The following is a 121,658-nucleotide window of genomic DNA, read 5'->3' on the forward strand; positions in this document are numbered from 1 at the left end:
GGGAGACAACATAATGGTTCTGTAAAAAAACTTTCCTACCTGAGGCTTTGAGGTCTCATGTTCAATCTCCAGCGTTATCACCATCAGCCAGAACTGAGGCTCTGTTCTATCTAGTTAATCTATGACCTATCTAATCTAGCTATCATCCCCTTGATGCTCTGTTCTATCTAGTTAATCTATGACCTATCTAAGCTAGCTATCATCCCCCCCATCTCTCTTTCGTTAAAACTGGAGGAGGAAGAGAAGATGAGGAGGAGAGGCAAGGAGGGGGAGGAAGGAGAGGGGGAAGGAGGAAGAGTTCCAGTGATCAGAGGAATGGATAGATTGGTACAGTGTTGGGTTCACACACACAAGGTTTTAGATTCAGTCCCCACCTCTGCAAGTACCAGCTCTGGGGCTGGGGAGATAGCATAATGGTTGTGCAAAAGCCTTTCAAGCCTGAGGCTCTGAGATCCAAGGTTCAATCCCCAGCCCCACTGTAAGCCAGAACCGAGCAATGTTCTGGTCTAAAAGAATAAATAAAATAAAAATAAAATACCTTAAAAAAATAATAAAATAAAATACCTTAAAAAAAGAATTGCTCTGCCTCTTTTCTCTTTCTATCTCATGCAAAACTCTTTCATGTGTAATCAATCTGATTAATCATTAAAAAGGAGAAGGAGGAGGAGAAGAAGGAGAAGAAGAGGAGGACGAAGGGGAGAAAGAAGAGGAAGAAGAAGTACTAGTTCAGGTTGTGACCTGGGTGGCACAGTGGATAAGGCATTGAACCCCCAAGCATGAGACCCTGAGTTTGATCTCCAGTATTAGTGCATGTGCCAGAGGGTGCTCTGCATCTCTCTCCATGTGAGTATTTGTTTTTAAAAGTAGCCCAGGTTATGATATGACTTTTTGTTTGTTTGTTTTCTGCATGACTCTATTGCTCCTGGTGAACTTCTTGGTTTTTGTTTATTTGTTTTTGTTTTACAGGCAGAGGGAGACAGACAGAAAGGAATATACACACAGCACCACTCCACTACTCATCAAGCTTCCCTTTTGCTTGGCACTCTTGCCTGGTGGCTGGGGGCTCAACACTGGTCCTTGCACAGGGTGAAGTTTGTGCTCTACTGGGTGAGCCAGTTCCTGGCCCCAGAGTGGGACTTTCTTTGGCACCACACATATATGGGATATCATGCTCCCTCTGGGCTCCTTTTTTTTTTAAAGGGGGGATTAAGAAGATCAAAGAGAGAAAGAGAGAGAGAGAGAAAAAAAAAAAAAACACCAGGGTATCATATGCAATGGTAAGGATCAAACTGGGGACATTATGCTCTTAGGTCAAACACTTTAGCCACATTGCCACCTCCCAGGCCACTCATGAGGCCATCTTCCTTCGTCTCTTTTTTGTGGTAGTGTTAGGGTCAGCACAGGGAGAGGTAGACCTGGAAACTATGAGCGTCTGGGACACACCTCCACACATGTTCCCCATGCCAGTGGGGAAGAAATGGGAAGTGACACAGTAATGGGAGTGGAGCAGATTTTAGGAAGCACCAGGAAGTGTGTTGTACAAGATGGAAGGAGGTTGTTTTTTTTTTTTCCCCCAGGGTTATTGCTGTGCTCGGTGCCTGCACCATGAATCCACCGCTCCTGGAGGCCATTTTTTTTCCCTCTTTTGTTGCCCTTGTTGTAGCTTCGTTGTGGTTATTATTATTGCCCTTGTTGATGCAATTCGTTGTTGGATAGGACAGAGAGAAATGGAGAGAGGAGGGGAAGACAGAGAGGAGGAGAGAAAGATAGACACCTGCAGACCTGCTTCACCGCCTGTGAAGCAACTCCCCTGCAGGTGGGGAGCTGGGGGCTCGAACCGGGATCCTTACGCCGGTTCCTGCGCTTTGTGCCACATGCGCTTAACCCACTGCGCCACTGCCCGACCCCCAGGAGGTTTTTTTTTAAAAAAATATTTATTTGTATTTATTTTCCCTTTTGTTGCCCTTGTTTTTTATTGTTGTACGGTTGTTGTTATTGATGTCATCATTGTTAGGACAGAGAGAAATGGAGAGAGGAGGGGAAGACAGAGCGGAGGAGAGAAAGATAGACACCTGCAGACCTGCTTTACTGCCTGTGAAGTGACTCCCCTGCAGGTGGGGAGCCGGGGGCTCAAACCGGAATCCTTGAGCTGGTCCTTGTGCTTCAAGCCATGTGCGCTTAACCCGCTGCGCTACCGCCTGACTCCCAGAAGAAGTTTTTAATAAGGTAGCTAGACCTGGTGGTCTCAGTAGACCAGTGTGAAACAACTGGCCCTGATGTGACCTGTGTAGCATCTAAGTAAAGGATATTCACACAAGGAGAGGTCTCTTTCCTTCAGGCCCTCCAGAAATCTTTTCTCCCCCTGAGTTTTTCTGCACTTTATTATTACTTCTGCAAGATTCTTACCTCATAACTGTAATAAAGGAAGTTCGGACTTTGCATACCTGCTCACCAAGTCTGTCTTGTAATTCTACCAAGGAATCCTGTGATGAACCCACCCAGGAGTGAACTGGTGATCTTGGGATTTCCATGGACCCAGTCATCTCCCCCCACCCTTCCACAACAGTAGTGTGGGGGATTGAACCTGGGGCTTCAGAACCTCAGGCATGAAAGCCTTTTTGCATAGCCATAGCATAAGCTACCTTCCTACCCAAGTGGCTGTTTAAGACTGTCTGGGGGGCCAGGCAGTAGCGCAGTGGGTTAAGTGCAGATGGCACAAAGCTCAAGGACTGGTGTAAGGAACCAGGTTTGAGCCCTGGCTCCCCATCTACAGGGGGGTCGCTTCACAAGTGGGGAAGCAGGTCTGCAGGTGTCTATCTTTCTTTCCCCCTCTCTGTCCTCTCCTCCTCTCTCAATTCCTGTCTGTCCTATCCAGCAACAACAATAATAAAGAACAAGGGCAACAAAAGGGAAAACAATAGCCTCCAGGAGCAGTGGATTCATAGTGCAGGCACTTCTTCTTCTTCTAGCGTTTGCCGGTGCAGGCACTGAGCCCCAGCAATAACCCTGGAGGAAAAGAAAAAGTGTGTCTGAAGGTGGCCACTAGGTAATAGTTGAAGCTCAGCTCGTAGAGCACAGGACTCCCATACCTAAGGTTACCAGTTCAGGCCCTAGTATTGCAGTTCCAGTGTTACTCTGATATCTCTCTGTGTGTCTCTCTCTAATATGGAATAAATGAAAATAAATCTGTAAGAAAGAATGACAGGGACTGGGTGGTACCCCAAAGCATGCACATATTACCATGTGCAAGGACAAGGCCTCAAGCTCCCAGTCACCACCTGCAGGGGAGAAGTCTCACAAGAGGTGAGGCAGTGTTGCTTATCTCTCTCTCTTTCTCCCTTTTTCTTCTCATTTTCTTTCTGTGTCTATTAGCAAAAAAAAAGGGGGGGGGACAAAGGCTGCTGGGAGCAGTAGATTCATTGTGCAGACCCTGAGCCCCTGAGCCCCAGTGACAACCCCAATGACAATTTCTCACTGATAAAGACAAGGAGACAGAAGCACAGGGAGAGGCAAAAGCCCCAAATCTTCCTTCAATGCAGTGGGAACTGGGCTCGAACCCAGATCCTGTGATCTGTGTACATCTATCCAAGTGAGCTATTTCCCTGGCCCTGAGATTCCTTTCTTCTTTTTCTATCATCTTTGATTTTTTTTTTTAAAGATCGATTTTATCAGAGTTAAGAAGTACTCTCGTCTCTTTCTTTGTGTCTTTCTCTCTGTATCTCTCTTTTTTCATAAATATTTATTTATTCCCTTTTGTTTCCCTTGTTTTATTGTTGTAGATATTATTGTTGTTGTTATTAATGTCGTTGTTGTTGGATAGAACAGAGAGAAATGGAGAGAGGAGGGGAAGACAGAGGGGGAGAGAAAGACAGACACCTGCAGACCTGCTTCATGGATTGTGAAGCGACTTCCTTTTTGGTGAGGAGCCGGGGGCTCAAACTGGGATCCTTACACTGGTCCTTGCGCTTTGCGCCACCTGCGCTTAACCCGCTGCACTACCACCTAACTCCCTCTGCATCTCTCTTATTGAAATAAAGTTAATTAAAAAATAAAAAAGATTTTATTTATTTGTTTTTACCAGAATGCTGCTTAGGTCTGGCTTATGGTGGTGCAGGGATTGAATCTGGGATTTTGGAGCCTCAGGTATTAGAGTCTCTGCATAGCCATCATGCTGTCTACCCTCTGCTCTATTTATTTATTATTTATTATTTGCCTCCAGGGTTATTGCTGGGGCTCGGTGCCTGAACTATGAATCCACTGCTCTGGGACGCTATTTTTTCTCCTTTTGTTGCCCCAGTTGTTTTATCGTTGTTGTTATTATTGTTGTTGTTATTGATGTCATTGTTGTTGGATAGGATAGAGAGAAATGGAGAGAGGAGGTGAAGACAGAGAGGGGGAGAGAAAGATAGACACCTGCAGACCTGCTTCACCGCTTGTGAAGCGAACCCCCTGCAGGTGGGGAGCTGGGAGCTTGAACAGGGACCCTTACGCAGTCCTTGCACTTTGTGCCATGTGCGCTTAACCCGCTGCGCTGCTGCCCTACCCCTTGCCCTATTTACTTTTAACTATATATAAGGAGAGGAGAGAGAGAGAGTAGTTGGAGCACCACTCAAATACATGTATCAAAGGAGATCAAACCAGGAGTCTCAAGCATGCAAGTCCTGCTCTCTGCCAGATGAGCTATCGCTGTTTCTTGTTGGCCTCAGGAGTCTCCTTCCTGACTGAGCAGCTCTCTCTCCTCTGCTCCTTTGCCCCAAGCCACCAATGGGACTCCTGTTCTTTGCGGGCTGTGCGGCCTTGGGCAAGTGAAGTTCCCACTCTGGGCCTGAATCCTCAGGTCCATGGAGGAGGTGACAGACTAGTTGGTGAGCAATGTCCCACTGAATCCCTCAGAGTCTCTCACTGCCTCCTGAGGCCGCAGCTCCCATCCTCTCCTCCCAAGCTGCAGGCTCCACGCCATGTGGCCGGTCTGAGAGTCTGGCCCCGAGCCCGGCGGCAACTCCACATTTCTCTGGTTTTCCTTTTTTTTCTCTCTTTCCCGGAGTTAACAAGAAGCAGATGTGGTGCACGATGGTTGGCGAGGTGGGGGGAGGAGGGGGAGGCTGGACCGCCAGCCAGACAGGGGGGAAGGGAGGGGAGCAGGAGAGGAGGCGGGAGGCCAGGGCCCGCCCCGAGGCCACTCTTGCGCCTCTCATAGCCACAGGGGTAAAGCCCTGTCACCCCCAGGGCCACCGAGAAAAGGAACCCGAGATCAGAGTGGGGCCAGCTGAGGGTGAGGGTGAGGCCCCAGGACAGCGACCTTCCAGGGAGGCAGGGAGCAGGCACAGGGGACCTGGGGGGACCCAGAGAACAGACTCCCCTCACAAGTGGAGAAGAGGAGAGCGGAAGGAACTAGGGAGGGACAGAGGGAGCTTGGGGAGGGGAGAGGAGGGGGAGTGGGGTCAGGCCAGGCAGCCAGGGAGGAGGCATACGGCTGGGGGCAGGAAGCTGGGGACCCGGCCAGCCGGCTCTGTCCCTCGGCCGGCAGCACCCTGTTCCAGACCTGGCCAGCGGAGATCCGGTGGGGATGTGCCTTTGAGGGCCCCCCCGGAGCCCCCCACCATGGCCCTCAGCACCCTCTGGAGCTGCTACCTCTGCTGCCTGTTGACCACAGCTGTGGGGGCAGCTAGCTACCCTCCTCGCGGCTACAGCCTCTACACAGGGGGCGGCGGGGCGCTCAGCCCAGGGGGACCCCAAGCCCAGAGTGCCCCACGGCCTGCCAGTCGCCATAGGTAAGAATTGGGGTCCCAGCCCTGGGCTGGGGGGGGTTCAGAATGTGGGTGCCCTAATCCTGGTGCAGGGAAGAGGGGTGGAGGGAACCATTCATCCAGGAGGATTCTCACACACCCACCTTCTTGTGGGCAGTGGCCAGGGCTCCTCAAAACTATGGGTCTCCCTAGCTCACCTTGGGGAAACTTTCTTTTCTGCAGGGGCATTGGCCAGGTCTTCCTACCAGCTACGTGCCAGCCTCAGGCTTTTGGGCAGGGTTTCTGGCCCTCTCTGGGGCATCCTGGGCCCCAGCCAGTTATCCACAATTCTGTCACCACCCTGACCCACTCCTTGAGCCTGTCCCGCCAGACACAGCCCAGAAGTCCTGAATGAGTCTGGCAGTGTGGACCCTGGGAGGCAGGGAGGAGGCCCTCAATGGCTCATTCTCTGCTACACTCTGAGCTCTCCACCCCATCCTCTGCCCCAGGGGTGGGCAGGAGCCAGTTCAGTCCAGGGGATGCCCTTGGGCACTAGCCCAGATAGGCACCCCAGCCAGGCAAGGGGTGGGGGGGATGTGAAGCTGAAACGGACTCAGATAAATTCGAGAATTCACAGCCTCGCCCCCACCCCCAGCCCCCCAACAGGCCCTCCTAAGTGTGGTTTCCCATCCTGGGCCTCCTCTCCCAGTCTTAAAAAGTCTTTATCAACTCCTGCCACACAGGAAGGCATGGGGGTGGGTGGGTGGGGCTGCCTGCCAACTGCCTCACCCCTTCCTCCACCTCCTGCCCCTACCTGCCCGCTGCTATCTCCCAGGCCCCCAGCCCCCTCTCTGGGACCCGTGTCTTTGGTCCTGGGGTCCAGACAGGGTTGTACCTGCAGGAACTGGTGTGCCTACGTGGTTACACGGACCGTGAGCTGTGTGCTGGAGGATGGAGTGGAGACCTTCATGAAGCCCAGCTACCAGCCCTGCACCTGGGGGCAGCCCCAGTGTCCCCACAGCATCACGTGAGCCTGGTGCTGGGTCCTCCTGGGGGTGCTGGGCCAGAGCAGAAGGTGGGAGGCTGGCTCTGGGAACCGTGACCAGGCTGTGAGGAAAGGGGCTGGGCTGGGGCTTCAGTCAGAGCCCTTGTGAGAAGAAACTGAAGGAGCAGTTTGGCTGGTGGGGCACTGAGGGGAAGCTTGCCTAAACCACCCCAATCAGTCCCCCAAATGCCCTCCCTGGGCTGCACTGTATTCAGAGGGAGGAGTTGAGGGCCAAGGAGATAGCCCAGTCTATTAGAGCAACAACTTTCATGCCAGAGGCCACAGGTTCAATTCCCAGCATTGCTGTATACCAGAGGTGAGCAGTATCTGTTGTCTCTCTTCTCTTATAACACTCATAATAAATAAATATTTAAGAAAAAAAAAAAGGAGAGGAACTGAAGGTCCCAGAAAAGCAGGAGAGGAGGAAGAATAGAGATTTGGCTCTTGGCCAATAGTTGACAGCTGTCAGCTGAGGGTCAGGCCTTCCTACCTGTAGCTGCTCCTCTCTGGGGGGCCAGAGTATCAGATCGAACAGGGAGCCCTAAAGAGGTTGCCTCTGCCTCTCTCTCCAGGTATCGCAGTTTCCATCGCCCTCGATACCGAGTGGCCTACAAGACCGTGACGGACATGGAGTGGAGGTGCTGCCAGGGCTATGGGGGTGATGACTGTGCTGAGGGTGCTGCCCCAGCTCTGGGTCCCGCAGCATCCACCCCACGTCCCCGGCCTGGCCGTCCCAACCTCTCTGGCTCCAGTGCCGGGAGCCACCTGAGTGGACTAGGGGGCGAGGGTGAGTCAGGGAGCCCCAGGGAGAGTAGGGGAGGCATCTGGGGCTGGGCTGGAGAAGAGGACTCCCTCACCACCACCCAACCCCCCAGCTTACAGTCAGAGACTAGGGACAGAGAGCAGCTGGGAGACACTTGGGTGCCTGCACAAGTGCCCGTGTCCTTGATGGAGGCTCCATTTTTCAGACTGCTATGCATACACGTGATGTTATTTTTTTCTCTATGATTTAATTACATTTCCATGTTTCAGATCCGTGTGTGTGTGTGTGTGTGTGTGTGTGTGTGTGTACGCATACGCCTGTGTGTGTGGCAGACAGTAAGATAGAGACCAGGAAAGTAAAACAAAAAAAGGCCAAGAGAATGTGCTCACATACGCCCACATGTGGCCAACATACTTCCTCGCCATGAACAGCTGTGGGAGTAAAGGGTGAATTCCTGGGAGAAGCATAGTCCAAGGGGAGAGACTACAAATCCTAGCATGCACTGCAGCAACTACAGGTCCCAGCCCTCCCAGTGGCCTCTGGAGACTGCAGGTCCCAGAATGCAGTGGTCCCGTAGCCTGGCTGCTGGAAAATACCTCCCTCCCCCTCAACCCCATGGGTGTTGTTGCTCTCTGCTGCCAGGTCCTAGTGGGATGTAATTATAGCAACAGGAACTTCTGGCCCATTCTCTCACCAACCCCTCTGGGCCCCTGCAGCCTTGCTGTTTGTCTCTGGGGAGTTCCCCAGGCACCTGGGAATAACCTCAGTTGCAGAGTCCCCAGCATCTCCTTCACACCCTTGTCTTGCCAGTATTGACAGCCCAGTCACAGAAGACAGTGTCATTCTCACTTTAGAGAGGAGGAAATGGCTTCCAGAAAGTTCGGAGGCATGTGGACCATGGGAGGGACGTGGGCTTGGTGGTCAGATGATGACCTGGGTTTAGAACACGGCTCTACCACTTGGGAAATGTGTTATTCATGCCCCAGTGAAGGAAGTCTCCTTGGTCCTCTCTTTCTCAGTCTGCTAAATGGGACGTGCCAGAGTGCCTGCCTGGTGGAGTTGTGGGGGTGGGGAGAGGTGCTGGCAGAGCCAGGCACAAAGACACTCAGCCAGTGCAGCATCTTCCCACTCAGGAGTGGCCGGGCAGCCTAGACTTCCGGTTCTTGATTGATGATGCCCAGAGGTGGCCCAGAAGTCTCCCCCCCACCCCGCCCTGATGCCTTCCCCTCTCCCCAGGTCCCCGGGAGTCGGAGAAGGTGCAGCAGCTGGAGGAGCAGGTGCAGAGCCTGACCAAGGAGCTGCAGGGCCTCCGAGGGGTCCTGCAGGGGCTAAGCGGCCGCCTGGCAGAGGACGTGCAGAGGGCGGTAGAGACAGCCTTCAATGGCAAGCAGCAGCTGGCCGATGCGGCTGCCCGCCCTGGGGTGCATGAAACCCTCAGCGAGATCCAGCAGCAGCTGCAGCTCCTGGACAACCGCGTCTCCACACATGATCAGGAGCTGGGCCACCTCAACAACCATCAGGGAGGCAGCGGCGGTGGGGCCCGTGGTGGAAGCACGGGCAGGGCACCCCCAGGCCCCAATGACGAGCTTCTGCAGGAGCTGGAGCGACGGCTGCAGGGGTCCTGCTCCGTGTGCCTGGCAGGCCTGGATGGCTTCCGACGGCAGCAGCAGGAGGACCGGGATCGGCTGCGGGCGCTGGAAAAGCTGCTGGCCTCGGTGGAGGAGCGGCTGCGGCAGTTTGGGGGGCAGGCCCCGGGCCGCCGGCCCCCACAGGAGTGCTGTCCCCCGGAGCTGGCCCGGCGGCTGGCCGAGCTGGAACGCAGACTGGATGTGGTGGCCGGCTCGGTGACGGTGCTGAGTGGCCGGCGTGCTACTGAGCTGGGGGGAGCAGCCGGACAGGGGGGGCACCCCCCAGGCTATACTAGCTTAGCCTCCCGCCTCTCTCACCTGGAGGACCGGTTCAATGCCACACTGGGGGTGTCAGAGGAGCAGGGGGGCCCCTGGCTGGGCCGTCCAGGGGGCCTGGGCCAATGGCTGCCCACCGCCCGGGGTCAGCTGCAGAAGCTGGAGGGGCTGCTGGGCAATGTGAGTGGGCAGCTGAGTGGGCGGCTAGACGTGCTGGAAGAGCAGGTGTCCGGGGCCGTGCAGGCGTGTGGGCAGCTCTGCTCCAGGGCGCCAAGCGAGCGGGACTCACAGGTGGGCAAGCTCCTCGGGGCCCTGGAGCGCCGGCTGGCGGACAGTGAGGGCCAACTGCGGCTGTTGGGCACAGGCCTGCATGAAGCGGGAGTGGCGGGGGAGGCCCGGCGGACGGCACTGGACAGACTGCAGGGCGACGTGGGTCGGCTCCAGGGCCGCGCAGATGCCCAGGACCAGGCCGTGACGGAGCTGAGCCTACAGCTGAATCTCACGGCCACCCGGCTGGGCCAGCTGGAAGGGCTGCTGCAGGCCCGTGGGGAGGAGGGCTGTGGGGCCTGTGGGGGGTTCCAGGAGGAGCTGGGGCGCCTCCGGGATGGGGTAGAGCGCTGCTCTTGCCCACTCTTACCCCCCCGGGGCTCCGGAGCAGGGGCCGGGGGGCCAAGCCGGGGGCCCCTGGACGGCTTCAGTGTGTTTGGTGGCAGCTCGGGCACAGCCCTCCAGGCTCTACAGGGTGAGCTGTCGGAGGTGATCCTCACCTTCAGCTCCTTCAATGACTCCCTGCATGAGCTGCAGACTGCCGTGGAGGGCCAGGGCGCTGACCTGGCCGACTTGGGCGCCACCAAGGACCGGATCATCTCTGAGATCAACCGGCTGCAGCAGGAGGCCACGGAGCACGCCACGGAGAGCGAGGAGCGCTTCCGAGGCCTGGAGGAGGGCCAAGCCCAGGCCGGCCAGTGCCCCAGCCTGGAGGGCCGCCTGGGCCGTCTCGAGGGTGTCTGTGAGCGCCTGGACACCGTGGCTGGGGGCCTGCAAGGCTTGCGTGAGGGCCTTTCCAGACATGTGGCCGGGCTCTGGGCCGGGCTGCGGGAGGCCAACAGCAGCAGCCAGGCCCAGGCGGCCCTGCTGGAGAAGCTGCTCGGGGGGCAGGCAGGCCTGGGCCGGCGGCTCGGCACCCTCAATAGCTCTGTGCTGCTCCTGGAGGACCGGCTGCTCCAGCTTAGCCTCAAGGACTTCACCGGTGAGGGGCAAGAGCCGATGTGGAGTGGGGTGGGGGGTCCTCGCACACCCTTTCCCCTCTCCCCCAGCCTTTCATCTGGTTCCTCCTTGCTCCACCTGGGCTTGCTTGATCCCCAGAGATCCGAGGTCCCCACTGCCCCAGGTAGCTCAGAGAGGCCTATGGGAGGTGGCTGCTTCACTCATATACCCCAATACCAGCCAGATGTTGAGGTGTCTGGCATGGGCAGCTAGGGGCCCTGCCACTGGTCTCATCTAGCTCCCTGTCCACTTTCCTCAACTTTATTATTTTAATTTTTAAAATTTATTTTCCCTTTGGTTACCCTTGTTTTTGTTTTTTCAATTGTTGTTGTACTTATTATTGTTGTTGTTACTGATGTCGTCATTGTTGGATAGGACAGAGAGAAATGGAGAGAGGAGGGGAAGACAGAGAGGGGGAGAGAAAGCTAGATACCTGCAGACCTGCTTCACCGCCTGTGAAGGGACTCCCCTGTTTCGAGCCTGTTCGGGGGCTCGAACCAGATCCTTATGCAGGTCCTTGCGCTTTGCACCACATGCGCTTAACCCGCTGCTCTACTGCCCGACTCCCTCAACTTTATTATTTAACCAGAGCACTGCTCAGCTCTGATTTATGGTGGGGCCAGGGACTGAACCTGGGATGCTGGAGCCACAGGCATGAGAACGTTTGGCATGATCATTATGCTATCTCCCCATGCCCCTCCAAATCCTCTGAACACACCTGCTTGAGCTCTCCTTCAACTCAGCTTTGTCATTGCAGGGCCTCCAGGTGAAGCTGGGCCCCCAGGGCCTCCCGGACTGCAGGGGCCCCCAGGCCCTGCTGGACCTCCAGGACCCCCGGGCAAGGATGGAGAAAAGGGACCTATTGGACCACCAGGTATGTGGGCCTTGTGACTATGAAGATCACCACCCTGGAGGCCTCCCCAGACTCAGCATGTGACAGAGAAGCCAGGAAGGAAGTTAGGAGCCGGGGGTCCCTGGGGTGGTTCCAGCTGGCTGGCAGGATAAGACCTTGTTGCTGGACTGAGGCTGGAGCCTGTGGGGTTATATAGGCACCAAGGGTGCAAAAACTGTAGAGAAGAGAACAGCCCCTCTGTTCCTCCCTTCTACAACCCCAAGCCCTGCTCTAAAGCCCATACAGTGTGTGTGTGTGTGTGTGTGTGTGTGTGTGTGTGTGTGTGTATGGGCTGGAGGGGGTCACAGGACTCAGCAGATGTTTGCTGAGTGACTTAGTGAGAGTTCCCTTGCTTCTCACAACTCTCTTTCCTCTTCCTGCAGGTCCCCAAGGGGAACAGGGTAAGTGCCCTTCACTGGAGGTTGGAGGCTGACTCCCGAGGGCAGCCCCCCAACCATAGAGACCCTGAGGGGGAGGGGGCTGGGTGGCCTTGCCCTGAGTCTCCATTCACTCTCACCCTGCCTGGTCCTCCAGGAGAGGAGGGGGCACCAGCATCCCCCGTGCCCCGAGTGGCCTTTTCAGCTGCCCTGAGTCTACCCCGATCAGAACCAGGCACTGTGCCCTTCGACAGAGTCCTGCTCAACGACGGCGGTTACTATGACCCAGAGACGGGTAGGTGGGGCTGGCTAGCTGTGCACCAAGCAGGCTGGGCACTGGGCAGGCTGTGCCCCACATTCATTCTGGACTTTTTGGCCAGGTGATCTTTTCATTCTCCGCTTTGGGAAATCCCTACTCTTCCTTTCTTTTATCCTTTCTCAGGACAGCTTGTGCTAAGGGTTTGTTTGTGTTTGGTGGGGTGTGTGGGGACTTAGCTCTTCCTCCCTGTGGTCTGAACAAGCCCACCTGCCCTGCCCTGCTGGACTGTACACTGGAACAGAAAGGAGGTGCACAGCCCAGCTGGGACCCCCTCCCTTGGGCTTCCTGGCCTGATGGCTGTCCTTATCTGCAGGTGTGTTCACCGCGCCCCTGGCTGGGCGCTATCTTCTGAGCGCAGTGCTCACAGGTCACAGGCACGAGAAGGTGGAGGCCGTGCTGTCCCGCTCCAACCTGGGTGTGGCCCGCATAGATTCCGGGGGCTACGAGCCCGAGGGCCTGGAGAACAAGCCTGTGGCCGAGAGCCAGCCAAGCCCGGGTGCCCTGGGCGTCTTCAGCCTCATCCTGCCGCTGCAGGCGGGAGATACAGTGTGCATTGACCTGGTCATGGGGCAGCTAGCGCACTCTGAGGAGCCACTCACCATCTTCAGTGGAGCCCTGCTCTACGAGGACCTGCAGTTTGAACAGGTGTAGATAGGGGCAACTGTCCACACCGGCCAGCATCAGCAGGGGTGGCCACGGGACCTGCTGCAGCTTTTGGAGTGTGGACTTTGAGCTTGGACCCCTTCCAGGTTTTCATCGGACACCAGTCCAAACTTTCTGCTTGACTGCCGTACCCTGTAGGCCTGGGACTGCGGAGGAGCGGGCCCTCGAGCCTGTGCTTGTCCACCTGGCCTTCTAGGCCCATGCCCTGGGCTCCAGGGCTCTTCTGAAGGGCTCTGGGCCCCACTGCCATACTAAACTATTCAGGAATAAAGACTTTTTTTTTAACTTATTATTATTATTTTGCTTTCTAAAAAACTAAACAAGCTCCAGTGTGTGTCCTGGGGCAGACGGGCGAGGGAGAGCCTCAGACTGGACGTCTGCTCTGAGTGTTGCTGCAGGCCGGAGCTCAGAAGGCACCGGCTGCAAGGTGTGCCCGCCTCCTGGTCCGCCGTCGGCCGCCAGGGGGCGCTGGGATCCGAGACCGCCGCGTGGGCAGTAGGCGTCTCAGTCACGTGACTACTTCTTACCTGGCGGGCCCTCGGCTGGGGGCGAAGGGGGCGTGGTCTAGCGTCGAGGCGGCGGGAAAGCAAGGGTCGCGCGCTGCTGGGCCGCTGGGGGCCAGGCCGCTGCTGGGGGCGCGCTCAGCACCGCGGTGCAGCCCTGCAGTGGGAACGGCAGTTGCAGCAGAGGGCGGTACCAGGGGCGTCTCTCGACTGCTCTTCCGCTTTGCATTCCTGAGATCGCCTCTCGGCTCTGAAGAGAGGTGGGGATCCGCTTGACAACTGGAGAAACTGAGGTCGAGGTGGGGCAGGCGTGGTCGTCCACCAGGCCGTGCAACTTGCAGGGGGGAACCCGGGGACTACGCCGTCGGGGTCTGCCCTCTCAGGCCCTTTCGAGTCGGTGGGCGTGGGAAGCCAGGGCCCTGCACCCCTCTGCACACCTGGCCAGGGCAGGAGGCTCCCTGGAGGAGGAGCTCAGACCGTGGAGGAGGAGCCAGGGCAGCCCCTGGGATCTGAGTTTCCGAAATAAGAGGCAGAATTTGGGAGGAGCCGGGGCAGCCGGGCGGGCGGAGAGCTGCGAAGCGGCCTCATGGAAGACAAGCAGATCTTGTGTGTGGGGCTCGTGGTGCTGGACATCATCAACGTGGTGGACAAGTACCCGGAGGAGGACGCGGACAGCAGGTAGCGCCCAGGAGGCCTGCGCACAGATTGGAGCCTTTTAGGAAAAAGACCGGGGCTTTGCATAGTTTGCCAGTTCACATTTCAACCCCCCAGGGGTTGTGTCATCTGCCCCCCCCCCCTTCACCCTCAGGCCAGTGCAGAGAGGGGAAGTGAGGGCTGGGGCAGCGTTTTTCCTTCTAACTAGACCCATCTATAAATTTGCCTCTCACGACAGTTCCTTTTAGCCCACATATAGCTCCTCTGAGTCTCTGCAGAAGCCCTGAAGTAGGTACTCCTAAGTTTGTGCAGTTAGCCTGTTCAGGAGCATCTAATGCCAGTGTTGAGCTGTGCTGGTGTTCTGGTGCAGTGACGGATGGCTTCTGCAGACCTAAAGCTCACTGGGCGCCTTGGGCAGCCTGCCCCTGACGTTAACTTCCAAAGAACCTTACCAGAAGCCCTTTTAACAAAAGCCAGGGGGGAGGCTTCTTCTTGTCTAGAAGTCTTAAGAGTCATCTATTCATTCTTCTGTCTCTTCTGAGCAGGAACCCCAGTCTAACATGTAACCCCAGGAAGGCGTGTGTGTGGTTTCTCAAGGACAGTCCCTGTGTTCAGTGTTGGGAATTATTCCAGTGCTATCAGTTGTCCCGGCCAAGACCTAGATAAAAAAAAAGGCTCGTTCAAGTACAAGCTTGGGCAAGACACCACAACACCTGCAGCCAGGAGGCTGTTTAAGGGGCGAGGCCAGGGGCCGCTCCAGACTCTGGGTGCCTGCAGCAGTGTACCTGGGCCGTCGCATACTCTCAGGGCAGCTCATGGGCACTGTGTAAGGAGCCGTCCTTTCTCATGGAGGAGGAAGCTAGATGTAGGGAGATGAAAGCACCTTTTTTAAGGCCATGGAGCTAATGAGAGACAGAACTGTAGCTGCCTCTCTTATTCATGTGCCTTTGAGGCTACCTCCCAGCTCCTGGAGTTGATTCTTTGCTTTGTTTGCTAGAGGCTAGGCCAGGGGTGCATGGGGGTGAGGCTGTGTAGGCCAAGCCTACTCCCAAGGCCAGGCCAGCCCTGGGAGGTGCAGGACAGAACAGACTCCAGTGCTTTCCACCCGCTGCAGCCAGGCTAAGGTGCCCTGCCCATTAAGCTGACTTGTTTCAGGAATGAAGGACAGACTAGGAGAGGGAGTAGATGCTGGTAGAAGGAGGCCCTGCAGACTCCATGCTGATGGGTCTGGTTCTGAAGGGGGCCCAAGTGAGGCCCCTCTCTGCCGAGCCACTCCCCACGTTCTCCAGCCTCTGCCCCAGACCCTCGTCCTATTCTTCAGTGGGGCAGTGTGTTGTCCTGGTCCCCAGCCCACTGGCCCAGCTCCTGGACTCCACTGGGTCCTCCGGATGAGCTAGCCTGAAGGGGCCCAGTCAGTCCCAGGCGTGTGGTCCACCTGGCCCACGCACTCTGCACCATTCACAACCAGAGACGCTCAGAATCTTCCACCTGTGATTTGTCAGACCCGAGGAGTGGCCTGCCTTCCAGAGTCTAGGAGGAGAGGAACTTTCCAGAAAGGATCCTTGTGCTCAGCAGAGCATTGTTGAAGAGTTTCCACAGAACAGAACTGTATACCCTTAAAAAATAAGATTTTATTTATTTATTTAAAGATTTATTTACTTATTTATGGGGCAGAGAAGGAGAGATAGAGAACCAGGACATCATTATGGCATATGTGATGCTGGAGACTGAACTTAGGACCTCATGCTTGAGAGTCCAATGCTTTATTCACTGCAATACCTCCCAAGTGGGGTTGGGTCGGGGGGAGATTTTATTTATTTACTAATGCTAGAGAGAGAGAGAGCCAAAGAATCATTCTGGCACATACAATGCCAAGGATTGAACTCATGACGTCATGCTTGTAAATCAGTGTTCTAACCACTATATCGCCCCTAGGCCACTGCATACTCTTATTTATTTTCCCTTTTGTTGCTCTTGTTTTTTTTATTGTTGTTGTAGTAATTACTGTTGTTGTTGTTGATGTCGTTGTTGTTACATAGGACAGAAAGAAATGGAGAGAGGAGGGGAAGACGGGGAGAGAGAGATAGACACCTGCAGACCTGCTTCACTGCCTGTGAAGCGACTCCCCTGCAGGTGGGGATCCTTAAGTCAGTCCTTGTGCTTTGCACCACCTTGCGCTTAACCTGTTGCGCTTCCTCCCAACTCCCCCCCTTTTTTTTAAAAATATGATACTGGGTCTTGCATGATACCAACAAGCAGTCTCCCATGGCCAAGTTTTCTCCCCTCCCCCCCCTTTTATTTTTTTGCCTGCAGGGTTATCGCTGGAGCTTGGTGCCTGCACGAAGATAAGAATCAATTGCTGTTGGTGAATCTTTTTTTTTCATTGTTGTTGCTGTTATTGTTGCTGAATAGGACAGAGAGAAATTGAGAAAGGAGGGGAAGACAGAGAGAGGAAGAGAAAGCTACACATGCAGACCTGCTTCACCGCTTGTGAGGCGATTGCTCTGTGGGTGGGGTGCTGGGGGGGTCTAACCAGGATCCTTATACCTGTCCTTGTGCTTCGCACTATGTGCAACCCGGTGTGCTACTGCCCGCCCTCCCCTTTTTTAAGAGGGAAAAAGATGGGGGAAGGGTGAGATAGCACAGTACAGCTCACCAGTCATGGGCTCCCCCAGTGGTATGTGGTACCTGCACTTATACCCATCCCTGAGCATGGTAAGGGCAGGTTCTACAGGCCTCTGGACTCTGTCCTTGAAGTATCGTCCAAGCTAAGGCCTTTCTACTTTCTGCTCAGAAATGCAGCACTCACACACTGGTGAAATTATATTCCTAAAATCTTACAAGATTGTGAAACAATGTTATATCAAAATGGGTGCATGAACCTAAAGTCTGCAAGGCCTGCACAGCGGCTTGGAGTCCCAAGAGCCAGGCCATTGTCATTGTGGCCTGCGGCCTCATCTTGCTCACCAAAGCTCAGAGCTGGAACAGTGCTTGGCACTTAACAGACCATGTTCCCTGTCCTCGAGGCTGGGGGGACTTTGAGGCAGAGTTCTGTGTAGACATGCTTCAGTCCACACCTCTGTTGCTCTCAGAGAGAGCTAGCTGGTGGTGTTCTGGAGCCAAAGGGCTAAAACTGACAGCCGGCTCTGACAACCCTACGGTGTCACTGGGGTGCAGCCAGGGAGACACCTGCGAGCTGTGGGTCCACTCCAACACGCCGTCCTGCTGGGTGGTGGCGGTGGCACTCAGCCCAAGAGGGGGATCTGGCACCAATCTCCTTGTGTTAGACTCTTCAGGAGTGATGGGAAGAAATGGAGGACAGAAAAGGGACAGCAAGAGGTGACAGTCACTGACCTCGCTGTGGGGCTCATTCTGTCACGTCCCCACTGTGTGCACCTGAACACACACACTGTTACCTGTTTATCCCCACAGGGCTGCAGTGGGGAGGGAAAAGGTGGAGCAATGCTGGTCATCACCCAGCAGTCTTTTTTTAAAAATTTCTTTATTGGGGAATTAATGTTTTACGTTCCACAGTAAATGCAATAGTTTGTACATGCATAACATTTCCCAGTTTCCCATATAACAATACAACCCCCACTAGGTCCTCTGTCATCCTTCTTGGATCTGTATTCTCCCCCCCCCCCCCACCCCAGAGTCTTTTACTTTGGTGCAATACGCCAATTCCAGTTCAGGTTCTACTTGTGTTTTCTTTCTTTCTTTTAAATTTCTTCATTGGGGAATCAATGTTTTACATTCAACAGTAGATACAACAGTTTGTACATGCGGGGGTTGGGCGGGAGCCACAGTGGTTAAGTGCACATGGTGCAAAGCGCAAGGACTGGCAGAAGGATCCCAGTTGGAGCCCCTGGTTCCCCACCTGCAGGGGAGTCGCTTCACAGGCGGTGAAGCAGGTCTGCAGGTGTCTGTCTTTTTCTCCCCCCTCTGTCTTCCCCTCCTCTCCATTTCTCTCTGTCCTATCTAACAACAACGACATCAATAACAACGAGAATGTTTTTTTCTTTTTCTTTTTATATTTATTTATTCCCTTTTGTTGCCCTTGTCGTTATTGTTGTAGTTATTATTGTTGTTATGGATGTCACTGTTGGATAGGACAGAGAAATGAAGAGAGGAGGGGAAGACAGAGAGGGCGAGAGAAAGACACCTGCAGACCTACTTCACCACCTGTGAAGTGACTCCCCTGCAGGTAGGGAGCCAGGGGCTCGAACTGGGATCCTTATGCCGGTCCTTGTGCTTTGCGCAACAACGATAATAATAACCACAGCAATGGTAAAACAACCAGAGTAACAAAAGGGAAAAAATGACCTCCAGGAGCAGTGGATTCGTGGTGCAGGCACCGAGCCCCAGCAATAACCCTGGAGGCAACCCCCCCAAAAAAAAACCAATAGTTTGCACATGCATAACATTTCCCAGTTTCCCATATAACAATACAGCCCCCACTAGGTCCTCTGTCATCCTTTTGGACCTGTATTCTCCCCCCCCCCTCACCCCAGAGTCTTTTTACTTTGGTGCAATACGCCAATTCCAGTTCAGGTTCTACTTGTGTTTTCTCTTCTGATCTTGTTTTTCAACTTCTGTCTGAGTGTGAGATCATCCCATATTCATCCTTCTGTTTCTGACTTATTTCACTTAACATGAATTTTTCAAGGTCCATCCAAGATTGGCTGAAAACAGTGAAGTCACCATTTTTAATAGCTGAGTAGTATTCCATTGTGTATATATACCACAGCTTGCTCAGCCACTCATCTGTTGTTGGACCCCTGGGTTGCTTCCAGGTTTTGGCTATTACAAATTGTGCTGCTAAGAACATATGTGTACACAGATCTTTTTGGATGGGTGTGTTGGGTTACTTAGGATATATCCCCAGGAGAGGAATTGCAGGCTCATAGGGTAGGTCCATGTCTAGCCTTCTGAGAGTTCTCCAGACTGTTCTCCACAGAGGTTGGACCAGTTGACATTCCCACCAGCAGTGCAGGAGGGTTCCTTTGACCCCACATTTGCTGCTGCTACCTTTTCTGATGTAAGATATTCTCACAGGAGTGAAGTGGTATCTCATTGTTGTCTTTATTTGCGTTTCTCTGACAGACTTGGAGCATTTTTTCATGTGTTTCTCAGGCTTTTAGATCTCTTCTGTGGTGAATATACTGTCCATGTCCTCCCCCCATTTTTGGATGGGGTTATTTGTTTTCTTGTTGTTGAATTTGGCAAGCTCTATATATATTATGATTATTAGCCTCTTGTCTGATGTATGGCATGTAAAGATCTTCTCCCATTCTGTGAGGGGTCTCTTGGTTTGGTCATTGGTTTCTTTTGCTGTGCAGAAGCTTTTTAATTTGATGTAGTCCCATAGGTTTATACTTGCCTTAGTCTTCTTTGTAATTGAATTCGTTTCACTGAAGATGTCTTTAAAATTTATGCGGAAAAGAGTTCTGCCAATATTTTCCTCTAAGTATCTGATAGTTTGTGGTCTAACATCCAAGTCCTTGATGCACTTGGAATTTACTTTTGTGTTTGGTGAAATATAGTGGTTTAGTTTCATTCTTCTGCATGTTTCAACCCATTTTTTCAACACCATTTGTTGAAGAGACTCTGCTTTTCCTATTTAATCGTCTGGGCACCTTTGTCAAAGATTAGATAACCATAGGTGTGGGGGCTTACTTCTGGGCTCTCAATTCTATTCCACTGGTCAGTGTGTCTATTCATGTTCCAGTACCAAGCAGTTATGATGACAATGGCCCCATGATACAATTTGAGATCTGGGCGTGTGATGCCTATGGTTCTGTTCTTTATTCTCAAGATTGTTTTGGCAGTTCTAGGTCTTTTCTGGTTCCAGATACACATTTGTAGCATTTGTTCTATTCTCCTAAAAAATGTGGTTGGGATCTTGATGAGGATAGCATTAAATTTGTATATGGCTCTGGGTAGTATATTCATTTTGATGATGTTAATTCTTCCAACCCATGAAATGAACATGGAATATCTTCCCAATTCTTGGTGTCTTTTTCAGTTTCCTTGAGTAGTGACTCATAATTTTCAGTGTGCAAGTCTTTCACTTCTTTGGTTAAGTTTTTTTATTTTTAATTTATTCCCTTTTGTTGCCCTTGTTATTTTATTGTTGTAGTTATTGTTGTTGATGTCATCGTTGTTGGATAGGACAGAGAGAAATGGAGAGAGGAGGGGAAGAGAAAGACAGACACCTGCAGACCTGCTTCACCGCCCGTGAAGTGACTACCCTGCAGGTGGGAATCCGGGGGGCTCGAACCGGAATCCTTATGCTGGTCCTTGCGCTTTGCGCCACCTGCACTTAACCCGCTGCGCTACCGCCTGACTCCCCTTTGGTTAGGTTTATTCCTAGATATTTTATTTATTTTTGTTGTTGCTATAGTAAAAGGAACTGATTTCTGGATTTCATCTTCTTCTAACTTAGTGTTTGCATAGAGGAATGCCACTGACTTTTGAATGTTAATTTGTAGCCTGACAATTTACTGTATTGCCTGATGATTTCCAAAAGCTTCTTGCTGGATTCCTTAGGTTTTTCCATGTATACTATCATGTCATCTGCAAATAGGGAGAGTTTGACTTCTTCTCTTCCAATCTGTATCCCTTTAATTCCTTGCTCCTGCCTGATTGCTATGGCAAGAACTTCCAACACTATGTTGAATAGTAAGGGTGATAGTGGGCATCCCTGTCTAGTACCTGATCTGAGTGGAAATGCTTCCAGTTTTTCACCATTGAGTATGATATTGGCTGTAGGTTTGCTATCTATAGACTCCACTATCTTCAGGGATTTTCCATCTATTCCCATTTTTTGTAGTGCTTTGATCATAAAGGGATGTTGTATTTTCTTGTATTTTCTCTGCATCTATTGATATGACCATGTGGTTTTTGGTCTTGCTTTTAATGATGTGGTGGATGACGTTGACTGATTTTATGTATATTAAACCAACCCTGCATGCCTGGGATACAGCCCACTTGGTCATGATGGACAGTCACCCGGCAGTCTTTACCTGGCCTGTGGGGTAGAGGAAACTGAACCCACACCCAGCACTGAGAGTCTGTCCTCGGTCTGCAGCTTGTGACATTGTGAAGCCAGCTTCCCCCTTTCTTCCTTGTTGGTTTTCTCTCTTTGCCTTCTGGGGAGGGGACGCGGAGTCTCTCGCGTGCTGCGCATGTGCGCTCCTGCGCAGTTCCACTCCCTCCTGGGGGCTTCACTGCTCGGGGCTGCTATTTTCAGACAGGGAGGAAAAGACGAAGTAGCAGAACATCTGCCTGTGCCGTGGGGGCGGGACTTGAACCTGGGTCATGTGAGGCAGCGCCGATGCACTATCCTGGTGAGCTACTTTGCTGGGCTGCCCTCATCCTTCCTAAATTATTCCTCTGTCTCCGGTTGTTTCCTGCAGGGGTCAGCATTTTATTTTTGGATTTTTATTTCTTACACATGAGAGGGTTTCACATAAAATAGACAAGGGAGAGAGAGAGAAGCCAGAAGGGCCGCCATAGTCCCAGGCTCAATCCTGGGTCCTGGGGTGCCCAGCTCTCGTGGAGAAGGCGGAAGGGGCAGCAGCTCTGCCTCGAGAGAGAGGCAGTTCACTGTAATAAGGAGACACCAGGCCTAGCGGCCCCTCACCTTATAATGGGCCCCCAGAGTCCATCCCAACCACCGTCACTAATTCTGTGAGCTCGAGTTTCACTTGGGCTGGGTGACAGGCTGGGCCCTGGGCCAGCCACCCACCTGAAGAGGGCCCCCAATGCAGGGTTCTGGGGCCCTGCCTGCCCCACTGCAGCTCTGCCTGCCCACTGTCTTGCAGGTGCTTGTCTCAGAGATGGCAACGGGGAGGAAATGCGTCCAACTCCTGCACCGTCCTCTCCCTGCTTGGAGCCCCCTGCGCCTTCATGGGTTCACTGGCCCGGGGCCATGTTGCAGAGTAAGTGGAGCAGGGAGCTGGGGAAGGGGGTGGAAGTCTTCACCTAGGAGTGGGGTTGTAGGGTGACCTCCCCAGGAATATAGGAAAGGGGTTGGAGTGGGGTACTGGCAGCCCAGATCTCTCTGGCTGGAGAGAGAGATCTATCTCTCTGGCTGGAGAGGCATCAGTGTGGCTTCTCCTCAGAGCTTGCTTTTTCACAGCCTGGCTTCCTGGAGCCTCATCTCCCATCTAGCTTTCAGCAGGTTCCCTGCGGCGGCGGCTGTGCCTTTGCCCTTCCCTGGCCCCTTGCCCTGGCTTGCCTGGGCCTGGCTCACAGCAGAAGGGAATGAGGGACATGCCGCCTCTGCCTCCCCCCAGAGGGACCCCAGGAATGGTGGGAAGGGGGTCCAGCATTCCTGCCCTCAGGGCCTAGCCTGCAGCTTCTTCTCCGGAGAGGGGGTAGTGCCCAAGTTCAGGTCCCCTTGGTTCACTGGACATGCCAAGCCATGTGCTGCAGCTGACTTGGCCTCACGTTGCCTCACTCTGTGAGGCTGTGAGGTGGCGGTCCAGCGGTGGCCCACGAGGTCCCCATGAAGGAGGCAGCAGGGACCCAGAAGCCTTTGGCCCCAGTGCCGCTGAGTCAGCAGACACTAAACAGAGGCGAGGCCACCCTTTACCCACCGGGGATGTTGGAGTACTGCCAGCTTCTGTGAAGCTTGGCACTTTGGACCCTGAAGGGGGCAAGGGGCCTCCCACAGTGCTTTCCTTGGTGAACTGGCATGAGGGGGACAAAGGGGTAAGAACCTGCCCCCCAGCGCAAGGTGGGGGGGGGGGCTCTGTATTCTCACAGGCTCCCTACATCAAGTTCCTCCCATGTGCCTGGCACTGGGCTGCAAAAGTGAATCAGGACTCCCAAGGAAGCTTCACACTTCCCAGCTTTGGGAGGGCTGCCTACTGTCTACACTGGCATGGGTGGGGAAAGCTTTTTTTTTTTTTCTGCTAAGGGCAATCTATCTGGATATTTATGACATCATTTAGGGCCTCGCTGAATGATCAGCTTAACAAATTAGCACTAGAAGCTGCTGTGAATAAAGTTCCAGTTGCCTTGGCTAGGCCAGACCAGATGATTTGATAGCTGGACACAGCTGCCCCTGATCTAAGGACTCTTTGAGACTTCTTAAGACTAGGAAGGTGCCCAGGCCTGGTGCTCTATGTGCTGGCTAGTGTGGCCTCATACAGAAGCCGGTTTAGGGCTAGAGCACAGGACATGCATGTGTACCGAGGTCCTGAGTTTGAGGCCCGGGACCAATAGGCCATAGTGATGCTCTAATTCTCTCTCTTCCTCTTGTTAGATAATAAAAATGAATCTTAGAAAAACCAGATTGCCTGTACTTTGGGGCATAAGTTTTCCAATTTGTGGGCCCAGGGCTCTGCATTTCCATGAAGGCCCCGGGGAGGGGGCAGGGCTGGCCTCCCTGTTCCCGTTACTCAGTCTTGCTGAGGGGTTCTGGCTCATTCAGATTGAGGGGATCTGGACAGGAGCCCTGGGCAGGCACAGACCAGCTTTGCCCGCGGGGTCCATCTGGCTGTGAGAGGAAGGGGTGAGCTGGTCTTGAGGCAGCACTGCCTCCTGGCTGGGCATCAGGGAGACGGGTTAACTGGAAGGGGCTTCAGAGAGAAGGTGTGATGGGCCTGGGTGAGCAGAGGGTAGCTGGGGCAAAGTATCACCATGATAATTAATGATTAATTTTGCCCGGGCCTGGCATGAAACAGCTCACAGTGCCCCCGCCTGCCTGGCGCAGGCCACATGTCCTGGCCCCAGGGCTACCTCCTCTAGCTTTGTGATGGCAGGATGAGGTCAGAGTCTGCTCCCAGGATCCCAAAACAGTGTCCCTGAGAGTCTTGTTCACTATGTCCCGAGCTCTGCTCTCCTCCCTCTCCCGTCCCCTTCACGGCCTGTGACAGCAGATGACTCTTGGCGTCCTCCTCACCTGCTCCGCTTACACTCTTGCCTTATGGGAGGTCTCCTGGGGGCCCCTGCCTCGAGGGCCCCAGCTGGGTTGAACCGCGTCTCCCGGGGATTCCTCGCCTGGCAGTTTTGTCCTGGAGGACCTCCGCCGCTATTCAGTGGACCTGCGCTACACGGTCGTTCAGACCACAGGCTCAGTCCCCATCTCCACCGTCATCATCAACAGGGCCAATGGCAGCCGCACCATCCTCCACGCCTACAGGTTCGTCCGCCTGTGTGCACTGTGCCAGCTGCCACCAGCCCCTCCCAGCAGGACCCTTCTTCCGGAGGCCCACGTGCACCAGCACCCAGCTCCCACTCCCGTGGGTGGTCCAGGCCACATGGGGGCTCTAATCTGTGTCTCCTTGCCCTCCCCTTGGCTCGGGCACCCTTGCCCGCAGCTTCCTGGTGGCTGACTTCAGGCGGCGGGGCGTGGACGTGTCTCAGGTGGCCTGGCAGAGCAGTGGGGAGACCCCGTGCTCCTGCTGCATCGTCAACAACTCCAATGGCTCCCGCACCATTGTGCTCTACGACACGTAAGGCCCTCGCCACAGCCCACCAGTCAGCCACACAGCCTCCCCTGCACCAGAATTGTCCCCATACCAGGCTGTGCACTGCTGCTCAAATGGGTCTCAATTAAGGGAGAAGCTGAAGTGGGGTGTGTGGGGGGGTACGTACGGGCTCTGCTCTGCCAGGCCACTGATCTCGGCCAACACCAAAGCCCGGAGATGGGGGATACTGTGGGGTGTGTAATCCATGGTGTGATTCCCCGTAATCAACCTGCAGCCTGGGGGTGGGGGTGGGCACGGGGAAATTGTCCCTGGGACAGAAGGAGTAAAGAGGTGACTTGTGCTGTGGCTGGGACTTCAGGTCAACCCCATCCTACAATATGGTGCCAGGCGGTGGGGTCACTGGTTATTCAGCGGTCCTAGTACAGTCGCCAGAGCAGATGCCACACACCATTAGCAGTCCTTGCTGAAGGCAGACAGGGAGGGGGCATTGAGTCACCTGAGGTGGTGCTAACCCTCAGGGACCCCAAGTACTAGAGAGAGGCCTAGTGAGCCCACAGCCTTGTCATGTCACTCACCCCCCCCACCCCCTGCAGATTACCTCCTGGAGAATCTCAGAGTCTTGGGTGACTGGGAACCTGACCACGTGTGGGCTGAGATGAGCCTAGGCTGGGGGTTCAGGCTGTCTCTGCTACTCAGCATGAAGCAGGGAGGGGGCTTGTCACCCCATAATTCTGTCCAGGGGCCCTGGGCTACAAACATGCTACAAAATGCTGGGGCCGGGTGGTGGTGCACCTGGTTGAGTGTACATGCTACAGTGTGCAAGGACCCAGGTTCAAGCCCCTGGTCCCCACCTGCAGGGAGAAAGCTTCACAAGTGGTGAAGCAGGGTTGCAGGTGTCTCTCTGTCTCTTTCCCTCCCTATCTCCTCCCTCTTGATTTCTAGCTGTCTCTATCAAATAAATAAAGATAATTAAAAAAATTTTTAATTAAAAAAAAAAAGCTGACCTTCATGCAGGGAGATCTGCCATGAGGGACAGTGACCCTCAGGGAAGTAGCCTCAGAAAGGCTTGGGTGACACTGCTGTGGACCGTGATGGGGAGGACATTGGCTGTGTGCATATCACCAGACAAGGAGGGTCAGGACCCTCCCTCCTCTCCACAGCTGAGTCAGCCAAACAAAAACTTATCCTCAGGGTTGCAACACAGAACTGACAGACTTTGGGCAGTAGTGTTGTTGTCACCACCGGGACACAGGAAGTGAGTGGGACCAGGGCCAGGATTCCTGTAGGCTGCCTGGCCTTTGTAGTTTCCCCGGGCACTGCATGCTGGGAGCTGTGAATCCTCCTGGCAAGGAGATTCTGGGAATTGCGGTCCCATCTGCACCAGAGCACTCTGGGAGTTGTAGTTTCCAGTGCATCCAGAATAGACACCCCACCCCCACCCCCACTCCCCCCACACATCTGGTTAAAATCGCAGTATGGCAAGGACTGTCCCAAGATGAGCTGTAGATTTAGCTTCCTGCCACACTGTGGCCAGGCACAGGGCCCCCAACAACAGTTCAGTGACCCGGGCCTGGCTGACCTCAGCAGGCCCCTTCTCTGTCCTTCCCACTCTGGACTTTAGGAACCTGCCAGATGTGTCTGCTGCAGACTTTGAGAAGGTCGATCTGACTCGGTTCAAGTGGATCCACATTGAGGCAAGCCCTACCCTCCTCCCTTCCTGTGTGCTGAGGGACTGGTAGGCCTGTGGGCCTCCCACACTTTCTGTCTCCTTCCTGGTTTCCATGTTTTGGGGTTTTTTTTTGTCTGTTTTTTTTTTTCTTCCTTCCTTCCTATTCATTGATTCACTAATAAGAGCAAGAGAGAAAGAGAAATATAGCACCACTGACATGCTTGCCACTTTGGTGCTCTGCCCACTGTGAAAACCTCTTAAGTGGCTCTCTGTTTCTTCGAGCCATTTACTTTAGAGAAAAACAAACCTACTCTCCACCTCAGCCCTCTCCATTATTCTTTTATGTCTTCAGGTGGGGAAACTGAGGCCCCAAAAGATGAGGTCACTGACTTGAGGTCATATGACAGGAAGCAGGTACCAGCAGCAAAAGCAGAGTCGTGAGATGCCCTTCTAGGCTGTTGCCGCCCTGTGAGGATCCCTGCTGCCTGCGGCCCGGCCCGGAGCCGCTACCCCCACACAGGCAGCACTGAGGTCCTGGCTCAGCTCCACATAAAGGGAGTCTGGCGCCTGGAGACGGCTCATCCAGGGGAGTGTACACCCTGCTGTGTGATGCTCTGGCTTTGAGCCCTGGATACACATAGCAGCACCATTGAAAGCACCAGGGGAAGCTCCATGGGTGGTGGAGTGATGCTGTGATATCTCTTATCTACCTGCACTCCTACTAAAAAATGTAGAATACTTGCATGCCTGAGACCTTAGAGCCCCCGGGTTCAGTCCCCAATACTGCCGTATTCCAGAACTGAGTGATACTCTGACCTCTTCACCATAAAAGGAATAAGTAAAGGTCAAGGGCGACAGCTCAGCATGTCAGTGCTCAGGACTTGCGTTCCTGAGGTTTCAAATTCAACCCCTGGCACCGGAATATGTCAGAGATGAGTGATGCTCTGTTCTCATTCTCTTTCATAAAAATAAATAAATCTTGGGAGTTGGGCAGTAGCGCAGCATGTTAAGCGCAGGTGGCGCAAAGTGCAAGGACTGGAAGCAGGTCTGCAGGTGTCTTTCTCTCCCCCTCTCTGTCTTCCCCTCCTCTCTCCATTTCTCTCAGTCCTATCCAACAACAACATCAATAACAACAATAATAACTACAGCAATAAAACAAGAGCAACACAAGGGGAAAATAAATAAATAAATATTTAAAAAAATAAATCTGGGGGGGCAGTGGCACAGCGGGTTAAGCGCAGGTGGCTCGAAGCACAAACACTGGTGTAAGGATCCCGGTTCAAGTCCCCGGCTCCCCACCTGCAGGGGAGTTGCTTCACAGGCGGTGAAGCAGGTCTGCAGGTGTCTGTCTTTCTCTCCCCCTCTCTGTCTTCCCCTCCTTTCTCCATTTCTCTCTGTCCTATCCAACAACGACGACATCAACAATAACAACAGCAATAATAATTACAACAACAATAAAACAACAAGGGCAACAAAAGGGAAAATAAATAAAATTTTTAAAAAATCTAGATAGGCCAAAGTGAGAAGAGTGAATACTAGACAACCTCACTTGTAGGTAGAACGTAAGAAGCAAAAACAGAAAGGGAGCACATATAGTGAAAATTGGACTAGGTTTGGTATATTGCGCCAAAACAAAGGGCTCTGGGAGATAGAGGGCAGGGGGTAGGTGGGTTTGGGGTCCTGGTGCAGATGGTGGAGAGGATCTGAGTTAGGGGTGTGAGTGTTTTGCAGACATATATCACAGGGAAATGAGAAATTATACCCACATGTCAGCAACTGTACTGTAAATATAAAACCCTTCCACTAAAGAAAAAAAACAAACTTCAGGGGCCAGGTGGTGGTGCACCTGGTTAAGCATACACATTATAGTATAGTGCACAAGAAAAAAAAATTTTTTTTTCTCCAGGGTTATGGCTGGGGCTTGGTGCCTGCACTACAAATCCACTGCTCCTGGAGGCTATTTTTCCCCCCTTTTGTTGTCCTTGTTGTTTATCATTGTTGTTATTGCTGTCATCGTTGTTGGATAGAACAGAGAGAAATGGAGAGAGGAGGGGAAGACAGAGAGGGGGAGAGAAAGATAGACACCTGCAGACCTGCTTCACCGCCTGTGAAGCGACTCCCCTGCAGGTGGGGAGCCGGGAGCTCGAACCTGGATCCTTAAGCCGGTCCTTGCGCTTTGCACCACCTGCATTTAACCCACAGCGCTACCGCCCAACCCCGGGGGAAAAAAAAAAACTTTAAAATATGAAAAAGCAGTGGCCAGGCGGTGCACGTTGCCATGAGCAAGGGCACCAATTCAAGACCCCAGTCCCCACCCGCAGGGGGAAGCTTCACAAGCAGTGAAGCAGAGCTGCTGGTATTTCTCTATCTCCTCTTTCCCTCTCGATTTCTCTCTGTCTCTATCAAGAAAACAAACAAGCAAAAAAAAAAAACACCACCAGGAGTGGTGAATTCATAGTGTAGACACTGAGTCCTAATAAAAACCCTGGTGGCAAACAAACAATGGGGGTAGGGGATTGGGCGGTAGCACAGCGGGTTAAGCTAACGTGTCGCAAAGCACAAGGACCAGCTTAAATAATCCCAGTTCGAGCCCCCAGCTCCCCGTCTGCAGGGAGGTCACTTCACAAGCGGTGAAGCAGGTGTCTTTCTCTCCCCCTCTCTGTCTTCCCCTCCTCTCTCACTTTCTGTCCTAACCAACAACAATGACAGCAGTAACAACAATAACAATCACAACAAGGGCAACAAAAGAGAAAAAGTAGCCTCCAGGAGCAGTGCAGGCACCGAGCCCCAGCAATAACACTGGAGGCAAAAAAAAAAAAAAAAAAAAAACCCACCAAAACAAAACAAACAAACAAAAAATCCTAAACCAAATAAATAAGTAAAAGATTAGAAACTGGGGGCCAGGCGGTAGCACAGTGGGTTAAGCACACGTGGCGCAAAGCAAAAGGACCGGCGCAAGGATCCAGGTTCAAGCCTCCAGCTCCCCACCTGCAGAGGAGTCGCTTCACAGGCGGTGAAGTAGGTTTGCAGGTGTCTGTCTTTCTCTCCCCCTCTGTCTTCCTTTCCTCCCCATTTCTCTCTGTCCTATCCAACAATGACAACATCAACAACAACAATAACTACAACAATAGAACAAGGGCAACAAAAGGGAGTAAATAAATAAATATTTAAAAAACAGTTTAAAAAATTAAAAATTGAGGTTGGTTAGCAGTGTCACAAATGTATGAAACCAGGGGCTCATTCCCTGGCAAAAATAAATATGTAAATAACACGCCTCCAGTCCAAGAGGAGTTTGTGAGTCTGGCAGGGAAGGAAGGCTGAGAAGTCGAGTTCTGACCCAGCCCTGCCACTTAGTGGACTGTTGCTTCCTAAGCCTCCTCAGCTGTGAAAAGGGGGTGCTGACCTTAGTCCCCACAGCCCACACCTGAGGCTCAGGATGGGGTTCCAGCCCAGCCTCCCTCCGGCACTGCCCCTCTTCACCCAGCCCTCCGCAGAGAGGGCGGCAGGAGCTAGGTGGGCTGGGCAGTGTCAGGGTCCTGAGCCGCCCTCCCTGGCCAGGGCCGGAACGCCTCGGAGCAGGTGAAGATGCTGCAGCGGATAGAGCAGCACAACGCCAGGCAGCCATTGGCCCAGAGGATCCGAGTGTCTGTGGAGGTGGAGAAGCCCCGCGAGGAGATGTTCCAGCTGTTTGGCTATGGAGACGTGGTGAGCCAGGGGCTGAGCTCAGGACCTCAGGCTGGCAAGTGCTGTCCTCAACCACTGAGTTGCCTCCCCAGTCCAGGAGTACAGCATTTGTTCTTCTTTTTAAAACCAGAGCACTGCTCAGCTCTGGTTATGATGGTGCAGGGGATTGAATCTGATTGAACCTGGGAGTTTGGAGCCTCAGGCATGAGAATCTGTTTGCATCACCATTATACTATCTCCCCTTCCTGAGACTGCAGTATCTTAAACAAAAATCTCTGGTGATACTAGTATGTGACTGCTGCCAAGGAAAATATGGGACCTCCCCATACCTTTCTCTTAAAGACAAAGAAACCAGACCTTGAGATCACAGAGGTCTGAGGAAAGCAAAATCATTAAGAGGCCATCTGCTCAGGAAAGCGGGTGTAACATGACGTTGCTAGGGGATGCCACTAGAGGGCGCGCAAGGCTTGCTGTGGGCTTTCAGTTAACCGGAGAGTCATTGAGCTTAGAGACCCTGGTTTTCGTGTCACCTTGGGGTCATTGTTTCCTTCCCAGGCCAGCTCCTGTGGGACAGCAAAAGATGCTTTGCTGCTGCTGGTGTGTGTGTGTGTGTGGGGGGTAGCTGCAGAGGAGAGGACTGGTGACAGGGACTAGAGTGAGGGTGACAGGCATTCTCTTCCCCTATCCACAGGTGTTTGTCAGCAAGGATGTGGCCAAGCACTTGGGGTTTCGGTCTGCTGTGGAGGCCCTGAAGGGCTTGTATAGCCGCGTGAGGAAAGGGTGAGCTGGACCCCCGAGGTCTGCCTGGGGACAGCATTGCCCCCCCCCCACCTGCTGAGCTGTGACTTTGCAGGGCGACACTGGTCTGCGCCTGGGCTGAGCAGGGTGCTGACGCGCTGGGCCCCGATGGCCGGCTGCTCCACTCGGATGCCTTCCCACCAGCCCAGGTGGTGGATACTCTGGGTGCAGGGGACACCTTCAATGCCTCGGTCATCTTCAGCCTGTCACAGGGTGAGTCTCCCGGCTGGAGGGGCAGCCCCCTGATCCCCCCTCCCCATTGCCCCAAGCCTGACGCGGCTGCCTGTCCCTTCAGGGAAGAGCATGCAGGAGGCTCTGAGCTTCGGCTGCCAGGTGGCTGGCAGGAAGTGTGGTTTGCAGGGCTTCGATGGCATCGTGTGAGGTGCAGCCCAGGGGGGCATCCCTGGCTGCCTGGTGCCTCCATCCCTACCCTGCTCCTTGGGCAGAAGTGGGCTGAACAAATAAACCTCTTTCCCCTGTTGGTCTGTTTCTTTCTTTCTTTTTTTTTTAAATATTTATTTATTCCCTTTTTGTTGTCCTTGTTTTATTGTTGTAATTATTGTTGTTATTGATGTCGTTCGTCATTGTTGGATAGGACAGAGAGAAATGGAAAGAGGGGAAGACAGAGAGGGGGAGAGAAAGACAGACACCTGCAGACCTGCTTCACCACCTGTGAAGCAACTGTCCTGCAGGTGGGGAGCCAGGGGCTCAAACCGGGATCCGTATGCCGGTCCTTGCGCTTTGTGCCACCTGCGCTTAACCCGCTGCGCCACCGCCCGACTCCCTTTGGTCTGTTTCTCATGTCGTCCAGATTGCCCTGGCTGGGGAGTCCTGAGGTTTGAGGCACCTCATACTTCATCCTCTTTATCTCTACCGTAGATGACCCCCCAACACACACACACACACACACACACACACACACACATACACACACACACACGAGGGGCCGCCACCTGGAGCAGTGGGACACTGTGCCCAGCTCTTCCGGGGTCGAGAGGAGACTTAAGTGAGCACACCCCAGAACCTTCCAGATGACCACAAAGCTCTTCCCTGTGGGGAGGCTGGAGCTCCGGGAGCGCCTCTGGGGCTGAGCTGAGGGGCAGGAGCCTGCTCTGTGGCCTGGTGGAGGCTTCCAAGTCCAAAAGTACCTCCTTGGTGGCTGCCCCAGTCCAAAGGCCCCACCGTCAGAGCCGCCCTGCAGTGAAGGCAGAGCTTCCACCCTTCCAGTCCAGTGACCCTGGACTCACTGTTGGGGGCTGGGGTGGGGTGGGGGCAGGCCTGGCGAGTGTGGCGAAACTCTCGGCTCCACTGGGATTAATTGGTCAGTTTCCCTGCAGGAGTGGAGGCAGGCAGTGAGGCCAGAGTGTGGGTTCAGCCGATCTGCCGTGGTGGGTGGGACACTGGGACTGCCCGTCCTGCCTGGTCCCCAGCCCCTGGTCCCTTAAGTCTGAGCAGGTGGCAGCGGAGGAGGATAGATGCCTCAGGCAGGCCAGTGCAGGGCTTCTTTATTGCTTGTGGGGCCCAAGGCTGCCCCTCCACATTGAGTCTCCCTGAGCTGGACAGAAAGACCGGCCACGGGGTCGGGAGGGGAGAGAGAGGGTCCCCAAGGGCCGGCCCGCCCTGCAGAGTGCGGCTCACGCTACATCTCGTCATTCTCCACCTGGATGGCATGAACCTCCAGCTCCTGTGGGCTGGGCATGGCGTCCAGAGTGCCCCCCGGAGGACCTGCCTCCTCCCTCACATTCAGAGCCTCTGCCTGGACCCAGGACTCCCCAGCCAGGCTGGGGGCTTCTCCAGCCTCCCTCTGGCCCTGGGCCTCCTGTAAAGGTTCCAAGAACTCCCTTCCAGCCCCCACCTGTGCCCCTGCTTGTTCTTGGGGATTTGGGGCTTCCTGTGCTTCAGCTAGTGGGGCCTGTCCCCCAACACCGTGCGGCTCTGGCAGCTCTCTGGGCTCGGTGTTCCTTGGGGCCTGTCCTGGGAGGCTGATGAGCTCGGTGGGGGTCACCAGTCCATCCCCATCCAGGTCCTGGGTCTCCAGCACCTTGTCCACCGCCAGGACCACCTGTAGGAGCAGTCACCGTGACAGTGAGCGGAGGTTCCCAGCGCCCCTGCTTATCCCTTTTCCAGGGGCTCAGCCTGGAGGTCGAGAAAATCCAAAGCCCAGGGGCTTCATATCCTTCCCATGAGGGCGGCCCCACCCCATGGGCATACCGGGTTGGCAGTGTGTGAGGCAGCGGCCCCCTGGGCCAGTACCACGGGCATCATGGCCATCAGCTCCAGGCCGTCCAGCTGGCCGTTCTGGTCGTAGTCGTACAGGGCAATCATGCAGAGGAGGACTGAGCGAGAGGACCAAGTCAGCGGGGAGCGGGCAGCCGGGCCGAGGTATGCCAGGGTGGGCTCAGCCTCCCGTCCACCTGCCCTCACCCTGCTCCCAGCTCAGGCTCTCAGGCTCCTGCTCCATCCTGTCCAGCTTCTTCAGGTAGCTCTGCAGGAACCTGTCAGAAGCGTGCTGTCAGCCCGGGAGGGGCTGTCTGCTGCCTCCAGCCCCGGCCCTCCCCATCCCCACAACTTACCCCACAACTTACCGTAGCTGCTCCGGGCCCCGCTGCTGGAAGGGGTTGGGCACTTCGGGATCCAACCTGGAGGAGGAGGAAGGCCCAGCCTGGCAATATGCTCCAGTGAGGACCCAGCCTGCCAGCCTGCACCCCAAACTCTTCCCAAGCTTCTCTGGGAGTCCTTTGCTCATCTACTAGTCTTGTGGGGAGGAGGTCCTGCTAGTCCCCTGAAGCAGAACCTTATTTCTACAAATGGCAGACTAATTTCCCTTCTCTTTCTCTTTAGAGACAGAGGGTGAAAGAAACCACAGCACCGGGGCCAGGCGGTGGTGCACCTGGCTAAGTGCACACATCACAGTGCACAAGAACTCAGGTTCAAGCCTCTGGCCCCCACCTGCAGGATGAAAGCTTCACGAGTGGTGAAGCAGTACTGCAAGTGTCTCTCTGTCTCTCTCCCTCTCTATCTCCTCCTCCCCTCTCAGTTTCGCTCTGTCTCTATCCAATAATAAATAAAATATATATATTTTTAAAAAAGGGAGGAGGAGTTAAGCGCATGCGGCACAAAGTGCAAGGACTGCCGTAAGGAACCCAGTTTGAGCCCCCAGCTCCCTACCTGCAGGGGAGTCGCTTCACAAGCAGTGAAGCAGGTCTGCAGGTGTCTTTCTCTCCCCCTCTCTGTCTTTTCCTCCTCTCTCCATTTCTCTCTGTCCTATCCAACAACAATGACATTAGTAACCACAACGTTAAACATCAAAGGCAACAAAAGGGAAAATAAATAAAAATAAAAAATTTAATAAACATCTATTTAAAAAAAATGAGTCAGGCGGTAGCGCAGCGGGTTAAACGCATGTGGCACAAAGTGCAAGGACCGGCGTAAGGATCCCGGTTTGAGCCCCCGGCTCCTCACCTGCCTGGGAGTTGCTTCACAGGCAACTTTCTCTCCCCCTGTCTTCCCCTCCTCTCTCCATTTCTCTCTGTCCTATCCAACAACAATAATAACTACAACAATAAAACAACAAGGGCAACAAAAGGGAATAAATAAATAAGTATTAAAAAAAAAAAAGAAAGAAAAGAAACCACAGCACTGAAGCTTCCTTCAATGCACTGGAGGCTGGGTTCAAAACTGGGCCAAGCTCTGGCAAAGTAGCACACTAAGTGAGCTATTTCACTGCCTCAGACAGTGGAGTTCTAATTTTGAAGTTCAATGCCAACTCTGATGAAACATCAGGTTGGGTAGCAGCTGGGTGAAACCACACCTGGAGAGCACAGGGTGGTGACACAGGAAGCAGAGCAGTGGGCGGGAGGCAGGACAGGGTGGGTGGTGGTGGCCTTGCTACTTTCATGCTGGCACCCAGGCCAGGCCTCCAGTGGCACCCGCCCCTGTGTTATTGCTGCTGTTTCCCCCAGAGCACTGCTCAGCTCTGGCTTATGGTGGTGCTGGGGGTTGAACCTGGAACTTTGAAGGTTCAGCCATGAGAGAGTCTCTGCACAACCCTTATGCTAACTCCCCTGCCCATGGTGCACCATGCTTTAGAGCCAATTTGTCCCTTGATCCAAACTGGAGCCCTCACTTGTTTTCTAAAGAGGGGACCTCTGTGTTGATTTTCAAGTTTCTGTTGGATGAGGTTCTCAGCCAATCTTTGAAGCCCAAGATTGCTCCCTGGATAAGCCTCTTTTTTTTTTTTTTTTTTTTTTTTAAATTTTGCCTCCAGGATTATCAATGGGGCTCGGTGCCTACACAATGAATCCACTGCTCCTTTGGCCTTTTTCGATTCTTTTTTTGGATAGGACAGAGAGAAATTAAGAGGGGAAGGGAAGATAGGGAAAGAGAAAGATAGATACCTGTAGACCTGCTTCACTGCATTTGTGAGGCAACACCCCTGCAGGTGGGGAGCCGGGGGCTTGAACCGTGATCCTTACGCCGGTCCTTGTGCTTCCTACTATGTGTGCTTAACCTGGTGAATCACTGCCCAGGATAAGGTCATTTTTTTTCTTTTTCTTTATTTATTGCATAGAGGCCACCAGAAATCAGGAAGGAAGGGAGTGATAGAAAGAGACAGAGAGACCCCTGCAGACCTGCTTCACCACTCACAAAGCTCCCCCCTGCAGGTGGGGACCAGGGGCTAGAACCCGGGTCTTTGTGCACTCAACCAGGTGCGCCACCACCTGGCTCCGGGCCTGTGATGGCAGCCATCTGACAAGAGCTGTTGTAGCAACTTTGTCACTGTGCCTTCCCCACCCCCAGCATGCCCACTGCGTGGTATTCGGTGCACAGACCCTCAAGCAAGGTGTCAGTGGGACACAGATGGAAGGCTGATGCTCTCTGGTCCTTTGGGGTCTCACTGACAGGCCAGCGGGAGAATGCTGTCCCCTCCCTGACCCACAGCCTCTTCCCTCTGCTCACACCTTGTCAGAGCTCAGCGTCTGGCTTCCATTGACCATATACTGAATACACAAGGCAGAGGCTGGGTGAGTAGGGAGGGCCCACCCCAGTCTCCAGCTCCCTGAGCAGCCCACAGCCTGCCTCTGGAGGCCTATTACCTTATGGCTCCATCCTTGGGAGCAGCCTGGCTCAGTGGCAGCAGCAGCACCAGTATCCTCACGGTCCAAGGAAACATCCTTCCTGGAACTGGAACTGGAATGGGGGGTGGTGGCAGGGGGTGTCACTCTGGTTGACAGGAATACCAACCTTCACCTGTCCTTCCCACCCCGGGTGACAGGCTCAGGGAAGATCCACACAAGCACATTGGTGACACCTGCTGGGACTTGGCCCTAAATGACTCTTCCTCCAGGTCCAGGGGATGCGGCACAGGGAGCTGCATGGGACCTCCCCACACTCCACAGCCCGAGTCCTTCCCAGATCACACCCTATGCCAGGGGTGTGCCCTCTCGGCCATCTGCCCCAGGTTGGTTCACTCATGCTTCAGATGGGAGCTGGTGCAGAGGCCAGGCTGGACATGCAGAGAGCTGCAGAGACCAAGACTCAGAGAGACAAATGAATTCCTAGTCAGGCTCAGTCCCACAGAGGCTCCAAGAACTGCTGCTTCCTAGAGACAGTCCTGAGGGGCTGGGTGGTGACGCACCCGGTTGGGTGCAGGGGTTACAATGTGCAGGGACCCAGTTTCAAGCCTCTAGTCCCCATCTGCAGGGGAGAGGCTTTGAGAATGGTGAAGCAGTTCTGCAGGTTGTCTGTCTTTCTCCCACTCTATCTCTCCTTCCCCTCTTGGTTTCTCTGTGTCTATCCAATAAATAATTATTTAAAAAGAAAGGAATTAAAGCATATGGGCCCACGGTGGCACACCTGGTTAATTGCACATGTTACTATGTGCAAAGACCTGGGTTTGAACCCCCAACCCCCCTATAGGGAGCAAGTTTTTTGTTTTGTTTTGTTTTTTAGGGAGAAGTTTTATGAATGATAAAGCAGTATTGTAGGTGCCTCTCTTTCTCACTCCCTCTTTTTTTTTTGCCTCCAGGGGTTATCACTGGGGTTCGGTGCCTGCACTACAAATCCACTGCCCCTGTGGCCATTTTTTTTAATTAGGATAAAGATAAATTGAGAGGGAGGGAGGGAAGATAGAGAGGAAGAAAGATACCTGCAGACCTGCTTCACCGCTTGTAAAGCTACACCCTGCAGTTGGGGAGCCAGGGACTTGAACCGGGATCCTTGAGCAGGTCCTTCTACTTTGTACTATGTGCACTTAACCTGGTGTGCCACCACCTGGCCCCTCTCACTCCTTCTCTATCTCTCCTTTGACTCTCAATTTTCCACTGTATTATCAAATAAGGAAAAAAAGGGGGGGTTGGGAATGGCCACTGGAAAAACTGGGAGCACTGGATTCATGCTACGAGTTCTGAGCCCCACTGCTAACCCTGGTGGCAATAAATAAATAAGGGCCTGATGGTGGTGCACCTGATTAAGCGTACATATTACAGTGTGAAAGGACCTGGGTTCAAGCCCCTGGTCCCCACCTGTGAGAGAGAAGCTTCACAAATGGTGAAACAGTGCTGCAGGTGTCTATCTCACTCTCTCTGTCTTCCCCTTCCATCTTAATTTCTCTATCTAAATGAATAAATAAGTAAATGAATAAATGAAAAGTAAAATAGTAAAAGTAAATGAGTAAATAAATAAATGGAAAGAAAGGAGTCAAAGCATAAACTTATGAAAAAGAAGAGCTCAAAGTTGACTGAGTAGACTTGAAGAACCAAATATCATTTATAGAAATAAAAAGATTAATTTTTTAAAATGCTCTATGTAAGGGGGTCAGGTGGTAGCGCAGCAGGTTAAGATCACATGGCATGAAGCACAGGAACTGCATAAGGATCCCAGTTCGAGCCCTGGCTCCCCACCTGCAAGGGGATCGCTTCACAAGTGGTGAAGCAGGTCTGCAGGTGTCTATCTTCTGTCTTCCCCCCCCTCTTGATTTTCTGTCTGTCCTATCCAACAACAATAGCAACAATAGCAATAATAACAATGACAACAAAAATGGGAGAAGTGGCCTCCAGGAACAGTGGATTTGTAGGGCAGACACCGAGCTCCAATGATAACCCTGGAGCCAAAAAAAAAACCAAAAAACAAACAAACAAAAAAAACCACAACTCAACATGAGTAAAATAGGACACAGAGACAATGTGAGAATTACTGAACTGGAAAACAGATATGCATAACTCATCCAGTCAAAAGCACAGAAAATACAAGACAAAGGTTACCCAGCATGCAGAGTGAAGGAGCTACTAGGAAACACTGGGTAGAAACAGTGTTGAAGATATTACAGTGGTCCGGGAAGTGGCGCAGTGGATAAAGCACTGGATTCTCAACCATGAGGTCCTGAGTTCAATCCCCGGCAGCACATGTACCAGAGTGATGTCTGGTTCTTTTTCTCTCTGCCTATCTTTCTCATGAATAAATAAATACATTCTTAAAAAAAAAAAATTACAGCTGAGTTTCTCCCAGTAAGTTGCATAATATGAATATTCCAATTCAGGAAGCTCCAATCCAGGCAGATCAAATAATCTGAAATACACACCTAAAGTTGTTTCGAAATGGTACAAAGCCAAGAAAAAGAGATCGTAAAAGTAAAAAGGGAGAAAAGACAAACCACCTGGTAGGAAAAGTCTTTCCAGTGACATCTTTTATTTTTTTCTACTTCTTCTTCTTCCCATTCTTCTGATTTCTTTGTTTTGTGCTTATTATTATTATTATTGGATAGAGACAGGAATTGAGCGAGGAGGAGGAGATAGAGAGGGAGAGGGCCAGAGAGACACCTGCAGCCCTGCTTCACCACTTGTGAAGCTTCCCCCTTGGAGGTGGGGACCAGGAGTGTGTGCACTGCAATGAGAGTGCTTGGCCAGGTATGCCACCACGTGGCCCCCTCTTCTGGTTTCTTCATAGCAACAGAATGGGGGCCAGGTGGTGGCACACCTGGTAAAGAAAGAGAAATTTATGAGGACTCTACCTCAGGGTTCCAGGAAAGTTTGAAATGTAAGGGGATTAAAGATAGCAGGAATTATGTGGGATAATCTAAATAAGTATAGATTATTAAAATGATTAGTGTGTTACATAGGGGCAGAGAAGGTGAACTAAGCTACAATATTGAACAATATTAGGATGTACATTGAGGGTGGTCAACTCAGTGTGAGGCATACATGTAATAAAAACTTAACCACTAAACATAGAAATGGAATTTTAAAAATGTTTATTTATTTATTTTCCCTTTAGTTGCCCTTGTTGTTTTATTGTTGTAGTTATTATTGTTGTTGTTGTTGATGTCATCGTTGCTAGATAAGACACAGAGAAATGGAGAGAGGAGGGGAAGACAGAGAGGGGGAGAAAAAGACAGACACCTGTAGACCTGCTTCACCGCCTGTGAAGCGACGCCCCTGCAGGTGAGGAGCCAGGGGCTTGAACCAGGATCTTTAAGCCGGTCCTTGTGCTTTGTGCCACGTGCACTTAACCCATTGCACCACTGCCCAGCTCCCGGAAATGGAATTTTTAAAAAGATTGTTTTTGCCCCATTCTCCCATTTTTTGATAGGACAGAGAGAAATTAGGAGAGGGGGAAGATAGAGAGGTAGACAGACACCTGCAGTACTTGCTTATAAAGTCCATTCAAAGGTAGGCAAGAAAGGATAAAAAAGACGCTAAGAAATGAAAATTAGAAAGCAAGACAAGTATAAAGCATAAAATAAAGTGGTAAAAATATATCACCAGTACATCAGTAATCTTAATAAGTATATGTTGTATGAACTCATCAGTTAAGGGATTTATTACTCAAAGGGATATAAAGCAAATATAATTACATGCAATTTTCAAGAGATTAACCTGTAGAGAGAGAGAAAAAAATAGAGAGGTTGAAGGCGAAAGAATAGAAGGAAGATATATAAAGCAATACTAGACAAAGAAGGCTGGTGTAGTTCTGTTGCCATTTGACAAAAGAACAACTAGAACTAAACGGACTTAAGTTAGAAAGCTTCTTAGTGTCTGACACTGCTCGCACCCCAATAAAAAAAAAAAAAAAAGAAAGCTTCTTAGTAGATAAGCGTGTCATTACAGAATGCACAGAAGTATACTTCCCTAGGAAGGCATCATGTTTCTGAATTTTACTACACCCAATAACACGGCCCCCAAATATCTAAACAAACAAACAAACAAAAAGCTGACCCAGTGCTACAAACCCATGGGGTGAAATTACTCACGGGAGGCTGTGGAGAGCAGGGGCTCCCAGCCACTGCAGTGGGACGCACAGTGGGGCCGAGGGCTCTGGAAGGCATTTCAGCGGCGCCTTGAGAAAGTCAACACACTCTTACCCTCTGCCACGAAACGTGCTCACCACACAGTCCTTTGATTGTGCTCCTTCATATTTACCCACAGGAGTGGGAAAGGCGTGTTCATACAAGACTCCTGCACACGGATGTTGACAGTCGCTTTGCTTGTGATTACTAACGCTCAGAAGGTGTCCTTCAGCAGGTGGACAGATAAGTAGACCATGGCCCACAGAGACAATGGTGTATTCTTCAGAACTGGTGGAGGGGGAGGAAGAGGAGGAGGAGGAAGAGGAAGAAGAGAAAAGGTGGGGGGGGAGAAGGATTCAAGAGATGACAGAGGCACTAGTGCATGTTATTAAGTGACAGAAGCCAGTCTGGAAAGACTACACTCCATGTGATTCAGATAATGTCATGTTCTGGATAAGGCAAAACTATGGTGACAGTAAAAATGATCAGTGTTTCTAGGCTTGGGAACGACTAAGGTTTGGTGATACCCTCCCCCAAAGTACTGCTTAGTTCTGGCTAATGGTGGTGCCAGGGACTGAGCTTGAGACCTAAGAGCTTCAGGTACAATAGTCTTTTTGGCTACCATAACCATTATGCTGCCTCCCCTGCCCAAGTCAGACCAATTGGTAGTGCAATAGAATACTCCGTATGATACTGTAACGACAGACCTGAGTCACCAGCTGGATGTGAACCACCACAGGGGACCCCTGAGATGTGGACTCTGAGTGGTGACAACTTGTCAGTGCAGGTCATGAGTTCATCATGTTCTGCTTTGCCAAAGGATGGTGCTGACGGGGGAGGCCGTGCGCGTGTGAGCAGAGGGCGCGCTGGGGCTCCGGACCTCCCTCTTGATTTGTCTGTGAACCTGACAACATATGTATTTTGCCAAAGCACTGCTCAGCTTTAGTTTATAGTGGAGCTGGCGATTTGGGGATTGAACCTGATGTCTCAGAACCTTGAGCATGAAAGTTGTTTGCATAACCATTATGCTGTTTCCCTGCCCCTGAAACTATTCTTAAAAAATAGTCTAGGAGGGAGTCGGGCTGTAGCACAGCGGGTTAAGCGCAGGTGGCGCAAAGCACAAGGACTGACATAAGGATCCCGGTTCGAACCCCGGCTCCCCACCTGCAGGGGAGTCGCTTCACAGGCGGTGAAGCAGGTCTGCAGGTGTCTGTCTTTCTCTCCTCCTCTCTGTCTTCCCCTCCTCTCTCCATTTCTCTCTGTCCTATCCAACAACGACAACAACAACAATAACTACAACAATAAAACAACAAGGGCAACAAAAGGGAATAAATAAATAAAATAAATATAAAAAAAAAGAAAAAAATAGTCTAGGAGTGGCCCAGGAGATGGTGCAGTGGCTAGAGTGCTGGATTTAAAAGTCTGAGGTTTGCGTTTGATCCTTGACATTGTATATATTACACTGACCCTCTAGTTTTTCCTCCTCACCTTCCTCTTTCTCTTTTTTGTTAATAACTGTTGTTTTTATAATTTCTAAACTTTATTTATTTTGATAGGACAGAGAGAAATTGAGAGGGAAGGAGGATATATGAACCCAGGTCCCTGTGCATGGTAACATGTGCATTTAACCAGGTGCATCATTGCCTGGACCCTTAGTAAATTTATTTATTTATTACTGGATAGAGACAGAGAGAAGTCGAGAAGGGAGGGGGAGATAGAGAGGGAAAGAGAGACAGCTGCAGCCTTACTTCACCACTTATGAATCTTTCCCCCTGCAGGTGGGGATCAAGGGCTTGAACCCAGCTCCTTGCACACTGTAATGTGTACCCTTAACCAGGTATCCACTGCCTCCCCACCCCCTTAGTAAATCTTTAAAAAAAATTTTTTTTCCTCCTCCACGGTTATTGCTGGGCTCGGTGCCTGCACCATGAATCCACCGCTCTTGGAGGCCATTTTTTTCCCCCTTTTGTTGCCCTTGTTGTAGCTTCGTTGTGGTTATTATTATTGCCCTTGTTGACGCAATTCGTTGTTGGATAGGACAGAGAGAAATGGAGAGAGGAGGGGAAGACAGAGAAGGGGAGAGAAAGATAGACACCTGCAGACCTGCTTCACCGCCTGTGAAGCGACTCCCCTGCAGGTGGGGAGCCGGGGGCTCAAACCGGGATCCTTACGCCGGTCCCTGCACTTTGCGCCACATGCGCTTAACCCACTGCGCCACCGCCCGTCCCCCTTTAAAAATATTTTTTAAAAATAGAGACAGGCTGTCAATAAAGAGTCCATGTCACATGCATAAGGCTCTGGGTTTGATCTCTGGCACCACAAGGGGGCAGCAAGGAGAACTCCATGGGTGGAGCATTGCCTTGCTCCGTCTCTGTCTCTTATTCTAAAAAACTGCAAAAATTAGGCTGGATAGGTAGGTGGTTCAGTGGTAAAGCTCATGAATGAGACCCTGAGTTCAGTTTTCAGTACATTTTTTAAAGGCTTAAAAAATTCCAGCAAGAATGAGAAGACAGCATAATGATTCTGCAAGAGTTGCATGTCTGAGACACTGAGGTCCCATGTTCAATCCCTGGCACCACCATAAACCAGAGCTGAGCAGTGCTCTGGAAAAATAAATAAATGAAGAAATAAACAAAGAAATAAATATCTCAACATTAAAAAAAATACCCAGCGTGATTACAAAAGAAAAATCTCATCCGCCATGTAGCCTAGGAGGTGGTGCCAGCAGTTAAGGCGTGGGACGCTCAGGTGTGGGGGAGTCCAGAGTTCAGTTCCTCTGGTTCTCTCTTCTCTCGCTAATAAAAATAAATAGATTTTAAAAATTATCTATCATTGTGGTGGGAGAGTTTAACATATTTCATTCATTATTTGAACGATTAAATAGGATAAAAATTCCTGAGAAGGTGGTCCGGGAGGTGGTGCAGTGAATAAAGCATTGGACTCTCAAGCATGAGTCCCTGAGTTCGATCCCCAGCAGCACATATACAAAGGTGATGCCTGGTTCTTTCTCTCTCCTCCTATGTTTCACATTAATAAATAAATAAAATCTTTTTAAAAAATTCCTTGGGTTAAGCGCATGTGGCGCAAAGCGCAAGGACCAGCATAAAGATCCCGGTTTGAGCCCGCCCCCGGCTCCCCACCTGTAGGGGAGTCGCTTCACAGGCGGTGAAGCAGGTCTGCAGGTGTCTGTCTTTCTCTCCTCCTCTCTGTCTTCCCCTCCTCTCTCCATTTCTCTCTGTCCTATCCAACAACGAACAACATCAACCAGGCATCACTCTGGTACAGGTGCTGCCGGGGATTGAACACAGGACCTCATGGTTGAGAATCCAGTGCTTTATCCACTGCGTCACCTCCCGGACCACAACAATAGTATTTCTTTAAAGAGACTAATAAAATAGCAACACTTCCTGACGGTTTTCACTAAGTAAAAAGAGAAAAGACACAAATGGACAATACTAGGAGTGAAATAGGGTGGGGGGGAGCGTAACTATAAAAATAGCAAAAATGTGAACACTTAAAAAGCATAGATAATTTCTGAAACCAATTTAATAGCAAAACAGATGCAAAAAGAAATAGCAAATGTTAATAGTATTCCACCATTAAAATAATGAATCAGGGAGTTGGGCGGTAGCACAGTGGGCTAAGTGCAGGTGGTGCAAAGCGCAGGGACCGGCGCGTTTCAGCCCCTGGCTCCCCACCTGTAGGGGAGTCACTTCACAAGTGGTGAAGCAGGTCTGCAGGTGTCTATCTTTCTCTCCCCCTCTCTGCCTTCCCTCCCTCTCTCCATTTCTCTCTGTCCTATCCAACAACGACAACTACAACAATAAAACAACAAGGGGAACAAAAGGGAATAAATAAATAAATAAATAAAATATTTTTAAAATAATGAAATCAATATTAACCTCCATTATCCAAGGGACTATAAGCCTGGACTATTTCTTTCTTTTTTTAAATTATTTTTTAATATTTATTTATTCCCTTTGGTTGCCCTTGTTCTTTTTTATTGTTGTAGTTATTATTGTTGTTGGATGAGACAGTGAAAAATGGAGAGAGGAAGGGAAGACGGGGGGGGGGAGAAAGATAGACACCTGCAGACCTGCTTCACCGCTTGTGAAGTGACTCCCCTGCAGGTGGGGACATTGGGGCTCGAACCGGGACCCTTTCTCCAGTCTTTGCGCTTTGCACCACATGCACTTAACCCACTGCATTACCGCCGGACTCCCAAGCCTGGACTATTTCTAAAGAGCAGTGTGCTTAATTATGTTCACTGCTGTGAAACTCTGACTGAGCAAATATGTTCATTACTGTGAATCTCTGTTCATTGCTGTGAAACTCTAAACCAAGAAGAGTCTTATAGATGACAGAACCAGGGAGAGTTGTCTCTTGTCTCTCTCTTCCCTTTCCTCTCTTCCCATCCACTTCCACCATATCATAAGGTGGAACACAAGTGGAAAAGAAACAATTAAGGCAAAAAAAAGAAACAATTAAGGCAAAAAAAAAAGAAACAATTAAGGCCCTTATAAATGTGTTATTAATATTTGTTAAAAGAAAATGGGACACCCAGAATGTGTAACACATAGCAGTGGCTAAACAAATGACATCCATTAAATGACGTCAATGAAGAATGACAAATATTTCAGACTGAAGCTTAAAAATGTTAACATACTCATATGTTGCAAGTTGAAACTTCAGTGCCGTGTAAGACACCACAGTCAAGTTCAAGGAGACAAGCCAGAGAGGATGAGAGGTAGTGACAGGAGGTCAAGGCTTCCTGGGTCCTTGGGTGAGAGCTCACTGCCACTGAGACTCAGGCGCTGAAAAGAAACTCAGAGAAAGCCTGGATGCCTTGGGGCTGGGGGAACAGATGTCCAGAAGAGACAGAGGGAGAATAGAATGCAGGAGGTCTGAGCCCTGGGTGCCGCTGAGGCTGCTGTGGAAGAAGCAGCAGATGTCACAGTTGACGAGGACCACAAACACCAGCTTCTGTGGGGAAGGCAGGTGTAACTACGCCTGTGGTATAAGGATGACTTTTTCTCCCACAGAACGCTGCTCAGCTCCGGCTTATGGTGATGCAGGGGATTGAACCTGAGACTGTAGAACCTCAGGCATGAGAGTCATCTTGAAGAAACATTATGCGATCTCCCCCCGCCACCCTCAGTAAACTAATATTCAGTGTTTCCAGAGAGCTGGCTCAGAAGTTGAGTGCAGGACTTGTATGCCTGAGGTCCCAGGTTCAAATCCCAGCTGCAGAAACTGGAACGATGCTCCCCCTCTCTTTCTCTCTCATGCATGCAGTTAAAATATCATTGACTAGGGATGGCAAAATATTTAGAATAGTTAGCTTATTTAGATTATGTGCTGTTTTGCCATGTTCTTGACCCAGGTTTTTAGCCTGGCCCCCACCGTACAGAAGGAAGCTTTGGTGCTGCTGTCTCTTATATTCACTCCCTGCCTTCTCTATGTCTATGCAGTGTGTGTGTGTGTGTGTGTGTGTGTGTGATTGCTTAGTATATGCAGGGCATTATCCTATAAGATGACAGTTAATTCTGCTTAAAAACTTGAAAAGTATATAACTAATATAAGACACAAACACCAAAGCGATAGTTAAGCAAAGAAATGCAGAATTGCTATTGCATCAAAGCAAAGGACTCTGGGGAGGTAGGGGGAGGGAAGGGTGAGAGAGAATTGTGGGGTTCTGGTGCATAACGAAATCATACTCATGTCAACAACTGCACTGTAAAGTGTTAACCCTTAATAAAAAAATAAAATATAATAAGCTATAAAATGAAAAGGAGAGAGAAGGCTATGCAGAGTTTCTATAAAATAAATGGCCCAGCTCAGAGTTTCAGAGTGTCGGACCAGGAAGGTGGCAAAGTGGGAGAGACAGCAGGGTTTGCAAATGGGAGTCCCTGGGTTCAATCCCTGGCACTACACATGCTGGAATGGTGCTCTCACTCCCTCTCATGAAACAACCAAATCCTGAAAGAAAGAGAGAGAGAAGAGTGGAAGGAAGAAAGGAAGAAGGAAACCCCAAAAGAAAAAGTACCTTGTGTTCCAAAGTTTAGGAGTGTAGGGTGAGGAGGTAGCTTAGTGGGAGAGTGCAGGACTTGCAGGCGTGTGTGTGTGTGTGTGTGTGTGTGTGTGTGTGTGTGTGTGTGTGTGTGTGTGTCGGGTGGCCTGACACACTCAGGTCCTACACCCAGCGTGTGGCACCTGTGTTTCAGGCCACCTTTGGAGGCTGATGCAGCCCCTCTCAGGGCTGTGGGAAGCCTAAGAAAGACCCTATGCGTCAAGCCCCACTTCCTGCTTATACACAAAGCCTTTTTCTTCCAGAAAGTCCCCTGGCCTGCTCTGAAGTGGCTTCTCACCTTCCCACCACCTGGATGCCCTCAGGTTGCTTCCTCCTCCCCCATCTGCTTCCTGTGAGGACCCAGGCTAAGGGCAATGTCACTCCCTCAGAGCTGTGAGAGCCTGTTACCCGGCTTACCACACTATCACACGCTAACTGTTGCCTTGAAATAAACATGAAATGTTTATGAGCGACAGAATCAGAGCGGGGTTCTCCCATACATGGTGCTGAGAATCTAACTCGGGGCCTCATGCAGCCAAGTCTGGAGCTCTGTCGACTGAGTCATCACCCCACCGCTAGCAGCTGCCTTTTAACAAAGATTTATTTTGGGACTCTGGGAGGCAGTGAAGTAAGGAAGACACTGAACTTGGAAGCATGAGGTCCTAAATTCAATCCCAGCGTCCCATGTACCAGAGTGATGCTCTGGTTCTCAGTCTCTCTTCCTCACTTATTCTCTGTGTTGTGTTAATAAATAAATAGCATCTTGGGGAGTTGGGCAGTAGCACAGTGGTTAAGCGCAGGTGGCGCTAAGCACAAGGACCGGCATAAGGATCCCGGTTCAGGCCCCCGGCTCCCCACCTGCAGGGAAATTGCTTCACAGGCGGTGAAGCAAGTTTGCAGGTGTCTATCTTTCTCTCCCATTCTCTGTATCCCCCTCCTCTCTCCATTTCTCTCTGTCCTATCCAACAACGAAGACATCAATAACAACAACAATAAAATAACAAGGGCAACAAAAAGAGAAAATGAATAAATATTAAAAAAAAGAATTAAAAAAAAAAGATAAATAGCATCTTGGGGTCAGACAGTAGCACACTAGGTTAAGCACACATAACACCGTGCACAAGGATCCAGATTTGAGCTCTCACTTCCCACCTGCAGGGAGAATGCTCCATTAGTGGTGAAGCAGGTCTGCAGGTGTCTATCTTTCCCCTCTCCATATCCCCTTCCCTCTCAATTTCTCTCTGTCCTGTCAAATAAAAATAAAGTAGAGGAAGTTGGGAGGTAGCGCAGCAGGTTAAGTGGCACAAAGCACAAGGACTGGCATAAGGATCCCAGTTCAAGCCCCCGGCTCCCCACCTGCAGGGGAGTCGCGTCACAGGCAGTGAAGCAGGTCTGCAGGTGTCTGTCTTTCTCTCCCCCTCTGTCTTCCCCTCCTCTCTCCATTTCTCTTTGTCCTATCCAATAACAACGACATCAATAACAACAACAACAATAAAAAACAACAAGGGCAACAAAAGGGAATAAATAAATAAATATTAAAAAATTAAAAATAAATAAAATAAAGTAGAAAGGAAAAAAAAGGGAAAAAATGGCCTCCAGGAAGTTGTGGATTTGTGGCACCAGCACTGAGCCCAAATGATAACCCTGGTGGCAATAAAAAAAAATATATATATATATATATATATATATATACAGAATCTTTTAAAGAAAGGATTTATTTTACTTGGAGAGAGAGAAAGAGAGAGAGAGCTGTTGGATATCAAACCAGGAACCCCAGGCATGCTAGTCTGAGGCTCTACCAGCTGAATTATTAGTATTTCCCCAGCCATTCAGCTCTGGCTATTTGTGGGTCTGAGTCAAACCTGGGACCTCTCACATGTGCCTTCTGTGTGTGTGGCGGCAGTTACCAACCCCCAACCCCAACCCACCCCACCCCGCACCGGTTCCTAGCAGTTGCCTTTGGTAAGAGAACATTTGTAAACTCCTAAGAATAACTCTGGTGGTAGCAGCTCAGGCACAAAAAGGAGGAGCCCTCAGGTCCCACTGCTCTGTTGCTGGTTAGGCTGGTGTACTGGCTGGAAAAAAGCAGGTCACAGTGGAAGTCCCTGACTCTCCTTCTGCCAAAGCTCAAGTGGAGTCCTCCCTCCCTTGCGTATGAGCTGGATCTAGTGACTCACATCTGCTCATCAGCAGAAGCAATGCTGTCTGGCTTCCAAATCCAGGTCCTGAAAGGTGGCATCACTCAGGCTTGGCTCTGGTCTCCATCACTGCCCCCAAACTCCACTTCCCAACATGCAGATCTGCACCCCTGGAAGCCTAGGCCTCTGGAGGAAGTCTGGCACCCCTGGAGCTGCTATGTTGAAAAGACCATGCAGAGAAAGCACAGAGAGACAGGGATGCCTGCAGAGTTCCATGGAGAGACCACAGAGTCAGAGATGTCTGCGGAGCCCCAGCTTCTCAGTCTGTCCTGCCTCAGGGCCAGATGGTGAGGGGGCGAGCTTCCAGATGCCACAGTACTTGGAGCTGACTTCTGGGGTTGCCGCCTGTGCAGTCACTGGGGCCCAGCGGCCAGAAGGGTCTCAAACTTTTTGGAATGCTTTGCTGTCACCATCGTGAAGTTCTCCGTCACTTTTGCACTGGGCCCTGGAGAGCATGTGTCAGGCCCTGACCAGAGCCTGTATGAATGACTCCCTCTCTTCGTCCTGGTCTTAGAGGCCACAAGATGCAGGCAAGGTTTCTGCTGTGGGCACACAGGTAACAACTTGAGAGCTCAGTGCTGACTGTCCCTGTGACTCTGGGAAAGTGTCCTCACTGAGCTTCACTCAGCTTGTCTGTGTGAGAGAGGGGCCAGGAAGATGGCTCAGCGACAGCGTGCATGCCTTATCGTGTATGGGGCCCACTGTGCTCTTGTCTCTCTCTTCCCTTTCCTCTCTTGCACCCACTTCCACCATATCATATAATAAATTTAGGCCAGGGAGGTAAACACAGATATAATGCAAACGTGAGGTCCTAGGTTCAATCCCAGTGTCATATAAAAGAGAAATACTCCAACTATACCATATAATCTTACAACCTTGTAACCTACTATTAATCACAAATAAAAAATGAAAACAAAAATCTAGAACTTAACTTCACATGACTATAGTCAATATTAAAGAGACAACAACTCCTTTTCTCTGTCTTCCTTTCTCTCTCTCTCTCTTTCTCTCTCTCTCTCTCTCTCTCTCTCTCTCTTCTTAAACAGAACTCAGTTCTGGCTTACAGTGGTGCTGGGGATTGAACCTAAGGCCTTTAGTGCCTCAGGTATGAATAGCTATTTGCCTAGCCATTATGCTGTCTCTTCTACCCTAAAGAATTACTCTTGTCGTAGTTGGGCGGTAGCGCAGCGGGTTAAGCGCACATGGCGCAAAGCGCAAGGACCGGAATAAGGATCCCGGTTCGAGCCCCCGGCTCTCCACCTGCAGGACAGTTGCTTCACAGGTGGTGAAGCAGGTCTGCAGGTGTCTATCTTTCTCTTCCCCTCCTCTCTCCATTTCTCTCTGTCCTGTTGAATAACAATAGCAATAACAACCACAACAAGGGCAGCAAAATGGGAAAAATGGCCTCCAGGAGCAGTGGATTTGTAGTGCAGGCACCGAGCCCCAGCAATAACCTTGGAGGCAAAAAAAAAAAAAAAAAGAATTACTCATTGTATAAACCGATACAGTAGCCTCTCATTCTTATCCCTGCTTCTGGAGGCTTCTTTGGTTAAAGAATCCTCCACACACCCACAGCAGATGAATAAATAAATAAACATTTCATTTATTCATTTCTTAATGAGTGAAAGACACAGAGAAACAGAGAGCCAGAACCCTCCTCAGCTCTGACTTATGGTGTTGCTGGGGGTTGAACCTGGGACCTTGAGTCTCAGGCATTAAAGTCTTTTGCATAAACATTATGCTATTTCCCCAGCCTGGTTAATGTCTTTTGTTAGAACTGTATTGCTCCCAAATCCCCAAAGACTTCTTATTTCTCTTAGAGTTCAGAGTCCCCACCTAGATAGCGAATGCCAGGATAGCAAATGCCTTTTTTTTTTTTTGCCTCCAAGTTTATCGCTGGGGCTCAATGCCTACACCACAAATCCACCGGTCCTGGAAGCCATTTCCCCCACTTTTTTGCCCTTGTTGTTGGATAATACAGAGAGAAATTGAGAGAGGAGGGGGAGGCAGAGAGGGAGAGAGAAGGCTAGACATCTGCAGACCTACCTCACTGCTTGTGAAACAACCCCCTACAGGTGGGGAGCCGGGGGCTCCTTATTCTGGTCCTTGTGCTTCACTCCATGTGCGCTTAACCCACTGTGCTACTGCCCGGCCCCCAGCGAATGCCTTCTATACCAGGTGTTGAGTTACCATTTTCTTTTCTTTTTCTTTTTTCACTGCTCCACTGCTCATGAAGTTTCCCTCCTACAGAAGGGGCCTTGAAATTTGAACCCTGGTCCTTGGATTTGGTAGCCCATAGGCTCAGCTGGGTACACCACTGCCTGGTCCTGTCAAGTTCCATCTTCCAGTGCACTGTGACATTGCAGGGCTCCAACGGGGGTGGGGTGGGGTGGGGTGGGGTGGGGTTACTAGAGTCCCCTGAAATGCTTCCACTTTTCAGTATTTTATAGCAAGTTGTTTCGGCCTTCTGCCCGGGCCAGCCTGGGTCTTCCTGACGACCTGAGCATTCTGACAGTGACCCAGGAAACTGAAATAAAGGCATGTGGACTTGCAGTGTCCTTCAAGCACTAATTCCTTAGGTGATGCTTCTCACTATGACTTCTTCTCTTCTTTCATTCCTCTCCTTCTCCTCCACGTCCTCCTCCTCCTCCTCATTTTGTTTTAGCTGTGGTTCCTTGCTTATGCACAATTCCATTGTTCTTGGGCTTTTTTTTTTTCTTTCTGGTTTTCCAAGTAGATGTAGAAAGAGGTAGAGAGGGAGAAAGAGAGAAGAAGAAAACACAGCACTGCTCCTCTGCCCACACAGCTCCCCCTTTAAAAGGTGCTCCCATGGTGCTGGGGGCTCAAACCTCATGCAGGTCAAGTGCAGGTCAAGTTAGGTCAAGCACCTAACTGGGTGAGCCATCACCTGGTCATGCTTTATTTTTAATGTGACGCCTGGGAATAAAGCCAGGGCCTTGAGCATGCGCACACCACTGCACAACCTCTCCAGGCCTTTGGCTTTTTTCATTTTTTTATTTTAGGAGGGAGGGGGCTGGTCAGAGGCGCACCCAGTTGAGTGCACGCGTTACAATACACAAGGACCTGCGTTCAAGTCTCTAGTCCCCACCTACTGGGGGGGGGAGCTTTGCAAAAGGTGAAGCAGTGCTGCTGGCGTCTTTCTCTTTCCCTACCACCCCCCCTTGTTGATTTCTAGCTAATAAATAAATAAGGAGAGGAGAGACAAAGAGAGGGGAAGAGACCTCTCAGCATGGCCCCACCACCCACGGAGCTGGCCCAGTGCAATCCATGGAGCTCCCATGTGGTGCTGGGGCTCGACCTCAGGGCCCCGTTCAAGGCAAGATGTGCAGTCTGATGGGTGAGCTATCTCCCACCTCCCAACTGTGACTTATGCTCAACTCTGGCTTGTGGCGGTGCTGGAGACTGAACCTGGGACCTCAGAGCCTCAGGCATGACAGCCTTTTGCAGAACCACTATGTTCTCTCCCCAGCCCTTAACTCTGACTTTATTTGTGCCTCTGGGTGCCTGTGCCTGCATGAACCTACCATTCCAGGCAGACACCCTTTTATAAGATGTTCACACAGCGAGAGATAGAGAGAGAAAAGATATTACAGCACTTCTCCACTATCTCTGAGCCTACCCACAATCTCATGCATAAGGAGGCTCCCACGAGATTCTGGAAACTTGGGTCAGGGTTCACACACAAAACAAAGTATCTACCTTGGGAACCATCTCCTGGCTGTGACATTATTAGTGCATTGTTTAAGGGCAGCCAGCTGGCTCTGGTAATATGGCAGGAGGTTAGTGAGATGTGATTTGTTCAGTTATACACTTCTAGGCATTTACAAAAGCTTCTGAAAGCAACGACAGCAAAGCAGCCCTGGTACCGATGGCTGTGGAATCAAACGCACCTGTTCATTTCCCACGATGCTGACGCTGCACAAACCCAGTTTACCCTGAGGACCTCGTGCAAGCCACCACAGCTGTCGGAGCACAGCTGTGACAAACAGTAAAGCCACTCACACCTGCACACAGACGCCCACATTCACTATGACCCTCCCACCCAGGACTTCCCAGGCCTCTGACCCAGGGTGTGTGATCAGACCTCAGGTCACACCCTGCCTTCACCCTGATGGTGCTGTCACGAACACAGTATCTAACCCCAGGTGGTGTGTGTGTGGGTGTGTGTGGGAGGTGGGGTGGGGGGGCACATATGTGGGGGTCAAGTGGGAGCAGAGGCTGCAAAAGTGGGTCTTAACTTCCGTCCGGTGGTGCAAACAGTTGGCACAGCACCCCGCTGGTGAACACTGGGGCTCCATTAGAGTTTCCCGGGTGGGGTGGGTGGGGACATCCCCCCAGCCCCATTCTCCCATTCAGCTGTGGTTAAGAGTTTGTAAGTTATTTTGACTGGATCTTCTCATTTAATGTATTTGCCTCCCAGCACCCTCCCTCCCTGGTTGCCCTGTCCACTTCCATCCAAGGGACATCAAGGAGTCCGCTCCCCTTAGCCTGCGAGCTTCACCTGGCTGTGACCCCCAGGACAGCTGGAGCACAAATGAGACCTGGAGTGAAAAGCGCTGGGGGAACCCCAACATCAGACATCGGGAGGGCGTGGGATGCTGGAGCAGGGGGGTAGAGGGGTGAGGGTAGGGGGCAGCTTTTCAGCGCCTTCCTCGCGGGGTCCCCTCCCCCCAGCCTGGGGCTGCGGAGGTTTGGCTCTTCCAGCCTGGCGTCCAGAGGCCCGAGGCCACCCCCGCCCCCCGAGTCCCGCCTGGGTCCTTCCGGGCTGCGTTGGGGACCCCAGGTGCCCCCAGCCTCCGCAGCGCTGTGCTCCGGCGGCGGCCTGCACTCACCTGCAGCGGCCGGGCCGCGGGTCCTCGCTCCCGCCTGGGCTCCGCCGCCCAGCTCCCCCGCCCGGCTCCCGGCTCCACGTGGCCGCTCCACGTCGCCCTCCAGGCGGGGACGCCGCCCTGGCCGGGCAGAGTCCCCAGCGCCCGCCGCCCCGCCCCAGCCCTCCCTGCCTGGCCCCCAGGATGGAGAGAGGTTGTGGGTGGCAGTAGCAGGGCGGCTGTGAGCGTGAGAGGCGGGTCTCAGTGCTGGGTGCCACCCTCCTCTCCGGCTGTGGCCCCCCATTAGGTAGCCCTGGGCTTGAGCCTTGGTCCTTGGTCATGGTAGTGTGTGCACTCTACTGGGTGAGCCACCTGCCAGCCCCCAATACAATCTTTTTGAAAAAATGCCAGTGGGCCAGAGAGATAGTTCACCAGGAAGGGTGCCTGCACTGGTCTGTGCTCAGCCGGGATTCCAGCCCTGGCTCCACATAGGAGCTGCTATGGCAGCCAGGACTCTGAGCCAACAGATGCCTGTTATTTAAGACAGCCACTTGTGGTGCTTTATCTGGGCAACTCTGCAACCTATTTCCTCCTCTAAAATCTGATGACATCACGATCACAAACTCTAAGCTTCAAGTCCCAAAATACATCAGGAGTAAGACATCATACAGACATGTGCCCAGGTCTTTGGTTATAAAGGTTATAAAGTGTTATAAAGGTTATAAAGTGTTCACATGGAGAGATCAGAGTCACTGCGAGGAGAGAAAGAGAGAGTTGGGAAGACAGCATAGTGGTTCTGCAAAATATTTGCATGTCTGGGGCTCTAAGGTCCCAGGTTCAATCCTCAGCACTACCACTAGCCAGAGCTGATCAGTGTTCTTCTGGTCTTTAATTTTTTTTTAATTGCCTCCAGATTTATTGCTGGGGCTCAGTGCCAGCACTACAAAGCCACTGCTCCTGGAGACCATTTTTTCTTCTTTTTTAAAAATTAATATTTATTTATTCCCTTTTGTTGCCCTTGTTTTTTTATTGTTGTAGTTATTATTGTTGTCGTCACTGTTGGATAGGACAGAGAGAAATGGAGAGAGGAGGGGAAGACAGAGGGGGGAGAGAAAGATAGACACCTGCAGACCTGCTTCACCACCTGTGAAGCGACTCCCCTGCAGGTGGGGAGCCAGAGCTCCAAGCCAGCCCTTGTGCTTTGCGCCATCTGCACATAATCCGCTGTGCTACCCCCCGACTCCCCCCCTTTTTAAAAATTAGGTAGGACAGAAAAAAACTGAGAGGAGGGGGAGATAGAGAGAGAGAGTCAGGAGGGAGAGATAGACAGGGAGAAAGACTCCCTCTATATCTCTCCCTCCTCTCTCAAATTCTCTCTATCCTATCCAATAAAATGGAAAAAATGGCCGCCAGGAGCAGTGAATTCATAGTGCTGGCACTGAGCCCCAGCAATTACCCTGGAGAAAAAAAAAATTAAACAAAAGGAGAGCGAGCTGCAGGTCTACTTGTGAAAAGTCCTTATCTGGGGGCTCAAACCAGGGTCCTTGCATGGTAATAGATATACCCCTGCCCCCTTCACCCCCTTATCTCTCTTTCATTAAAAAATAAGTAAATATATATATTTTTTTGCCTCCAGGGTTATCACTGGGGCTCGGTGCCTGCGTGCACTATGAATCCACTGCTGCCTGCGTGCACTATGAATCCACTGCTGCCTGCGTGCACTATGAATCCACTGCTCCTGGAGGCCATTTTTTGCCATTTTGTTGCCCTTGTTGTCGGCCCTTGTTGTCGTTATTGTTGCCATTAATATTGTTGGATAGAGAGAAATTGAGAGAGGAAGGTAGAGGGGGTGGGGTGGCGGGGTGGGGGGGTAAGAAGACACCTGCAGACCTGCTTCACCGCTTGTGAAATGAGCCCCCCTGCAGGTGGGGAGCTGGGGGTGCTTCACACCATGTGCACTTAACCTGCTGCACTACTGCCTGACCCCCATAATGTATTTTTTAAAGGAGAGAAGATGGAGGAGGAGGTGGAGGGAAAAAAAGTAGCTAAACTTTAAACTATTTCCAAGACTTTGTGAGAAGTATAGAGATTCCCCAAGTGGGAGGAGCAGGAGACACAGAACTGTGGTGGTAGGTATGGTGTTGCGATTTTATAATCTTGTAAACCACTATTAAATCACTAGTAAACGATTTTTTTGAAAGCCATAGCCAGAGGAGTTGAATGTGATGGTTGTAGTAAAGAGAGACAAGCAGGTCACAGAGCCTAGGCACCCGAGCCGAGAGGGGAGCGGGCACTGACTCCACAGCCTGTGCTAAGCGGGGAGGACAAGGCAGACCGGGCGCACAGCTTGGAACAGCCAGTCTAGCCCATCCTGGGGGACTTCAGGGCAGTGGGGTCTCCCCAGTGTGTGGCCCAGTTGGCTTGGGGTCTGAGAGTTAGATAAAGGGAGTGGCTCAGAGTGTGGGTTCTAGATCCTGGAGGAGCCCAAAGAACTGTAGAACTTTTCCTGCAGACAGCATAAGTAGGACGACTGATGAACTGCGAATATGGGCTTTATATTAGACAGCCTTATTGCTTCAGTACTAAGGTGCCCAGATTTAGTGACTGTACAGGCAGTATTTATCAGGAGGTAAAGCTGAAATATTCAGGAGTGAAGGTCATAATGGCCGCAACTCACTGTCAAATCGTATAGCAAGGGGAAAAAGTGTGTGTGCGCGTGCGCGTGCGTGCTAAAATAGAAGGTCTCAATGAAAGCTAGACCAAAAGTTAAAAATAAAAAAGAACTGGGGGTCGGGCGGTGGCGCAGTGGGTTAAGCGCACGTGGCGCAAAGCGCAGGGACCCGCGTAAGGATCCCGGTTCGAGCCCCCGGCTCCCCACCTGCAGGGGAGTCGCTTCACAGGCGGTGAAGCAGGTCTGCAGGTGTCTGTCTTTCTCTCCCCCTCTCTGCCTTCCCCTCCTCTCTCCATTTCTCTCTGTCCTATCCAACAACAAAGCAGGTCTGCATGTGTCTACCTTTCTCTCCCCCTCTGTCTTACCCTCCTCTCTCCATTTCTCTCTGTCCTATCCAACAATGACAACATCAGTAACAATAACAATAAAACAAGGGCAGCAAAAAGAAATAAGTAAATATTAAAAAATAAAAAAACCCTCCCAACTGGTCTCTCTGCTTTCATTTTCTTTTCTTTTTAAAAAAATATTTATTTTCCCTTTTTTTTTTAAAGGTGTTCTTTTTTTTTAAATTTTTTTTATTAATTTTTTTTTATTTTTGAGAGACATGCAGAGAGAGAGACACACACACAGAGAAACACCAGAGCACTGCTCAGCTCTGGCTTATGGTGGTGTGGGGGATTGAACCTGGGACTTAGGAGCCTCAGGCATGAGAGTCTGTTTGCATAACCATTATGCTGTCACCCCCACCTATTTTCCCTTTTTGTTTTCCTTTTTTTTTATTGTTGTAATTATTGTTGTTGTTATTGATGTCATCATAGTTAGATAGGACAAAGAGAGAGAGAAGTAGAGAGAGGAAGAGAAGACAGAGAGGGGGAGAGAAAGACACCTGCAGAACTGCTTCATTGTCTGTGAAGGGGCTCCTGTGCAGGTGGGGAGCCGGGGGCTCAAACTGGGGTCCTTATGCCAGTTCTTGCACTTAACCTGCTGCGCTACCGCCCAACTCCCTCTGCTTTCAGTTTCTTCATCTTCCTCCTCCTCCTCTAACCCATTCTCCAAAGGCCTGAGTGATTCTTATTTTATTATCTATTAGTTATTTTGGATAGAGACAGAAATTGAGAGGGGAAGGGAGATAAAGAGACATCTGACTGTTGAATGTAAAACATTAGTTCCCCAATAAATTTAAAAAAAAAGAGTTTCTGAAACTAAAAAAAAAAAAAGAGAGAGACCTGAAGCAGTTCTCCATTGATTGTGAAGCTTCTTTCCTATAGGGGCTTGAACCCAAATCCTTAGGCATGGTACCGTGTGTGCTGAACCTGATGCACCACTAACCAGCCCCTAGTGAGTGACCCTTCTATAGCACAATTATTCATGTGACCTGTCCTTTTTAAAAACGTTTCTCAAGATATTTTTAAAAACATTATTTACTAGTCTTATGACAGTGCATAAACAAGTGTCGTATGCTTTACATTGATTTGTTCTAGCCCTCCCCCGCCAAGAGAATTGGATCAGTCCTGTTAATTTCAGGCCTGCTTGGCCCCGCCCCAAGGAACCCCGAGAGAGGGTTCCTGAGTCCGAGAGTTCCTGAGTTCCTGAGTTCGAGAGTTTCAGGGTTACAGAGTAAGAGAGAGTTCCAGTGTGCCAGAGTTTCAGAGGGTTCCCCAGTATGAGAGTTCCAGAGTTGGAGAGGGTTCCTGAGTTGGAGAGTTTCAGAGTTACAGAGTAAGAGAGAGTTCCACAGTTGAAGAGTTTCAGAGTGCCAGAGTTGGAGGGTTCCAGAGTTCCTGAGTTCCAGAGTAAGGGAGAGGGTTCCTGAGTTCGAGAGAAAAAGAAAGAGTGCTTTTGCCGCCGCAAGGAGACAGCAGAGTTCTGTTTGGTGATTAGTTTGTCTTAGTTTATGAATCGTTGTTCCTGAATAAAGAAATACAGCTTCCCTGCCCAGCCGTTGTCTCCGCGTCTCTGTTACCCACCCGTGAAGCTAGCCGGCCCGGCAAGAGCCTTACGAATTTTAACAACAAAAAAGGGCATATTTGGTGCTGGGGTTGGAACCTGGAACCTCAGTGGCATCAAGTCCTGTGCTCTATTGCCAGATCACCTTCCCAGCAGCCTTAGCAGTTGTTGATGGCTTCCTTCTTCCTTTGGGGTAAACTCAAATATCTTTATGTAACTGCTCACAACTTGTTTTTTTCTCCTTTATTTATTTATTCTTGATAAGATAGAAATTAAATTAAGATAGGATGGAGAGAGAAAGATACCTCAAGCCTGTTCTATTGCTCAAGAAGCTCCCCCCCCACAGGTGGGGACTGGGGTCTTGAACCCTGATCTTTGTACATGGTAAATATAGCCTTTACTGGTTGTGTCACCACCTGGCCCCTCACAAACAAGTTCTTGACTGTCTCACATCCTCCAGTCCCACCACATTTCTTCTGGCTCTGCTAGAAGTCTCTCACATCCATGTGTTGCCTGGAAAGTCCTACTCACGCCTTGGTTTCAACTTACATGCGCTTATGGTCTAGGCATGCTCTCTCTCAGCCAGTGGAGTTTGAGCACCTTCTCAGGCTCTCACAGCACCTGCTACCTCCCTTACTCGGTTTCACATGCTAGTGTAGGAGTTCAGCCTCCACAGTGCAAGTGTGTCTCCCAGAGAGCTTTTTTTTTTTATAATTTTTAAAAAAATTTATTTATTCCCTTTTGTTGCCCTTGTTTTATTGTTGTAGTTATTATTATTGTCATTGTTGGATAGGACAGAGAGAAATGGAGAGAGGAGGGGAAGACAGAGAGGAGGAGAGATAGACACCTGCAGACCTGCTTCACCGCCTGTGAAGCGACTCCCCTGCAGGTGGGGAGCCGGGGTTCGAACCGGGATCCTTTTGCCGGTTCTTGTGCTTTGCGCCACCTGCGCTAAACCCGCTGCGCTACAGCCCGACTCCCTCCCAGAGAGCTTTTAAGTAACGCTGACCTCTAGGTCTCTTTCCAGGTCAGGTCCACTATGCCAAGGGGAGGGGCCTGGGTATCTATTTTTAAATCCTTCAGCTAATTCTTTTTTTTTAATGTTTTTAAATGTTTATTTATTCATTTTCCCTTTTTTTGCCCTTGTTTTTATTGTTGTAGTTATTATTGTTATTGATGTCGTCGTTGTTGGATAGGACAGAAATGGAGAGAGGAGGGGGAGACAAAGGGGGAGAGAAAGACAGACACCTGCAGACCTGCTTCACCACTTGTGAAACGACTCCCCTGCAGGTGGGGAGCCGGGGGCTTGAACCGGGATCCTTCCTCTGGTCCTTGTGCTTTGCGCCACCTGCACTTAACTGCTGCGCTACCGCCCGACTCCCTAGCTAATTCTAGTCTTAGTCTATAGGGGAGATCTTTTACTCTAGTAGATCAAGTACTTCTGTCCTTGTCCCAGGAAGCAGGAACAGCAAGCATCCCTGGGGAAACCCAAGGGAAGCCGGGTTGGTGTAGGCAAGCTTGTAGGAGACCACAGTGACACTCCCCGAGGGTGACTGCAGACCGCGATGACAAGCTGAAACATGGGTGCGTGATAGTAAGGGAGGGAGGGTCGCAGTGTGAACGTGTGCAGTTTGTGGAGGATACCGCGGAACAACGGGGTGTTGCCACCAGTGGCCTGAGTGAGCAAGTCACTGTGAGTGCCTGCATGGCGGGTGACTCTCAATAAGATGGCGGCTGTGGGGAAGTCGCCTGTCCTAGCAGGGGACCGCACTGGTGACAGCGAGGAGGAAGCAGGAGGCGAGAAGGCTAGAAACCCGGGCGGCCAGGCTAGGCCATTTGCAGGTCACTGCTGGCAGCACAGCCGCGCAAAGCACAAAGGCACAACCAGCCCGCTCCTCGCCCCGCCCCATCCGGGTGACGTCTGGGATGGGCGGGCCGCCCACTGTGTGGGGGTTGGACCAATAGGGGCCACGCCCTGGTGGTGGGCGGGGCCCTGGCTAACCGAGTATCCCCCCGCCCCCCGCCGCCCCCCACCCAGCCCCTCGTGGAACAGGGTCCTATGCTAGCCGCCTTAATGGCGTGTAAGGGGTGGCGCAGGGCTTGCACTTGCATGCCATTTAGAAACGTTTTGGGGACCAGCCCCTGCAGACCAGTTGATGGTCCAAACCCAAGGATGCTAAATGCTGAGCTCCTCCGTGACTCTTCAGAGTGGCACCTGGACCGAATTCTTTCTGCTTTTGATTCCTGGCGTTGCTCTCTACATAGGCTACAACCTACTGGGCATGCGTGCCTCAGGTGGGTGTGGGTCCAGAGTTCTGACTGGCGGGGTAGGGGCACTCTAGTAGAGGGGCCAATTCTAGTCAAATCATCTTCACTTTGAAGGGATGGCGTTAAAGGGATGCCCCAAACCTGTGCTACATCAAGGATCCACTTTGCTAAAATCACCTAGTGCACTGGGGGTTCCTTGCCTGCCTCCACCTGCACCTCGAATTCCTCTGTGCTACCTGCCTTTGGAGGGCATTGAATAGAGCTGCGAATTAAGATGTGGGCACATTTTCTGAGAAAGGAGGAGAATCGTGCTGACTCCTCAACCCACCCCATCATCTTAGTATGATAGCCTCGCTTCTCTGAAGGGCTTTGGAGGCTCCCCCACCTAGTCCAAGCAATCTGAGGGATGGGCCGTGCTCTTTGGGTCCTGGCTTCAGTTGTAAGCTCACCATGGACAGTGCAATGAGAATGTCTGAGAAAATTAATGCTGATAGATTTGGATATCATGAAATGTAGACAAAGTACATAATTTACATGTCTAGAAGAATTTGAATCAGTCTTCATTAAGCCTGTTCTAGGTAGCCAGGTCTAAGGAGCAGTGACTTTTCCCTTTAAACTATTTAGAGCATATGAACTGTTCCCCAGTATTTATAGTGCTGTTGAACCAAAGCCCAATCAATAAAAATTAACAGGTTTAACAGATACACTCTACTAGGTGCCTGGCCCCATTCATAAATCTCTAAAATCTAGGGCTGAGGTGACTGGATAATGGTTATGCAAAAAACACCTGAGGCTCTGAGGTCAAGCAGCACCATCACCCAGGGCTTAGCAGTATTCTGCTTTCTCTCTGCCTCTCATTAATTAAATGAGAAATTAAAGTGATTTTAAATATTTTTAAAAACACAGTGCTTTTAAAAATGTTTATTATTATTGCATATAGACAGAGAAATTGAGAGAATAGGGAAAGGTAGAGAGGGAGAGAGACAAAGAGATACCTGCAGCCCTGCTTCACCACTTGTGAAGCTTTTCCCCTGCAGGCGGGGACCAAGGGCTTGAACCTGGGTCCTTGCACACTGTAATGTGTGCACTTAACCAGGTTCGCCACCTCCTGGCCCCAGTAATTTTACATATCTTATTTGCCTTATTTTAATGGAAAGAGAGACAGAAGGCAAGATACAGAAAGAGAGAGACCACAGCATTACTATTACTACAGCTATGGCTAATGGTGCTGGGCATTGAACCTGGAATTCCAGAGCCTGAGGCATGAGGTCTTTTGCAGAACCGCTGTGCTATCTCCGCAGTCCTAGTTAAATTTTTTAAAAAATATTTATTTTATTTATTTATTCCTTTTTGTTGCCCTTGTTGTTTGTTTTTTTATTGTTGTAGTTATTATTGTTGTTGTCTTTGTTGGATAGGACAGAGAGAAATGGAGAGAGGAGGGGAAGACAGAGAGGAGGAGAGAAAGACAGACATCTGCAGACCTGCTTCACCAACTGTGAAGCGACTCCCCTACAGGTGGGGAGCCAGGGTTCGAACCGGGATCCTTATACCGGTCCTTGTGCTTTGCACCACCTGCGCTTAACCCGCTGTGCTACAGCCCGACTCCCTAAAATATTTTTAAATGAAAAATTTACAGGGAATTTTATTTCATTTTCTACATGTTTTATTTGTAATTACTAGGTTACAAGATTGTAAGATTATATTGTGTAGTTTCACACTACACCCACCACCTGTGAGGGTCAAAAATGGATACAGGTGTAATCAAGAAATTGATTGCATAGTTCAGAGACCAGACCTGGATGGTATTCAGGCACTAGAACAATAGAACGGTTAAAAAGTAACCAAACCTAGAGTAGGAATAATGCTAACTTTCCACTTCTGTAAGCCCTGCTATTTTCAGTAAGGTAAGATGTTTGTTTCTGGGAAAACTAGATGTTTTTGTACCAAGATGTGGTGCAAGCCTAAAAGCCTCCCAGTCATTGGATTTCAGGTAAACGAGCCAAGTCCCAGAACCTGTGCAAAACTATTGTATGTAACCAATGCTGGTATGTGCTGCAAAAAGTATAAAAGATGCTTGTCACTGTGCTTAGGCGTTCAGTCCTTGGGTAGTGCCTGTGTGAGTCTTCCCTGGACTGAGCCCTCAGCTGAGTAGGCTTAAATAACATTCATACTCAACCACCTTACTTGGTGTGGAGTATTGTAATTTCTGTGTGGAGAATTCTATCCCATTACACACCAAAGCTGTGTATCCCCACCCTCCCACCTCCCAAAGATCATCATAGTTCACACAAGACTTAGAGAAAGCTTGCTTGCTTCTCTATATGGAATTTTATAGTAACATGGTGCTTTGTATATTCAGAAATAATTTTTTAACAAGGTCATTTCTTTTAAGAAGTAGTCTGTCGTGGTCCGTGAGATGGAGCAGTGGATAAAGCAATGGATTTTCAAGCATGAGGTCCCGAGTTCAATCTCCAGCAACACATGTACCAGACTGATGTCTGGTTCTTACTCTTTCTCCTCTATATTTATCACTAAATGAATAAAATATTTTTAAAAAACAATTTTTTAAAAAAGGAAGTAGTCAGGGGCTGGGCGGTAGTGCAGCAGGTTAAGCGCACATGGTACAAAGCGCAAGGACCAGCATCAGAATCCCGTTTCAATCCCCCAGCTCCCACCTGCAGGGGTGGGGGTCACTTCACAAGCGATGAAGCAGGTCTGCAGGTGCCTTTCTCTCCCCTTCTCTCTTTCCCTCCTCTCTCGATTTCTCTCTGGCCTATTCAACAACAGCTATGACAACAATAACAATAACAAGCACAACAAGGGTAACAAAATGAGAAAAGTGGCCTCCAGGAGCAGTGGATTCATAGCGCAGGCACCGAGCCCCAGAGATAGTCCTGGAGGCATAAATAAATAATAAATAGTCTGCCTTCGTAAACATTTTAAAAAGCCAGGCTTTAAATTATACCTTCTCAGTCTGACTTGGAAAGGCAGTCACTCCATAACAGAACAGTGAGTATGTAAACATTTTTCTTTGCTCATCCTGCCACACAGAAGTCAGAGATCTCTGGAACTTTATAATCCACACCCTTCCTTGATTTACAGATTTTACTGGGTGAGGCAGGTGCATTGTGGTTGCAGAGGCCTCAGCTGGTGTCCAGCCTTCCTGGAGCAGCGCTGTCCAAACACCATGGAGACTTTCTACCCCACACCATGCTGCACCAAGGGCCAGGCGCAAACTGTTGTCCACTACTTACTGTGGTCTAAGTAAGGTCCTAGTCCCTTATTGGAGGTAAGAAGGGACAAGAGGTGATTGTGAGGCTACACCATAGGGAGCCTCGTCTGCCTCCTTTAAGATGTAGGCATCTTAGCCCCCCCTGTCTCGGTTGTCCGGTCACGGTGAGTAACTATGTAAAGTGTGCGGAACAGCACAGCCCTTGGGGAAGGTTGAGGTTTCCCTGTTCTCAGAGCTCTATGGCATCTTCAGGCTATGCACTTCGAGCCCTCAAATGGCATGGATGTTGCTGGTGAGGGTGTAGTGGTGATTTCAGGGTGGGACTGAGCATAAACCTTCTGAAATTTACCCCCGTGTGACACATCTCTCCAACCCACAGTGAGGTGTTGCAGATGGCAGATGGGGAGGCAGGCTGCCCGGGACTCTGCCAGTGTGGCCCTCCTCGTCACGGCCCAGGGTGGCCACATCGGCTTCCTGGAGGGGCTGCTGCCCTGCGGGAGCTGCTACATGAGCCGCCTGCTCTACCAATATGCGGCGGCTGTCTTCCAGCACCCCAAGGAGCTGCTGGGCCTCGGGGCCCCCTCCCCTTCTGAGGGAGGCAAGAGCTGACAGGAGTACCTTTGAGGCAGCTCAGTCCTTCTGTATTTATTAAATAAAATAGTTCCCTGAAAAGGAGCTTAGGGTTCAAGTGTCCCTGTCAATGCTGGGCTGAGGTCACCAGAGAACCTGTGGCACATTTAGCCCAGCTGGCGTGCAGCTGCCCAGCAGAGTCCTTGCACTCATACCTCTGTCTGCCTCTTCTGTTCAAAGTAGGCTCAAGGCGACGCAGGGGGCACGGAGCAGTATAGGTGGGGCGCTACCTCGGAGGCGGGGACTGAGGAGGCCCCGCCCCCTCCCGCCCCCAGCGCTCTGTGACTCATGGTGGGCGGGTCCGGGGTCCCTTAACCTCCGAACAGAGAGGCCGGACTTGCGTCCACCTGCCCTAGCCCCGCCCCCGCAGCTGGCCCCCGGAGGTGGGCGGGGTCTGTTCCCCTTTACTGGAGGTGGGCCCCACTAGGGCCGCCCAATGGCGTGTAATGGGTGGAGCAGAGCGTGCACCCGTGGGTCCACTAGGCTAAGTCCCGGCCCTGGGACTGGTGCTGGCCAAGAACTTGGCAGTGGGAACCCAAGGACACGAAATGCTGAGCTCACTCCTGACACCCCAGAGTGGCACCTGGACAGTGTTCTTTCTGCTTTTGGTTCTTGGCGTTGCCCTCTACTTGGGCTACTACTGGGCATGTGTGCCTCAGGTGGGTATGGGTCCAGAGCTCTGACTGGCAGGGTGGGGTTACTCGGGTCCAGTTTCCGCACAAGGTCTTGAGCCCCCTGGGGGAGCTGTCATGGTCGGACTAACCAGGTCTGGGGATATGGACATCCCAACATGGCCCCCACCCCAGCCCTGCACTTCCTTCAGGTTCCTCTTTATCTAAAACAATGAGTATGTACAGTGGTTCTTTGCCTGCCTCCATTCTCTGCACCCCACATTCTCCTGCACTACGAGGGCTTGGAGGGAATGGAGTGGTGCTGCAAACTACAATGTGAGCTAACCTGGCTAGGAGGAGGCAGAAGACAACCTGAAGAGTAGGGAGACACGCATGCTGTGCATTCTCCCCCCCCTTTGTTGGGGGGGATTAATGGTTTACAGTTGATAGTAAAATACAGTAGTTGTACATGTGTAACATTTCTCAGTTTTCCACATAACAGTCTAACCCCCCCCACCACCTAGGTTCTTCTCCGCCATCATGTTCCAGCAACTAAACACCCCCCACCCCAGTCTTTCACTTTGGTGCAACTGTTCATTTTCTTTCTTCCTTTCTTTCTTTCTCTTTCTTTCTTTTTAAAGATTTTATTTATTTATGAGAAAGGTGGAGAGAGAAAGAACCAGACATCACTCTGGCACATGTGCTGCCAGGGATAGAACTCAGGACCTCATGCTTGGGAGTCCAAAGCTTTATCACTGCGCCACCTCCCGGACCACTGTTCATTCTTTTCTTAGTGAGGTTTTCTTTTCTTAGCTGAGTTTCTTGTGAGCTGCACTGAGTGAAGCCGTGCTGACTCCTCAACCCACCCCATCAGCTTAGTATGATAGCTGGGCTTCTCTGAAGGGCTTTGGAGGCTCCCCCACCTAGCCCAAGCAATCTGATGGATGGGCCGTGCTCTTTGGGTCCTGGCTTCAGTTCTAAGCTCACCATGGACAGTGCAATGAGAATGTCTGAGAAGGTTAATGTTGTTGGATTTGGATATCATGAAATGTAGACAAAGTACATTATTTAAAAAATTTTTTATTATCTTTATTTTTGGATAGAGACAGCCAGAAATTGAGAGGGTAGGAGCAGATAGAGAAGGAGAGAGACAGAGAGACACCTGCAGCACTGCTTCACCACTCACAAAGCTTTCCCTCTACAGGTGGGGACTGGGGGCTTGAACCTGGGTCCTTGTGCATTATAGTATGTGCACTCAACCAGGTGTGCCACCACTTGGCCCCCAAGTACATAATTTACATACCTAGGAAAACCTGAACTGTTCAGCCTTTGTTAAACTGTTCAAGGTAACTGAGTCTAAGAAGCAGCAGTGATTGATCCCTTTAACACTATCTAGATGGAAGCAACCCAGGTGTCCAACAACAGATGAGTGGCTGAGCAAGTTGTGGTATATATACACAATGGAATACTACTTAGCTATAAAAAATAATGGTGACTTCACTGTTTTCAGCCGATCTTGGATGAACCTTGAAAAATTCATGTTAAGTGAAATAAGTCAGAAACAGGATGAATATGAGATGATCTTACTCTCAGGCAGAAGTTGAAAAACAAGATCAGAAAAGAAAACACAAGTAGAACCTGAACTGGAATTGGCGTATCGCACCAAAGACTCTGGGGTGGATGTGGGGGGGGGGGGAGAATACAGGTCCAAGAAAGATGACAGAGGACCTAGTGGGGGTTGTATTGTTATATGGAAAACTGGGAAATGTTATGCATGTACAAACTATTGTATTTACTGTCGAATGTAAAACATTAATTCCCCAATAAAGAAATAAAAAAAAACCCACTATCTAGAGTGGTATGAAGCTGTACTCCCAACAGTTATAGTGTTGTTGTATCAAAGATCAACCAATAAAGATAAATATGCAGGGGATTTTAATGTAGCCAAGTGTTCTGTACTTTCAGATTTCTACATTGCCATATTTTGTCTGTAAAATCTGACTTAATAAACATTTTTAAAACCTAAGCTTCCAGTACCTTAAAACTATCTTCTCTGTATGATCAGGAAAGTCATTCCAGAACAGAGCTGTATGTGCATAAGCATTTCTCTTTGCTCAACCTGCCTCACAGAAGTCAGAGGCCTCTGGCACTTTATCATCTGCAACCATCCTTGATTTTCACATCCTGGGTGAAATACAGGAAAAGAGCCTTTTGGGGGAACCTGATTTGTTCTATATGTTGATAGGTTGGCACAGATTCCTATACAGCAACCAATGATATATTCCTAGTTAATTTTCAGGAACAAGCCAAGAAACACTCCACTGGCATGAGAGTAAACTAACTCACATAGGGGGTCAGGTGGTGGAGGTACACCAGCTAGAGTGCCTATCTAATCATCTGTGAGGATCTAGGTTCAAGCCCCTGGTCCCTAACTGTACAGTGGAAGCTTTAGGATCAGTGGAAAAGTTCGGCCTGTCTCTCCCCCACTCCCTATCTCTCACTATCAGAGAAGAGGGGGGAGAGGGAGTGGTGAAACAGCTGTGTAGGAACTGAGCCCCAGTGATAACCATGATGGCAAAAAGCCAGAGACCAATCCACATAAACTAAGACTGTGACCTCAACTGACTAGCTGGTTGTTGTACACTGCTGAACTGTTTAAGAAAGGATTTAATCATCTGATAACCCAGAATCCTGACAGCTAAGAAGTAATCTAGTACAACTAACAAACAGCAAAACTTCTAGAGTCAAACACATCTGAGCCCAAGCTCCACCAGGGAGCCTACCACCACGTTTCATGACCTTTGACAAATTACTCAATATTCTGACCTCATTCCACAGCAGGATCACAGCTGCTATCTCAAACAGCTGCTGTGAAGATGTTAGGACATTACCATGTAAAGTGCTTCAGTTGAGCACTCAGCAAATTTTACCCATTGTTAGTGGTATATCATTGTCAGTACTAGTAGCACTTTTAACAGCACTATTCTGCTCTGGCTTTTGGTGGTGCAGGGGTTGACCCTGGGGCATTGGAGCCCCAGGCAGGAAAGTCTTTTTGCATAATCATTTTGCTGTCTTCCCTGCCTGTTAATATTAATACCATTTTCTCTTACTGTGACTTTTGGGAAATAGTGGGGCCTCTTTCAATTAGTTTCTTCACATGTGAACCCTAGCTTATATGGCTGAGTGCCTGCACCAGTCCACACCCAAGGACTCATAGGTGTTCCCACAGGTCTGAGGAAGAAATGGTGAGGCCATCACAGACCGAGCTATGCTCATTCCGCACCTCCAAGTGAAGTGCTGGTTTTGAGTGAGGACTGGGACGCTGCCAACTTCAGGGGGTGAGGCAGACTGTTGTGATTGCAGAGGCCTCAGCTGGTGTCCGGGCCTCGGTTTCGAGCCTTCCTGGAGCAGCGCTGTCCAATCACCACAGAGACTTTCTACCCCACACCATGGTGCACTGAGGGTCGGCTGCAAACTATTGTTGGCGACTTACTGCGGTCTAAACTTCCAGCCCATTATTGGAGGTAGGAAGGCACTTGGAGTGGTCTTGATACTGCAAGTATGGGGAGCCCTGTCTGCCTGCTGTAAGGTGCAGGCAGCCTTCGCCTTGTCTGTGAGGAGTTAGGTTCAAGTGTGTAGCTATGTGCCAGGCTGGTATGCACAGATGAGCACATCTTTCTCCAAATCCACAGTGAAGTCCTCCAAACACCAGATGGGGGGGAGCTCCTGTTGGACTGGGCCAGCCTACCTGAGGGCAGCCAGGACCCTGACCCCAGCACCCAGCCCATCGCCTTGTTGCTGCCAGGCCTCACTGGCAGTAGCCAGGAGCCCTACATCCTACACCTGGTTGACCAGGCTCTCCGAGACGGCTATAGGTAGGTTGGCACAGCCTGGGAGCTGGGTGGAGTCAGAGCTTTCCGTTCAGGCCCGTTGACTCTGAAGGCAGCTTCTGACTGGGGTCACGCTGAACGTTGGCAGCAGGGACACGGACCCCAGGGGGGCCTGACTGATCTGCTTGTGCCACAGGGCTGTCGTATTCAATAACCGAGGCTGCCGTGGGGAAGAGCTGCTGGTGAGTGTCCCCATACTCACAAGGGCCCCTACACTTCTCCACGGGTCCTTGGTCCTGGCTCTCCTACCTAGCCTTCACTTCCCTAGCGTGACCAGGCCCCCATTCCCCACCCAACATCCGCTTTGCCTCAGACCCACAGGGCCTTTTGTGCCAGCAATACTGAAGACGTGGAGACAGTGGTGAACCACATAAAGCAGCGCTACTCCCAAGCTCCACTGCTGGCCGTGGGCATCTCTTTTGGAGGGTAAAGCTTCCCTGGGCTCAGCCTCCCTTTCTCCTCCATGTCCTCCCCCCTCCCAATTTACTACTGCAAGTCCTTCTCTCGACTCCTGGTCCAACCTGCAGGATATTAGTGCTGAACTTCCTGGCCCGAAAGGGGCAGGCAGCTGGGCTGGCAGCGGCACTGACTCTCTCTGCATGCTGGGACTCCTTTGAGACCACCCACTCCCTGGAGAGCCCACTCAACTCTTTCCTCTTTAACAAGCGTCTCACTGCCGTGCTCTGCCGATTAGTGGAACGGTAGGGCCAATGGGAAGGTTGAGGGGGCAGCAGGTGGGGGGCACGCAGATATGACAGGTTCTTCCTGTGCTCAGGTTAGCCATCCAGCTGGGCTTTCTCCCTCAAGAGTCAGAGGGATCAGGCAGGCTTAGGGGGGAAAACCAACCCTCCTTGTGTCCTCTCGCAGAAATAGAAAGGTGATGGAGCATGCGGTGAACGTAGACTTCGTGCTTGAGGTATAGTCAATCCCTTCACCCCCAAAAGGCTCCTCTAACGCCTTCCTCTTCCCTGACCTCACCCTGGCCTGCCCCTCTCCACAGGCGCAGACAATCCGCCAGTTTGATGAGCGCTACACCGCATTAGTCTTTGGATACAAAGACTGTGTGGCCTACTACCAAGCCGCAAGCCCAAGGACCAAGGTCGATGCCATCCAGACCCCTGTGCTCTGCCTCAATGCAGCTGATGACCCCTTCTCCCCAGCCAATGGTGAGCACCCCAGTTCTGCATGCTTATGCCCAGGGCACAAGGGCAGCAGGTGCACTGGACAGAGCCTGTGCTGTGGGTAAAGGCCTCGTCCCTTCCCCAGCGCTTCCTCTGCAGGCTGCCCGGGACTCTGCCAGTGTGGCCCTCTTCGTCACGGCCCAGGGTGGCCACATCGGCTTCCTGGAGGGGCTGCTGCCCTGCGGGAGCTGCTACATGAGCCGCCTGCTCCACCAATATGCAGCGGCTGTCTTCCAGCACCCCAAGGAGCTGCTGGGCCTCGGGGCCCCCTCCCCTTCTGAGGGAGGCAAGAGCTGACAGGAGTACCTTTGGGGCAGCTCAGTCCTTCTGTATTTATTAAATAAAATAGTTCCCTGAAAAGGAGCTTAGGGTTCAAGTGTCCCTGTCAATGCTGGGCTGAGGTCACCAGAGAACCTGTGGCACATTTAGCCCAGCTGGCGTGCAGCTGCCCAGCAGAGTCCGCCCCTCTCCCTAGGCCTCTCCTCCCTTTCTCCACAAGTCTCCAGGCAGCAGAGCCCAGCAAAAGCCCAGGGCTCATGTGAAGAGGCTGGAGGCTGGCCACAGGCTGTGAGGAGGGCGCCAAGGGAACCTGCAGGTCTTCTACACCTTCACATATTTCTGGGAACGGATCATCTCAATGCTGGAGCCTCTGGTTGGCAAAGGGGAGGCAAGTGGTGAGGCTCGGGCTTCAGACACCTCCATCCTGGGTGGATCCGCAGGGCTCCCCGGAAATGAGTCACGCAGAGCCATCGGCAGGCTTTTAACTGGAGAGGGCACTGGGGGTGCCAAGATGTGGTCCCAGGCAAACTTGGCTCTGGATCCGAGGAAGAGAACTAGGCAGTCTGGTTTGGAGGGAGCAGTGTCCAGGCCCCAGAACCTGGAAGCAGGGAGGCTTAGAAGAATCCTGGCAACATCGTCTGTAGCAGGAGGATGGAGAGGATGACCAGTCCTGCACACAGCAACAGCAGCAGCCAAACAGGAATACTTCCTGTGGTGGGGACACGGGCAACGTCAGCAAGTTCTGACAGCAAGTTCTGCGGCCTACCCATGCAAGGGGAGGGAGCTGGTGCAAACTCTGGCTCAAGGGCAAGTGCCCCAGACTCACGTCGGGAGGGCAGCTCATGCAGTCTGCAGCGGCTGTCCACTGCCACGGAGAGCAGGGTGCATTCATTGGATCCAAGGAGCTCTGGTCCCCGACCCTTCGTCTCAGGTAGGAAGACCACGTCCGTCACCACTATTCCATGGGCCTCCCTCACGTAGTATAGGCGCTGGGGATGGGAGAAGGAGTGAGGTGAGACCCCACTGACATTAACCCTGGAAACATGGCCCTTGATTTACCCCAGAAAGCCTTCCTGACACTGGCTGAGCCAGAATCCTCCCTCCACACCGAGAGCAGAGGCAGCTGAGAGTCCCCGCCCCCAGGTTGGTCCAGGGCTGTGCCACCCCCACCAGTCGTTCATTACCTGCAATGAAAATGCTATGTAGATGGCCACAGAACCAGTGACCATGCCCAGGCCAAGGAAGGTGCCAGACTCACTGCAACAAACAAAGTGCTCACTGTCCCTGAGGCCATATGGTATTTGGACTCGGAGGAGACTGTCCCAAGTTCCTGAGGCACCTCCACACCCAGCCAAGCCAGCCTTGTCTCACACCTGACACTCAGGCAGGAGATGACCTCATGACCACAGGGCTTGGTCCGGACAGGCAGCAATGTGGAGGCCTCCCAGGCTGTGAGGTAGCAAGGTGCAGGCGGGCGCAAGCGCTTGTGGGGAATCTGCACTGTGAAGAGTCGCAGCCCATCGGGCTGATCAGGGACTTGCCCAAACCTGGAGGCAGGTGAGAGACTCTTCAGCAACTAGGGCCTGTCCAACGCTCCTCAGGCTTGTGCCCTCCGGCAACATGGCCAGGCCTGGGGTAACACCCACCAAGACTCTCACCACCTCCCATCTAGGCTGGGCCTCTTTTAGCCACCCTCTGGGGTCTTCACACCTGCAGGCCTGGTAGCGGTAAGGCGTGTCAGAACAGGTGGGGCCGTTCTCTTGCCAGTGCAGCTGTGCCACCAGCTGGTCCTTCTGCCACACGAAGGCCTTAAGGTCCCATCCCACAGACACCAACTAGTCAGGAGTCAAGATTCCAAAGATGGACAATTAGGGGACCCACTTCCTGGTGGAACAAGAGGCAAAACCACTCACTCTTGCCGCCCTTCACCTCACCTTGCCATCAAGCCCGAAAGTCAGGTCTTCAATCTCCCCATCGTGAGCTTTAAACTCCAGCACCTTCTCCAGGCTGGGGACCTGCCGTCAAACCACCACCACAGTGGGTCCAGGTTCCTGACAAGAGTGAAATGACCCCCCCCCCTCCTCCCCCTTCTCATCTAGTGGCTCCGCGTGGCTGGCTCCACTCCCAAGTTTAACCTGGTTCAGGCTGTCACATTCCCGAATCCCCCATCAAACCACACCTTCCAGATTCGGATGTGGCCATCTGTCCCTCCGGTGGCAAGCAGGGTGCTGTCGTGGTTGAAACACACAGCTTTCTGCAGCGCATCTCGGCCGAAGTCCGTCTTCACTGCCCGCACGTTCTGCACGGTGACTTCCACCCCTTCCTGGTGGGTCCCAGTTGCAGAGCTGTTTTCTGCAGAGCTGGCCGTCCCCCTCTGGCGAGGCCCTGGGGGCGCTGGCTCAGAAGAACCTGAAACACAAAAGCCTGCAGGTTCCGCTTCCACAGCAACCAGCAGCTGCCCTCTCTCCGCACTGAGCACCCCACCTGCCACCACTTCAGAGAGTCCAAAGGTGAGGGTGGTGGCACCGACTGCTCTTGCCACCCCGACACACACAGAGCGGGTGCCCTCTCACCTGCTTTTTTCCTTTCTGTCTCTCGCTGGGCCTGGTAACTCAGCAGTTGACAGAGGGCGTCTTGCCCGGCGGCGAGGGTACTGCCAGCCAGTGCCATGTTCATAGTGGCCCGAGTGCCCGTGTCGTGGGCGTGGAGCAAGGAGGCGCTCAGGTGCCCGCCGATTCGCTCCAGCTGCAGAAAGTGCTGCGGGAGAGGGAGGGCGAGGCAAGGTTGGAGTGCCCGGGGCCAACCCAGTGACTGCTCTCTTCCCGGCCCCAACCCCGCGGCCGATCGCACTTTCGGATTCTCAAGATGATCTCACGTTTATTTGATTTATTTTACTTTGAGCCCCATGACCCTGAAGGGCGAGCAGGGTTGGCACTACAGCTCCCAGCTTCAGGGGTAACAGAAGCCCAGGCTGAAGGGGAAGTGAAGCCCCCGGGCCGCGGCTACAAGGCAGCGGGGGCCCGGGAGCCGGTGCTGAGCGGCCCGGGCCGCGGGCACCGGCTTTCCCGCCCCACCGTCCTCACTGCGAGCGGAGGTGAGTCTCGGCGCCCGACGAGCAGGGTGCGAAGCTGGGGTGCGGTGCCCCCGGCCCGGCGCTCACCACGCCATTCTTCACGCCCGTGTGCGAGGCGCCGCCTCCGCCCGCCACAATGAGCAGGCCCCGGCCCGGGTCCACCTGCAGCGCGTACAGCGGGAACGGGGCCCGGTACAGCTCGGGCGCCCGCCGCCGGCCCATGCCGCCCGCCGCGCCGCTGCCTGGTGCGCGCTGACTCTCGGGACTCGCCGCGTCCGACCGCACGGGAGCTGGGTGCAGTCCCCGCCGAGGGGACTGGGGGCTCCCCGCGGGCCCGTAGGGTCGTCACAACTACACGTCAACCGGCTCGCTGCCGCCGCTCGCCGAACGCGACCTTCCGACTCGCCGCGCACAAGCGCACTGCGCGCACTGTGCGCGCCGCGTAACTCGCGCAGGCGCAGGGCAGCCAATCCGCGTCAGCGCCGGCTGACGGCACAATTACGTGCCCCGCCCTCTCCTCGGTGACGACAGACGCCGCCAGGGTTGGGGGCGTGGTCTGGGGCGTGGTCAACTCATGGAGGAGTGCCCCTGTTTCTAGTGCCAAGCGCTTACTGAGCTGGAGAGGGAGTTAGTAAAGGTTCAAAAGACTGATAAACTTTGACTAAGGAAGTCCTTAGTTTGGGACTGGTGCGCAGACACCCAAGCGCAGCTTTAAGAAAGCCTAACTGGGGCCAGGCGTACATGGCGCAAAGCGCAAGGACCTGCGTAATTATCTTTCTCTCTACCTCTCTGTCTTCCTCTTCTCTCTCGATTTCTCTCTGTCCTATCCAATCACAACAGCAATGTCAACAATAAGAGCAACAAAAAAATGGGAAAAATAGCCTCCAGGAGGAATGGATTCGTAGTGCAGGCACTGAACCCCAGCAATAATCTTGGGGGGGGGAGCCTAAATTTGAGAAAACATTGAAAATTCAACTTGAGTTCCCTGAGGCATTACCAATGCCATCGCCAAAGCCGTATATATTGAAGTGGTGCTCTGGCTTCTCCTATGTGACACTATATTTTATATGAAATAAATTCAAAAAATGTTTTTTAATTAAAGATCGGGAGGGAGGGAGAAAGAGAAACAGAGATTCCAGAGCACTGCTCAGCCCTCTTATGGTGATGTCAGGGAATGAACCTGGGATCTCATAGCCTCAGGAATTAAAATCTTTTGCATAACCATTATGTTCTTTCCACAGCTCATAAGTAAATTTTTTAAAAAAAAAACTAGAGGAAGGGCTAGAGAAAATAGGGACAATTGCAGCATTGCTTCACAGCTCATAAAGCTGCAGGTGGGGACAAGGGCTTGAACCCAGGCCCTTGTGCATTGTAACATATGTGCTGTACCATGTGTGCCACCACCCAGCACCTGTTTTATTTTTTATATATAGAGAGAGAAATTGAGAGGTGTCGTCAATGTTCAGGGTGCCAGTATGTGGGGCTAGTATCGCAGCAGGAGACAGATGACCAGGGACACATGGCTGAGAGGAGAAGCAATATTTCTTTATTCACAAGCGAACGATTCAAAAAACTAATCTAATCTAATCACAACACAATTCTGTCTTGCCTCTTTCTCCTCCTGCAGCAGAGTCAGGAACCAAGGAAATTCCTAGGAAAGGGGACGGGGAGAAGAGAGAAGCGAGAATAGGCAAGGACTAAACCAAAATCTCCCGGAGGCAGGGGGAGTGAGACCAAACCAATGTAACAGAATGGCCATGTAAATAGACCACAACGTCAAGCAATGTAACAGAAGGGATCCCAGAAGCAGAACTAGAAACATACCAACAGAGAGGGAAGGGGAAGATGAGAGAGAGAGAACCTGTAGCACTGAAGCTTCCTGCCTGCAGGTGTGGGCCAGGAACTTGAACCAAGGCCTTCACTGTTATAACATGACCCTGACCAACCCCAAATAAGTAAATCTTCAGAGGCTTGACCTGAAGTCTTGAGTTCAACCCCAAATAAGTAAATCTTCAGAGGCTTGACCTAAAGTCTTGAGTTCAGTTTGGAACACAACTTCCCCGACCCACTCTATTAATTAAACTTTGGGACATTGAAATGGAGACTAGAGGAGGTGACTGTGAAAGTTTATTGACTTCCCAACCTACAAAAAATAAAAATGGAATTTGTCAAAGATCACACACAATAAATGTGACCTGCATGTCTTGCCTTTTAGAGGACAGCATGGACTTTAATGCATGCCCAGCTTCCAATCCCCAGCCCATTACTTCCTACTGTGAGGAAACTATTACCTGACTTTAAACACTGCTCCTCCATAATTGGCAGAGATGGTAGTTGACCATTTTCGGGGAGGGGTACTGTTCCTGTTCTGAAGGGCTTGTGGGTGAGGTTGACACCCACAGAGGCAGGCAACTTGGCTCCCAAGTGGGCAGGTCTCATCTCTGACAGACACCTCAACTTCTGGAGGGCACCCTTGGATTTCTGGTCACCAATGTGAGGACCCCACAGTTACCTGTGAGTGAACAAAATGGGGCCCTGAACAAGTGGGCTTGGACTGTCTGATATGTTCCTGAGGTGCATGGCAGGGCGACTGAGCTGCTTATAGTAACAGCTGGTTTGCTAGAACTGACTCTGGGTACAGAGGGATTGTGTTGGGAACTCCCTCTGCTCCTGTTCCTGCAGTCTTGCCCTTTTGAGAAGAGTTGTGAGAGACACAACTGAGTGGTCCAAACCCAGGTCCTGCTCTGCCCCACTTCCACCTATATACAGATAAGGCTGATACTCCTTGGAGGAGTGGAGGTGCAATTTGACTTAGATACCACCGTCTTCCGCTTGTGGGTTTGAAAGGCAATAAAATGGGGAGAAGGGGGAGGTGCACCTAGTTAAGCACACACATTTCATGGACCCAGGTTCGAGTCCTCACTCCCCACCTGTGTGGGGTTGGGGGGAGTTTCATGGGCCGCGAAGCAGGTCTGCAGGTGTCTTTCTCTCCATCTGTCTCCCCTTCCCCTCTCAATTTCATTCTTATCAAAAAAAAAAAAAAAAATGGAAAGTGGTCCGGGAGGTGGCGCAGTGGTTAAGAAACTAGACTCTCAAGCATGAGAGCCTGAGTTCAATCCCCGGCAGCACATGTGCCAGAGTGATGTCTGGCCCTTTCTCTCTCTCCTCCTATTTTTCTCATCAATAAAATAAAATCTTTAAAAATAAAATGGAAAGATGGCTGCTAGGAAAAGTGGATTCATCTCGCAGGCACTGAGCTTATGATAACCCTGGTGGCAATTAAAAAGAAAAAGAAAAAAGAAAAAGGCAGGCAATAAAGCAAATGTTCCTTCATGCAAAAGCTCCTTTGACAGTCTGGCTTTCTGTGGTGGCAAGCAGCAGTCCTGGGCCAGCTTCATGGACACCCTCTGGAATGTCCTTCCCTGCTAGGACACATGTCCTCAGCTCTGCACACATCCTTGTTAATCTAAACCGCACCCCAAGGACGGGTCCCTCTCACTTTATCTTTAAGTGAGCCATTGTTTATGTCCTGCCTGGTTAAATGGAACATGTGGAAAGCCTGGCAGAGCCTTTGCACATTTCAGGGGTTCAGACGTTGTGAACCCCCTGCCACTCTCAGATACAGGGCAACACTCTCCCTGGCTCCTTTTGTTTCCTTTGATTCTCCGCCCCCCCCCCCCCGTGCCCCCTTTTCACAGGACACAGACACGACACGTGCTTTGCAAGGGTCAGGTTTTAATGGATTGCTGAGGGCTGCACGGGCCTCGGGTGCCCTTGGTCCTCTTCATCCTGGAGACAGCAGGCTCCACAAAGGGCTTCCGGGGTTCAGGGCTGGGGAACGCACCTGGCCTCCAGCCAGCCAGCCCTTCAGGGTGTCCCGGGGGCTCCCTGACATCTGTGGCCTGGCAGGGGTGGTGGGGCTTGGAAAAGGCGCTCCAGGGACCCTCCGTGGCTCTGGAACTAGGGTGATGAGTTTAGGAGGATGCGTGCCGGGGAGGCAAGCCTCTTTGTGGGAGAGGATGGCCTGGGCTTCCTGGAGGACGTGGCCTGTCTTGGCACTTGAGGCAGAGACCCTGAACACCGGCTGGAGCTTGGCGATTGGCGGCCTGCAGATCTGAGACTCCCGGTCTGGGAGGGGGTACCTGGGGTTCCAGTGGCTGATGCCCCTGCTTGACAGCCCCGGGCCCGCTCGGCCTCTCGCCGAGCCCCTGCTTCCTCCTGCTTTCTTTCTGGCAACAGGTGCAAGGCCCTGGCCTGGCCCTGGGGCAGGCGCAGGCCAAAGCCAATGCCGATGCGGAGGGGCCCTTCCTCCCCACCCTGGGCACAGGGCAGCAGCTGGGGGAAGGCCAGAAGCCGAGGGCCAGTGCTGTACTTGGAGATGGGGCAGGAGGGGCTGCGTGGCTGCAGGCACTCCAGGCATATGGGATATTCCACCACGGGGGCCTGACCTGTCCTGCCGAGCCACAGGCGCTGCAGGAGCAGGAGACGAAGGTCGTGGGCGATGCGGCGCGGCCCCAGGTGGGCCACCAGGGCCTGGGCCAGGGCTCCGGGGTCCCTGAACTCCGAGGGGTCCCTTGCGCTTGCCACACAACCCCGCACTGGCCCAGGGGAGCTGAGGTCCTCGTGCTGAGGCCAGAGCCATGTCTGTGTGTCAGGGGGCAGCCCACAAGGAGGGAGGCTGGGGCTGGAGGAGGTGAGGGTGGAACTGGGCAGGCCTCCCTGGTGGGCCGGAGACTGGCCACTGGAGCAGGGCAGGGAATTCTGGGGCTGTGAGGGGTAGGAGGAGCGGGTCAGAGTGGGAGACCAGTAGGGCTGGGGCAGCTGGGCTGGAGAGGGGCTGTAGGAGTGGGAGGAAGTGGGGTGGTTGAGGTGAAAGAATGTAGGGGAGCTGGAGAGAGAGGAGGAGCAGGGATGTAGGACAAAGTCAGAATTTGACTCAGAAGAGGGGAAACAGGAGCTGGGGCCTCGGGAGGGCCGGGAGCCGTGCCAGGGAGCTGGAGTCTGCAGGTGAAGTTGTGGGGGCCCTTTTGGGGGGCGTCCAGGGGGCACTGTGTTCTGTAGCAGCACCTGGTCGTTGCTTGGAGGCAACATTGCCTGGATTCCAGGAGGGATGGGTGTGGAGACCAGTGGTTGGTGGCCAGGCAAAGTCAGGACTGGAGTCTCAGAGGCCAGACTGGCGGAGGAGGCCAGCCCAAGGCTGGCGTGGCTGTGGGTGGCAGGAACAGGGAGTCACCTAGCCCAGCAGTGGGCAGTTGGGACGTCCAGGCAGGAACTTGAGTCTAAACTTGGCGTCAGGCGTCCTCGAAGCCACTCATGGATGGGGTGTGTAGAGAATCAGAGTTGCCTCCAGCTGAGGTGAGGAGTGACCAAGGATGCAGGCAGCCGGGGAGGGAGACCTGTCAGACAAGAGACAGAGCCTCTGGTGTTGGAAGAACAGAGATCAGGGTTGCAGCTCAACAGTAGAGCCTTTTCTGTGCTCTGCTGAATCCTCGACACCACCGCTAAGAGATTGGGACTCTGTCTCAAGTGCCCACTTCCAGTGACTAGTTCACCAAAACCCCGAATCCTTGTCACCTTTAATGTGACCAAGAGCTGACCAGATGCCCTGGGGGAGGTGAGGAGTGAGGAAGGGCGGACGGGTTAGGAAGGGAACAGGTTGGAGCTGAAAGTGGGTGTTGGCATACAGACAGGATTGGGAATTGTAGGTGTTCTGGTCCCCCAAGCTCTTTCTTACCAATCAGGGTGCCTTCTGGTTCTGCTTCAAAGTCTCTTCTGTAAGGAGGGGACTTGGCAGAAAGGGGAATAGAGTCACCAAACAGTGGATACCAGCCCCCCACACCCCAGGAACTGTAACCCTAAACTCACTCTGACCCCGATTTGGTCCTGAGCCTTGCCCTGGTTCTCCACCAGGCGGAGGCCACAGCATCTGTTCCCCTAAACCTGCCTTGGGGGTTCCTTGAGCATCCTCTGTGCCCCACTCTGCTTCCCTGACCCTGTGGGGCCTCCACTGCTGACGTCCTCCTCCACTTCAGCCGCCCAGGCCAAGGGGGCTTATTGTACCCAGTGGCCGCTGTCACGCAGGGCCAGCTGGCGAGCGTCTCTGGGAGACTCGGGCTTTGTTTAAGGGGCGGCGTTGCCGCCCCCCTTGGGAGCTGAGAGCCTCATTCCCAGGGATGTGTCTCCCTGGCACCTCATGCTTACATCACAAAGCTTATTGCTGACATCACAGGCCGTCCCCCTCATGCCCTGGGACCTGTTTTTAGAGACTCTCCAGACACTGGCCTTGGAACCAAGAGTTCTGAATAGTCTTTAATTTAATTTTTAATGAAAATGCGATACAGAGAGAGTCCAGAGCACTGCTCAACTCTGACTACGGTAGTGCGGAGCGTTGAACATGGGACCTCAGAACCTCAGAACCTCAGGTCTTTTGCAGTACCATTCAGTGTCCCCTAGATGGCGCACATGCCCACCTCTACTGTGAGCCGTCCACTTTAAGGCTCCCACTGCAGCCATCTGGGCTTCAGCTCCCTGCTTCCCTTTGCTTCTGGAGGGGCTTGCACCCCGCCTCCCTGCCCTGGGTGCACTGACTTCCTTCAACTACAGTTTCCTTAGCAGCTTTATTGAGAGATCATTCATACACGGCACAATCTACCCATCGCAAGTGTACACTTCAGTTTCCTAGCGTCCTCCCAGGGTGCTGACATCACCATCGTTGAACTTTAATGTTTTTGTGTCCCCACCGCGAAGAAAGCGCATGCTGGGAGTCCGGCGGTAGCGCAGCGGGTTAAGCGCACGTGGTGCGAAGCACAAGGACCGGCCTAAGGATCCCGGTTCCAGCCCCCGCCTGCCCACCTGCAGGGGAAGTCACTTCACAGGCAGTGAAGCAGGTCTGCAGGTGTCTGTCTTTCTCTCCCCCTCTCTGTCTTCCCCTCCTCTCTCCATATTTCTCTGTCCTATTCAACACAATGACATCAATAACAACAATAAAACAAGGACAATAAAAGGGAATAAATAAATAAATATAAAAAAGAAAGTGCATGCCTGTTAGCAGTCAACCTTTATTCTCCCCTCCCCCACCCCACTGCATTTCTGGAAATTCAGATTTATCTATATGTCCCTATGGATTTGCCTACTATAGTAGACATTTCACGCAAGTGGAATCATGAAGTATTTTTATATCTGGATTCACAATGTTTTAAAGGTTCAACTGTGTTGCATTACTTGTCAGAATTTTGTCCCTTTTTATTGCCAAATAACACTTTTTTTCCCTTTTGCCACCAGGGTTATCACTGGGGCTCAGTGCTGGAATTATGAATCCACTGCTCCTGGAGCCCAATTTTTCCTTTTTTAAATTTTATTTTATTTGATAGGACAGAGAGAAATTAAGAGGAGAGAGGGAAGGAGAGAGAAAGATAGACCCCTGCAGATCGTCTTCACCCCTCATGAAGCGTCTCCCCTGAAGGTGGGGAGCCGGGCTCTAACCCCTCAATAATAGTTCTTTATATGAATATAACATACTCTGCTTTCACATTCGTGAGGAGAGGACAGTCTTCTGTTTATACTTTTTTGGTAGCAGATATTCATTTATGTATTTGTTTATTTGGAGAAGGACTAGAGCACTGTTCATCTCTGGCATATGTGGAGCCCAGAATTAAACCTGGGACTTTAGGCATGGAACTCTGCTGCTCTTCCCACTGTACTATCTCCCTGGCCCTGTCAAGAGATTGTTAGCAAGTCTTTTTTTATTATCTTTATTTATTTATTGGATAGAGACAGTCAGAAATTGAGAGGGTAGGGGAAGATAGAGAAGAAAGAGACAGAGAGACGCCTGCAACACAGCTTCACCCCTTGTGAAGCTTTCCCCCTGCAGGTGGGGACCGGGGGCCCAAACCTTGCACATTGTAACGTGCGCTCAACCAGGTGAGCCACCACCCAGCCTCTCAAGTCTTTTTATGAACAAGATTTTCCTGTGGGTGTTTACTGTATTTTGCAGATGCTTTAAAAAATATACTAATTTTATTATTTATTAAATAATGAAGGGGACATAACAAGACAAAAAGAGCATCACTATGGTACAGAGATGCTGGAGATTGAACTGGGGAACTCATTCTTGAGGGTCCAGCACTTTATTCACTATGCCACCTCCCAGGCTGCAATCTCTCTCTCTCTAACATACTATTTATTTATTTATTTATATGTATGCCTCCAGGGTTATTTCTGGGGCTCAGTGCCTGCACTACAAATCCACTGCTCCTGGAGGCCATTTTTTCTATTTTGTTGTTGTTATTGTTGTTGTCATTGCTATTATTGTTGGGTAGGAAAGAGAGAAATAGAGACAGGAGGGGAAAACAGAGAAGGAGAGAGAAAGATAGACACCTGCAGACCTGCTTCACCACTTGCGAAGCGACCCCCTTGCAGGTGGGGGGCCGGGGGCTCGAACCAGGATCCTTGTGCTTCAAGCCATGTGCACTTAACCTGCTACACTACTGCCCAGCCCCCCATACTATTTATTTTTAATGAGAGAGATACAGAAGGAAAAATACAGAGAGAAAAAGAGGCCAGTGCACTGCTCAGCTCTGGCTTATGGTGGTACTAGGGACTGAACCTGAGACTTTGGAGCCTCAGGCATGAGAGCCTTTTGTAGAACCATTATGTTGTCTCCCCTACCCCAGCTCTCTATTTCTTAAAAAAAGATTTATTTGTTTATTTTTATGGGGGTGGGGCAAGAGAACCAAATTACTGCTCAACTCTGGCATGAGGTGGTGCCGGGTATTGAACCGGTGACCTCTGGGGCCTCAGGCGTCTGAGCTGGTGCTCCAACAGACTGGATTATAGCCATAGTTCCTGTTCCTTTATTTGAAAAAGATTTACTTTTTATATTTATTTATTTATATCTCACAAGAGGTAAGTAGATTGCAGGCAGGCAGGGAGAGGACAGAGCAGCACTCTGACAGATGCAGGACCAGGGATGGAAAATAGGACCTCACACTTGTGAGCTGAGAGCTCTACCACAGTGCCACCTCCTGGGCCACCAGTTCCCAGTTATTCTGTCCTATTTGGTTTGTTTTTCTCTGTGGTGCTGGAGATTAAACCAAGGGCCTCACACACGTAAGGCAGATTCTGAGCTACCTCCCAAATTAAGGTGTCTTTCTTCCTCTAAGCCTGTTGGGAGAAACTCACACCTGTGTGAAGCGCCTAGCACAGTGCCTGGCGTGCAGTGACTTAGCAATGGGCTGTTAGGGAACTTGCCAGGGTGTGGCACTCACTAGGCCTGAGCTCTGCGGGGCTTGAAGACATCCTCACGGATGAAGGGCAGGGCCTGGAGGAGATGCCTTTGCCCTGGCAGAGCTGGTGGAAGGTATTCTGGTGGCCAGGAAGAGTCACTAACAGGATCGAAGTCAGAGGCAAAATGGGGGGGCAGGGCAGAGCCTGGGACTGACGGTCAAGTTCACTGGCCAGGGAGAGGAAAAGCCCTCTCTGGGATGTGTGCAGGCAGGCTTCTGGCACAGAAGAAGGCAGAGAGCCTTTCTGAGGACTTCCGTGGACTCCGGGGAGAAAGCGCCCTTCCCACCCAAACTCCTGCTTTCTTCACAGGGGCCTTCACCCCACTGGCCACTCCCAGCATTCACTGCTGGGCGGGTTGGAGGCTGTGGGGGCTGCGCCCGGTGGGCAGTTTTCCCAGAACAAGGAGCAGAACTAGGCTAGGCTGGCTTCAGACCTCTCTGGCTGGATGATGGCTGGTCCCATCGAGCCTGATCCCAGGGTTCTCACAGGCCTTGTGCTCCTGTGGGGGCTGAGGGAGCAGTACCACAACCCATGGATGTGACATGTCCCAGAGGGAGACCAAAGGGGCACTGGCCATGCCAGGAGTGGAACGCAGTCCAGCGCAGACCAAGCCAGAGAGGAAGAGGGGCCATATGATCAGGACAAGGCAGGACCTGTGGGAAGACACCAGCTGGAGCAGCCGAAAGTGGAGCAGGGCTTCCCCAGGCCCCCGGGGGCCCAGGGCTAGGAGCCTGGCTCGAGACAGGGTGAGGCGACATGAGACTTACAAGGGAGCTGGGGGAGGCAGGGGCCCAGGGGTGGATGGCATGTCACCTCTCATCACTCAACATTAACGGTTCCTGTCCGAGAGGGGACAGTGGCCCCCTAGATTCCCAGGCTCCTTGCTTGTACCCAAGCTGGGTTAAGTCATAGCTGGTTTTCACCAGCAAGCTGCTCAGAGAGCTGGCCTGACTCACATCCATCAGGAAACGGAGGCTCAGAGACCTGGCAGGAAGGTCACTCCCAAGGTCTCTCTGGAGCCTGAAGCAAGCTGGGCGGGCACTTCAGTCTCTTTGACCCAAGTCTGGTGTCCTTATCACCACAGCAGGCACTTCACGTCAGGACCTGGCTGGGCAAGTATCAGTCTTGCAGAGTGGGATGTGCTCTGTGTCCTCGGGGCACTCCCTAAGCAGGGTTTAGACTTGGGGTGGGGCTGGGATATAGCTCAGCATTAGAAAAATGGACTTGAGGGCAGAGGTTCCAGGCTCAGTCCTCGGCACTGCCATATGCCAGAGTTGAGTGATGCTCTAGTCTCTCTCCCTTTTGCTTGGGTTGGGGAGACAGCATAATACTTATATTAAAAACCTTCATGCCTAAGGATCTGAGGTCCCAGGTTCAATCCCCAGCACCACCATAAACCAGAGCTGAGTTCTCTGTAGCTTCCTCCCATTAAACTAATATAAATAGCATCTATTTTTTAAAAAATAGATCTTGTGATCTGGGAGGTGGCACAATGGATAATGCATTGGACTCGCAAACATGAGGTCCCAAGTTCAATCCCCGGCAGCACATGTACCATAGTGATATCTGGTTCTTTCTTTCTCATGAATAAATAAATAATTCTTTTTTTTTTTCCCTCCAGGGTTATTGCTGGGGCTCGGTGCCTGCACCATGAATCCACTGCTCCTAGAAGCTATATTTTTCCCTTTTGTTGCCATTGTTGCTTTTTTATCGTTGCTGTGGTTGTTATTGATGTCATTGTTGTTGGATAGGACAGAGAGAGATGGGGAGAGGAGGGGAAGACAGAGAGGGGGAGAGAAAGACAACTGCAGATCTGCCTCACCGCTTGTGAAGCGACTCCCCTTGCAGGTGGGGAGCCAGGGGCTCAAACTGGGATCCTTAAGCCAGTCCCTATGCTTCGCGCCATGTGCGCTTAACCTGCTGCACTACTGCCTGACCCCCCATAAATAAATAATTCTTAAAAAATAAATAAATAGGAGTCGGGCAGTAGCATAGCGGGTTAAGTGCATGTGGCTCAAAGCACAAGGACCTGTATAAGGATCCTGGTTTGAGCCCCTGGCTCCCCACCTGCAGGGGAGTCTCTTTACAGGCAGTGAAGCAGGTTTGCAGGTGTCTATCTTTCTTTCCCCCCTCTGTCTTCCTATCCTCTCTCCATTTCTCTCTGTCCTATCCAACAACAATGACAACAATAATAATTACAACAATAAAAAAACAAGGACAACAAAAGGGAATAAATAAACAAATAAACAAGGGCAACAAAAGGGAAAATAATTAAATGTAAAAATATTTATAAAAATATAAATAAATAAATAAATCTTAAAAAAAAAAAGCAGCCTTGGGTGTGAATGAAGCAAGGGTCAGGAAGAGACTGAGAAAAAAAAAAAAAAAAAAGGAAGGGACTAAGAAGAGGGTCAGTGAGAGTTCTGTCCCCAGGCCGGGCTGTTCCTTCCTGTCCCAGGCTGTAAACCAAGGCCAGTCCAAGTGGGCACATTGTCTCTGCTTCTGCTCTGTCAGGAGCCCCAGAACATTCTTGGCAGTGGGGGCAGGCGGGCAGCACTCACTGGACTCTCTGTGCAGGTCGAGGCCAGTCCCCAGAACACAGCCCGGGAGCGGAGCCGGGTAAGGACGCTGCGCCAGGCCTTCCTGGCCCTACAGGCCGCCCTGCCTGCCGTGCCGCTGGACACCAAGCTCTCCAAGCTGGACGTACTGGTGCTGGCCACCAGCTACATCGCTCACCTCACCCGCACGCTTGGCCACGACTCGCCTGGCCCCACCTGGCCACCTTTCCTGCGGGGCCTCCGCTACCTGCACCCTCTCAAGGTAAGCCGTGGGGTGCAGGAAAGCTGTAAGGGGGGCTACCCTGGGCAGGGCTGCAGGGGGAGGAGGATTTTACCTCCTGCTCTCTCAGAGGATGAGGAACCATGGCAGCTCTCAGGCGGGGCTGAGCTGTGAGATATGGTGGTCATGGACACTGGCTTCCAAGAGGAGGGGATTCTCTGGAGGCCCTGAGGCTCTGGGTTTCTTAGAGACACAGGAGGAAAAGGAACAGCTGCAGAGCTGAGCCCTGGTAACAGAAGCTACACTAAGGAGGACCATAGGTTCCAGGGGGTGTCACTCCGTCATCATCCAATTCCTCAGTGCTTAAATTTTTTAATTAGTTAATTTTTTAAAAAGTATTTATTTATTTATTCATTTATTTTCCCTTTCGTTGCCCTTGTTGTTTTTCAGTGTTGTTGTAGTTATTGATGTCGTCGTTGGTGGATAGGACCAAGAGAAATGGAGAGAGGAGGGGGAAGACAGAGAGGGGGAGAGAAAGATAGACACCTGCAAACCTACTTCACCACTTGTGAAGGGAACTCCCTGCAGTGGGAATTAATTAATTTTAAGATTTTATTTATTTATTTGAAAATTTTTTTGTATTTATTTTCCCTTTTGTTGCCCTTGTTTTTTTTTTTTTTTTTTTTTTGTTTTGTTAGATGGGACAGACAGAAATGGAGAGAGGAGGGGAAGACAGAGAGGGACAGAGGGGGAGAGATAGACACCTGCAGACCTGCTTCACTGCCTGTGAAGAGACTCCCCTGCAAGTGTGGAGCCAGGGGCTTGAACCGGGATCCTGACTCTGGTCCTTGCGCTTCGTGCCATGTGCACTTAACCTGCTGCGCTACTTCCCGACTCCCAGATTTTATTTATTTATTAATGAGAAAGATAGGAGGAGAGAGAGAGAAAGAACCAGATATCACTCTGATACATGTGCTGCCAGGGATTGAACTCAGGACCTCATGCTTATGAGTCTAATGCTTTAACCACTGTGCCACCACCGGAACACAAAATATTTTTAAAATTTATTTTTATTTGATTTGTTAGAGACAGAGAGAAATTTAAATGAAATAGGAAGATAGAGAGGGAAAAAGAAAGACACCTGCAGTACTGCTTCACTGCTTATGAAGCTTGCCCTCGCGCAGCTGGGGAGCAGGGCTTGAACCCGAGTCCTCACACATGGTGATGTGTGTTCAGCTTGCCCAAATGATCCATTGGTTAATTAATTAACTAAGTTTTGTTTTATCAGGGCACTGCTCAGTTCTGGTTTATGGTGGTGTTGGGGATTGAACCTGGGACCTCAGAGTCTCAGGCATGAAAGCCTTTTTGCATAACCATTATGCTGTCTCTCCATTTTCTCTACATTTTTGACACATGAGATATAGACCCCTCAGAGGAGGTTGACCTGGGAAACATCACTCCCAAGCAACAGAGCTGGTGGCAGGGAAGGAGGTAAGGGCAGTGGGGAGGCGGGCTGGGACACAAGGAAGGCGGTTTCTTGTCACTCAATAGACAGATCTTGGCCTACCTGTCCTGAGCCTCGGTTTTGCTTGCTGGGACATGGGTGGTAGGTGAGTCTTGCTTCTTTGCCATGTAGGAGTGAGGTCATGAAGGAGACTTACTGATGAGAAAGCACAGCACGGGGCCACATTTCCATGCAGGAGGACCCAGGTCAAGTCCCACTTCCCACTGCTGGGGGGATGCTTCATGAGCAGTCCAGCACATCTGTAGGTGTTTATCTTTCTGTCTTCCTCATTATATCTCCCTCCCTCCTCAATTTCTCTCCATCCTATCAAATAAAATTAAAAAGAAAAAGGAAAGGAAAAAATGGCCTCCAGGAGTGGTGGATTCATAGTGCTGGCACTAAGTCCCAGCAATATAACCCTGGTAGAAATAAAAAATAAATAAGTAAATATATAGGATCACACAGTCACAACAAGTGGTATCAGGGTGCTAAAGTTATGCCAGGAACTGGGCTAAATGTTTCCATGCTTTTTTCTCTTTTATTCTGCACAAGATCCACTTGGGGAGAACTTTACAGACAGGGAAGCTGGCGAAGCTTAAGTGTCTAAGTGTGATTTGAGCCCACGGTTAGACTGCAGACTCGTGCTCTAGTCCTGGGCAGGCCCTGGATGGGCCTGTGAGCCACTGGGCAAAGAGAAAGACTTCTAGAAAGGAAAGAGTTTGGTCATCTTTAAGCCTCCCACCCCCCATCTCTCCCCTAGATGTCCTAGTTCTGAAGTGTCTTGTAACTTGAGACCTTTTGCTCTCATGCAAATCAAGTTGAAATGTGAGAGGCTAGGTGGGGTCACTCTGAAATGCCCTGAGTGGGGGGCACCTGGTACAGGTCCTGGGGGCACTGTCATTTCCTGGGCTGTGAAGTAGGGGTCACGGTGAGGCGTCTCAGGCTGTAGGTAAGTGTGAAGAGCTGAAGTAGGAGCACCAGCTGGGTTGGGCCTAGGGCCTACGCCGCTCAGTGGGGTGGCTCCCCTCGCCCCAGGGGAAGGGCTGCCAAGAGTGGGACAACCCTCAGGCAGTCAGCCTGGCATTTTCTGGGCATGATGGCCACACCCCTGGTGGAAAGATGGACAGTCCTGGGAGGCTAACCAGAGTAGGCAGAGCTCACCCCTGGGTCAGGCCTGCCAGTGTCAGGAGCAGCCTCTTACTGCACTGCTTTGCCACCCTCCCTGCCGTGGGGCTCCTTGAGGGCCTCCAGCAGTTCAGGTGGTAACCCCAGGGCCTGAGGCTGGTCTCAAGGGGTTGAGCAGCAGGGGTGCTGAGGGTTCTAAGCTGGGGCAGGGGCAGCTGTGGTGAGTGGGCCTCATGTGCTATCTGATATCTTGCAGAAATGGCCAATGCGCTCCCGTCTCTACACCGGTGGCCTGTGGTGCTCCAGCTTTGACTCTACCACGGCCCCCACCTCCAGCCAGAGACCCAAGGAAACAGAGGCCAACCCCCGTGTCTGTGGGGAGGCAGGCGCGCTCCTCCCCACTGGGCCTCCCTCGCCAGCTCTTGCTGACCAGTGAGCATCACATTTGCCCTTTCCTCACAGCTGCAGCTCAGGCTTGGGGGGGGGGGTCTACATCCTCCCCCAGGTCTTGCCTGTCCCCCCTCCCCCACTCAGTCTCTAGCTCTAGGCTCCAGAGTGCAGACCAGGCCAGGCAGCTGGCACAGGTGATGCTCAGTAGCAGTTTCTAGCAGAAAGGGAGTGTGTGGCTTGGGAGTTGGGCCAAGACACTGCCCCCTGCTTGCCCTGCTCAGGATCCCCTCGCACCCTCTGGGAGGCAGCGAGAAGACAGAAGCATGCAGGTGGTGGGCGAACGACCTGACGGGAAATTCAGGGCCCAGGCGGAGCTGTGGCAGCCCTGCATGTGAGCAGAGCTCAAAAGACCTCAGTTACCAGAGAGTAACTGAGGAAGGAAGTGGGCTCTGGTATGGCAGTGAGACATGCCACCCATCACCATGGAGCGGAGCTGAGGGCTCCGTCTCTGTCTCGTGGTCTCCCAGCTGCCTCCTCTTCCCTGTGCCCTGCATCCTTCCTCTCCTCCTGTTACAGTCTTAATTGCACGTTTATCCATAAGGCCTCCAGTGTTCACATTCCCATTTCCAGAGAGACCTGGGCAGGTGGGGAGTCTGGAAGCATCTGGGTCCTGGGGTGATGAGGGTCTCTGAGCCACAGTCTGACCAGGGTAGCAGGGGTGACTCAGTAAGTTGGGGTGGAGGCAGAGAAGGAGACACAGAACGTCCCAGCCCAGGGCTGGGAGGTGGTGCAGTCAGTCAGAGTGTGGCTGGGAGCCATGGCAAAAAGGCCTGGCCAAGGCTGAGCTCGTAAATCCACCCAAAACTGGTTCTGGGCAGCTGGACGGCCAGGCCAGACCAGGGACCAGGTGTGGGTGGATACTTAGCACAGGGTTCTTCACTTGACCATAAAAGTCCAGCTCAGATAGCCTATTTTTAAAGTCAAACATCGGGGTCTTCCTGGCTTAAATTGAGGGTGGAAGGAAGAGAAGCAATGAACCTCCTCCCAGGCAGGTGGGGCCAAAAGAGAGAAAGCTGGATGGTCCAGGAGGTGGCACAGTAGATAAAGCATCAGACTCTCAAGCATGAGGTCCTGAGTTCAATCCCCAGCAGCACATGTACCAGAGTGATGTCTGGTTCTTTCTCTCTCTCCTCCTATCTTTCTCATTAATAAATAAATAAAATCTTTAAAGAGAGAGAGAGCGAGAGAGAGAGAGAGAGAGAGAGGAAGCTGGTGTTGGCTATTCATGAATTCCTCCCCCCACCACAGCAAAAACGGGGCTTTTCCTGATAGCTAGGAGACTTTGGTTTGGCGCTTGCCCCATCTTCCCTCACATGCAAGTCTTTGCTTCTCAGTCCTCTGCAGTGAAAGCAGTAGGACCATGGAAGGATGTTTCTCTGGCCTCCTTGGTGCTCTGCAGACAAAGCTGCTTCCTTAAAGCCTGGACAGCCGCATGGGGTCCAGAGACAGCCTCCCCAAGCCAGAGAGCACCCAGCACTGAGGCCAAGGAGTATGTATAAAGGCTACGGAGGGCAGGCATGACTGAGTCAGACAGTGAGGAAGAATGACTGGAGGACGTACCTGGTCAGAGATTAGGATCTACAAGGAACCAGAACGCTAAGCAGTCTTCATTTTACCTCTGCGGCAGAGGAGGAGACGCCTGCTCACTGGGGGACTGTGTGTTCCCACCGGGTAAGAAGGCACAGCCTGTAATTCACAGAGAGCAAGGGGGTGTGGAGAAGAGTCTCCAAAAGCAAGCAGGAGTACAGGTGACAAAGTGGCACTGAGGTGACCTGGCTGGTTGGTGGCTTGGTTACCTTGGAGGGGCAGCCTTTCCCAAGGTGCCCATGGCAGAGGCTGTGAGGGCAAGGATGGCATCTCCAGAGCCCAATGTGCATGAGGTTTCTGACCAGAATCTGGGAAAAGGTCTGACATAGACAGTAAGGGTGCCAAGGAGGGCATCAGAGGGGAGACTGTAGACCATCACTGAGAGCCCGAGTAGTAAGAAACAGAAGCTCTAGTCTTCTCTGATTCATTCCTTTTCACTTGTTTAGGACTCCAATGACACTGTCCTCTCCCTTTGGTGGCACAAGTTATCCTTTCGGCTTGGTTTTCAAGAACTATGGCCAGAGGATCTAACCCAGCCCTGCCTGACTCCTATTTTTGTAAATAAAGTTTTATTAGAACATGGCCATACTCATTTCTTTACATGTTGCCCATGGCTGCTGTCCTGATGCCACAAAAGAGTTGAATATCTGAGACCCTGTGATGTCAACCTGCAGGAAAAGTTCGCTGACCCTGGTTCCAGATCAAAGGCATTCAGAGTGTGGCCTGGGAGCTGGGGAAGGTCCCTGGGACTCTTGTGGTGGTCTAAGTGGCCAAAAATGGCTGTCACAATACAAGATACTTTTTGCCCTTTCTCCATCCTAATTTTCTCATGAATATAGTAGAATTTTCCAGAAGTCATGTGCTGGTGATATTATGAAAATAGACAGAATATAACAGCAGATTGAGAACCCAGTTATTTATTACAATCTATGCCAAAGACATCTGCAAATGTGTCAAACATTTGCTCACTAAACATTTTCCAATATGGAAAATAATTGTTTCATACAGATGTGATATATGGTAACATATAGTGGAATGATTAATGATAGCTTCAAGGGAGTTGGGCGGTAGCAGAGCGGGTCAAGCGCAGGTGGCACAAAGTGCAAGGACTGGCATAAGGATCCCAGTTCGAGCCCCCGGCTCCCCACCTGCGGGGGAGTCGTTTCACAGGCGGTGAAGCAGGTCTGCAGGTGTCTATCTTTCTCTCCCCCTCTCTGTCTTCCCCTCCTCTCTCCATTTCTCTCTGTCCTATCCAACAACAATGACATCAATAACAATAATAATAATGACAACAATAAAACAACAAGGGTAACAAAAGGGAGTAACTAAATAAATAACTTTTAAATTCTTTTTTTATCTTTATTATGGTACTAGTAACATAAGCCAAATAGGCAAAAGTTCTTTGAGATCCCACTTTTTAAGAAAATTCTTTTTATATTTATTTATTTATTTATTTCCCCTTTTGTTGCCCTTGTTTTTTGTTGTTGTAGTTATTATTGTTGTTGCTATTGATGTCATCGTTGTTAGACAGGACAGAGAAATGGAGAGAGGAGGGGAAGACAGAAAGGGGGAGAGAAAGATAGACACCTGCAGACCTGCTTCACTGCCTGTGAAGCGACTCCCCTGCAGGTGGGGAGCCAAGGGCTCGAACTGGGATCCTTACACCGGTCCTTGAGTTTCGCGCCACATGTGCTTAGCCCGCTGTGCTACCGCCCGACTCCCAGAGATTTCACTTTTAAAAACATTTTATTTATGTGTTTTCTGGATAGAGACAAGAGCAGTCAAGAAGGAAAAGGAAGATAGAGAAGCAGGGAGAAAGAGAGATCCCTGCAGCACTGCTTCATTGCTTGGGAGGCTTCCCAACCTGCAGGTAGAGAGCAGAGGTTTGAACCTAGCTCCTTCTTCATTGTAGCACGTGTATTCTGTTGCGTGCATATCACCACCTAGCCACCCAAGACTAATTTTTTTAGACTCTGCTCCAGAATAGATAGGTGATGGCCAAGAACAAGTTCTGTCCCACCCCAATCCCTATGTGACTGTCCTAACCTCAGCCCCCAGCACAGACAGAGGAAATGGGTCCTAGCCAGGGCTGGTACAGAAGCCACAGAGCCGTGGTGGTAGCAGATGGCAACACCAGGAGCTGTGAGCTAAAGGCCATGGCAGTCGTGAGGCGGGTGCAGTGTGGGACTTATGTGTGGGAGATCCTGGGTTCAGCCCCTAGCCCTGCATAGGTTGGGGTGGTACCCTAATCTCTGTCTCTCATAAAATAAATAAATCTTGCCACACAGACATGATGGGCATAGATCCCTCTCATCACTGTCACTGGTCATCTCCATCAGGAACAACATGATGGACCCATCTGTGGACCCCTATCAGACCTGGCCCTCAATGTGGATCAACAGTGTTAGAATGTTCCATTCTCCGAAGGAAGGTTGGATAACGTACTCTACTTACCCCCCGAGGAAGATGGAAGATGTTCCTAGCCATGACCACAGACTACAAGCTCAGACCTACAGGAATACAGAGGTTACATAGGCTCCTGTGATGAATATGGGCCCTGAATCAGATCGATGGGGTTTACAGTTAACAATACTTATATACTTTCCTCATATTTGGGAGCTACTCTCTCCTCTGATCCAGCTTTCTAGTCCTTTTTCCAATTATGACACCATCTCCCTAGAGAATACCTTGGGTCCACCAGCATATTAGCTATCAGGATCTAGCAAAAACTAGTAAAGTCATGAGCCCCTTGGAATAGACCTAAAATAGACTTACCAGCTTTTTCCAAATTGGAGACCCTATATCTTCATCTGCAATATTCGTGCATTTAGGCTCATGATTAGTCAACAATTTGTTCTGCTTTATATCGTATTCTTTTTCAGTCACCAGGTTCAAGATGCTATCATGATGCCAACCTGACTTCCCTGGGCAGACAACCCCATCTGGAGTCATCTGGTGTCCTGGAACCCTGCTTCCCCAGACTCCTGCCCCACTAGGGAAAGAGAGAGACAGGCTGGGAGTATGAATCAACCTGCCAACACCCATGTTTAGCAGGAAGCAATTACAGAAGCCAGACCTCCCACTTTCTGTACCTCATAATGATCCTAGGTCCATATTCACAGAGAGATAAAGAATAAGAAGGCTATTAGGGGAAGGGATGGGATATGGAGTTCTGGTAGTGGAAATTATGTGGAATTGTATCCTTCTTATCCTATGGTCTTGTCAGTATTTCCATTTTATAAATAAAAATTAAAAAAGGATAAGAAATATTTTCTGGGAGTCAGGCAGTAGCGCAGCGGGTTAAGCGCACGTGGTGCAAAGCGCAAGGACTAGTGTAAGGATCCCGGTTCAAGTCCCCGGCTCCCCACCTGCAGGGGAGTCTTTCTCTCCCCTTGTCTGTTTTCCCCTCCTCTCTCCATTTCTCTCTGTCCTATCCAACAACAGTGACAATAATAGTAACTACAACAATAAAACAACAAGGGCAACAAAAGGGAATAAATAAATATTTAAAAAAGGAGAAAGAAATCTTTCTAAGAAAGTTATGAGCCAGGAACCGAAACAGAAACCACTGTCCACATTAAAGATGCTGGGAGGAGAACACAAGGCGAGGCGAGGGATCAGGCTGACTTAAGCAACGGTTTCAGCCAGGCTTCAGGGAGTCAGAAACTCTGGGCTGGGTCCAAGTTGGATGAAAATGGACTCTCCATCCCACATCTCAGAAACCACAGTGCAGTGACTGCCGGGCCACACAAGCTGGGGTGGAGAGGACTGGTGATCACAACCCCCCTTGCTCTCCCAAGGTGCAGACATGGTTGGGGATGTCTACAGAGGCTCAGTGGGGGTTGGAACTGCCCTCAGAAAAGGTGACTGGAACCCCCTCAAGACCTGGTGTGCTCTGAGAAGAGGTACAGTGGCAGAAGCCAAGGGTGGGAGCTCAGCTCAGCGGCAACCACACAAGTGTGGGCATGTGCTAGGCTTGCTGGGAGGAGCTGCTTCTTGGCCTGAGAAGCTATTGGTCCTGATGTTGAGCAGGCTGCCAGATGTGAGTGTGCCCAGCTGCAGCCTCTTCCTCCTGCCAAGGCTGGCTGACCAGCTGTACTACACAAAGGCAGCTGTAACACGCCGCCCAGTCGGCCGAGGAAAGAAGCTCATCATGCTCCCATACTGCTGCCATTATCGCCCCAGATGTAAGGGCAGGCTAGGACAGACCAGCCTTCCTTCCTTCCTTCCTTCCTTCCTTCCTTCCTTCCTTCCTTCCTTCCTTCCTTCCTTCCTTCTCTCCTTCCTTCCTTTTTCTCTTCATTCTCTCTTCCTCTTTCCCTTTCTTTCGTTCTTTCTTTCTTTCTTTCTATAAGAAAGAGAGAGACCAGAACTCTGCTCTATCATTTATAATGTTGCATGCTGCTTTTGTTTATTGTTTTCACAGAGTGCCAGGGATTGAACCCAGGGCCTCACTCACCACCTTCCTAGACTACCTTCCTGAGCCCTCTAATTTGCTTTTGGACAGTCATCATAAAAGTATGCCATTGGACTAGACAGGTGGGCTCTTCCTCCTGTGTCACCATGAAATGTGTGTGCCTTTCAGAGGTAGGCTCTCGGGGGCTGGGCAGTGGTGTCAGGTTAATTGTACATAGTATGAAGCACAAGGACCGGTGCAAGGATCCCAGTTTGAGTCCCTGGCACTCCACCTGCAGGGGGGGTTGCTTCACAAGCGGTGAAGCAGGTCTGCAGGTGTCTCTCTGTCTCTATCCCTCTCTCTCTATCCCCCTCCCCTCTCAATTATTCCCTGTCTTGTCCAGTGAAAATGAAAAATGGCTGCCAGGAGCTGTGGATTCATTGTACAAGCACGAAGCCCAGAGATAACTCTGGAAGCAAAAACAAAAAGTAAACTTTACACAGACAGAAGTAGAGTAATGAAAGACTTAGGGACATCCTCCCTGTGTTCAGATGGTTACAGGATCCAGGGCTGACAGGGCCTTCTTCTCCCCCAGTATGTATAGGCCATAAACGGACATGACTGGGGAGAAGACTTGACAGAGTAAAAGCAGCATTGTTTGAAGATTTACTTAAAGAGACTAAAAGACAGCCCACAAAGAGACTAAAATACAGTCCCACTCTGTCCTTCACAGGAGGTGCTGAGGACCAAATCCAAGTGCCAGTCTGGGTGCAGTTTTCTTTAAAGCACCCCACGAATAATCTTTGTACAAAGTCAGAACTGGAATCATTCAGAAAGTGCTCAGGACAAAGAATCTGCGTCCAAATAACCCTTCTGGCTTCGTCGGCATCTTCTCCGCTGAATTGTATGCTCCAGCTCAGGAGGATCATCTAGTTAGAAAAAGAAATTCCTAGTTTTATCCAAATTGCAAAACTGTGGTCTGGATGGAAAGATATGAGTGGAATTGATCAGTTTTCCTCTAGCTTTTATATTCTCTTCACCTGATGTGGTCCTGAATGAAGGAATGTCTGCAGAGACACTTGAAACAAACATGGAGAAACAGAACAGGAAGAGAATACTCGGGCTTGTAAAGCAGACCTGACTAACTGCCGAAGTAGAAATGATGTGTTTATATGGCTCCTGCCTAAGTGAGAGGGTTTTAAGAAACATTCCCGGACTTCCACTTCCGACAATATGGTGAACTAGAGAGATGTTCAGAGGAAACTTCTGGGCACAGAAATCTCTGAATGATGAATAAAGTATCTAAAGAAACATCTATATTTTCTCAATGCATTGCTGGACTGGCATGAAACTGAGGCCTGGGATCTGGTGTGGTGGATAAGTGCTGGACACTCAGGTCCAGACTTAGGTCACCAGCATCACATGTGTCAGACTGATGCTCTCTCTGGTTCTCACTCTCTCATCCTCTTTCTCATAAAATAAACAAAAACAATTTTAAAGGAAAAAGCAGATGGAACTGGAGGGAATATTTTGAGTGAAATAAGCCAGAATTTGAAGGTCCTTCTAAAGTTCTGATGATCTCACTCACAGCAACAAAGCAAGGGACAATGCAGAGAAACTCCAATGGGCTGTGGTCTATTGCAGCCTATCTGGGACCCAGAAAGGTGACGGGAGGAGCACTAAGGGGGCAGTGGGGATCTAAGTCCTCACAGTGGAACAGGGTGATGATTTGATGGGATGTGCTGACACTTAGCTTGGGGAAATGTGACAATGTACTCTTGTGACAACAGGAGCTCTGTAAATCAACATCGCCTCTGTCAAATGTTAGCTGGTGGAGAGAGGAGTTGGGGAAGAAGAGGGAAAGAGGAGAGAGGAGAGAGAGACAGAGAGAGACACACAGAGAGAGAATGGGGTGGGGGACATAGCATAATTGTTATGGAAGTGGATTCTCAGACCTGGGGCTCTGAGGTCCCAGGTTCAATTCCCTGCACCACCATAAGCTAGAGCTGAGCAATGTTCTGGAAAGAAAGAGAGAGAGAGAGAGAGAGAATGGGGTGGGAAAGATAGCATAATTGTTATGGAAATGGATTCTCAGACCTGGGGCTCTGAGGTCCCAGGTTCAATTCCCTGCCCCACCATAAGCTAGAGCTGAGCAATGTTCTGGAAAGAAAGGGGCGGGGGGGAGGGAGGGGATAAAAACATAAAACCAAAGTAATAAGCCAGCACTGAATCCTGGTGTCAAAGGTCAGACTTCCAACAGGCCATATTTGATAAGAGACAACCCCTGGGGTCCACACTAAGTGGGAAACTGGATCAGAGACTCTAGCACAAAGCTGCAATTTCCCAAAAGGTGAGATATTCATGAGGAAAAGATCTAGCCTCAGACCACCACTGGTCACTTCCATCAGAAACCATCATAAGCCCCTCTTGCTGGCCTTCCCAGGACCTTGTCCTCAGCACAAAGCAGCAATGGTAGGGACTGCCCCTGTCTGCTAAGGGAGGCTGCAGGTTCCTGCCCTGGCACTGGAGGAAGACTGGTCCTGAAACGAGTACAGCCTGCAATGCTCTCAGCTGTGACCATGAACTTGGAGCTCAGACCAGTAGAGACATAGAGGTTACACAGGTTCTGGTGCGAAATATATATATCCCTGCATCAGGTAGATGGAGGTAAATAGTTAATTTTATCAGTAGAATTTTTTCAAAAATTGGAGCTATTCACTGCCCTAATCAAACTTTCTAGCCCTTTTCTCTACTCTGACAGCATTTTCTCAGATAATATTTTTTTAATTTTTATTTATAAAAAGGAAACACTGACAAAAACCATAGGATAAGAGGGCTACAACTCCACACAATTCCCACCACCAGAACTCTGTATCCCATCCCCTCCCCTGATAGCTTCCTTGTTCTTTAACCCTCTGGGAGTATGGACCCAGGGTCATTATGGAGTGCAGAAGGTGGAAGGTCTGGCTTCTGTAATTGCTTCCACACTGAACATAGGTGTTGACAGGTCAATCCATACTCCCAGCCCAGACAATATTTTTATCCAGGGACCTGGCAGTAATGTAGCAGGTAAGCATACATGGCGCAAAACGCAAGAACTGGCATAAGGATCCTGGTTTGAGCCCCCGGCTCCCCACCTGCAGGTGAAGCAGGTCTGCAGGTGTCTGTCTTTCTCTCCCCCTCTCTGTCTTTCCCTCCTCTCTCCATTTCTCTCTGTCCTATCCAACAACAACAGCAATAACAACAATAACAATAGCAACAAAATGGAGAAAATGTCCTCCGGGAGCAGTGGATTTGTAGTGTAGGCATGGAGCTCCAGTGATAAGCCTGAAGGCAAATAAAATAAATTAAAGGGAGTCGGGTGGTAGCGCAGTGGGTTAAGTGCAGGTGGCACGAAGCACAGGGACCGGCATAAGGATCCCAGTTCGAGCCCCCTGCTCCCCACCTGCAGGGAAGTCACTTCACAGGTGGTGAAGCAGGTCTGCAGGTGTCTTATCTTTCTCTCCCCCTCTGTTTTCCCCTTCTCTCTTCATTTCTCTCTGTCCTATCTAATAATGACGACATCAATCACAACAACAATAATAACTACAACAATTTTAAAAAACAAGGGTAACAAAAGGTAAAATAAATATAAAAAATTAAAAATAAAATAAAACATTTATCCAACTTCATGGTAGCTATTAAACTCAAGCAAAACTACTATAATTGTCGGCCCCTAGAAACATACCTAAAATGGACTTCCTAGCTTTCTTCCATCCTAAAATCCCTAATCTCATCTGCTCAGTTCCTACTTTTTTTTTTAGTTGCTGTTCACTAACCGTTTTGTCTCACTTTATGTCCTGCTGCCTTCCAGACATCAAGTTGCAGAGGCAACCATGTTTCCATCCTGACTTCTCTGGCCAGATGACCTCACCAATATGTCCTGGAAGGTCACCTCTCCAGAGTTCTACCTCACTAGGAAAAGATAGAAAAAATCTGTATGTGTGTGTGTGGGGGCGGGGGGGCTGAGCGGTAGTGCAGTGGGTTAAGCACACATGGTGCAAAGTGTAAGGGCCGGTGTAAGGATCCTGGGATCCCAGTTTGAGCCCCCAGCTCCCCACCTGCAGGGGGGTCGATTCACAAGCAGTGAAGCAGGTCTGCAGGTGTCTATCTTTCTCTCCTCCTCTCTGTCTTCCCCTCCTCTCTCCATTTCTCTCTTTCCTACCCAACAACAACAACAGCTATAACAATTACAAGGGCAACAAAATAGGGAAAAAAATGGCCTCCAGGAGCAGTGGATTCGAAGTGCAGGCACCAAGCCCCAGCAATAACTCTGGAGGCAAAAAAAAAAAAAAAGTTTGTGGGTATGGATCTGCCTGCTAATGCCCATGTCCTATGGAGAAGCAATTAAAGAAGCCAGAACTCCTACCTTCTGCACCCCAATAACAATTTTGATCCATACTCTCAGTGGCTTCACACGCAGTAAAGCAGGTCTGCAGGTGTCTTTCTCTCCCCGTCTTCCCCTCCTCTCTTCATCTCTCTCTCTATCCTATCCAACAACGACGACATCAACAACAACAACACTAATAACTACAACAATAAAACAACAAGGGAAACAAAAGGGAATAAATAGATAAATATTTTTAAAATGTCACTTTAGTATGGGAATCTGGGGAATGTTATGCATGTACAAACTATTGTACTTACTGTCGAATGTAAAACATTAATTCCCCAATAAAAAAAAAGTCACTTTAGATTGGGTTCAAACTATAAAAAAATAAGTCTAGTTTAAAAATAAATAAAATTAATTTTTAAAAGAACATGCAAACTAGAATCACAATGACCTGCCACCACACCCAGCAGAAAGATTAGTATCTGGGAGGTCAGGTGGTAGCAAACCCGCTTAAGCACACATACTACAGGGCACAAGGCCTCAGGTTCAAACCCCTGGTCCCCACTTGCAGGGGGAAAACTTCACAAGTGGTGAAGCAGGGCTGCAGGTGTCATTCCGTCTCTCCCTCTCTGTCTCTTCCTCTCCTCTCAATTTATCTTTGTTTCTACCCACTAATAAATAATTAGTGGTCCAGGAGCTGGTGCAGTGGTAAAGGTTTGGACTCTCAAGCATGAGGTCCTGAGTTTGATCCCCGGCAGCACATGTGCCAGAGTGGTGTCTGGTTCTTTTTCTCTCCTCCTATCTTTCTCATAAATAAATTAAATATTTTTAAAATATTAATTAATTAAAATTCTTATTTAAACTGTAGTTGTTATTCTTCTTCTTATTATTATTATTTTACCAGGGCACTATTCAGCTTTGGCTTCTGGTGGTGCAGGGACTTTGGAGTCAGCCTCAGGCATGAGAGTCTCTTTGCATGACCATTGTGCTATCTACCCCTGCCCAATAAAATTTTTTACAAAAACACCCAGTTGGGACTACACCCCCAAAGTAAGAATGAACCAGGCATCAAAGAGGGGAGCAGGTGCACTCACTGGCATGGTCTCGCATAGCCCCAGAATGGAAGCTGGCATTCACCTCCTATTGCCGTGGGAACTGGATTTGGCAAAACCAACTGAGGTACGACATACACGTTTCTTCTGTTTTTAGGCTTAGGATTTGGCTGAGGTTCAGAGCAGTTGCCTAGCGAGACTTGGCCAATAGGGGGTGCAAGAGGCATTCTGGTGGCAGAGGGCAGCAAGGATCTCTTTTGTTGTTATTAATAGTATTACAGGGTTGAAGAATGAAGTGTGTAATTCCACACCAGAGTTATGTGTCCCCACCCTCCCATCTCCCAGAGTTAACCACCATAGTCGTCACAAGTCTTAGAGACAATTTGCTTCCTTCTGTTTTTTTTTAATTCATATAAATCAGATCTCTAAATTCTACATATGAGTGAAACCAGCTGGTAGTTCTTTTGCCTCTTATTTCACTAAGCATAATCACCTCCAATTCCATCCATTTTGTCCCAAAAGACACAATATTATCTTTTTTGATTACAGAGTAGTAATGGAATAATATGCCATAACTACTATTACTACTTCTACTTCTTCTTCCCCTTCCTCCTCCTCCTCCTTCTTCCTCCCATTCCTCTTCTTCTTCTTCTTCTTCTTTTTTTTTTTTTTTTTACCAGAGCACTGCTCAGCTCTGGCTTATGGTGGTGTGGGGGATTGAACCTGAAACCTTGGAGCCTCAGGCATGAGTTTCTTTGCATAAGCATTATGCTGTCTACCCCCACACTGCCATAACTTCTCTAGCTCACAGACACATGAAAAAATGCTCCATTTTACTTATCATTAAAGAAATGCAAATTAAAACTACACTAAGAAACCATCTCACACTTGGGAGAATAACTTCCGTCAACAAACCAGGAAATGACAGTTGTTGTAGAGGCTGTGGAGAAAAAAATCTCTGTCATACTGCTGATAGGAATGCAAACTGGACCACCTGGGACCAAAACAAGATAGGAAGAACGACTTCAGGAACCCACCAAATCACTAGTGAGTGCAAACACGTGTGGCTGGTGACAGAAAGGAGCCTAGGGAGAGATTAAATGGCTGGTAACAGTCTGGCAGTCTATCAGTTGAGACACCACCTCCAGTCTGTTTCACCAACAAGAACACAGCTGAAGAGAGGAGAGGACTCCCCGGAGACTCACCAAGTACAACTCTGAGTCACCATTGCTACTGCCCTCAGAATCTGGAGCAGCAGCAGGAAGGCCCTATACCTCAGTGGCATAGCTGTGCGGCTGTGAAAGTCTCTTTGCATAACTACTGGATTATCTCTGCCACACCCTAATTTATCCCTTGGTTAGGAGTCAGTGATTAAGCTAAGAAGCCTACTTATGGTTTAAAAGCCCTCAGGCTCCCATGGCCTAGAGGGAAGAAAAAGAACAAAAGAGGCTTTTAAACCAATGAGCTCCAAATCAGGGATTAAAATACTATTGAAACAACTGTTAACTTCCACAACTGTGAACCCTTTAATTACCTTACTTAGACACAAGTCAATCCAGGCAATAGTGATCAATAATTTGAAAAGTACTGAGAGAGGGAACTCATAACATAATATATAAAATGGTTAAACCAACAAGAAGAAATATTGGAGAAATGAACCAGGACAAGAGTCCAGCTAAAAGCCCCCAAAGGGTGAAGCCCAAAATAATGAGGTCAACATCCAAACACTAGTTAAGGAAATAATCACAAGAGTGAGTAAAGAGTTTGAAAGAATTGTCATCAGAAATGCAGAAACAACAAATGAGACTCTGGAAGAAAACACTAATTATTTCAAGGTTATTAGAGAGCTAGCTGAAAGCTGAAATTGCTGAGCTAAGAAAAATAGCTGAACAAGCTAAAACAGTATCAGAACAGGGTAACAAAATAGAAGAATTCCAGAAAACACTAGAGGACAGAGAGAATAGAATCAATGAGGCTGAAGACAGAATTAGCAAGATCGAGGATGAATTAGAGACAACTGAAAAAGAAGTAAAAGATCTCAAAAAGAGATTAAGAGATGCTGAAAACAACAACAGAGACCTATGGGATGACTTCAAAAGAAACAATATACGCATTATTGGCTTACCAGAGGAAGAAAGAGAGGGAGAGGAGGAAAGCATTCTTCAGGCCATAATAGCTGAAAACTTCTCTAGTCTAGACAACAACAAAGACATAAAGGTTCAAGAAGCCCAGAGGGTCCCAAACAGAATTAACCCAGACTTAAAGACACCAAGACATATCATATTTAGAATGGAAAGGAATAAGGATAAAGAAAGGATCCTGAAGGCTGCAAGAGAAAAACAAAGAGTCACCTACAGAGGAAAACCCATAAGATTAGCAGCAGACTTCTCCACACAAACACTACAGGCCAGAAGAGAATGGCAAGATATCTATTGAGTGCTCGATGAGAAAGGCTTTCAACCAAGAATACTGTATCCTGCTAGACTGTCATTCAGACTAGATGGAGGCATCAAAACCTTCTCAGACAAGCAACAGTTGAAGAAATCAACTATCACCAAGCCTGCCCTGAAAGAAGTTCTGAAAGGTCTCCTATAAACAGTCAGACCACCATAAATAGGCCATATATCAGAATACTCTAAAACTCTACAAGAATGGCATTAAAATATCTTCAATCATTGATATCAACAAATGTCAGTGGCCTGAATTCACCTATTAAAAGACACAGAGTAGGAAGATGGATCAGAAAACACAACCCAACAATTAGCTGTCTACAGGAAACCCACCTAACTCAACGAAACAAACACAGACTTAAAGTGAAAGGATGGAAAACTATCATACAAGCCAATGGCCCACAAAAAAAGGCAGGAGCAGCTATTCTCATATCTGATACGATAGACTTTAAAATAGATAAGATTTAAAAAGATAGGAATGGACACTACTTAATGCTCAGAGGATCAGTCAATCAAGAGGACTTAACAATTATTAACATCTGTGCACCCAATGAGAAGCCATCTAAATACATCAAACTTCTACTGAAAGAGCTACAGCAATATATTAACAGCAACACAGTCATAGTATGGGACTTCAACACCCCACTCTCTCAATTTGACAGATCTTCCAGGCAGAAAATCACAAGGGAGCTAAATGAGGAGATAGATAAACTAGAACTATTGGACATTTTCAGAGTCATTCATTCCAAGAAACTGGAATACACATTTTACTCAAGTCCACACGGGTCATTCTCAAGGATAGACCATATGTTGGGCCACAAAGACAAAGACAAAGACAAATCAGCAAATTCAAGAGCATTGAAATCATCCCAAGCATCTTCTCAGACCACAGTGGAATTAAACTAACACTTAACAATCAACAAAAGATTAGTAATAGTCCCAAAATGTGGAAGCTCAACAGTACGCTCCATAACAACTACTGGGTCAAAGAGGAAATAAAGGAAGAAATCAAAGTGCTTTGAGAGTTCAATGAAAATGAAGACACAAGCTATCAAAATATGTGGACACAGCTAAGGCAGTACTGAGAGGGAAGTTCATAGCTATCCAAGCACATATTAGGATACAAGAAAAAGCACAAATAAACAGCCTGATTGCACATCTTAAAGACCTAGAAGAAGAACAACAAAGGAACCTTAAAGCAACCAGAAGGACAGCAATCACTAAAGTTAGGGCAGAAATCAATAACATTGAAAATAAGAAAACCATACAAACAACCAATGAAAGTAAATGTTGGTTCCTTGAAAGAGTGAACAAAATTGCCAAACCTTTAGCCAGATTCACAAAACAAAAAAGGGAGAAGACCCAAATAAATCAGATCGTAAATGAAAGAGGCGATACCACAACAAACACCAAGAAATTCAACATATCATGAGAGGCTTCTATGAACAACTATATGCCACCACCAAGCTAGAGAACCTGGAAGAAATGGACGATTTCCTAGATACCTACCAACTTCCAAAACTAAGTCAAGAGGAAGTGGATAACATGAACAGGCCCATCACAGCTAATGAAATTGAAACAGTTATCAAAAATCTCCCCAAAAATAAAAGTCCTGGACCAGATGGTTTTACAAATGAATTCTACAAAACATTCAAAGAAGAACTAATACCTCTATTTTTAAAAGTCTTCCAGAAGACTGAAGACACTGGAATACTCCCTGCCAGCTTCTATGAAGCCAACATCACCCTGATACCAAAAGCAGACAGGGACACAACCAAAAAAGAAAACTACAGACCAATATCTCTGATGAACATAGATGCGAAAATATTGAACAAAATTCTAGCCAACTGGATACATCACTATATTAAAAAGATTGTTCATCATGACCAAGTGGGGTTTATCCCAGGCATGCAAGGTTGGTTTAATATACATAAATAAATCAATGTGATCCACCACATCAACAAAAGCAAGACCAAAAACCACATGGTCATATTAATAGATGCAGAGAAAGCCTTTGACAAAATCTAACATCCCTTTATGATCAAAACACTACAAAAAATGGGAATAGATGGAAAATTCCTCAAGATAGTGGAGTCTATATATAGCAAACCTACAGCCAACATCATACTCAATGGTGAAAAACTGGAAGCATTTCTCCTCAGATCAGGTACTAGACAGGGCTGCCCACTATCACCATTACTATTCAACATAGTGTTGGAAGTTCTTGCCATAGCAATCAGGCAGGAGCAAGGAATTAAAGAAATGCAAGAAGCACACGCTGCTGTGCCCTGGCTTCTCCTGGAGAGGTGTCTTTCTCTGGGGTACCCAGTGCCAGCTGCTCCACTGCAACCAAAAGCCGGCCCTGCTGGCGAGCTGCTGCCTCCCCAGTGCTGGAGCCCAGCCATGCAACCATCCTCCAGGAGCTGGGCCTCCACTGCCCATGGGCCCAGGAAATCCTTGGCTCCAGCAGACAGACACCCAGCTCCCCTACGTCTGTGGCTGCTGGCTCAGCCTCCTCACAGGGCTTAATGACAGCTTCAAACTCCCCCTCGCAGCCATATCTCTGTACCAGGAGGAGTCTGCTGGCCAAAAGGCCACCTCAGCCACTGGTGCAGACAGGCTCTTCATGCTGCCCTCCTTCATCTACCTGTGGTCTATACCCAGTCCTGCTGGCCAGCCCAGGACCTGGGCCCCCAGGAGCCCCCTTATCAAGGACTCAGGGAAGCCTCTATGCATCAAATTGTGTCTGTGAGGACCCAGGTCTCCTACCTCCGCCTACCTCAGCACCCCAGCCCTATGTAGGAAGGAGGCCTCACCCACGAGGGACCACAGCCTCTGCTCACCCAGCCCTCAGCCTTCTGTGACCACTGCTTGTCCAGGACCTCCACATCTTCCCTGGGATGGACCCCTGCCCTGTGGGTCCTTCCACACCCCACCTCCCTTACCCCTGTATCCTCCATCTCACACCCAGGACTTGTCAACTCCTACAGCAAGGGGTGCCATGTGGGGCTTACCTCCAGGCCTGTCCCCACTGTGCAGGCAACTGGATGATGCACCCCCCAGCAACACCCCCAGGAGCCCTGACTGTGGAAGGAACTACCAGCCAGTAAGGTCCTGAGTTCAGCAATAAAAGTTCTTCCTGGGAGTTGGCCAGCAGCGTAACGGGTTAAGCACAGGTGGCCCAAAGTGCAAGGACCAGCATAAGGATCCCAGCTGGAACTCTGCCCCCCCCCCAACTCCCCACCTGCAGGGGAGTCGCTTCACAGACGGTGAAGCAGGTCTGCAGGTGTCTTTCTCTCCCCCTCTCTGTCTTCCCCTCCTCTCTCCATTTCTCTGTCCTATCCAACAAGGATGACATCAATAACAACAACAATAATAATTACAACAATAAAACAACAAGGGCAACAAAAGGGAATAAATAAATAAAAATTTTAAAGTCTTAAAAGAAAAGTTCTCCCTATGTTAAAAAAGATAAAGGCATTTATCCAGAGAACATGGATACACCAATTCAAAGGGACACATGCACCCCTTTTGTTCTAGCTGCTTTATTCACAGCAGCCAATAAGTGAAAGCAGCCTAAGTGCCCATCAGCAGATGACCGGGACCAGCTGAGCCACAGAGGCAGCAGTTCATTCCCTGGTAGCTGCATTGGTTCCAGGTCCCGGTCTGTGCCCCCAGCCCCCGCACCAAGCTGCAGCCCCTCGTCCTCTGCGGTCCGCACACTACCTCCTTCTTTGTAGAACCCCATTTCTGTTGTCACCTGTCCTTTCAGTGGCTCCCTGTGGGCTTCTCAGCCCTTATTGTGAGTTCTGTTAGTCACTGCAGTGCGCTCTGTGCTTGGCTGGCCTGACAGCTAAGGCTGGATTCTTTAGGTATCTGCTTTGAGGTTCTGAGTATTGTTCCTTTCTTAGGAATGCTGATCAGAATAGACCTTCCGGGCCTGGCTGAGTTGAGTGCTGTGGCTCTGTGACACAGTGGCTGCAGGAGTCAGCAGAGCCCAGGAGAGAAGGGCAGGCTGGCTGGCTGCTTCCTTCCAGGCGGACCTAAAGGTCACACCATCCTGGACAAGATCTGGCTTCTCCAGAGGGCATGAGACCTTGACCCCAGGGACTGGGCTGTCCCAGAGGGAACTGATACACAAAATCAAACAAATGTACTACTGTCAATGCTCTTACAGGAACTGTTGATTTTTTTCTGGGGAGCAGGTAGGGGGGTGGCAAAAGACAGTTAATACGCTAACGTGGAATTTTGAGTGACTAGGGAAATAGTTTATCTGAAGGAGCGCAGGATTGGCATACCTGAGGCTCTAAGGCATCCGATTTAATCCCTGGAGCTGTCTATACTGGAGTAATACTCTGGTTTCTCTCTTTTGCAACTCTATCTCAATCAAAATAAATAGCTGAAAATAATCAAAATAAACTGAATGTTGAAAACAAAAAGGTAGGCGGAGTGTAGATAGCATAATGGTTATGCAAAAAGACTCTCATGCCTCAGGCTCCAAAGTCCCAGGTTCAGTCCCCCACACCATCATAAGCCAGAGCTGAACAGTGCCCTGGTAAAAAAAAAAAAGAAAAAAGAAAAATCAGAGACTCCAGCACATTGCCACTGCCCTTGATCCTATTTCCAGTAAAGAAGATGAGATACAAACTGCATTTCCGGAGGACATTAGCAGAGGGCAGGAAGTGGGGAGTCTGTAGGTCTTGCCACTGGCCCCCAGGCTACTTGCCTGGGAACTCACTTGCTGGTTTCCATCCCATGCCCCAGCTCCTGTATGAAGATTCTCTGAACTAGGAGAGCAGGGAAGTAGACTTGAGCATTATTCAGACCTTTGTTGATGGATGAGTAACAATAAAGCCACACACACACACACACACACACACACACACACACACTTTTTTTTTTTTTTCTAAAAGCTGGTGTTACAGTGCTTGGCTTTCTGTGGTATCAATCAGAAGGCCCTCATTGGGCTTGGAATACGCTGGAAGGGGAGGTGCTGTGGCTGTGGCTCTCATGGACTTCCTGAGCAGATGAAAGGAGGTCTGAAAGCATCCTTAGAGGCACCTGCTTTTACTGGAACACCATCATGTACAGGTAAGGGCTGAGTCTTCAGCTTGTAAACAAGTGTGTAGAGCTCGCCCAGCAAGTCAGCCCGCAGCTTGTACAGCCTGCAGGCAGAACACCCAGCGCTGAGACTTTGCAGAACCTTGAGCCTTCAGTGTCCTTTCTCTCCCCCCAACACTTGTACCAACTGCTATGAATAACTAGAAACCTAGTTCATCATTCTGCCTCCACCCTCACTGATATACTCCTCCTGACTGAACTGAGCACACACCTTACACACCTTCACACACCCCAGTGTTTCTATCTGTGCCTAAGCAGAACACAGGCATTTACTCAAAGGTCTTGTCTTACTTACATTTCAACCCTGAGTTACACAGGAGTCCTGAAACACACAGAGATGTTCATAAAGGCCTGGGAGGCTGTTTCTGATGATAGTTTGTGCAGGCCAGAGCAGGCATACCTCAGCCCATTTGAATATTCCCCACTGGATCTGTGATGTGTCTTATCAAGGACCTAGCACTGTTACCTGCTTCCATCACCCCCTTGTCCAGTTGCACTGACATCAGTTGGCTGCTAGAAAGTATTCAAAACAAATAAACACTAGGCAACATAATTGGTCATTAGGAAAACACTAGTTTATACTACTTTATACCTACTAGGATGGCCACAATTAGAAAGAAGAGGAAAAGGGAGGAAGAAGAGGAAGAGGAAGTGAAGAAGAAGATACAAGTGTTGGTGTGGACTGAAAGGGCACTTCTGATTCGAACCCATACAAACTGACACGACTCCCGTATATAAGTGAAGTATAAGGAATTTATTCTTAAGTTTGAAAGGGTGAAAATAAGGCCAGTACACAGACTTACACAAAGACAAGAGACAAATTCTAGCTAGGAGATCCCAGGCCAGCATGCCAGTATGGCCCCGTGGCTCTGAGATGTTGAGGCTTGAAATTCATCCTCTTTTAAAGGGTCCCAGAGAGGAGGTCTCTGAAAAAGGTTACATGAGTACATTTGATATTTTAACTTAAGGCGAACATTTTGCAACTAACATATGGCATCGGAGAGCAAGCAAGGATTTACAGAAGCAGAATATGGGTTAGTACGTAATTCTTAAAGTACAAAGGTAGTAGGGTAAGGGGAACTGCAGGATCTCTTCTTTTTTTAAAAAAAAGATTTTTATTTGTTTATTTATGAGAAAGATAGGGGAGAGAGAGAAAGAACCAGACATCACTCTGGTACATGTGCTGCCAGGGATTGAACTCAGGACCTCATGCTTGAGAGTCTAGTGCCTTAGCCACTGCACCACCTCCTGGACCACTGCAGGATCTCTTCTATAAGCATTTTAGTTAACCATACACTCATTCCTGCCCTTGATTAGGGCAATAGGGGAAATTCTTTTATTATCTAGTCTTCATAAAGGGTTACTTCTACCTATTATGTGGGGAATTGCTAATTGAATCAACTTGGGAGACTTATTCTTTCACATGGATGTGCAGAAATCTTGAAGATCAGTGGTGGTGCACCTGGTTGAACACACATTATAATGTGCAAGGACCCAGGTTTGAGCCCCTGATCCCCAACTGCAGTAGGAAAGCTTTGAGAGTGATGAAGCAATGTTGCAGGTGTCTGTCTGTCTTTCCCTGTCTTTCTCCCTGTCTTCCCTCTCCTCTCAACTTCTCTTTGTTTCTATTGAATAATAAATAAATAATACATATATGAGAAAAAATATATACCTAATTCATTGCTGGTGGAACGGTGTGGCCACTGTGGAGACAGTTTTGTGGGAGCTGGGTGGTGGTGCAGTGGTGCTGGCACTCCCGTGAGGTTAAGTCCAGCAGGAAGGCAAACTGACCGGTTCTCTCTTGCTTGCTCGCTCAAGAGACGACGCAAAATAGAGACAAGAGAAACCAGGGAGAATGGAGGCACTCTCATTTAATGGCAGAAGAACGTGGGTTTAAATAGGAATTCAGACAAAGAACATTTTTCAAATATGTCAGGAATTACAGGTTTCTTAAAGGTCATCTTGCCCCTATGGTAGGGGGCTGGTATGACAGGAATTGATGAGATACATAAAGGTCAAGATAATTAGTCTCCTGATGCAAGCATTTAATTACTCAGAGGCGTTTGAGAGGAGAATAGGGGTTAAACCAGTTAAGGCAAGGTAGAGAGAAGATAAGCAAATTAAGGACATCAAAGGGCACTGTTAGGAGTGTGTGATTAGGTGTGTTCTCCTCTGTGATCAGAAGGTGAGGTGAACTTTGAGTAAATGAACCTTAAAGCAGGCAGTCATGTGGCCTGCAGTTAGCAAGGAGAAACTGTGAGATCTTTGTGGGCTTGAAAGGCTAACAAGGCAAGCTTAGTCTGAGAGACTTTTTCCCTCTTGGCTCACCTCTATGACGAGAGAGACTAACAAGCGGGGTGTCTTTCCAGACTTCCATCCAAGGATTGGAGAGCTCCCTAAGCTCTACCAAGCTATCACATAGTCCCACACAGTGGGTTAAGCGCACCTGGCTGAAAGTGCACGGACCAACGTAAGGATCCCAGTTCGAGCCCCCGGCTCCCCACCTGCAGGGGAGTCACTTCACAGGCGGTGAAGCAGGTCTGCAGGTGTCTATCTTTCTCTCCCCCTCTCTGTCTTCCCGTCCTCTCTCCGTTTCTCTCTGTCTTATCCAACAATGACAACAATAATAACTACAACAATAAAACAACAAGGGCAACAAAAGAGAATAAATAAATATTAAAATTTCTTTAAAAAATTAAAATAAAACTACCTTGTAAGTCAACAATTCTGCTCCCAGGTATGTGCCCAGAAAAAGTGAAAGCAAGTGTCCAGATGAAACTTGCACATGATAGCATTATTCCTAATGGTTCTAAAGTGCAGACAGCCCACATGTTCACCAGCTGATCAGTGGACAAGCGAAATATGATGCAAGTCCCGGAGAGAATACTATTTTGTAGTAGTAAAAAAATAGATAACTGCCACAGTGTGGAAGAAGCCTGAAGACCCTATGCTAAGTGAAGAAAGCCAAGCAGAACCTGCCATGTATTGTAGGATTCTCATTATTTGTTCCTGGTGTTTGACACCAAAAAGCCAGCATTCTTCTTCTAGCGTTTGCCCTTCTTCCGTAGCCAGTCAACAGCGTCAGGTTGAGCCTGATGTAAAGTTTCGAGACCTCCTTTGAATCTGGAGAGGTGGCAGTCATGGAAACACAGAACTCTTGAAACCCCCCAGAAGGTGAATCAGGGTGAGCTCAACAGAGAACTACATCCAGGAAAGGGGCTCCATCCTGAAAATTTCATCTGTATGATACCTTTTAATCTTATTCTTTTTCTGTAAGCATAAATATCTTTCAATAGCTGGGGAGATAGCATAACAGTTATGCAAACAGACTTTCATGCCTGAGTCTCCGAGATCCCAGGTTCAATCCTGAACACCACCATAAACAAGAGCTGATCAGTGCTCTACTGTCTCTCTCTTCTCTCTCTCTCAATAAAAATATATATTTAAAATTTTCAGTAGTATTTGCTTTTTAAAAACATTTATTTACTAACATAAGCAAGAGGAGAGCATCACTCTGGCACATGTGGTGCTGGAAATTGAGCTCAGTACCTCATGTTTTTAAGCCCAACATTCTAACCACGGCATCACCTTCCAGGTCATTTTCAGTTGTTTTTATAAGAATTTTCTTACAGACATTTAGACTTGAACAAAGTTTTGCTTTATCCTCTGTGGAATGTAACTATCAGTCTCCCAGTCTTGCCAGCTAATTAGCTTGTAAAGTAGCGATTCAGACTGAGTTATAGCTCAGTGGGTAGAACAAACACCTTACCATGCATGAAACTCTCTCTACTTTTGATCCCCAACACCACTGGGCAGCACAAAAGGGAATGCCATGGATGGTGGAGCAATAATTTGGTGTCTTACCTTCCCTTTTTCCTCACTCCCGGTTTATCTCCCACCCCACCTCCCAAATATGTAGAATACAAAAATTGGCCTGGGGATTATGCATGTGCAAGGCCCTTAGTTCATGCTCTGCTGACACATGAAAACAGTTTAAGTGGTCAGTCTTGGCTCTGTGGTTCAGCTACTTAAGTTTCTGGATTTTGTCATTTTCCAAAAGGGCTTGCTGTTATATTTTGTCAATTTCTTCCTTTCAAAAGAATTATTAATACAGTGATAAGTGTAGCATATGCATTGCCTTTTAGCAATGCATAAGGAGTTTTTCTGTTTATAGTAATGAGTTGCATTGGGAGAAGCATTCCACCCCCTCCCCTTCTCTTGCAGAATGAAACCATGTTCTCACGCATCATCTGGAATGGCTGCGCCATACTGAACCCTCAGTGTAAAGGCCACTAGCTTGCTGAGGATGGCAAGGCAGAAAGATGCTGTGAGAGGTGGGTCTGGATCTAAATAGACTGTATAGGCTCTGAGCTAACACTGGGCCAGTTGGCTCCTGGGCTTCTAGTTACCTGAGCTAAGGACTTGCCAGGGGCCAGTCCCAGAAAGTTATTAGGGTATCCTGAAAGATGAGGGACGTCAGCGAGAATGAGATGAGAGACACGTCATCTGCTTCAGGAGCAGGAGAGAGGCACCTCTGCCATGCTCAGGCAGAACTTTTATTTTATAGTCTCCTAAGGCTTAGATCATTAAAACAAAAGTCACCAAGGCCTTGGTCACTAGTACAAAAATCACCAAGGCTTTGATTATTAATACAAAAATCACCAAGGCCTTGGTCACTAATACATAAATCACCAAGCCTTTGATTATTAAAACAAAAGTCACCAAGTAGGAAAAGCACAGGTAGGGAACACCTCCTGCTTTATGGAACATTCACATTCCAGGGGCCCTTTTCTCCCTAGAGATCACATCACAGTTTCTATGTTTTTTGCTATTCCTGCACCTGTGTGCTAGGCAGATGTCCTATTGATTAATATTCTATCTGTATGTTTATGCCATCCTCTTGCCCCTATGCATCAGAAGCCAATGGTTCATAGAAAGTTCAAGCTTGTTATCTTTCTAGGGGCCTTAAATTAAGCAGCCCATGTTTCATAAAATCTGTTCCATTGTTTGATCAAGGAGTTTTGTTCCTTACTGAGAAGGCACCAAGGTGGTGCTGACCTGGCCAGCCTCTCCATAAAGTTAAACTCTCTAGCTGGAATCCATCTTCTGTGTGCGCTCAGTATGTGACCTAGGTTCTTGTGTGCTATTCCTGCATAAGGAAGTGGGAGCATAGTGGTGAGTGGTAGATTAAAAGGCCCATTGTATCTAGGCAGGTACCATAACTTTTCATTTATTCATTATGCTATGTAAGGTAGCCCCTTCACTGTGGGAACCACCAATCTTTATATTTTATGGGGCATACTAAAGGAAGTGGTGTAGATAAAAGGGAAAACAATTTTTCCTATTGGAGCCTCCTGAAAAATTCTGCATCACTGATAGTGCTTGTTCCGTTATGCTCGGTCTTACAGAGTGCAGTGCAGGTTTGTCATTACTTTTGTTATTGGTCAGGCTCTGAGCCTGGCCATAGGTAAATATTATTAAGACCACACAGAGCTTAATCCCAAGCCCTATTCATAGCAAAAGGCAGGATGGTTTCCGTTTGGCCTGGAGAGTCCAGCCGTGCTGAACTTCCTGCGAAGCTGGTACCGTGTCAAGCAGCTCGCATGGCAGCGCTTGCGCCAAGGACTTCTTATTATGAATCTGTAGTTGTATTTCCCTGAGCTCCCTTTGTCTCAAGGAGAGTCATAAGCAGGTTACCAACAGAAGAACACTTTCATATTAGTTTTTGCTGCCGCAGGCCACACAAAAAGTAAAATCACAGATGCTAGCAATGTGATTCAGTGGCTGGGAAGAGAGCTCAGCAGAAAAGCACACTGGCATGCATGAAGTCTGGGGTTCAATCCCCATGTAGAGCAGAGTGATGCTCTGATCTCTGGCTCCCATTACTACAAGTAAATAAATCCTGAGGCAGACTGAGAGGTGGTATGGGGGTAGCATGTAGAATTTACAAACATAGGGTCCTAAGTTCAGTTTCTGACTCTCCCCCCCCTGACACAGAGAGAGAGAGAGAGAGAGAGAGAGAGAGAAGTCTCTAAAAGTATTTAAGTTGTTATCTTAAAAAATTAATAAATGTTGGGGGTAGATAGCTTAATGGTTATTCAAAGACACGCTCATGCCTGAGATTCTGAAGTGCCAAGTACAGTCCCTGCAGCACCATAAACCAGAGCTGAGCAGTGCTCTGGTGAAAAAGAAAGTCAGTGTGTTTCCCTTCTCTTTAATCCTATGGGAGGGGGTGAGTTGATGGCTCTTTCATTTTTTTCTTGCTGTTAGGACAGAGGGAGTTGGGAGTGAATGCATATATATTCAGTCATTTTGATGAGTTCTTTTTATATAAATATTTTATTTTTATTTTTTGTTATCTTTATTTATTGATTGGAGATAGCCAGAAATTGAGTGGAAGGGGAAGAGAGAAAGGGAGAGAGACAAGGAGATACCTGCAGCACTGCTTCACCACTTGTGAAGCTTATCCCTGCAGGCAGGGACTGGGGGCTTGAACCTGAGTCCCTGTGCATTGTAACATGTGCACTCAACCAAGTGTGCCGCCACCCAGCCCCAATCTATTATTTTATTTATTTATTTATTTATTTATTGCCTCCAGGGTTGTTACTGGGGCTCAATGCCTGCACGACAAATACACTGCTCCTGGAGGCCATCTTTTTTTTCCCCCATTGTTGTTGTAGTTGTTGAATAGGACAGAGAGAAGTTGAGAAGGGAAGGGAGATAGAGAAGGAGAGATAAAGACACCTGCAGACCTGCTTCACTGCTTGTGAAGCATCCCCACTGCAGGTGGGGATCTGGGGGCTCGAACTGGGATCCTTGAGTTGGTCCTTGCACTTTGTACTATGTGCACTTAACCTGGTGTGCTACCACCCACTCCCCACCAATATTTTATTTTTAATGAAAGAGATACAGAGAGAGAGAGAGACCGCAGAGCACTGCTCAACTCTCTGGTTTATCTTCTTCTTCTAGCGTTTGCCCTTCTTCCGTAGCCAGTCAACAGCATCAGGTTGAGCCTGATGTCAAGTTTCGAGACCTCCTTTGAATCTGGAGAGGTGGCAGTCGTTGACTATGTGGGTCATAGTCTGTCTGGAGCCACAGGGGCAGTTCGGGTTGTCTCTGGCTCCCCAGCGATGGAACATAGCGGTGCACCGGCCACGGCCTGTTCGATAGCGATTGAGGAGGGCCCTATCATAACGTGCGAGGTCAAAGCCGGGTTGACGCTTGCAGGGGTCTGTGATGAGGTGTTTGTTCTTTACCTCAGCTGACTGCCAACTCTGTTTCCAAGAGACTGGAACAGAGAAGTTCAGTGTAGGCATAGGGGACCAGATTGGGTGACGAGACGTCAAGCGTTGGACAGGGTGGGCGAAGATCTCCGCGTATATTGGCAGGTCCGGTCGAGCGTAGACGTGGGAAATGAACTTAGATGATGCCGCATCCCGACGAATATCTGGCGGGGCGATGTTGCTAAGAACTGGCAGCCATGGAACCGGGGTGGAACGGATGGTTCCAGAAATTATCCTCATGGAGGAATATAATTTGGAATCGACCAAGTGGACATGGGGGCTACGGAACCATACTGGGGCACAGTATTCTGCAGTGGAATAGCATAATGCCAGAGATGATGATCATAGAGTGGAAGCGCTCGCACCCCATGAGGAGCTGGCCAGTCTTGCAATGATGTTATTCCTCGCACCCACCTTTGCTGCAGTTTTTATGAGATGTTCGTGAAATGACAGAGTGCGATCGAGAGTAACGCCAAGATAGACTGGCTGGGCTTCATGCCGGATTCTCGTATCGCCAAGCTGCACATTAAGCTCACGTGAGGCCGAGGCATGGTGTAGATGGAAAACAGATGATACCATTTTTGCAGTGCTAGGGATTAGTCACCATTTTTTACAGTAATCAGATATCAGAGACATGTCTTTCGTGAGTGTTTCCTCGAGGATGTCGAACTTGGATGCCTGAGTTGCACAGCAGATGTCATCGGCGTAGATGAACTTCCTTAAAGAAGTTTCTGGGAGGTCATTGATGTAAATATTAAACAGCGTAGGAGCCAGAACAGAGCCCTGGGGGAGGCCACTTGAGACAAGTCTCCATCTGCTAGACTTGTCACCCAAATGTACCCGGAATCTTCTGTTTTGGAGAAGAAATGATATAGTGTTGGCCACCCATGGAGGCAGGCATCTTGAGATCTTGACTAGGAGACCACGGTGCCAGACCGTGTCATAGGCTGCTGTGAGATCAACAAAGACAGCACCCGTCTTTAAATTCTTCTGGAATCCATTTTCAATGTAAGTTGAGAAGGCCAGGGCTTGTTCGCAGGTAGATCTTCCTGGGCGGAAACCAGCCTGGGCGGGTGATAGGAATTTCTCTGTAAGATGAGAAATATGTGACAGAAGCAGCCTCTCAAGGAGTTTGTAACACACGGAGAGGAGAGAAATTGGTCTATAGCTGGCGGCCAGTGTTGGGTCTTTCTTTGGTTTCAAAACCGCTATAATCTTTGCACGACGCCAAACTTTGGGCATAGACTCAGATTCCAAGATGTGGGGACAGGAATGAAGCGAGCCACTTCTTTGCCGCGGGACCCAGGTTAAGAATGAGTTCTGGGGCAATGTAATCATAGCCAGCAGCTGTTCCCGGTTTTACCCTCTTCAAAGCGTCTTCCAGTTCAGACAGTGTAAAGGGAGAGATTTTTGGAGATGGACAAGATAACCGGAAGTGGGATGACCACTCATGGGAAATTTCTCTTTTCCAGACTGGGTCGATCTTAGCACGTCCAACTTGAGTTAGGTGACTGGCCACCGAGTTTGGAGATACGGGAGGATGGGAGACGGGAGGGGGTTGGCTACCGGCACCCAGTCTGTGAAGAAGCTTCCAGGCCTTCCTACTTGAGTGGGTGAAGTTCAGACTTTCCGTGAGTTGTTGCCAGCGGGCTTGGTGTGCTGCATCCAGGGAGGCAATGAGATGGTCAGCCACATCTGGGTCGCCCGACTCATCATACTGCTTTAGTAGTTGCTCGCATTCAGCATCAAGACAAGGCGTATAGTTAGCACATCTCCCACGAGGAATGGCTTGGGAAGCTGCTTTGAAGATGGCTTGGTGGAAGCGCCTGTAGGAATCTGGTTTATGGTGGTTTATGGTGGTACTGGAATTGAACCTAGGACCTCAGAGCTCAGGCATGAAAGTCTTGTGAGAACCACCATGCTGCCTCCTAGCCCACAAGTTCTTCTTTAATCAAGTCTGCACCACAAATATAGTTTAGGAAATGGATATTATTTCTCACTAATATATTAATACACACATGGGAAGGAAGGGAGGGAGGAAGGAAGAAAGGAAGGAAGGGAGGGAGGAAGGGAGAAAGAAAGAAAGAAAGAAAGAAAGAAAGAAAGAAAGAAAGAAAGAAAACTTCTCCCTGGAGGCCAGCGAAAGCTCACCCGTAGAACTCACGTGTTACTGTACAAGGAGCTTGAGTTAAAGGCCCAGCTATCAGCCGGGAGTGCCTGCTAGGGGAAGGTTTCAAGAGTGATGAAGTACAGCTGTGCTTCTTCTTTTTCCCCTTCTCTTTGTTTCTCTAAAAAAAAAAAGGGGGGGGCGGCCATCAGGAATGGTGGAGTTGTGCATGTGCCGAGTCTCAGCAACGACCCTGATTCTCCCAGTATCTTCACATAATTCTTTGGATTCCGGTCTCCCAGAGGGAACTCATCTAAAAGAGTTATCACCGCTCTCCCGCACGGCATCCAGGGTTCCCGACAGTTACCTCTGTCGGGGTCCAACAGGGCAGTGGACTCACACAGGCCTGGGGGGCAGCTGGCTCCAGTGGGGTGCTCACCACTTAGTGAAGACGCCACAGGTCTGTCTGAGCCTGAGCAGCGTCCCAGAAGTCATGCGTGTAACTGGGACCCAGAAATGTCTTCACAACGCTAACATCATAACCGTCCCTACATTAAAGCATAAACATGGGGGTCGGGCGGTAGGCAGTGGGTTAAGCGCACGTGGCGCAAAGCCCAAGAACCGGCGTAAGGATCCCGGTTCGAGCCCCCGGCTCCCCACCTGCAGGGGAGTCGCTTCACAGGCGGTGAAGCAGGTCTGCAGGTGTCTATCTTTCTCTCCTTCTCTCCGTCTTCCCCTCCTCTCTCCATTTCTCTCTGTCCTATCTAACAATGACATCAATAACAACAACAATAAGTACAATGATTAAAAAAAAAAAACCAAGGGCAACAAAAGGGAAAATAAATAAATAGTGATCTGGGAGGTGGCGCAGTGGTAAAGCTTTGGACTTTCAAGCATGAGGTCTCGAGTTCGATCCCCAGAGCACATGTGCCACAGTGATGTCTGGTTCTTTCTCTCTCCTCCAATCTTTCTCATAAATAAATAAAATATTTCAAAAAAATAGTAAGAGGGTCGGGTGGTAGCGCAGTGGGTCAAACGCAGGTGGCGCCAAACACAAGGACCAGCATAAAGATCCCGGTTCGAGCCCCTGAGCCCCCGGCTCCCCACCTGCAGGGGGGAGTCGCTTCACAGGCGGTGAAGCAGGTCTGCAGGTGTCTCTTTTTCTCTCCCCCTCTCTGTCTTCCCCTCCTCTCTCCATTTCTCTCTGTCCTATCCAATGATCCAATGGCATCAACAACAACAATAGTAACCACAACAAGGCTACAACAACAAGGGCAACAAAAGGTGGAAAAAATGGTCTCCAGGAGCAGTGGATTTATGGTGCAGGCACCTAGCCCCAGCAATAACCCTAGAGTCAAATAAAATATAGATATATATATATTTTTTAAAAATACAGCATCAACATTTCGAGGCAGTGGCCCTGACTCCTAAAGCAAACTTTGCCATTCCCTCTCATCTTATTTTCATTCTGGTTCTCATCTCATCTGTGGATCTCAGTTGTTGAAAAGGCAGCGAGAGCTACCTTCCACTCAGAGAAAGCTCTTGGGCCTCAGGAGGTGGCTGAGCTGCTGTTTCCCCATCTAGGTCAGCAGCCAAATTCAAGAGCACTCAGTGGTGACCTCGAGAGCTTCGGATCATTCAGACGTGAACGCAGGGTGTGCACGCACTCACTGTACACACCTGGGGTGGGAGACAGTGAGGGAGGTGGAGTGTTGGCATGCTTGAGGCCCTGGGTCTGACCCCTGGTCCCGTGTGGGAACACAAGTATAGTAATGGGGAGATCTCCATGGATGGTGGAACAGCACTTTGGTCTTTCTCGCCCCTTCTCGGTCTCTTTTCGAAGATTAAACTGAATGTCATCCCAATATAAATAGGCAACCCTTCCCCCAGATTCAGAGGATGAACTCTGACTAATCAAGTCAAAAGTGAAGATCCTTTTTCCCCTTGCCAGTGATTGGTTGGGGAATGCATACATAGTCCTGACCAATTGCAGCTAAGGAAAAATTATATGGGGGCTTCTGGGAACACTTTCCTCCCTGGCTAAAAGAGAGGGGGGAATGTGGAAAGTCATTCATACTTCCTTTCAATGATCTCATGTGAAGAGGAATAGTAGCAGTCATTATATTACCAAGAGGATAAGTCATGAGAAAGCCAGAGAGACTGACCCACAGCTCTGATATGTTGAATTTTGAAGTGATGCAGTTTTTAGTCCACTTCTCCGGGTTTCTTGTTGTATGAAATCATGCCCTCTCTAAGTTACTATTAGCTGGGTTCTCTGTTTATGCTGCTGGGAACACCATGAATGACCTCAGTGACAATATTTGAATTTCAATCCGCAGGTGTTAAGGAGCTTTAGTTGTTAGACCCAGAACTCAGCTAAAGAGTTTCATGAGGGAGTCGGGCAGTAGCGCAGCAGGTTAAGCACATGTGGCACAAAGCACAAGGATCCCGGGTGGAGCCCCTGGCTCCCCATCTGCAGGGGAGTCGCTTCACAGGGGGTGAAGCAGGTCTGCAGGTCTTTATCTTCCTCTCACCCTCTCTGTCTTCCCTATCTTTCTCCATTTCTTTCTGTCCTATCCAACAACAGTATCAATAACAACAACAATAATAACTACAACAATAAAACAACAAGGGCAACGAAAGGTAATAAATAAATATTTTTTAAAAAGAGTTTCATGCCACCCAAATAAGCAACTTAGAATTTTAGGAGATCCACATGTCTGTTAGTATCATGTAGGTCTTTCTCAGCTTCTTATATTTTCAGGAATCCCAATTCCCACTGGCTTTGAAAGGAAGGACTAGAGGGGCCAGGTACACCCAGTACAGCGCACCTGTTACCTTGCACAAAGACCCAGGTTTAGCCAGGGCTCCCGCTCATCCCCACCTGCAATGGAGATGCTTCATGAGCAGTTAAGCAGGGCTGCAGGTGTGTCTTTCTGTCTCCCTCTCTATCTCCCCCTTCCCTCTCAATTTCTTTGACTCTATCAAAAATAAATAAAATTAAAAATAAAATATTAAAAATAATAATAAATTTTTTAAAGGAAAGGAAGGAAGGAATGGAGGGTTGGAGACAGTATTCCTCACCTGCTAGGATGGACTAGCTATTCACAGTTCTCTCTGTCCTCTATGTCACTGATGCTTCAGAGACCGGCTCTTACGTGGGAAGATGTAGGGAGCACAGGCCAGGCAAGTCAGCCCCATGGGCCAGATGGGCTCTGCTCCTGGGCTGAGGGAGGTAGGAACCACCTATGTTTTAGTTCTGAGGACCCTTAGTGGATAGTGCAGATGCAGGCTCATGGGCTTACCCTCATAATCAAACACAGGTTCCTAGAAAAGACAGCATAGAGGGGCCTGGTGGTGGAGTGCCTGGTTAAGCACATGTGTTATAATGCGCAAAGATCTGGGTTCAAGCCCCAGGTCCCCACCTGCAGGGGAGAAGCTTCACAAGTGGTGAATCAGCACTGCAGGTGTCTCTCTCCCTCTCTATCATCCCCTTCCCTCTCAATTTCTGGCTGTATCTAATAAATAAAATAAAATAAAATAAAATAAAATAAAAAAATAAAATAGAAAAGACAACATGGAAAGGCAGATGCATTTTGGGGGGGTGTGTGTGTGTGTTTGTGTGTGTGTGTGTGTGTGTGGTGTTGCACCGGGTAAAGTGTACATATGCACATGTTAGCACACATAAGGACCTGTGTTCAACCCCCAGGTTCCCACCTACAGATGGGAAGCCTTATAAATGGTATCTCTCACTCTCCTCCTATCTCCCACTTCCCTCTCAATTTCTATCTCTATCAATGAAGTGGGGGGAGAAAGGAAAACAATGGCTTCCTGGTGGATTCATTGTGCAGGCACCATGCCCCAGAGATCACACTGGTGGTTATAAGGAGAGAGAGAGAGAGAGAGAGAGAGAGAGAGAGAGAGAGAGAGAGAACCCTGCTGGGATTTTAGTGTGTGTGTGTGTGTGTGTGTGTGTGTGTGTGTGTGTGTGTGTATGTATATCTGACAAGACCACAGGATAAGAGGGTACGACTCTACACAATTCCCACCACCAGAACTCCATATCTCATCCCCCCCACACACATAGCTTCCCTGTTCTTTAACCCCATGGCCCATGGGAGTATGGACCCAGGGTCATTATGGGGTGCAGAAGGTGGAAGGTCTGGCTTCTGTAATTGCTTCTCCACTGGACATGGGCTTTGGCAGGTCAATCCATGCTCCCATACTCTCTTTCCCTAGTAGGGCAGAGGTAGGGGTTCCAGGTCCATTGGTGAGATTGTCCAGGGAAGTCCAGTTGTCATCATGGTAGCATCTGCAACTTGGTGGCAGAGTACTGGAGCTGAAGGGTAGACATTCCATGCCTGGTGTCTCTGGACACCATCTGTAGTGAAATGTGTCTAAGTGGTGCTGGTTGCACTGATCTGGTTGAGCTCATCCGATGCAGTAGCAAATGGTCTGGGTCAATGCAGTAGCAAATGGTCTGGGTCAAGTGAAGGGAGCAGGAAGACAAGCTACGCCCCAGAGGTTCCAGGACTGGGAGAAATATGGGCTTTATAGAGAATGGGGAGGGTTCCTGCTGTCTTAGAGTTTAAGAAGGCAACAGATAGTTATTATTGTAACCAAATAATTAAGGAACTTGGTTGACTTTGAAAATTCCATGTTGAGGATTTGCTGTATCATACAAGACCGCACCATGATTCCTGCCATCTAATGCTATTTACATATGGTTGCATCTTATATAGTGACACAAGCAGTTGCTTCTGGTCTCTTATCTTCTTTCTATTTTTACAAGAAAAGTTGTTTATATGCTAATATCATCCAGGAAAATTAAATTAATACATAAACTGAATGCAATCCCAGCCAAATTATCACAGGATTTTAAAACTGGAATTTAAAAACTCTGATTCCGGGATGGGGGAGATAGCATAATGGTTATGCAAACCGACTCTCATGCCTGAGGCTCCCCATACCACTATAAGCCAGAGCTGAGCAGTGCTCTGGCAAAAACAAACAAACAACTCTGCTTCTGGGGCTGGGTGGTAGATAGCAGACTGCGTTAAGCGCACATGTTTTGAAGCACAGTGTACATCCCAGTTCAAGCCCCCAGCTCCCACCTGCAGGGGGGGGTCACTTTCTCTTCCCCTCTCTGTCTTCCCCTCCTCTCTCAATTTCTCTCTGTCCTATCCAACAACAACAACAATGGCAACAATAACAATAACAGCAAGTGTTTGTACTGCCAGCATGGAGCCCCAGAAAGAACCCTCCAGGCAGAAAAAGAAAA

At 49.9% G+C, this 121,658-nt stretch overlaps 7 protein-coding genes, 1 long non-coding RNA gene and 1 other non-coding gene across 20 annotated transcripts; 6 read left to right on the top strand and 3 right to left on the bottom strand.

The window, feature by feature from the left end:
- The first annotated feature begins 5,141 nt into the window (after window positions 1-5,141).
- Window positions 5,142-13,245, top strand: EMILIN1 (elastin microfibril interfacer 1). Its single transcript, XM_007532580.3, has 8 exons — window positions 5,142-5,771; window positions 6,628-6,753; window positions 7,344-7,558; window positions 8,771-10,687; window positions 11,462-11,578; window positions 11,980-11,997; window positions 12,131-12,268; window positions 12,606-13,245. The coding sequence occupies exons 1-8, from the start codon at window positions 5,602-5,604 to the stop codon at window positions 12,941-12,943; spliced, it is 3,039 nt and encodes a 1,012-aa protein (XP_007532642.2). The 5' UTR covers window positions 5,142-5,601; the 3' UTR covers window positions 12,944-13,245.
- A 270-nt stretch (window positions 13,246-13,515) lies between these two features.
- Window positions 13,516-31,187, top strand: KHK (ketohexokinase). Of its 8 annotated transcripts, none has more exons than XM_060186719.1 (9): window positions 13,516-13,757; window positions 21,939-22,055; window positions 24,131-24,265; window positions 24,444-24,578; window positions 26,176-26,248; window positions 29,782-29,928; window positions 30,599-30,687; window positions 30,761-30,918; window positions 31,001-31,187. In XM_060186719.1, exons 2-9 carry the CDS (start codon window positions 22,024-22,026, stop codon window positions 31,084-31,086), a joined length of 855 nt encoding a protein of 284 aa, XP_060042702.1. In that variant the 5' UTR covers window positions 13,516-13,757; window positions 21,939-22,023; the 3' UTR covers window positions 31,087-31,187. The 8 variants fall into 8 exon arrangements, with proteins under 8 accessions (XP_060042702.1, XP_060042705.1, XP_016047819.1 ...); XM_016192333.2 differs by lacking the exon at window positions 13,516-13,757 and adding an exon at window positions 13,786-14,136; XM_060186718.1 differs by lacking the exon at window positions 13,516-13,757 and adding an exon at window positions 13,786-14,136 and having other exon boundaries at window positions 24,230-24,265.
- Window positions 31,188-32,185: 998 nt separating this feature from the next.
- CGREF1 (cell growth regulator with EF-hand domain 1) lies at window positions 32,186-53,278 on the bottom strand. 2 transcript variants are annotated; one of them, XM_007532605.3, is made up of 6 exons: window positions 53,110-53,278; window positions 35,802-35,895; window positions 33,291-33,344; window positions 33,130-33,200; window positions 32,917-33,041; window positions 32,186-32,767 (listed from the first exon to the last, which is right to left on the bottom strand). In XM_007532605.3, the coding sequence occupies exons 2-6, from the start codon at window positions 35,876-35,878 to the stop codon at window positions 32,345-32,347; spliced, it is 750 nt and encodes a 249-aa protein (XP_007532667.1). In that variant the 5' UTR covers window positions 35,879-35,895; window positions 53,110-53,278; the 3' UTR covers window positions 32,186-32,344. The 2 variants fall into 2 exon arrangements, with proteins under 2 accessions (XP_007532667.1, XP_060042699.1); XM_060186716.1 differs by lacking the exon at window positions 53,110-53,278 and adding an exon at window positions 46,357-46,402.
- Window positions 53,279-59,779: 6,501 nt separating this feature from the next.
- On the top strand, window positions 59,780-63,830 carry LOC132537442 (uncharacterized). The gene is made up of 3 exons (XR_009548877.1): window positions 59,780-59,998; window positions 63,074-63,260; window positions 63,583-63,830. It is a non-coding gene; the product is annotated as an uncharacterized LOC132537442 (long non-coding RNA).
- A 32-nt stretch (window positions 63,831-63,862) lies between these two features.
- On the top strand, window positions 63,863-69,878 carry ABHD1 (abhydrolase domain containing 1). The gene is made up of 9 exons (XM_007532577.3): window positions 63,863-64,492; window positions 67,808-67,968; window positions 68,137-68,319; window positions 68,471-68,516; window positions 68,648-68,760; window positions 68,862-69,035; window positions 69,202-69,250; window positions 69,335-69,500; window positions 69,601-69,878. Exons 1-9 carry the CDS (start codon window positions 64,382-64,384, stop codon window positions 69,810-69,812), a joined length of 1,215 nt encoding a protein of 404 aa, XP_007532639.1. The 5' UTR covers window positions 63,863-64,381; the 3' UTR covers window positions 69,813-69,878.
- PREB (prolactin regulatory element binding) lies at window positions 69,823-73,282 on the bottom strand. Its single transcript, XM_007532604.3, has 9 exons — window positions 72,955-73,282; window positions 72,368-72,551; window positions 71,974-72,203; window positions 71,729-71,809; window positions 71,505-71,629; window positions 71,168-71,341; window positions 70,979-71,051; window positions 70,621-70,783; window positions 69,823-70,503 (listed from the first exon to the last, which is right to left on the bottom strand). The coding sequence occupies exons 1-9, from the start codon at window positions 73,087-73,089 to the stop codon at window positions 70,409-70,411; spliced, it is 1,260 nt and encodes a 419-aa protein (XP_007532666.1). The 5' UTR covers window positions 73,090-73,282; the 3' UTR covers window positions 69,823-70,408.
- Window positions 73,283-74,890: 1,608 nt separating this feature from the next.
- On the top strand, window positions 74,891-75,018 carry LOC132537942 (small nucleolar RNA SNORA36 family). The gene has a single exon (XR_009549346.1). It is a non-coding gene; the product is annotated as a small nucleolar RNA SNORA36 family (small nucleolar RNA).
- Window positions 75,019-76,585: 1,567 nt separating this feature from the next.
- On the bottom strand, window positions 76,586-78,290 carry PRR30 (proline rich 30). The gene has a single exon (XM_007532603.2). It carries the CDS (start codon window positions 77,956-77,958, stop codon window positions 76,828-76,830), a length of 1,131 nt encoding a protein of 376 aa, XP_007532665.1. The 5' UTR covers window positions 77,959-78,290; the 3' UTR covers window positions 76,586-76,827.
- Window positions 78,291-82,585: 4,295 nt separating this feature from the next.
- On the top strand, window positions 82,586-95,428 carry TCF23 (transcription factor 23). 4 transcript variants are annotated; one of them, XM_060186724.1, is made up of 5 exons: window positions 82,586-82,898; window positions 84,730-84,972; window positions 87,816-87,991; window positions 91,936-92,122; window positions 92,479-92,799. In XM_060186724.1, exons 1-5 carry the CDS (start codon window positions 82,695-82,697, stop codon window positions 92,590-92,592), a joined length of 924 nt encoding a protein of 307 aa, XP_060042707.1. In that variant the 5' UTR covers window positions 82,586-82,694; the 3' UTR covers window positions 92,593-92,799. The 4 variants fall into 4 exon arrangements, with proteins under 4 accessions (XP_060042707.1, XP_060042709.1, XP_060042708.1 ...); XM_060186726.1 differs by lacking the exons at window positions 91,936-92,122; window positions 92,479-92,799 and adding an exon at window positions 94,726-95,428; XM_060186725.1 differs by lacking the exons at window positions 91,936-92,122; window positions 92,479-92,799 and adding an exon at window positions 90,043-90,178.
- Window positions 95,429-121,658: the final 26,230 nt, after the last annotated feature.

This window comes from Erinaceus europaeus, chromosome 3 (genome assembly GCF_950295315.1).
Source record: "Erinaceus europaeus chromosome 3, mEriEur2.1, whole genome shotgun sequence".
In the NCBI taxonomy this organism is placed as follows: Eukaryota; Metazoa; Chordata; class Mammalia; order Eulipotyphla; family Erinaceidae; genus Erinaceus; species Erinaceus europaeus.

What these genes read in the sequence shown, in the direction of transcription:
- PRR30 (XM_007532603.2), bottom strand. Translation starts at nt 77,958, where the DNA reads ATGTTGCCTCCAAGCAACGACCAGGTGCTGCTACAGAACACAGTGCCC.
- PREB (XM_007532604.3), bottom strand. Translation starts at nt 73,089, where the DNA reads ATGGGCCGGCGGCGGGCGCCCGAGCTGTACCGGGCCCCGTTCCCGCTG. An exon ending in CTTTCGGGCTTGATGGCAAG is followed by an intron (nt 71,630 to 71,728) that starts GTGAGGTGAAGG and finishes ACTCCTGACTAG; the next exon opens with TTGGTGTCTGTGGGATGGGA. An exon ending in GCATGAGCTGCCCTCCCGAC is followed by an intron (nt 70,504 to 70,620) that starts GTGAGTCTGGGG and finishes TCCCCACCACAG; the next exon opens with GAAGTATTCCTGTTTGGCTG.
- TCF23 (XM_060186724.1), top strand. Translation starts at nt 82,695, where the DNA reads ATGTCCCAGAGGGAGACCAAAGGGGCACTGGCCATGCCAGGAGTGGAA. An exon ending in GCTACCTGCACCCTCTCAAG is followed by an intron (nt 84,973 to 87,815) that starts GTAAGCCGTGGG and finishes GATATCTTGCAG; the next exon opens with AAATGGCCAATGCGCTCCCG. An exon ending in TCGCCAGCTCTTGCTGACCA is followed by an intron (nt 87,992 to 91,935) that starts GTGAGCATCACA and finishes CATCTCCATCAG; the next exon opens with GAACAACATGATGGACCCAT.
- EMILIN1 (XM_007532580.3), top strand. Translation starts at nt 5,602, where the DNA reads ATGGCCCTCAGCACCCTCTGGAGCTGCTACCTCTGCTGCCTGTTGACC. An exon ending in GAGTGGACTAGGGGGCGAGG is followed by an intron (nt 7,559 to 8,770) that starts GTGAGTCAGGGA and finishes CCCTCTCCCCAG; the next exon opens with GTCCCCGGGAGTCGGAGAAG. An exon ending in TAGCCTCAAGGACTTCACCG is followed by an intron (nt 10,688 to 11,461) that starts GTGAGGGGCAAG and finishes TTGTCATTGCAG; the next exon opens with GGCCTCCAGGTGAAGCTGGG.
- ABHD1 (XM_007532577.3), top strand. Translation starts at nt 64,382, where the DNA reads ATGCTGAGCTCACTCCTGACACCCCAGAGTGGCACCTGGACAGTGTTC. An exon ending in ACTGGGCATGTGTGCCTCAG is followed by an intron (nt 64,493 to 67,807) that starts GTGGGTATGGGT and finishes TTGTGATTGCAG; the next exon opens with AGGCCTCAGCTGGTGTCCGG. An exon ending in GTGGGCATCTCTTTTGGAGG is followed by an intron (nt 68,761 to 68,861) that starts GTAAAGCTTCCC and finishes TCCAACCTGCAG; the next exon opens with GATATTAGTGCTGAACTTCC.
- CGREF1 (XM_007532605.3), bottom strand. Translation starts at nt 35,878, where the DNA reads ATGTTTCCTTGGACCGTGAGGATACTGGTGCTGCTGCTGCCACTGAGC. An exon ending in GAGCCTGAGCTGGGAGCAGG is followed by an intron (nt 33,042 to 33,129) that starts GTGAGGGCAGGT and finishes CCTCTCGCTCAG; the next exon opens with TCCTCCTCTGCATGATTGCC. An exon ending in CCTCACACACTGCCAACCCG is followed by an intron (nt 32,768 to 32,916) that starts GTATGCCCATGG and finishes CTGCTCCTACAG; the next exon opens with GTGGTCCTGGCGGTGGACAA.
- KHK (XM_016192333.2), top strand. Translation starts at nt 14,045, where the DNA reads ATGGAAGACAAGCAGATCTTGTGTGTGGGGCTCGTGGTGCTGGACATC. An exon ending in GAGGAGGACGCGGACAGCAG is followed by an intron (nt 14,137 to 21,938) that starts GTAGCGCCCAGG and finishes ACTGTCTTGCAG; the next exon opens with GTGCTTGTCTCAGAGATGGC. An exon ending in TATAGCCGCGTGAGGAAAGG is followed by an intron (nt 30,688 to 30,760) that starts GTGAGCTGGACC and finishes GTGACTTTGCAG; the next exon opens with GGCGACACTGGTCTGCGCCT.